Below are 127,429 nucleotides of genomic sequence, written 5' to 3' on the forward strand. Positions count from 1 at the left end.
TATATATTCCATTATATATATATATATATATATATTCAGTATATACTGTATATATATTGAGTATATATATATTCAGTGTATATATATATTCAATATGTATATATATATATATATAATTCAGTATATATATATATACACCATCATTTCTTTATGTTTTCATCCACTGATGACACTTAGATTATTTCCACATCCTGGGTGTTATAAATAATCCTGCAATGTACATGGTGGTGCAGGTGCCTTATGACACATAGTGTTTTCATTTTCTTTGGATGTATACCCTACAGCGGGATTTCTGGATCATGGGGTATTTCTATTGTTAATTCTTTGAAGAACCTCCATAGCAGCAGTTTGCATTCCCATTACATGTTGCAAATACGTGCTTAGTTACCAGATGGCTTACATTTTTGTCCACAATGCGTATTTATTTACAGAACTTTAAAATCTATTTCTGTTTTCCCTTTGTGTGTTTTCTTTTTCATTATTGGGTGTTTAGCAAGTCTTTCCTTTGTCCTTAAATCAGATAAACATTGCCCTGTATCACCTTCTTCTTCTCTTTTTGTGGAATACTAAAAGCTTAAGAATTAGAAAGGCGAGCTTTCTTTCACCACTCTCATTCTTGAAAAATGTCCCTGGTAACTCTCATCAGTTTATCCTTTACGTGAACTTGAAAACGAGTTAAGTCCACCCTCCCTCCCATCACACACACATCAATATTGTTTGGGTTTGGGGAGAATTGCCTTGAGCCTGTAAGTTATGACCCTCGGTCTTTCCATCCAATATTTCAGGATGCCTTTGTGACAACCCTCCTTTCATGTCCTTTGATGTTTGTTGGATCAAACTGGAAGGGATGCAGGAGGTCGTGAAGCCAACCGTAGGTGACGCCCACAGCACCCAGGAGCTCTGCCCTGGCCTCCCCATTTTCAGCCTGCGCAAAGATGACTAATTTAGCAAATATTTTTAAAAGACGGCTCGCAAGTTGGAATGTAAATTGATAGGCGGCTTTTTAAAGCAATTGGGAAATACTTGCCGAGAGTAGAAATGCCTGTGGTTCTGCACAGGAGACCCACGTGTAGGAGCCGCTAAGAACACCGTGTGGATGAATGTATATGCACAAGCATGTCCTTTAGCATCTGTATCGCAAGGAAAAACTAGAACCAGGTGCCCACCATCTAGGAGAACCATTCAGTCAACTCTGGTATGCAGATCAGATAGAATTTGAGGCCGCTTTCAGAAGTGATTCTTTTTATAAATTCCAGCAAACGATGGACAGCACACAAGGATTACCCATGATACTCTGGGTGGTAGGGCTGGCTGGGATTCTTGTTTCTTTCTATTTAAAAAAAAAAAAGTTTTGGGGGCGCCTGGGTGGCTCAGTTGGTTAAGCATCGAACTTCGGCTCTGGTTATGATCTCACAGTTCGTGAGTTCGAGCCCCGCATCGGGCTCTGTGTTGACAGCTCAGAGCCTGGAGCCTGCTTCGGATTCTGTGTCTCCCTCTCTCTCGGCTCCTCCCTGGCTCGCGCTCTCTCTCGCTCTCTCTCTCAAAAATAAAATAAAAACATTTAAAAAAGCCAAAAAACAGTTTTCCAGGGCACCTGGGTGGTTCAGTCAGTTAAGCATCCAACTTGATTTCGGCTCAGGTCATGAGTTCACAGATCGTGGGTTCAAGCCCCATGTCTGGCTTTGCGCTGACAGTGCAGAGCCTGCTTGGATCCCTCTGTCTCCCTCTCTCTCTCCCTAGCCTGGCTTATACTCTCTTCCTCACTCTCTTAAATAAATAAACTTAAAAAAAAATAGTTTTCCACGATGTATTTCTTTGATGATATTTAAAACCTTTTATTTTTTTTGAAGTTTATTCATTTTTGAGAGAGAGAGAGAGAGAGAGTGAGCAGGGGAGGGGCAGAGAGAGGGAGACACAGAATCTGAAGCAGGCTCCAGGCTCCGAGCTGTCAGCACAGAGCCCGACGCGGGGCTTGAACTCATGAACCGTGAGATCGTGACCTGAGCCAAAGTTGGACACTTAACCAACTGAGCCACCCAGGCGTCCCTCAAACCTATTTTAAATGAGCCATTAACGGTTTTCAAAATTAATACACTTTTATCGTAACAAATCTATACATGGGGTACCTGGGTGGCTCAGTTGGTTGAGCACCCGACTTCGGCTCAGGTCATGATCTCACAGTTTGTGAGTTGGAGCCCCATGTCGGGCTCTAGCTGACGGCTCAGAGCCTGGAGCCTGCTTTGGATCCTGTGTCTCCCTCTCTCTCTGCTCCTCTCCTCGCGCTCTGTCTCTCTCTCAAAAAATAAATAAACATTTAAAAAAATCTATACTCATTGAAAGGAAAAAGGCTAAATGCTGCACAAAACTTATAGAAGAAAATGAAAATAATCTAGAATCTTACCACGGGGAGAGACTCACTTCTAACATTTTGTTGTACAATAACAGAGACATACAGACAGATGGATAGATAGACAGATAGACAAATAGATAGACAGGGGTGTCTGGGTGGCTCACCAGGGGAGCCTGCTTCGGATTCTGTGTCTCCCTCTCTGTCTGCCCCTCCCCCGCTCACATTCTGTCTCTCTCAAGAATAAGAAACATTAAAAAAAATTTTTAAATAGATAGATATTACACACACACACACACACACACACACACAAATACTGTTTTGCAAACTGCTTCTTCCATTCATCAATACATCATGGACATCCTTCCACATCCATATATGTCAATCTACTTCATTCTTTTTTTTAATGGTCTGCATTAAAATATTCCCACCCAGGCATCTTGTTGGTGAACGTGCCATTATTTATTTCACTAATGCCCCTACTGATGCACATGCAGGTTGTTGGCGATGTTTCCCTTAGCAATTAGCGTATCAGTAAGTGAGCTGGACTGGGAGTCAGCCTCCGGGCTAGTTTGTCACATCTACTGCGAATTCACTATCCCCCGTCATGTCCTCAGTCTCCTCCTTGGCAACACGAGGATGTGGAGGACATCAGATGAATTCTGAGACGCCTCAGCTGCAGCAGTCTGATTTCTTGGGATGGCAGCTGATTTTTCAAGAACACAAAGTGCTCAGTGTAATTTCGAATAAATGGCACAGCTCAAAATAGGGTTCCTCTCTCAGATGATACTGTGAAGGGCCCCAGATCCCTGCCAGGCTCACTTCCTGATCCAGAGGGTGACTGGAAAGTGACTTCCAAAGCCCATCTTGGGCCACAAACCCTCGGGAATGCAGCCCTGTCTTCAACCAGGCAGAAGCCGTGCGACGGTGATACAGCCCCGTGCTGCCCGCCCCGTCACCCGCAGACCCCTCTCAGTCCCCCTCTTCTTCCCTGCCATCTTTCCCTGAACCTCAAAAATGCACGCATTAGGGTGCCTTGAGTTCGGTGTTTGCTCTGCAGCTAATCTCTCAATAATCCCCCTGCCAGCATCACCAGACCCTCTCCAGACGCTCGCGAAATGAGCCTCTCCTTTGCAAAGAGCTTCTGATGTTGCGTAGCAAGCACGAGAGTGCGCTTCGACTGGGCACGACCGCGCTGGCCCAACGGCAACAGCGGAACAGCCTAACTGAGCACCTACTACGCGCCAGACATTGTTCTAAGCACAGCTCATGCGTCACTTTATTTCTGAGGCCTGGGAAGTTCCTGAGACCCTTAGGGAAAACCCTCACCAAGAATCCCAGCTTTACAGAGTGTCTCTGACCCTCAAAACCAGGCCTTAACAATAATTAAGGCCTCTTCCGAGAGCATGTGTTTGCTTTGGCCCCTGATGAATTGCTTTCACCGAATTGTGCTTTGGGGCAGACCTTTCGGCGTTGAGGGAGTTCATGAGAAAGAGCCCCATGAAACTTCCTGTCCACTGCTCATGTTGGCTATGAGAACTTCTTTAAAGGCAGTAGAGATGGCCCTCAGGCCACTGGGTTTACCTCTTTGCTTTGGCCACCAGGAAACTCAGAAGCAAACAAATGGTTCCCTACCTGTCAGATGGACAGACCTTTCAGCACTGGTGGATCATGGGGACAAATTCATCTTATGTTCTAGCCTTCTTTTCCTATCATGCAGGTTTTTCTTTTTTTTTAATTTTTTTTAATGTTTTTATTTATTTTTGAGACAGAGAGAGACAGAGCATGAGCAGGGGAGGGGCAGAGAGAGAGGGAGACACAGAATCGGAAGCAGGCTCCAGGCTCTGAGCTGTCAGCACAGAGCCCGACGCGGGGCTCAAACTCACAGACCATGAGATCATGACCTGAGCCGAAGTCGGACGCTCAACCGACTGAGCCACCCAGGTGCCCCATGCAGGTTTTTCTAATTTTTCATCCCATTCCCTTTTATCCACTGCTGCCTCATATTCTCGGGGGAACGAGAAGGGAAGTAACTGAATGTCAGAAGTCAGGGGCAGGACAGAGGACCGGTCACCCGATCATTGACTCAGTGATTGGGTCACCCAAGGAGGAGGTGTCGTCTTATCAGTCATACAATGATCTGAGTCACAACTAGTCGATAACTTCAGAACAAAGGGCGTCACCGGCCCTTTCTACGGTTTCTTCAGCCATCCAAACAGACCTGTTCTCCTCGCCCACCGGGTAAAGCCACAAAGTCAGGCAATCAAAATTGCTCTTGAAAGGCCACCTGTGGATCCAGAACTCTAAACCAGTGACCTACCCGGTTCTAAGGTGGCTAAGAAAAAAGTCTCAGTTAAAAACACAAAACAGGGGCACCTGGGTGGCTCAGTCGGTTGAGCGTCCGACTTCGGCTCAGGTCATGATCTCACCGTTCATGGGTTCGAGCCCCACGTCGGGCTCTGTGCTCACAACTCAGAGCCTGGAGCCTGCTTCGGATTCTGTGTCTCCCTCTCTCTCTGCCCCTCCCCGACTCACTCTCTCTCTCTCTCAAAATGAATACACATTAAAAATTCTTTTAAATAAATAAAGAATAAAAATAAAAACACAAAACGAAAGGAACAACAACACCCTTTCCCCTCTAAAGCTCCCGCACTTCTGCAGAAGAGCAAGTAAGACACTCAACTCAGGTGCACGTCTGCCCGGCCCCGAACAAACAGCCCCCTCCTGGAGCCCGTGAAGCTGTCCTGCTGGCTGTCTCCCGAACCTGGCATGCCCTCCCTCGGGCCCAGCCACCAGGTGAGGCCCCAGAGTGCGCCCCTCCTCCCCCATGAAGCCTCCCCGACCCCTCCAGGCCCCGTGGGCCCTCTCTTTTTTCTTCCATCATCTTTCCACCTATTGTAGGCTCAGCACAGTTGGGCAGGTCATTGCTTCCAACTCCCAACCTCCAACTCCAGGCAGCCGGGGACTGGTGGGGGCGGGGGGGGGGCGCTTTTTTCTGGAACCCAGTAGCTGCCTGATCTTAAAATGCTAGCATGGTTTGAAAAAAAAAAAAAAAAAAGAAAAGAAAATGCTAGCATGGTTTGAAAAAAAAAAAAAAAAAGAAAATGCTAGCATGGTTTGAAGTGACTTCATAGAAAGCTACCTGCCTGGCTCATTGCCACCTGTTCTTTGTATCTAAATCTCAAAGCTGTCCTTAAGACCTGGCCTCGGCAAAGAGGGAGTCAATGCTCCGCACTGCAGGGTCTGTCGGGGTCAAGGTTGGGACGAACCCCAACACGCAGCCAAGCATCACAGAACAGTGCTTCTAAAGAAACGCTCCGAACTACCACGTGTCCCCGGCCACACACTCATTCACTCATGCCACCGACGGGACAGCTGGCGCACCTCTGACCTTGAGCTATGGCTTTGCCCGCTTGGGCTTCTAACTTCTCACCCGGTGAAACATGGGTAATCATGGCGCCCACCTCACATGACTAACTGGCAGTTTACTTCCCTTCTCGGTCTGTTTCCTCAGCTCCCTGGGAGGTTGTGCTTCTAAGTGAGCTGGGGCGTGAGAGGCCCTCAAGGACAGCGCTTGCATCCAGCAATGACGGTGACAGCGGCCATCCGGGACAATGTGGCAGCTCAGTGCCCGGCAGATAGTAAGTGCTCAATAAATCCTAGCTGTTGGTGCTCGGCGGTTATTACTACTTCTAAGCTTTCAAAGCCCTTGAAATGTGTTTTTCACACACTCTCACAGCCCGTTCAGCTGAATTCTGTTTTCTTTGAATAACCAACCACCGCAGTTTCACCCCCGGGGGAAGAGGATGCTTTTCGTCACTAGTCTTTTATATTTGGTAATGAAACAGGGCTTTGTGATGGAAAATCATTCCTTTAATTTGATTTTCTTTGTTGTCCTTTTTAAAAATGAATTGATTGAGGCTCCTCCGAGTTTTACACCCACAGTGAGGCCTGCACCGCAGGAGTCCAAAGCAGAGAGAAGCCACCAAAGCCCGCTCTGTGTCCCCCAGAGGCCACTTTGCCCTGAGCCTGGTCCCTCTGGTGCTGCTCCGTGGAACTCTGTTTTCCCACACGGCCCCACTGGGTTCTGCCTCATGTCGCATCCTGTCACATCCCAGGACCTTCCCCGGCTGCCTTACCACCACCCAGCCTATCTTGTTCTTGTTTTTGTTAATTTTTTAAATGTTTATTTACTTTTTGAGAGAGAGAGACAGAGCACCCGCAGGGAAGGGGCAGAGAGAGACACACACACACACACAGAATCCGAAGCAGGGTCCAGGCTCTGAACTGTCAGCACAGAGCCCGACGTGGGGCTTGAATTCACGAACCGTGAGACCATGACCTGAGCTGAAGTCAGACGCTTAACCGACTGAGCCACCCAGGCGCCCCGAGAGAGAGAATCTTAAGCAGGCTCCACACACAGCACAGAGCCCGACTCTGGGCTTGATCTCACAACCCTGGGCTCATGACCTGAGCTGAAATCAAGAATCAGGCGCTTAACCGACCGGGGCACCCAGCACCCCAGCCTGTCGTTTTTAATGGCTGCTTAATCTGAGCGGCTTTTCGGGCCTTCCATTAGTCACATGTTAGGGGGCACGTTGGTTTTCCTACCCGGTAGGCAAGTCCATTGTGGACATTTGAACACATGGATCTTTCTCTTTTGGATTGCGTCCTTAAAGTTAGCACATTTAAAACAAGAATGTAACCACATGTATCCTGATTTAAAGGTAATATAGGGGCACCTGGGTGGCTCAGTCGGTTAAGCATCCCACTTTGGCTCAGGTCATGATCTTATGGTCTGTGAGTTCGAGTCCCACATCGGGCTCTGTGCAGACAGCTCAGAGCCTGGAGCCTGCTTGGGATTCTGTGTCTCCCTCTCTCTGCCCCTCCCCTGCTTGTACTCTATCTCTCTCTCAAAAGTAAACATTTTTAAAATTTTTTAAAAATAAAGGTAATGTACGGTAAAGGGAGATCGGAGCATACCTCCCCAAAGTAAGCCACTTTGGCGTAAGGATCGTTTTGAGCTGAAAGCAATTGTCTCCCCGCCCTCCACTTTTCTGTCTGAAAGCAGGGCATACATTTCCTGTTGTAGAGGTAACATAAATTCCCACCTGTAAAGGTGTCTCCCTCTCCCATACAGGGAAGAGGACGGTAACTCTTAATCACCAGAGACGGGTCTTATCAACGACAAAGCCACCAACTTGACCCCGGATTACAAACCTTACTAAGTAATCCTTATCTTCCATTAGTTTCCCTCATATACTTACCTTCCCACAGCTAACCTCCCTAGAAGCCCTTCCTTTTGTCTAGTTACTTCTCCGCAGTTTATCACCTTTTGTCTAAATGGTGTATAAGCTCCTGAGTCTAACTTCTGTGGGTTTTCACCTCTTTCCTGTGAAGCCCTCAGATCCATGCAAAATAAACCTTCTCTCCTATTAATCTTTCTTTTCTCCTGATTCACATGCCTCCGGGACAGAACCTAAGAGGGTAAAGGAAAGTTTTTGTTGTGTTTTTGTTTTTTTTTTTACCTCCCCTGCATAGTCTTATGTTGACATTTAGAAGGTGCACAAACATCTAAAAACCAAAACCAAAATTGCCCATAAGGAACCTCTCCACCGCTGAGACAATGAGTGCTCCCACATAGGCATCGCTTTTTCTAGCCTTCCCACCCCCTTTCTGCATCAACACACATGAAGTGTGTGTCTATAGAACAGCGTCAAGATCAGGGGAGTTGGAGTCGCAGAGACCCGGGCACTACTGCTCCCGTGACATCACCTCCTAGACATGCGACCTTGGGCGTCTCATCTCACCTTCTTAAAGCTCATGTTCTCATCCACGAGATGGGGCAGAGAAGTTTGCCTCACAAGGTTGCGAGGATTGTACAAGACAGGACGCAGCTTCAAGGGCTGATTAATAGTGCCTGGCACACGGCGAGGGCCCCCTACGAAGGCTGTTTCCCACCCAGGCTCCCTTCAGCCTCATTAAAGTCTTGACGAAAGTGGTTTTGCGCGCATTTGGGCCCTTGATTTATAATCACCAGCTAAAATGAACAAACCATCCCCTAGAGGAAATAACACAAATTTCAGCACCAACTGCTTACACAGAACTGTCCTCCTCCTCTTCTTCCTCCGGGCCCTGCAGGCACCCACAGTTACCATTTCCTGGGGCCTGGGATAGAACCCCCCCAAAACGAGAGGCCCAGGCAGGCCACACTGCAATCATGAAATGTCTCAGGCTCGAGCGGCCGGGTGCTCGAAACTCCCTGGGGCGTCGGTTCCCATTCTACAGGTGTGGACATTGAGGTTCAGAAGGGTGAACTACTTGGACCCGGGTCACGAGGGCAGCGACAGAGCCAGGATTCCACGAGATCTGGCCAGGCACCCTGTCCTATGCCCTCCCCTACCCCACGAAGAGATGAATATCCTCCCAAGAGAGCTTTGAGACAGGAGCTCGGTACAGCCAGTGCACGGAGGTCAGGGCTTGAGAACCCTCATCAACACCCACACTGCCGATCCTGACCGGGGCCCTCCCTGCCAAGACCGCAAAAGCCAACACTCAAACACCAGGTCGAACCGCACGTTGGACCGTATCTCATCTTGGGGTGGCTCCAGGCAGGCCCTTGTTCCCACCCAATCCTGCCTCCCTGGAACAGATCTTCCAACCCTGGGGGGATGAGGCGAGTCTAGACTTTGCCCCCCAGGGATCTGGGCCCCCCACAGATGGGGACCCCTACTCTGTCCCATCTCCCCAGCCGTGGCCTGATCCCTGGACCCTGGAAGGGTCCTGCCCTGGGGGGCCAGAGACCTGGGTAGGTAGATGTCCTGGGCGCAGTGCTGGCACGAGCAGTCACCAACATGGCCAGCACGACGTCCCCAACACCGTGGAAGGGGAAGCAGAGACCCGAAAATGCCGTCCGTATGCCCTAAAGCGGCTCGCTTCTGGGTTTAGTTTCTCAGCACCTGAGAGCTTTACAGATGAACACCAAAGAGCCGCAGTGTCTTGTGCGCTTCTCGCTCTCCTACCTGGGGGAGCTGGGTCAAGCCCCAGCCACACATCACCGTCCCCCTTCCCACTGCAGGAAATGAGCTCTGTCTCTCTGCAGGGAGGGAACCACTATTCAATTGAAATTGATTTCCAGGCCTCAGCAACCTCGGGAAATGGCTGGCCTGGCCGTGGTCGCCCCTGGTGGCAAAGTTAGGGGGGAGGAGGGGAAGGGGGGGAGGAGGGGGAGGGGAAGGAGGGGGAGGGGAGGAGGGAGGAGGAGGGGGAGAGGGAAGAGGGGGAGAGGGAGGAGGGGGAGAGGAGGAGAGGGAGGGGAGGAGGGGGAGAGAGAGAAGGGGGAGGAGGAAGGAGAGGAGAGGGAGAGGAGGAGGGGGAGAGAGAGGAGGGGGAGGAGAAGAGGAGGAAGAGGGGGAGGAGAGGGAGGGGAGGAGGGGAGGAGGAGGGAGGAAGGGGAGAGGAGGAGAGGGAGGGGAGGAGGGAGAGGAGGAGGGAGGAGGGAGAGAGGGAAGAGGGGGAGAGGGAGGAGTGGGAGAGGAAGGGAGGGAGGGGAGGAGGGGGAGAGGGAGGAGGGGGAGGAGGAAGGAGAGGAGAGGGGAGGGGGGAGAGGGAGGAGGGGGAGGAGGAAGGAGAGGAGAGGGAGGGGAGGAGGAAGGAGAGGAGAGGGAGGGGAGGAGGGGGAGAGGGAGGAGGGGGAGGAGGAAGGAGAGGAGAGGGAGGGGAGGAGGGGGAGAGGGAGGAGGGAGAGGAGGAAGGAGAGGAGAGGGAGGGGAGGAGGGGGAGAGGGAGGAGGGGGAGGAGGAAGGAGAGGAGAGTGGAGGGGGGAGAGGGAGGAGAGGGAGGAGGAAGGAGAGGAGAGGGAGGGGAAGAGGGGGAGGAGAGGACGGGGAGGAGAGGAGGGGGAGGAGGAGGGAGAGGAGAGGGAGGGGAGGAGGGGGAGGAGGGGGAGAGGGGAAAGGACTTTAAAAATCAAATGGGAAAACAGCTGCGAGGCTTGCTGCTGGAGCGAGGCGTTTTCGGAACAGGTTCAGCACTGGGCTGACAGATTTCGAGTCCGGCTCTGACACTTCCGCCAGGTTAGCCAGCCAGACTTCAGCTGTACAATTGGGACAGTCACAACTCTTGGCCCTCAGCTTCCTCTGCGGCGAAATGTCACGGTGACAGCGAGGGAAGCTGGTGGCAAGATTGGATCGGTGGCGGCCTGGAGCCGGTGGGCACAAGGGATCTTCTGGGGGTGACGGAGACGCCGTGAACCTGGATCGTGGCGATGGCGGCACAGCCTTGCAAGTTTGCTGAAGTTTATTAAATTGTGCAGTGAACGCAGGTGGGTTTTGTACCACACTCGTCAGACCTCAATAGAGCGGTTTTCAAAAAGCACCCGGGGATAGAGCGTCAGAAGGTAAGGATTCAGTTCGGAGACCGCGTTCAGAAGTGCGTTGAGACTGTACCGCGCCGTGGAGATGCCGGTCCTGTTGTAGCAATAAGACCGCAGCAGAGTGAGTGTAACCACAGCAGACCGGGACCCCGCGCGGGGGCTTACGAGCTGGGCCTGCGCTCCTTCGTGTCTAGAACGAGGACAGGAGCAGTTTCGGGGGCTGATGGGCCGATGAAATGAGCGCAAGGTGAAAGTACACGGCCACGTGCTCAGGAACTGGCAGCTCATGTCCACCTCATCCTCGCTCTTAGGATCCCAGCCGCTCAGAGGAGGCCCCCCAGGACCAGGGCTCAAGACAAGTTCCCTTCCCCGCAGTGTCCCTCCTGCAGCTCATGGCCACTTGCCCCGTCCCTTGGGCTTGGGATTAGACTCGGTCCTTCATCCCGAACTTCCTCACGGCCACACATCAGCCCAGAGCCAGGCTCTGCCCACCACAGTACTGTTCCCCAAGGGCTGGCCATGTGGGGTCTCTGGGGGGGAGGGGAGGGGGGGTCCCTGGGAGGGGCGGAGGCTGGCTCTGACACCAGGGAGAAGCCTCAGGCCGAGTGGCCTGGAGCCCAGGTAGGCACACAGAAATGTCCCCGTACCTGAGCAGTCGCCCTACAGTCAAGAAAACCGGGGTTCAGAGGGATAGGACACCTGCGAGACAGCGGTAAGCACGGGTCACACCTGCTCTGTTTACACCAAAGCCCAAGTACCAACGCCCAAAAGAGATGGAAAATACGAAGGGAAGGAAAGGAGGGAGTGGGGGCTCTGCTCGCCTCCCCCCCATACACTGAGCTGTAGAAATCATTCAGAGAACACTCGTGCGAATGCAGGTTCCCGGGCCTCACCCCCACCGCCACCCAGCTAACTGAAACACAGAACCGGCGTTTTAAAAAGCGTCCCCAGGCAATTCGGATGAAGGTGGAGAACCACCAGCCGCAAATAATACAGGGAAACAGAAATGCAAATAGAGAAAGATCCAGAAGTCAGCAGAGCGCGAGTTCTCTGTGGCAACGGTAATAAAGGCTTTAGAGGCATGCAGCTGAGATGCTGCAAAGTGCATGGCCGAGCAGAAGCCTTGCACCGGCCCCTCACGCTGGCAGGCGCGCAGATCCCCAAGCGCAAAGGAGGAAACTGAGGCCTGGACTGGGGAAGCCACATGGCTGGCGGCCGACAGCCCTGAGCCGTGGGCCACGTGAAGCCAGTCACCACACCCTTGGGCTGCAAGTTCGAGCCAGTGCAAACCCCAAACCCCAGACCAGCATCACGAAGACCCCAAAAGTGCTTTTCCTCATCTCATCGAGGTTCCATTACCCCCACGTGTGACCAGACGCAGGGGAGCAAATACACGATGAGTAAACACGGAGGCAGGGCGCCCGGTTAGGCTCATTTGTCAAACGAGCGTGGCCCTGAGGTCCTGGAGGCTGCACGGACGGACTGACCTCATGCCTGCACGGCCCCTGGTGGCTCACACCGTGCTTTTCCAGCGTTATCCGCATGTGCTCGCAGTAAGAATTCGCAGTCCCGGTGACGAATGGGGTTGGACCCTAATTTGCAGAACGAGGGCTGAGCTCCTAGCCCCCCGGATCCTGATGTCTGTGGTCACGCAGAAATGCTGACTTGGCTGGTCTAGGGTGCAGCCTGGACAGAGGGGTTTTTAAACTCTTGGCAGGGTTCTGGGTACTTGGCCCTGGGCTGCTTGGAGAGCACCCTCAAACCCGCATGTCCCATGGGCCCTGAGGCCCTGGCAAGCCCCCCTGCTCCCTCCCTTCCTTGCCCCCCGACCCTCCTGTCCTGTCTGTGCCCTGACAGCGACAGCGGTCCTCGGGGAAACACATCATCGCTGGATCCCAAAGTGTGCCCCAGTCAATTCTCCGTCTCCTGCTGCAACAATGAAAGTCGAAACCTGCCTCCTTAGGGAGACAAGCAGCGTCACAAAGATCTGCGTGGGCCTCTCTCCTCCCCCACTGCACCCAGCGCCCAAGGATGTGGGGCAGCGCAGGGCTTCAGGCCCCGAAGCAGGTCAGGCCGTCACTCCTCACCACCGGGCGGTGACGGATTTGGCCATGAACTGCCCCGAACACTGGTCGACAGCCCCGTAGTAATTAATGATGTCACCGCAAGCCACGTGCTGAGCGGTTTCCATGCATTCTGTCAGTTAATCTCCAGCTCGAGGCTGTGAAGTAGCCGTTATTGTCAGCCCCCTTTTACAGATGTGGAAACTGAGGCTCGTGCAGGTAAGTGGCAGAATCTGGATTCGAACCCGGGTCAGACAGGCGCCAGGGTCGGCGCTGTTCTTAACAGCTGCACTGCCCCGCCTCTCCCCAGGGTTCATATCAGCACCCACATCACTGTCCCCCTGCTGTGGAGATGGCAGAGGAGAGAGCTCCAGACAGGAATCAGGACTGCTTGGCCAGGTGCTGGCCGTGTTGTCTCAGAAGGTCAAGGAAAATGGCCAAGTCCATAGCCCACGGGGCCCTTACGGCTAGTGCGTGATTAATCCCGAGTCACGGCACTTTGTGGAGTAAAAGGGGCTATTCATGACGACAGTGGGACAATAACGATGGTCAGGACCGTCCAGTGCAAGCAGGACTTAACGGTCACCCAACATGGAACCGAAGTTGGCTACTCTGCACTTCAGTCCCCTCACATTTAAAGTGAGGATGTTATGGGGCGTCTGGGTGGCTCAGACAGTTAGGCGTCCGACCTTGGCTCAGGTCACGATCTCACAGCTCTTGAGTTCCAGCCCCACGTCGGGCTCTGTGCTGACAGCTCCGAGCCTGGAGCCTGCTTCGGATTCTGTCTCCCCCTCTCTCTCTGCCCCTCCCCTGCTCATGCTCTGTCTCTCTCCCTCTCTCAAAAATAAACAAACACTAGGGGCGCCTGGGTGGCTCAGTTGGTTAAGCGTCCGATTTCGACTCAGGTCACGATCTCATGGTCCATGGGTTTGAGCCCCACGTTGGGCTCTGTGCTGACAGCCCAGAGCCTGGAGCCTGCTTCAGATTCTGTGTCTCCCTCTCTCTCTCTGCTCCTCCCCTGTTCATGCTCTGTCTCTCTCTGTCTCAAAAATAAACAAACATTTAAAAAATAAATAAATAAATACTAAAAATGTTGTAAAAAAATAAAGTGAGGATATTATAAGGACCCATTAAAATAATTTGTGTGACCACACTCAATACATTCTAAAACCTTATGTGCAGTGAAGGTGTTTTGTTTTAGTTTGCAAGACAACGCTTGTGTTCGTGAATTTATTCGTGGTCTGCCCGGACGGTGGGAAATCACTGCCCCTAAAGACCTCCCTCCCCCCGGTGGTGTAGTGAAGAGGTCTGGCCACATTCGAGCTGTGGACCGATGACACATGAGCCAAATGTGCTCCGTGTGACAAGTTTTGTTCGGTCAGCGCAAGGTACTGATGTTTTTGAGTTTGAACCTCACAGCCCTGCAGTCCCTGTTGGCTTATTCCTGGCCTGATTCCCGTGGCGTGGCCACCTGCCCAGCCCCTGTGGGCATCTGAGTTTGCCAGCCTGGGACTGGACACATCCAGAAGCCCCTTCCGGTCCTGACATTCTAGGTCCTTCCTCACCTGGGTCTCTAGCACGGATATGAACTCTAATGGACGCTCTGTAGGTAGGCTGATTGCCGCTGACATCCGACATTACCCTATCGGACAGGCAATGTGCAGCATTAATCAGAATATAAGAAGACCACCCCTCACACCATGCCAAATGCTTAAGCCAACCGTCAACTGGGAAAAAGAGAATCGCAAAATCAAAGGGTCAGTCACCACGTCTCACGTGGGCAGTTTGGTTTTCCACCACTTAAACCACTGCCAACCTCTTCGGGTTAACCGTGAGCCAGACAATGGCGGAGAGAGGGGGAGGGGAGGGGAGCGCCCCTGATTTCGTCTCCTGTTTCCCCCCCTGGAGAGTAATGGGCTCCCGGGTGGGCTGAGAGGACGTGGTGACCCCACCGGGCACGGAGCGCAGCACACGAGCCCCCACAGTAGGTAGTTAAAGCGGGGTCACTCTCCAGAAAGAGCAGATCCTGGTCAGCAAATACTCCCTGGTCTTTCGTAGGTGCAGCTTCCTGGAGAAGCAACAAGGCAGCAGGTGAAAACCCTGTATTTGGAGTTTCGATAACGCATTTGAATGTTGCTATGCTTCTGAGCGGCAGCGTGACCTTGAAAGAGCTCCTTGACCCCTTTTGGTGTGTTTACGCACCTGCTAAAAGGGAATAATGGCCCCTGTCCTGCCCACCTCACGGCCCCCTGAAACCCTAGCTGTGAGGTCTGTCACTGGGCCACGTGTGTGTTAATAGTCACTGTCAGCAGACAAACTCCTCGGGGAGAACCAGACCCTGCACACCTCCTACCCTCTCTACCACTGAGCTAAAGGAGTATCGGGTCCAACCTCTCACTTTCCAGCCAGGACTGTCCGCCATTATTATCGACACAGGTTGGCTGGTCCCCGGGGCTCTGATTCTCCTTTGGGGTATTAAGTAAGTACTTTTCATAACAACCACAGACAAGATGCACAAAGAGGTCAGTAGCTGGATCCCTATCTACAGATGGGGCCAAGATTCTAACCCAGAGCCAAAAGACACCATCCTTCGTTATTCGTGTCCCGGGATCAGGGATGGACCCAGGTTTTCTTGGGCCTGAAGTTCACACAGTTGGGGAGGGCCCTCTTTGAAAAGGATCCAACAGCACACAAATAAAATTAGGTAAAAGGCCGTGGAAGAATCGGGAGCCAGCCCCGAGGCTGACCTTCCCCAGCCTCTATGGGCTGAGCTGCCTGGAGCGTGGGGAGGGACTCAAGGGCATCAGTGATGGCAATCACACTTCACCCTCTCCGTCCCAGAACCCGTCTGCACATCGGCCCTCTAATTTCTTCCCACTGGTCCTGTATCACACGCGCATTATGATTTTTTTTTATGAAATGTTTTTAACGTTTATTTATTTTTGAGAGACAGAGCACGAGCCGGGGAGGGACAGAGAAAGAGGGAGACACACACAGGATCCGAAGCAGACTCCAGGCTCTGAGCTGGAGCACAGAGCCCGATGTGGGGCTTGAACCCACGAACTGGGAGATCATGACCCGAGCCGAGGTCGGACGCTTAACCCACTGAGCCACCCAGGCGCCCCTACACGTGCATTATTAAAGATACAGACTCAAGCTCCGGGAGGTCGTCCAGGAAGAACCAGACCCCACATCCCATGTTCTTTCAGCCACACCACACAGCTCCGGAACACATATCTCCCACATGGTGTGGGTAACAGGCCACGATGAATGGAACACAAAATTTGGGGCAAGTTTCAAGTTCAGCCCATCCATCCCTCACCCGACTCCTACCAGAACTCCTGAATATCACAGACATTCAGCCAGCCCCCCCCCCAACCCCCCCCCAAAAAAAGTCCCGGGTCATAACCGTATCAGAGTCATGGAAAATGAGACAATGGAAAACCTCCATCATTCCCAGCAAAGACCTGACCGTGCCCTCACAGGGCTCCACCTCGTCCCCACTGAGGCAGCTTCCGGCAAGTGCCTGTTTGTACAAGCAGCGAGAAACAGAACTTGTGCTGATCTGAGTGTCTTACCCCCACTCGCTTGGCTCTCCTGTGACAGACAGCCCGGCTGAGTTTCACAGCATCCCCGAAACGTGCCAGAGTGGGCTGGGCGAGACTCTCGGGGCTCAGAGTCTGTCATCACATCTTGGTTGCGACCACAGAGGGGTTTTTGTTGTTTTTTTTTTTTTTTTCTTTTAGACGCCAGCTCAAGGGCAGAAGAATTAGTCACGGCTCAGAGGTTGAGGAACGCTACTGTATGGGACCATAACATCACCGTCAGGCCCCACAGCTGGGAGCCCAGAAAACTCCCAGGTACTTTACCAGACCCAGATAGCAACGTCCTGTTTGGGACACAGTCATCTGGTGCTAAAAGTTCTCAACCCATGGTAACGGTGCTTTTGAAACTGAAAGATGCATCCAAAAAATCTCGATGGCACACCATGACTCCCCATGCACCCCACCCCCACCCGGAGGGGGGGGCTCAGTCCCTTTCATTCACAAAGTGAAACCAAGTTGGTCAGCGTCTGTCAATTTCACTTCCTGTTTCCTGGCTTCCACCAGCGAGTGAGGGGAGGGGGGTACTGGGGGGATGGGTGTCACATCACCCAGGGGCCACACAAGCCCACCTGCCGTGCCCCCAGAAGAAGCCCATCCTTGGCCCAGCACTCAAGGACGACCTTCCCCCAGGGGAAGACGGAGAAGGCAGAGAGGCCGACAGACCGTCAGTGCAGCGAGATGGGATGGGGTGGGGGCCACGGGCGCTACAGGATCCAGGCGGGTGGGGAAGTCTGTCCCCGGGGAGTCCGCGAAGAGGTCTCCGACAAGACCGCCAAGAGAAGGATGACCGATTAATGACGATGACAATGTTAGCGGACACTGGCTTAGCACCTTTAACACGCCAAGCACTTTCTAACACGTGGCGTTCATCAGCTCACGCAGTCTTCCTTCCCAGGGAGCCTTTGAGACAGCTCCCATGATACGTTTACCTTATGGAGGAGGGAACAGAGGCACCAAGATGTTAAGTCACTGGCCCAAAGTCCCACCTCTGGCATGAGGACCAGTTGACCTGCCAGACAGAGCAGGGATGGGGACGTGGGAAGTCGCAGAGATGAAAGAACATGACATTTAGGGAGCGCCACCGACATCTTGTGAACGTGTAGCGATAGGGCAAAGGTCACAACATGTGGGTATCCGGCCCACAGAAAATGCTTTGTGAGTGGCCCACGTGGCACTTTTTAAAAAGTATAGGGGCGCCTGGGTGACTCAGTCGGTTAAGCGTCCGTTCCAGTCATGATCTCACGGTTCGTGGGTTCAAGTCCCACGTCGGGCTCGGTGCTGACAGTTCAGAGCCCGGAGCCTGCTTCGGATTTCTCTCTGCCCCTCCCCAGCTCAAACTCTGTCTCTCTCTCTCTCCTTCAAAAATAAATAAAAACATTAAAAAGTGTAAAGCAACCTTTGAAAATTGGGCGATTTCACATAAACACCCAGATTTCCCAGGCTGTGTCGAGAAATCGGGACCTGGGAACACGGAGCCCGTATTCTTCTATGACAACGGAGTTGGGATGGTCCCCCTTAGATGGGGTGCGGCCACCCTCCTCCATCCAGTTCACTGCAGCCCCCCCCCCACACACCCCCTTGTGTCTCCCCTGCCCGGCATTACCTGCGTGCTGACCAAGGGGCTCAAGATCTGGGGAATAAAGATCTGGGAATAAGTCGGGGGGAAGGCAGGGTGCCTGGGTGGCTCAGTCGGTTGAGCATCCGATTTCAGCTCAGGGCACGATCTCACGGTTTGTGGGTTTGAGGAGCCAGCTTTGGATTCTGTGTCTCTCTCTCTCTTTCTCTCTCTGCCCCTCCCCCACTTGTGCACGTGCGCGCGCTCTCTCTCTCTCTCTCTCTCTCTCTGTCTCTCTCTCCTTCCCTCTCTCTCTCAAAAATAAACATTAAATATTTAATGTAAATAAACATTAAATATTCCATGTAAAGAAATAAACATTAAAAAAAGTTTAAGTTGGGGGAGACGTAAACCAGATTTCTGTCGTCCAGAGAGCACTCCAGCGGCTCTGGGGAAAAGGGATTGGTCGAGCACCTGACGGGAGGTAGGCAGAGGATTCGTGAGCCTAGTGCTGCCCACGCAGGATCCAGATCGGGAGAGGTGTTAGTAGAGGTCCTGCCCCTCCGCTGAACTCGTCTGGGGAGAATCTCTGCTGAGAACCTTTTCTCTGTCTTCTCCCTGGGGGCTCAGGATGTAAGTTTCATTTTGAAAGCAATGTATTCCCATATGGAAGCCTGAGGTCCACAGAGTACCTACCAAAATAACTCAAAGTCAAATGGGGAAATAAGGAAGGTGCTCTGGGGAGCTAAGCCCAAGGGAACTGCAGCATTTAATAAGGTGACTGTCCCCAGGGCTAAAGCAAACCAGCGGCAGAGGCCAGGTCAACCGCATGCTTCACTCCAAGCCCCAACACCTCTCCTGCCTATGTTTTCAACTCGGAGCAGCATGTAACCAGGGAGCAGGGTCTGGAAAGCCAGGGGTAAACGGAGGAGAGGACCCCAAGTCACTTCCCACAAGGAGGGGGGATGCGGCCGAGCCCCACAGTGAGAAAGACAGGTTCCGTCCCCATTTTACAGACACCATTAATGAGCTCGGTTCCAGGCAGACACGCCGATGGCAGGGTCAGGTAAGAGGTAGAAAAGGAATTCGAGAACTGGGGGATCGATGAGGACATCTTGCTTGGCAGAGGGAAGGTGGTGGCCACTGGGGTCCCACGGGACAATGTGGGCCATTCTTAGCTGGGTGGCACTGTGTGCAGTATTGAACTTCTCTGTGTCTGTTTCCTCACCTTTAAAAGAAGGACGATGAGGGGTGCCAGGGGAGGGGGAGGGGCGCTTAGTCGGTCAAGTGTCCGACTTCGGCTCAGGTCATGATCTCATGGTTTATGAGTTTGAGCCCCATGTCGGGCTCTCTGCTGTCAGCGCAAAGCCCGCTTTGGATCCTCTGTCCCCCTCTCTCTCTCTGCCCCTCCCCTGCTCATGCTGTCTCTCTCTCTCTCTCTCTCTCTCTCTCTCCCTCAAAAATAAACAAAATAAAACAAAATGAGGACAGTGATACTTTTCGGGGTGGACGGAATCAGTGTCCGGGAGAGCCCTTCATGACTATAAAGTGACCTATAGACTCGAAAGGCACATGGCCCTTGTGACGTACGTCATCGTTGGTACCTGTGGTTCGTGAATCCCCAGCTCGCTCCGACTCAAGGGAAGGATGCCAAGACAGTCAAGCCCTCCGCCTTTCTTCCTCTCCGTTCCCAAAGTCCCCACCTCTGATGTCCCAAGACCCTAGATCCCCCCGCTTTCTGGACTGGTCCTGTGTGTGCTGTGCATTTGTTACCAGTGTAGACGGAATAGGTAGCCTCTTCATTGGGACTCACCCAGATATTCAGACCGCGTCAAGCCAGCCTCGGTGCATAAAGGCAGAAGGTCTGGGGCCTGTGGGAAGAACCCTCCCCTGCACAGAGGGCCTGGTTGTAACAACCCGCCGAACATTTACTCCATCATCCACCGCACTTTGTTTTCTATTGAAAGCACCCTGTCATCTTTTATGTTTCCACCCAGGAAACAGCGACCACGGAGCAGAAAATCGAGATCCCATTCACCTTGATGGATTCATTTCGATACAACTTCACTCAACAGCTAGCCGCTTCCTGATTTCACATTTCACCATCAAAGACGACGGCCAGGGCCGGGCGGGGAGGGGGGTGGGGGGCTCGGTCTTATCGGCAGCACACCCTGGCCGAACGACAGCTTCCCGCCTGGAGGATTCTGGGACGGCGGCTTTGGACCCCAGAGGCCAACAGAGCTGAAACGTCCCCACTTGTCCCACCCTGCAGGCTGCCACAGCCAAGCGGGGCAGCAGTGGACGGAGGTCCCGAGAGAACCCAGAATGAGGCACAGTCAGACTGCCCGTACAAATGAAGGAAGCAAGGCCCAGAGAGGGTACTGGTGTGGCCGCGGTCACACAGCAAGGCCTCAGCAGCCAGTCTCCTCACACTGGCTTAGGTATGTCACCGGGGCAGCACGCATTGCCTCGGGGATGTAGGGATGGGTCTCCACCCCCCAGCTTGGGGACCAAGGGATCACATCAGGGGCTCACGCGACCCCAGAACCAGGATCGTAATGAGGTGGTGGTCTGCTATGGGCTTGATGGAGGAGAGGACATGCCCTCCATAGCGTAGTGTGGGGAGGGACGACGACTGTGGACTCTGGGTCCTCCCCAGAGGTTTTCCTGAGCAACTACTTGGCCCCTGATAGGTAACCCAGCACGGCTGAGAGACCGTCCACGGCTGTGGCGACCACGCACTGTGTGGCTCGCATCCAGACCTGTCTAACGTCCCCCGAAGAGAATGGTGATCCGTTCGCTTATCGGACTAACTCGGTGCGGGGCTGTGTGGCTACGAGGCTGAAACGGACACAGCATCTAGGGCCTCACGCTGCTTAGAGCAAAACCATCGACCCGAAACAAAATCGGTATTCGTACGGCGAAATGCAACGCGGCAACACAAAGGCACAACCGGCTGCTGTGCTCAGGCCCGTGGATGGATTTCACGGGCAGAACGATGAGTGAAAGAGACCAGACACACTCGGATGCCGTTTACGTGACGCCCCAGGGGAGGCAGAGCTAATTGCTAGTGATGCAAGTCAGGACCGGGCTTGGTTCTTGCTGGGAGGCAGCTGCTGTGGGCAAGAGGCACCGAGCAGCCTTCCAGGGCGGATGAAAACGCTCCACATCCTGAGCTGGGCAGCGGCCACATGGGCGCGTGCGCGCGCGTGGGTGGGTGTCGTGCCTCACTGTACGTTTTTTTTCAAATGTCTGTTTAGCCATCTGTTTCAGAGCTAACCCGCTATATGCTATATGCTTGATCAAAAGGGAAAAGGCTCAGCCAAAGACAGTCTTGCCTGAGCCTGGATCCTTCCTGTGAAATAGGACACCAGGGACTCTGCGATGTATGTCCCGGCGATCAGGGGCGCAGCCCCCCTCCTGCTCCTTCCGGGGAGCAAGTCTGGCCGCAGAACTGCAATGAACACAAGGCCCCTTCCCACGGCAGACGTTTGGAACCCGCCTTCTGAGCTCCAGTGAGGCGACCCGAGCCCAGACGGCACTTGCTGGGAGCGGGGCCACACGAGTCTCGGATCGCTGACAGACATGGCCGGGGCCCAGGGCATGGAGGCCCCGGGCTCCACGGTGACCTCGTTTTGGAGTGAGCTGGGTCTGGCATTGATGTCCTGGGAAGCTCTTTGCTCTGTGCGGTGGGGGTGGAGGGAGCCCAAAATAGCAACCCCCTCCACAACCCACACAGAGACAGCAGGTGCTTGAAAAAAGAAGTGTGGGGTGAGGAGTGGCTGACGGCACGGCCAGGGGGGCACCAGGTGGGACTTCGGGCTCCCTTCTCTGAGGCACAAATGAGGGGTAGAGGAAGGCCGGGCAACAGCATCACATGACCACTGCCCTCCCCCTCACAACCACGGCGATGACACGGGTACGTCCCCAGCCTGGACCTCTCTTAGGCCCCACATTCAAACCTCCCACATCCCACTGCCCACTCAGCAACCCCATGTGGGGGCTCGACGCCATCTCCAAAGCAAACCCCTAAGAGTCCCCAGCTCAGAACAGGACTCCTCCAGCCTTCCGGAAGCCCTGGCCAAAACCCCACGGTGTCACTCCTGGCTCCTCTTTCTCTCACGTCCTACGTGCAAGCCACCCAGAAATCCTGCCGTTTCCACCTGCAACGAGTGGGCAAACCCTGACCACTTCTATTACCCCCGCGGCGACCAGCCTGGGCCACGCCCCCATCATGTCTCACCTCCTACCCTGCTCCCTGCCTTTACGACCTTCAGGGCATTCTCCCGGCGCCCCAATACCCTGGCCTTTTAACTGTACATCCCTGTGGCCCCATAATCCCACACCTAGAGATCTACCTCGAGGACATCACACTGGGACCGCACAGGGGTACAGTCCCGGAAAATGGGAACCGTCTGAGTGTCCCCGGCAGGGGATGGGAGCAATAAATCATGACTTCCTGAAAACAGTCAGTGGGATCTACGTCTCCTGACTGGGAGAGACGGCCGTGCCGTGAATTGCGAAACCATGTGTTACAAGAGCCCGTTCTTGTTTTCTAAAACGGACACACGTTTGCACAGAAAAGTATCTAGAATGTATCTAGAAGAGTACCTGTGAATGTATGCACAGAAAAGTATCTAGAAAGACGTGTCTCAAGAGGAACAACAGCTGTGGTCTCTAGGTAGCGAGCCCAGGGGTAGCCTACTCTTTTTTTAATTCTCTTCTGTATTCTATGAATAATTTACAATTAGCACATATCAATATCCTTACTAGGTAAGACAGGAAAAAGTGCATCCATTTTAGGGAACAAGAGCACTAAAACCTCCAAAGGCTTCCCCCAAGTGCCCAGCACACCGGCGTCACCTCTGCGGCTGGACCTGGGCACCCACCGGTGCAGGGCGATCCGAGCAGAGACCCTGTCCCGCTGGCCCCCGCTTCTCCTCCCCATGGCGCTAAGCCCCTGCGTGTGACTGAAGAGGGGGAAGCAGAGAGAAAAGAACCACTTCCTGCAGAGCTGGTGGTGGGAGCAGCTCTGGGGGGGGGGGGGGAGGAGAGTTGTCCACCTTAGGTGAGAACCAGAAGCTCGCTTAGGAAATGCTGAACGTGACCCTGGGGGCCGCCCTCATTCACGAGGGCAGTGCAGCTCTCCGGGGACGACCACAGGCCGAGCAGATCATAGGTAAGATGTGGCCGGCAGCACTGTGGGTCCCGTGGAGACACTGCGCCCAGCCGTGCCATAGGGAATATGGTCTGAAGCCAGTGCGAGCCCAAGGCCACAGGCAACGGAAGCCCCCACTGGTCTCCAGAGCCTCGGGTGGGATGCTATCTGACTCCAAAGAGCACTTGGGCTTGTCCCCGGCAGCCTGGGGGGAAGCTGACCAAACCCCCTCCTGCCACCAGCAAGGGGAAAGCATTCATCCAGGTCGGATCCAAATTGGTGAATTTGACTGTGTTCCATCCACCTTCATAGACAGGGTGCCCAGCCCAGGCCAGGTGCTTGGTGCATTATTCAATGAAGGTATGAATGAATGAATGAATGAATAGAATGAGCCATCCACAAAGACATCACTGCTTGGAAAATAAACATCTCAGTTCACGAGCTTCTCAGGGTTGGAAGTGCATCTATGTCGTGAAGAAAAAAGCTGCCTTTAAAGAGAGAGAAGATTAAGGACCCAGACCTGGAGTCACGGGGCCCGGTTACAGGAATGGGGCCAGAGGACTTCACCTACCTCACCGTGGAGGGGGAGTGGGAGTCGGCTTCTGGGAAAAAATGGGGCCTCACCTGGGGCAGTCCCAGAGGAGGGAGGTGATGATGACAGAGCAAGGCCCCAGCTTCCTGCCTTTAGCGGGTGAGGGACAGTCCACGGGGCTTCAGGATAATTAAGCCCAAGCCCCATTCTCCGTAGGCCATCCACCCAGCACCCAGCCCACCAGACTCTGGGCTCCTCTGCCTAGACTTGGAAGTGGGGGCTTTCAGGCTTTCTGTGAGCCCTTGCCCGGGACGGAAGGGGCAGCACTTGAACTCAGGTGGTCCTTCCCTGCGTTGGGAATCAGAGAGGCAGATTCCAGAGAGCTTGGTGCTGTCGGGGAGATGGGCCACCTGGTGCATCGAGATGGCCTCTCAGTGACTGTGAGTGTGTGGCTGTCACAACCCTCCTGCCCCCAACTGTCATCAACACACCAGTACCTACTTCGGTCACTACCCCCCACCGTCCCCCAGCACACACGGCCTGACCGCGGTCACACTCAGGCCAGCAGGATGGGTACACAGAGTCGCGGACCCCAGCTATGGTAGAGACGCTGAAGAATACAGAAAAGCCAGCCCCAGGCCCCCGAGGGAAACCCACAGAGCCTTCCCCGAATTCTCCTGGCGCCAGTTAACTGTGGGACTCCGGGCGAGTCCCTTCCCCTCTCTGGGACTTTTCCTGGTCGACGCGATCAAGATGTTGGTCTCTGAGGTCCCATCTGATTCTGAGAAGCTGTGAGTGTCTGAGCCTGGACACATGCTTCCTGTGTCTGAGCAAAACAGCCCCTCACAAACTAGCTGGTTACTAAAAGCAGAAAGGTACCCAAACAGGTAGGCAGGTGCCTGGAAACTTAGATACAGGCACTACTGTTAATTTTTTTTTTTTTTTTGCCTGAAATATCGCTAAAAATAGTGGATATTTGTGCCGTAGGCAAAACATTCCCAAGGGGGTTATCGACCAGTGGAGTCCACAGCTCCCTCCATCCGTTTATTTTTTTTTCTTTTATTGACTTTTGTCCGTGAATCTAGAATGCATTAATTTCACCTCCTGCCCATAATTTCTTGCACCTGCTGAACCTCCCCTTCGGTGAAAAGCCCCCGGAGGAACAGGATTTTGTCCCCTCCATCTGTGTGAGCCCTGGTGCCCAGCGTGACACTTTAGGCTCTAAAAATGCTATTATTACTGTTGCTGTTTCCAGTTACAGAACATGAAGAAAACTTCACCTCCAACCCAATCTTCTCTCTACAAACGGACAGCCTGAGGACCAGCGCATAAATTTTACTTAGTCTAACACCAGAGCCTCGACAGGGCGAGGGCCACGTTATTCATGCTAATTCTACTTCAATCAATGCGTACGTTCACTGAAATTTAAGCCTAGTGGGGTTTTTCAGGGGTGGGAGACTTGACACGTGTATTTGAAAATGAGGGAGGATAAGAAATGTTTGAGAAGGACAACGTCCTTCCACATACCGAGAGAATGTGTATCTACAGATTTGCAGGAATTAAAACTGTGTGTATCATTTTGGGAAATAGATCAATTGACGGGAAATAAGAAAGAACTCCCCCCTCCCTCAAAAGACCCAAATTTATAAGGAAATTCAAGAACACAGTAGTGTTTCTCATCAGTTGGGGGGAACACGCAGTTTTCTTTTTTAATTTTTTTTTTATGTTTTTATTTTATTATTGACAGAGAGAGAGAGAGCAAGCAGGGGAGGGGCAGAGAGAGAGGGAGACACAGACTCCGAAGCAGGCTCCAGGCTCCGAGCTGTCAGCACAGAGCCCGACGCGGGGTTTGAACACACGAACCCGAGAGATCATGACCTGAGCCGAAATCGGACGCTTCACTGACTGAGCCACCCCCGGGGCCCCTGTAGTTTTCAAATAGTAGTGGCAACAACTGCTTTTCTTCGGGGGGGGGGGGGGAATAAAATGTAAAACCTTTCAAGATGATTTTGAATAATTAAAACCAAACTCAAAACCAATGCAGGTGGGCTAAAGGTGTCTGCATAATAAAACAAAACAATACCGGAAGGAAATATAGAGGAAAATTTTTATAACTTCAGTGTGGAAAAAGTTCTTTCTCGGCACGACCTAAAAACCAGACGCCATAAAGAGAAAGAAAAAGAGTTTTGACCACATAAAAACTTAAAGTTATGAATAGTCTAAGATACCATAGAACTAAATTGTTGCAAACAAAAGAGCAGGCTGGGACACGATACTTGCAACATGTGTAACAAACAAAGAATTAATAGCCATTATATTAAAGAGCTCCTATGAATCAACCGGGAAAAGGCAGACAACCCAAAAGAAAACCAGGCCAAGCATATGAATAGATAAATAAGCAATGAAGAAATATAAATGTTCACAAAACATATGAAAAAGGGTTCACGTTCCCTGATAATTAAAGACATCAAACTGTAAAACCCAATAAGACATTTTATACCTGTCATCGCCGTAAAAGTTAAAACAGTCAATAGCATCCAGAGCTGAGGATGTCAGGGGTGATGAGGGTTCCTACCTTGACAGTAATCGTGTGTCCACCTGTTCTGCTGTCTTAAAGGAACCACTTGGGCATTGGCTTTCAAAATTGTAAACGTTCATGTGCACGAAGGAATGCCGCCTCCGGAAATCCATCCTAAAAAATAACTAACACCTGCCTAAAGATGTGTTTGCTATCCTCTCCTTGTAGCAGGGGACCAGACAGATGTTGATGGAGAGAAGGATAAGAGAAATCATGGCACGTTCCGATGGCAGAGGACCGAGCAGATGTTACTGAGAATGACACAATCCGCGTGTCCTGTCATGGAAAGTCACTCACAATTTATTGGGGAGGAAAAGGAAGCAATTTTATAGTCGTGAGTAGATTGTGACCCCATTTGGTAAAGTAAACAAATGAATAAAGATTCAGACCAAACTTCTAGCCCTGGTGACACGTGGGCAGAGGGCTTGGTGGAAAATGATAGAGATGATCATGAATGTTGCTTTTTAAAAATTTAGGGGCTCCTGGGTGGCTCAGCTGAGTGTCCGACTTCAGCTCAGGTCATGATCTCACAGCTCATGAGTTCGAGCCCCGCATCAGGCTCTGTGCTGACAGCTCAGAGCCTGGAGCCTGCTTCGGATTCTGGGTCTCCCTCTCTCTCTCTGCCCCTCCCCTGCTTGCACTCTGTCTCTCTCTGTCTCTCAAATATAAATAAACTCTAAAACAAATTTTTTAAAGAAAAATTTATGTTGGTGCTCTTTGTGTTTCAGTGGTACGTGTGACTTTGCACGTATGTGTACTGTGTGTGTGTGTATGTGTGCATGTGTGTGTGTGAGAGAGAGAGAGACAGAGAGAAAGAGAGGGCTTATTTATTTATTTTGAGAGAGAAAGCAAGCACAAACGGGGGAGGGGCCGAGAGAAGGAGAGACAGAATCCCAAGCAGGCTCCTCGCCACCAGTGCCGAGCCCGATGGGTGGCTCAGACTCACCAACTGTGAAATCATGACCTGAGCCCAGACCAAGAGTTGGATGCTTAGCCGACTGAGCCACCTAGGCGCCCCCAGTTTTTATTTTAGAGATGAGAAAACAGCTCTGGGCTATGTCACAAGCTACGAATGCTATAAAGGAGTTCGCTCCCAGCTTGCGTGAACCGACAGCCAGGGAGGACCCTTTCCCCACCAGTGCCCACCCATCCTCAACCAGACCATGTGAATTTTGTCTTGGCAGACGGAGGCTGCGGTAGCTAGAGGCGGCAAATGGTGGCACATTGTTTCTTCAAGTGTTGTATTTAACGTTTCTTTAAAAAAAATTTTTTTTTAATATTTATTTCTGAGACGGGGCGCCTGGGTGGCGCAGTCGGTTAAGCGTCCGACTTCAGCCAGGTCACGATCTCACGGTCCGTGAGTTCGAGCCCCGCGTCGGGCTCTGGGCTGATGGCTCAGAGCCTGGAGCCTGTTTCCGATTCTGTGTCTCCCTCTCTCTCTGCCCCTCCCCCGTTCATGCTCTGTCTCTCTCTGTCCCAAAAATAAATAAACGTGGAAAAAAAAATTAAAAAAAAAATATTTATTTCTGAGACAGAGAGAGACAGAGCATAGTGGGGGAGGGGCAGAGCGAGAGGGAGACACAGAATCCAAAGGGAGCTCCAGGCTCTGAGCTGTCAGCACAGAGCCCGACGCGGGGCTCGAACTCACGGACCGTGAGATTATGACCTGAGCCGAAGTTGGTCGCTCAACCGACTGAGCCACCCAGGCGCCCCTGTATGTAACATTTCTGATCATTCAAGTATTGGAGTCAGTACTTGGTATAGAAATGTTAAGAAGCAGAAAACAAAACAAAACAAAACAAAACAAACAAAACAAAACAAAAAACAACCACCAGTAATTACTATCAATATTTTGTAATATTTCTTCCAAAACGTTCACCCTACCTTTTAAAAACATAGTTGATATTACATTGTAGGTTACGATTTTGTATCTTTCCTAGAAAATAACATTGTATCAGAGGCATTTTCTTATGTCATTAAGATCTTCATAAACATCACAATCTAAAAACAGATCAATGTTTTAAATAGCGGTGTTTTACCCACTATTTAATTTCACCCTGCTAAAACCTAACCCCCACCCACCCAACCTAACCTACAGGCACCAGAGTGCCTCATCTGAGATAAAATGTATTGAGTATATATTCTATGCCAGGCACAGAGATGACTAAAACACACCATACCACATGACACACAGGCAAAATTATTCTGGGTGGATTAAAGAGCTAAAGGAAAAAAAAATCACAGAAAGACTTGAATAAATTTGATGAGAGAATTTATCAAACCTTCGTGAGGGGGAGGACCTTCAAAGCCTAAAGCTATGGAGAAACCACAAAAGAAAAAGATCACGAGATCTGGCTACCTAACATTTTGATACTCTGTAAACAATATGAACAAAAAAGTAAATGTCAGGTAGCAACCTGGGGAAATTATCTGCAACAAAAACAACAAAAGATTAATAGCCGTAATATATAAAGAGCTCATACAAATCAATACAAAATATCCACTGAGACTGCAGGATATAACTAGGGAAAGGCTTAGATCTGTGCTATCCAATATGGTAGCCACTAACCACATGTGGTTATTTAAATTTAGATTTAAAGTAATTTAGATTGAAATGAAGTCCTGAAACTAAATTAAATCTAGATTTCGATTACATTAAATTAAAAAGTCAGTTTCTCAGTCAAGGTAGCCTCACGTCAAGGGCTCAGTACCCACTTTTGGCTAGTGGCTATCCCATTGGACACTGCAGATATAGTCCATTTCTATCCTCATTAAAAAAAAGTTTGATGGCAAAGCACTTAGACAATTCACAAAAGAAGACATACAAGTGGCCAACCAACACATGAAAAAAATTCAACTTCATCGAGAAGAAAAGGAAATCAAAGTAAACAAAAGTAGTATTTTATGTCATTTGTCTAGAAGTGGATGCTGTTAATTGAAGAGAAACCATCTGTAAAATAATTTGGTATAGAAATTAGGAGTGATAAAAACCCTCGCGCCCAGTAATTCAGTTTCCGGGACTGTATCCTAAAAACATAGAAATGCAGGAACCGTTTTATGCAGAAAGTTAGTTATTTCTGGGCTCTAAGTAAATTCAGAAAGAGAACCCAACCTGTAAGTCCAGCTTCCAGGAAGTGATTACATCCACTAAAGCTCTCACTCAAGGGGCACCTGGGTGGCTCAGTCGGTTAAACGTTTGACTCTTGATTTCAGCTCAGGTCATGATCTAACGATCACGATCACGATCATGGGGCTCTGCGCTGACAGCAGGGCGCCTGCTTGGGATTGTTTCGCTTCCTCTCTCTCTCTCCCCCTCCCCTGCTCACACATACACTCTCTCTCTCTCAAAATAAATAAATTAATAAACATTAAAAGACCCCCACTCGATGGACTGATAGGCATCAATAAAATTTTGCTTTTTTCAAGAGGGTCTGATGACTTGGGAAACACAAGATTTTTTTTTTTTTTAATCCTTCAAAACTGGGCAGCTAGGATAATATCTGTTATAAAAATACGGGGACTATTATATAGGCACCAAATGCTGACAGATGTCAGAAGTAAACATTACAGTGCGATGGGATTCTGAATATTTTTTATGCTGTTCAGAAATTTCTGACTCGTTAACGAGGATCATTTGCTGCTTTTCTATAGAACTAGAAACATTATTAAAAATTTAGAGGAAGAGACAGAATGTAGTGATTAAGAACACAGACCTCGGGGCAGGGGGGCTAGCTCTCCAGCCTCAGACAAGGTCACCTCAGTCTCCTCCTCTGAAATTAACAACAGCCCCTGCCTCAAAAGGTCATGAGAAAATTAAGCGAGCTGTTGCCTGCACGTGCTGGGCAAAGTCTGAGCACACAACAGAGCGCATAAGCCACTGCTTTTATTAACATGAGAAACGGTTATTCACACTGCTGCAGGACAGACCTGGACCTAAAATCTTCTACATAACACGCTCTCAGCTGCAGAAACATACACCTTCAACACATGCTTTTAAAAATATCCAAAAAGATGAGAAGGAGCTATTCCAGACGAATAGCGGTCACGTCGGGGTGGTGGGATTATGAGTTTTCTTTCTTTGTTAAAGAAGCAAAAAAAAAATATATATATATATATATATATATGTATATATATAATCTTTCTGTGCTTCTCAGATTTTCCTCAATGAGCATGCAAATTTTACAATAATAAAAATGCTCTAAGAACAAAGAGCAACACTGAAATAAATACGTTTAACTAGCTATGCTAAGGGGGTCAGATTTAAGATTTAAGCTGGGGGTGGTCAAGTGCACAGAAATGACAGCCTGGGCCAGGGGGCATGGGGGGGGGGTCTGCTGCCACTGGAGGGGACCATGGAGGTCTCTGAGTGATGGGATTCTGGGAGGTGATTTAAAGTTGCTTTCTATGTATTTCATGTGTCTTCCAATCTTTGTAGAAGGGGTCTTGAATGTAGGAAGTTTTCTGATCACATAAAAAGCTAGTTAAAAAAAGAAAACCAAGTTCTCTGACCTCAACTGGGGAAGGAAACTGAGTCAGAAAGAGACTGGTGCTGAGGGGTGAGGCTTGAGTGTTAGGAGGGAGGGTGGCACAGGGACCGGGGACACTCGAGAGGGTCCCACGCTGCTGGGTCTGCGGCTGGGGGCTGGACCCTGGACCCTGGAACACCGCACAGCTGCAAACACGCCCAGGTGGTGTCCCCGGGTTACAAGGACTGGGAGATGATCCCTTTTTATTTCCGAAGCTCCCCATAAAACGTCTGTGAGTTTTTCTACTGCGTGAGTTTTTCACTGCATAGGAAAGGAACGTGCATTTCGCAGTCCCGGTAGCTGATCACAGATCTATCACATTTCTGTCACTTAGCCTTCCTGCCCCACCCCCAGCACCTGGGAGTGGCCGTCCCCACCTTGCCCCCATGACCCCTCCAGAGCTGGACCTAGTCATCCCAAAGGCTGCCAAACGCACCCACACGTCCCAGGCCACACACACAGGTGAAGAGGAAAAAAAAAAAACAAAAAAACACTTAACTTCCAAAAGGGCCACTACGGGAACAGGGTCAAACTCCTTCTCCCGAAGTGGGGTCCGGCCGCTCCCTGTTATGTGAGTCCCTCTCCTGATCCCCGAGCTCCCCAAATTCCACAGGGCCTCCTGCAAAGTGTGGGAGGGCTCTTTGTCAACCAAGAGTGGGGACCACCCGGCTTGGTGTCGAATCTGCTGGGCCTGCATGCTTCCGAGACACTGAAGGTAGAATTTGGCTTGAGATGAGTGGGCGGAGAAGCCCGTGCTGGTGCAGAACAAGGTCACAAAAATGCAAGGCAGCCACACGGTTTTGTGGGACACGCAGGGGCTCCGGGCTCAGAGAATGGCACCGAAGCCTGGTTACCCATCCACGCTGAGCAGTGACCATAAAGTGGAGACGAGATCCGGGCTTGCAGGACTGTGGTGAGCAGAGGATGCCTGGAAAGTGCTCGTAAATATTAACTCCCTCGGCCTCTGGTCTCCTGTTGTCATGGCAACATGGAAGGCAGCGAGGTTGGGAAATAATGGGATGAAAGGGCCCGGGACGCACAACATCAAGTCCCAGATGCCATGTTGCACCGGCTGTGCGGGCCTGTGCTGGCCGCTTGACCTTGGGGGCCTTCTCTGTACAAGGGGGTTCATTTCTCCTCCGAGCCCCGGCGGCCTTCTAGAACCATGCCGGGGCTCCTCAGCGCAGGACTCAGGGAGGCGACGGAAATGCAGGCGAGCTGAGCTATCGTCTCTGGCGGAAAGATCGATGCACACAGAGCCCAGCAATAGAGACAGAGCACACAAAGCCTGGGTCCCCAGGCGGTGGTTTGCCAGGTGGGGGAGAAGGTACGTTCTCTGCAGCAAAACCCAGCAAATCAACAAAACACGAAACCACACTTCCATGTTGCAAGGCTTGTCCTGCGCTAGAGGTTCTAGGACCTTATGAGGTGCAAGGGAGGCATCAAGGCTCAGACTAAACGTATGGCCTTTTGCCCCGAAAAAGGCGCAAATGCACGCACGTGACATCCAGCAGCTGGTGGGACCCAGAAACGCAAGCCCGGGCCCCGTGGTCAGGACCCTTGCCCCACCCTGGGCTCAGGGTGCCCTAGACAGTCTCCCCAGCCTGGGGCAGCCCCCGGAGGAGGCAGAAACTAGGCGGGAGGCCCAGCAGCTCTCAGTGATACGCCTGGGCAGGGAGCTTCATCCCCTGGCCACCCTGACCGGGGCCCTGACCGCCCATCCTGGGGCGTCCCTGTCCCAGGACCACCCAAACCCCAGGCAGAGCAAAGACAGATCCTCAGCTGGGCCCCAAAGGCCCCCTCTTTAGATTCACTTACCACTAGAAATCAGTGGGTAGCAGGATCCCGAAAAGCTCGGGCTGAAAGACCCTGCCTCTAGCTGTGTGTCCTACCCCATTCTGGACCTCAGCGTGCTGGGCAAGCCCCTCTGCTCCCTGATGACCCCAGCAGGCAGCCTCCCTCTTTAGAGACCCAGGCACCAGGAGGAAACCCAGCTGACACTGGAGCTCTTGTGAAAAATGCTCCTCTGTGTTTTAAATACACCACTGTCTCCGCAAATCCTGCTATCCGGCTTGACCCCAGAACTCCGTACATCCTATGCCTTTCCCAGAGCCTGCAAAGAAATGAGCTCTCAGGATCACAGAATGTGACTTTTAGCTTTCTTTTATCAAAGAGGGGAAGTCGGAAGGGAGCTGAGAGGAGAAAAGAAGACGGAGGGAGATGAGGCAGGCCAAGTGGGAACCAAGGAGGGCTTCCTGGAGGAGGCAGCCTTGGGCCCAGGCCTGGCTGAGAGGGAGCGTAGGAGGCAGGACCAGCTCCAGCTTCCTTCCGCCCCCGCACACTCCTTCCCGCGCCCCGCCCAGACCTCGCCCCTGGGTGCGTGGCCCCGGCAGCGAGCCCCTTTGTGCCTGTCTGGTCAAGGGCGTAGGCCAGCCCTGTGCACGGATCAGACCAACCTCCCGGGGGCACAGAGCAGCCCCCTCAAGGGCAGGACCCAGTCCCCAGAGACGCACACAGCCCAGACAAGGGTCTTCCCTGAAGCCACCACCCCCCCAGTGCAAGCCCACAGCCGGGGGCCGGTTTATATGTCACGAGAGCCCATTTTACGTTCCAGCCTAGTGGAGTGGCCCCGTCACAGAATAAGGAGAAGCACTTCCTGGTCACAGTTCGTGCGCCGGCTCGTCTGTCCCTGACACTCACAGACACCTTCCCTGTTGGAATATTGGGGAGGGGGTGTGTGCCATCCTGAGCCGCCCTCATCAGCGGAGTCGGGGCGGGTGGGGGAGGGCGGCACCGTGCCCGGAGCTTTGCCTCATTTAATCCTCCAGACAGTCCAGAAAATACTTTTATTATTCTCACCTGACGGAGGCTACTCAGCTGGCCACTCTGTCTTGGGGAAAGCCCAGGCTTTCCACCCCGGCCCCATCCTGCGGGCGGTGGGGTGCAGGTGGGCTCTCATCGGGCCTGATCCTTCTCATAGTGTATCCCGAGGCAGCCCCCTACCCTCACTGGGCCCCCACGTCCCTGTGTTTCAGGCCCCAAGGCCCCCAGTGTGGGCTATGAACTAAAAGCAGGGCTCCCCTAGAGACAAGGCCCAGTACAGCAGGGATGGGAGTATCCCCTTGGGCCCGGGGTCCCTGTAAATTCTTCACTCGGCCCTGTGACTGTGGGTGAGTCACCGCACCTCTCTGAAAAATGGGGCAAATGTTATATGTGCTGCCTTCCTCCCAGGGTGGTTATGAGATCCACCACGACAATGAATGTGAAAGTTCACCGCTCTGCTCTGTGAGGGCGGCAGTCGGGCGTTGTGGGTCACGGCGCCCACGGCCCTCCCCGGGGAGGGGGCAGGGACCCTCCCCCTGTTTTGCAAACAAAATAAAATCAGGCTCAAAGGAAGGCAGCTTCTCACTCCACGAAGCCAGGGACCTGTTTTGGCTTTGAATGCTTCTCGGGTCTCTATGGGCTCACCAGCTCCCCCCGGCACCCCTCCCTTCCTCATTTCCTCACTGATAGCATGGGGGCGAGCCCCCCCCACCTCCGCCGCTCCCCGCCCTGCCTGACAGGACTGTGAGATGCTGCTGGGAACAGCATGTTATAAAGTGCAATGCCACAAGACAAGCATTAAGATCGTCCAAACCGCTCACCACGCCGGCCACCTCAAGGCCACTCTGCACTGAAGAAAGCCCCAGCTCTGTAATAGTGGGCTGGTGTGTTTCACCCCTTCCTTGGTCTCTAGCTCCTCAGAGAAAGGCCTGCTTGCTGGGTGTTGTGCAGGTATCTGTGGGGGGCAGCAGAGCATCAAGCTTTGCACAACCCAAATGGCCATCCTGGTAGGATGGGTCAATAAATTGTGATATCAGCACGCAGTGGAATACTATACTGCAATGAAGAACACACAGTTGCTATACATGCGCCATAACGTGGATGAATCTCCCAAGCACGATGTTGACTGAAAAAAAAAAAGTCGGACACGAACAAGTACACGCCGTGTGATACCGTTGAGATAAAGTCCAAGCACGGGCAAATGCGGTCTGTGATGATAGAAGTCAGGATGGTGGGTGCCTGGGGAGCAGGTGGTGGCGAGCTGAAAGGAGGCACAAGAGGAGGCCTTCTGGATCCTGGTGGGGGTCCGTTTGTTGGCCTGGGTGCTGGTTACCACCCAATGAACAATGCCTGGGTTCAATTTGTAAAGTCACTGAAGCTATGCATTTATGATACATGCACCTTTCTGTGTGTATCCTGTATTTAAATAAAACCTTTTCGAAATTTGACATATGGGTCCAAGACCTAGCTCTATCATTTGCATATTGTGTGAGCTCTCTTCAGTTAAACTCTCTCTACTCTGACCTCTGCAAAATAGGGATAATGATGGCATCTGCCTCTAATGGTCCCAAATGTCAACTATGTAAACTCCACCTTCATGGTGACCTTATCCAAGCACCAAGTATTAATATTTGTTCTTTAAATCAACTCAACAGTGTCACCTAACTAATTTAAAAGTAAGATTTTATATCACTCTCATAAATCATGGATTTGGTATGCTAATTATCTACTTTCTAGTATATTCTAGTTTATGTTAAACACCTAACTATTAAGATAGTGATGGTCATCTGTGGGCCACCTCAAATCGCCTTCCGTATCTAGTGATGGTTGCTTACCCACATTGGAAAAAACCGAGATAATGAGTTACGCAGAGCTCCTAGCACGGGGCAGGCCCTTGGTAAGTGGTAACCATCATCACCAACATCACCATCACCAGCACCATTAGGATCACACGCAGAAGCAGCGAACACCCGCTTCCAGACCCTCTCCTAAGGCCAACTCAACACGGCCGTGACCTCAGCAGAGCTTAAAGAGCTCAGGACATGGAATCCACTCTGAAGTTTGGGGACCTGCTGGGTTCCACGTGGGTACAGAGTGGATGGAGGGCACCCTCCCACCCTCCCCACCCAGACCAGAACCACTCTCTCTCCAGAGGCCTGTGTTGACCTGTCTCTTCCTGAAGGCCAAGGCTGAGCACCCCCACACCCCATCCCTCGTCTCTACAACACAGCCAGCTCCTCAGAGCCTCCCACCAATGGGACCCAGATCACTAGACAAGCAGAAGTCGTCATAGGAGAGCTCTGGACGCTCAGCAAGTCATCAAAAATGTGTCAGTGTTATTTCACATTTGCCCTCCCGGGTGCGCCTGGGACGCGCTCCTTCACGGACTGTCAGGGGCACCCAGAGTGCCCACCCTCACCCCAAAAGTGGTTGACTACCTATTTGGGTATGCCTCTTGGTAAGTAAAGTCAGCCGATCAGCATTCAGATTTACTATGCTGGCGTGGAGGTCACCAATTCAATTTTTTTAAAGTTTTTTTCTATGTTTATTTATTTTTGAGAGAGAGAGCGCGAGTGGGGGAGGGGCAGAGAGAGAGAGAGACACAGAATCCGAAGCGGGCTCCAGGCTGTCAGCACAGAGCCCCACTCGGGGCTTGAACTCACGGACTGTGAGATCATGACCTGAGCGGAAGTCGGATGCTTAACCGACTGAGCCACCCAGATGCCCCACTAATTCAATTTTTTCAAAGGCTTTTGGTATTTAAAATGGCCAGGGGCACCTGGGTGGCTCAGTCGGTTAAGCCCCTGACTTCCACTCAGGTCATGATCTCAGGGTGAGTCTGAGCCGCTCATTGGGCTCTCTGCTGTCAGCACAGAGCTAGCTTTGGATCCTCTGTCTACCTCTCTCTCTGCCCCTCCCCTGTGTGTGCACATTCCTGCTCTCTCTCTCTCTCTCCCTGTCTCTCTCTCTCTCAAAAATAAATAAACATTAAAAAAAATTAAAATAAAAAATAAGATAACATAAAATGGCCATGGGGCGCCTGCTTGATAGGCCAACTCTTGCTTTCAGCTCAGTTCATGATCCCAGGGTCGTGGAATTGAACCCCAAGTCAGACTCCACACGGAGCCCGCTTGGGATTCTCTCTCTCCCTCAGCCCCTCTCCCCCACTCACACATTCTCTCTCTAAAATAAAAATTTTTTTTTAATTTAAATTAATAAATTGGCCATAATCTTTGATTCAAATAATTCTACTTAAAGGGAGTAAGGACATTTTTTAAAGATACTTGCACAGAAATGTTCATCACATAGTTACTTTTAATAGTAACAAGAAAAAAATGGTAAACAACGCAAATGTCCAGTTAATAGAGATTAAACACGTATCAAGACTTTTACATCTTGGTTATTATAGGCCATTTCAAAAAATCATGTTATATAAGTCTATGACAAGGGAAGATACTCAAGAAGAGAAACTATATACTAGAAGAGAAAAAACAGATTACAAATATAAACCTATGTGTGCATGTGTGTGTGTGTGTATATCTATTTATCTATCTATATATCTTTGTGTGCTTGTGTGCATATATATCTTAATATATACACATATACATATTTTTATAATACAAAAATATTTATCATATATATGATATTAATTTTGAAACAGTATAATTATTATAATAATAAAAATAATGTAAATATATGTTCTAATACATTAACAGTGGCACATTAGATGGCAAAATTATGGGCGGTTTTCGTTTTTCTTTATACTCTGTGGTACTTGCTGACTTTTCTCAATAAGCACCCATTGTTTTTATTATTAAGGAAAATGGAATATGATATTAAAATGTTATATGTGATATACAGCCCTACATGGGACTTTTCTCTTTAAAAGTTTTTCTGCAAATCCCTCTTACGTTATTTTTTTAATTTGTCACAAAATCATAATACACGTCCTTCAATAATAGCTAAACTACACAGAAGTGCATAAAATGAAAACGAAAGCCCAATCCAACCCCCCGCCCCCGTCTCCATTGAATCCCGTCCCCAACAATTAACCTCGGTTCGCATTACTTCGATGAATATTCTGCAAAACCTTTTTCTGGTAGCGTAGAAACATTCTGTCCGGCTATTGAACTCACTCATATTTTTTATCTTATGAAAGTAAGATGGCAAGACGCAGATTGTCCTGAAATGAGCGTTTTCACTGAGCAGAATGGCCGTCTCTGCGAGTCATATGCTGCGGTCTAGGTCCCCTTTCTTGCTGGCCGTATCACATTCCAGACTGGAGTTGGGTGGAACTTAGTTGCCCTCGGCCCTGTCTTCCCACGTTTTCATTATCCCTAGGGGACCTAAACACCCTTGTGTATATTGCCTTCCATCCTGGGGAGTGTAGGAGAGCTCTCTAAAAATAACACTGCGTATGAGGTGTTTTTTCTAATGTTGTGGCTTTTGCAACTCTGTCTTTCAAAAAAAAAGGGGGGGCCTGTATCGGTTTTTTTAGGTTCTCGTGAATGACAACCTTTACACAAGATCTCAAGCCTTAACTCACAGCTTAAGAAATCTTGGGGGCCATCTGGTGCAGCCCCTTTATGTCATAAATAAACTGAGGCCTGGGGGGAGACAATCCACCCCGGGCACAGAGCCAGTGAGGGGCTGAGTCGGGACTGACCCCCAGGACCCCCAACTTCGAGACCCTTCTTGTAGTTATTGTAGTTAGTATGCTAACAGGACCCAGAAGCTTCCGTCCTCAGCCTGAAAAACTGATCCCACTGCCAAACTGGCAAACTCCTACTCGCCCTTCAGGTCTCAGCCTGGATGTCACCCCCTCCGGGGAGCCTTCTTTGACTTCCCCAGAGATTGGACTAGGGATATCACCTCCTGCATGCCCCCTCAGGCCAGGCCTTCTGGTGTTCTGTCCCAGCTGCCTGTCGGGTCGTGGCGCCACTAGACTAGAAGCTCAGGGCTGAGGTTGTCAGTCTGTTTCATGAGCCCATGCTGAAAGCCCCCCTGTCGTTCATTCATTCACTTGTTCAAGAAATAGCTTGGTGTCGGGTGCTTGATGCTGAGGAGAGAAGGCTTGGGTTGGAGAATTAAAAAAAAAGAGAGAGACGGGAGAGTTTCCTGCAGGTGCCAGAAACTTGAGAAGGCTGAGTGTTGCTTCTCGGGGCCGGAGAGTCGGGTGCTCTAAGCCGACGACACTGACAACCCCCTGTGTGCCTTTTCCACGAATGCCCTCAGCCAGTCCTCAACAACCCTCCGGGCAGCTTCTGACATTTCACGTCCAACATTTCACGGAAGGGAGGCTCTGAGAGCAGAGGCTGCGGGCCAAGGACACACAGCTGGTCTGCCGGCCTCCTGTGCCCCCCACAATCTCCACTGTAACACAGCAAAACCCTCACGGGGCAGGGGAAGTCCAAGATTCAAGAGAGGCTGTGCCAGGAAAGAGTGGCTCATAGGCCAGGAGACCCGGGGGTCCGGTCCAAACCTCACTGCCAGTTGGCTGTGTGCCTCGGGGAATTCACCGTGCCTCTCTGATCCTCAGTTACTTCATCTGAAAAATGGGCTTGGTTAACACCTGCCCTACGCTCTGTACTCGGTGGTCTTATTTTCTTCAGCAAAACGACGCCCCGTGGTTGAACAAATCCAGTCTTACAGGAGCAACAGAAGAGAAACCATGAACGCTGAGTCCCCGAGATATGTGATTCACACCCGCCAGGGGACCAGGGACTGGGGATGTGTCTCTTGCACACACACCACTGGAACGCCTGCAGCAGACTCGCGTGGGGGTAGGGGGTCAGAGAGAAAGGGGAGGTCGGTTCATTCAAGGTCGTCTTCTGGGCCCCATGCACAGAGCCCCAGCAAGGAAGTATGAAGAGTCCCTGGGGTCCGCTGGGCTAGACAAGGCCTCAGCTGACCAGCCCTCACACCCAAGAGATTGCACTAGAGTTTGCAAACCCTTCGTGTCTTTGTGATGGAAACTTCTAGAAGCCCTGCAACGTAGGGATCATCCCCTACTCCATCTTATAAAGGAAGTCTCGAAAGAGGGAAATAAGTTGCCCAAAGATCATTCACCTGGTCAGAAGGGAAAGTCAGCTTCCAGACCCCCAAACCTTCTAGTCCCCACCCTGATATGTTCGTCACGATATAATCAAGGTTCCCGGAGCCACGATTGTGTTTTGCCCTTTACACAGATGATTCTGTTTCATCTTCAAGCCATCATGATGTATAGATGAGGAGTCTAGGTACCTTGCTTGAGTCATACACCCAAGATTTCACTACCAGGAAATGAGCCCAGGATTGTCAGGGAGCAAAACTCAGCTCCCAGGAGGGGCTGGGAAAGATTTGGGGGGAAGGTGCCCTGACCTGTCCCTGCAGGCTAGACAGGCCCTCGAGGGCAGCCCCACCTCCCTGGGACTCGGGGAAGTGCACACACCGAGCCACCTCACAGAGCCAGCACACCCCTCTCCAGCATAACCTCCAATCTTCTGCCCTCTGCCCTTTTGCCAAAAACCCAGCCCTTGACACCTTGTCACACAAAAGAAAGAGTCAAACCCTTCAGGTCCCAGGACAGAAAACCAACTGACGCAGCCCTGGGGAGTTCCTAGAACAAGAGAACCGGCCTCAGGATCATCGAACCCCATATTTTACAGATAAGTCATCCGAGGCCCTCAGCACCCACCTGGCAATCTGGGGCAATCTGAACGCTGGCACCTGCCCGGGCCAGGGCCCCTCCACCATACCTGCGTGCCCCTCAGCTGCCCATCCAGAACCGGAATCTGATCTTATCATGCCCCACTTTCTCCCTCCTCCAGCCCCAACCCCCCACCAATGATCTGACTGAGCAGGAGCAAAGCCGGCGGGAAAGGATGTACTTCCTGGTGTGGGGGGCGGGGTGTCCTTCTGCAAAGCCTGATCCTCTCAGTGGGACCCCCTTCTCCAAGCTGCCAACTACAGGTTTTCAAGGATTCAGGTCACCGAGTCATTTCACAAATAAATGCTTGGAGAGCTCGTCCCACCATCACCGGGCAGAGGCATCTCCCCTGGCCACCAGGCCATCCCAAGGTCTTTGGCAACCATTGCACAGATTCATTCATTCATTCATTCATTCAACAAACACTGAGGTCCTACTAGGTACCAGGCACATTCCTGGGCCTCCTTCCTCTCCTCCAGGCACCCCTCTCTGCCTCCCAGGGCTCAGCTCCTCCCCCTTCCCCAGGCGACCCCAGTGGCCCCTCTGCACTGGCAAGAGGGCAAATCCTGGGGGCGCTGGGGAGTCGCAGAGCCCGGCTGACAGACGCATGCGCACCCCCGGGGGTTACCTGGTGTGGGCCAGGACAGCACAGGCAGGCGCCTCTCTGGCAGAGGCCGAGGAGGTACTGATACCGGGCCCTGAGGGCTGCTAACCCCCTCCCTGCCCCTTCGGCCTCCACGCCCGCCCACCTGGCTGGGCTGCTTGGAAAACCCAGCCCCAGCTCAGCTGACTTCCTCTTGTGTCATGGAAAGTTCGATGCTGAGAACAGGAAACTCCCACCTGGGATCTGGGGTCTGATGGGGGACTGTGAGCCTGGGAGGCAGGAGGGGCACCCAGAGGGAGGGCGAGAGGGGGGCAGGGGAGGTGGCCCACTGGGCTGGGTGGAGGTGCCCTTTCACTGGGATGGGTCAGGAACCGAGCCTCAGGGGCCCCGGAGTTGCCTCCAACTTTCCAGAAACAAACAGAAGGGATTAGAACCCACGGACTTGTCTGTAATGAAGACTCAGGGATCACATAAAAAGTCAAATTTTCTGTTTGTTTTCTTTGCTTTTGGTACGTGGGGGTGGTGGGGAGTAGCAAAAGTTTTGAAGACGGAGAAACGTGGGTTCAGATCTTAAGTTTGACCTCCTGAGGCCAAGTGCATTGCTTTCTGAGCCTCAGTTTCCTCCTCTGTGAAATAGAAAACTCCACCCACTTCCCTGTGAAGGCCGGGAAGACTAAAAGAGACCACACCCGGGCTCACTTAGATGCTCAGTAAAATCCCTTGTCCCTTTCAAAGTACAGTTATGTAAGCCGAGTGTGGTAACCCAGGGTGTGAAGGGCCACTTAAGACGTGAAGCGAGTGTGACCAATAAAAACTTTCTTTCTTCTTTCTTTTTCTTTCTTTCTTTCTTTCTTTCTTTCTTTCTTTCTTTCTTTCAGTTTTATTTTTGAGAGAGAGAGCAAGCACAAGCAGGAGAGGGGCAGAGAAAGAGGGAGAGAATCCCAAGCAGACTCCGAGCCATCAGCACGGAGCCCGATGCGGGGCCCAAACTCACGAACCGTGAGATCATGACCTGAGCCGACACCAAGAGTCGGACGCTCGACCGACTGAGCCCCCCCAGGCGCCCCACCAATAAAAGCTTTCTAAACATGGAGTCTTTAAGAGAAAAATTCTCCAGAGGGGCCCTCGGACTCCTCGGTGGGCAGAGTGGGGCCCATCTCTGTCTCCTTCACCTCTGTGTCCCTGGTGGGTAGCACGTGGCAAAATTTTGCCGAATGAATGAATAAAAGTTCTGGGATTTCCAGAGTCACAGGACAGGAAGGAAGGATGTGAGGGCAGGGGGCAGGCCCTGATGCTAATGCAGAGTCACCTCTGAGGAGGGAAAGGGGTCTCTCTGAATCCTGTATGAGGTGGTCAGTGTGTCCCCCACATCACGACTATCTTGGGGGTCCTCAGCCTTTGACCCGGACCTCAATTCTTGCCTCCGATGAGCGGATACAAAGCACCTGAAATGCTCCGAGAGGAGACAAGGACGGTGTTGAATGAGGGACTGTGGGGGCGGGGTGGGGGGGGAGCAGGCAGGTGTCGAGCAGCTGCTGGAGCAATCTTAGGGCGCAGAAGGAGGGGGCCCAGCAGGAGCAGGGTGGGACGGGTGTGGAGGGGAGGTCACACTTCTTCACGGTCAACCGTGTTGTGTCTCTGAACCTTGTCAGAGGGCTCAGGTACAAGAAGCCCCAAGGAGCCTGGGTCTGGGTCTACCCCGCCCTGGAGTGCAGAGGGACTGAACCCGGCCCAGGCCCCTGGGGTTGGGGTGGGGGGGGTGCTGCGGCCCTTCCACTGCGCCCGGTCCCGCCGCCCCCTCTCCCCTACCCCCCCCCCAAACCGGATAATTTGCAGAAACCCAGCCACCCTGCCTCTTCCCCAACAGGCCAAAGGTTGACTCCAGCACTTGTGGGAGCCACATCGCAACGTGGAAATGACGCGTACTGACCTAGCGATCGCACACGCACGCACACGCACGCACGCACGCACGCTGACGTGGAGATCACACGCACCGACACGGCGGTCACTCACAGGCACACGCACGCAGCCCGACGCGAGCCCAGCATCCGTGGAGGGACCCGCTTCTTGCGGGGGAGTCACCTCAAATTCCCACCTCATCCCCAGGAAGGCGAGGCCGAGGGCCTCCTCTGGTTTTTCACCGCTGTGCCTGCGGTTGGAACCGATGTGGGCCCCCCCCCCAACCTCCCCTGCTCACCACCTAGCGCAGCTCAGTGCCATTTCAGTGCGACCCCTGCCTCGGGGACTGGTCCCCCGCCCCCTCAGTCCCCCCTCGGGCCTCCCCTCTGTGGGGGCCAGGCCTCCTCCCTCTCCGCAGCCCGGCCGAGAGCTCCCCAACGCCGCCGTGGCACCCCCGCCAGGCGGTGCGACCCGCAGCCTGGCCCGGCGTCCTGCGGTCGGGTGGGGGGACGCGGCCCCAGCCCGGCGCGCCTCAGGCAGGAAGCTGGCAGGGGCCGGGGCCGCCATTCGAACTGGGGCAGATGGTTTTGCCAGGAGGAAGTTGACAGTTCAACTTCAAACACGGATGACGCAGGCCCCACGCTGCCTGCTCCCCTGTCCCACCCCTGCCCGCGCCGGCCCGCCCCACCCCTCCTCCCTGAGAGGGAGACCCGGGAACCAGACACCCTTCGCCCACAGGTGCCGAGCTTGGCGAGGCTGAGGCAGGAGGAGGCCGCGCCCATGGGGTCTCAGCAACCACCACTGGCCGCCCTGTACCTGCTGGGGGTGCTGGGTGAGTACCCCGCCTGGGGCATGTACCGGGTACTGGGACTCAGGGGTGCAAGGGAGAAGATGCCAGTTGTTGCTCTGGTGTGACTCAGGCCCGCATGGCACCTCTCTGGAGCATCAGGGAGGGCTGAGGCCGCGCTACCGGTCCCCCCCCCACCCTATCCCTTCACCCCACGTCCCCCATTCTGCTTCGCTCCCGCACCCTTTGAGGTGGGACCCGTGCCCCATCAGACTCTCAGCCCAGAAATCAAGTCGTCCAGCGCCCATCTGGCCCGAGCGTCCTCTGCAGCTGGACCGCCACCCCCCCGCAACCTTGAGTGCCCACCTTTTACCTGGATGCACCAGGGACGGGGACTCACGGTCTCCTGGGCAGTTCTGATGATGCTCCGAGCACAGTGGGCCCAGGCAGGGTGGGGGCCGCCTCTGAGAACACCGCTGGGCGTGTGTCAGACATGCACCCTTAGGTGCCAGTCTCCCTCGCTCTGTCCCAGGGGAGCCCCAGCCAGGCCCACCAGCCAGGGCGTGAGCACGCACTTGGGTCCGCTCTTGGGCCACTGTGAAAGTCCCCCGGGGCCTCTGAGGAGCTGAGGGGTGGGTGAGTCTGGGGCCTCCTGTTTGCTGGGAGGGAGTGGGTGGAAGCTGGAGGTCTCCCCATTTATGAAAAGCAGGGGGTAAACTGGACGAGGTCTGCCCCCCTTCTCAAGGGTTTGGGGGTTACCGTGGGGCGAGAGAGATGCTTGCCTACGGGACAGGTGGGAACTGGAGGGGGCTGCGGTTTCCCAGTTTGGAGGGAAAGGACACGGGGACCATGGCCTGCCTGAGCAGGGAGCCTCAGGCCCTCCCAGACAGGCTGGGGCGTTGCGTTTGAGTATATGTGTGTGAGTAGGTACGAATGTGTGTATGTGTAAGTAGGGGTGTGTGTGTGTGTGTGTGTGTGTGTGTGTGTGTGTCTTCACGGGCCAGACATGGTGTCCAAATGTAGGTTTACCTCCCCCCGCACACGGACGATGGCCCATGTGCACACACACAGGCTCACATGGCACTTTTTAACATGAAACTGCAAGAGATCCACCCCTTCTGTCCCCAGGGCAGATGTCCCCAGGGAGGTGGGACCCTCCTGAGGAGCTGCTGGGGCTTCCTTGGCCCTGAGGATTCCTAGGATGGACCCCGAGGTCCCTCAGCTGTCCCTGACCTGTGGCCTCTGACCCGACTGGAGCAGGGAGGCTGGCCAGGCTCCCAGCTGGGGCTGGGGGAGGGACCCTGCTCCATGGGTCTCCCATCCGAATGCCATCAAGGGGCCAGGTCCTGGCAGGATCGGGCAGCTCCCTGAGCCCAGTGGAGCCCAGTGGAGCCCAGAGCCAGGGAGACTTAGAGGCAGCCCCATCACAGGGAGTATGGGAACCATCTGGAACCCCAGGAGCTCATGGTTCCCGGTGTGTGTTTGTGTGAACTGGTGGGTAATAAACATTCCCATCGTTTGGTGGGTCACAGCGTACAAAAGACGCGTAAAGCCGTTTTCTTCTGTAAGCTTCACAACAGTCTGTGAGGTAGGCGGGCCCATTGCCCCCATTTTATAGTCAGGAAAACTGAGTTCCGGAAAAGCCGAGAGGCAGGCCTAGGGCACGGCGCTAGTGAGCAGCAGAGCCGACCCTGGCCCGGCGCTCCTGCTGTCACGGAGGCTCCCTGTCCCCGAAGAGCACAGACACCCCAAAGCCACTCACACAAGTAGGAAAATGGCGGCAAAACACAACTGCCACCTGCGGATATGAGCACCAAGGGCAGGGGACCCCGAGGGCCAGAGCTGGGGCTGGGGGCAAACAGCACACATACCCTTTGAGCCATTCCAGGAGGAGACGCCCCACCACCAGACCCCTGGGGGTGCTGCGTCTCCTGGCTGGCCTTCAAGGTTGTGCCAGCAACTTGGGGACCTTTGGGGCATGAAGATGCCCGCGGTACACCTGGGGTGACAGTGACAGCCGCTCCCTCCTGTCGTTGTCCTTAACCCCAAACTGCCTGGGACTCACCTAGAAGGGAGAGAAGGGCGGAGGCAGCCCTGAGGGTCCGGCCCAGCCACCAGCACTGAAGCATGGCAAGGTCATGGGCTCTGCCGTTTGAATTCTGGTCCACCACTTGCCAGCTGGGCGGCCTCGGACCACTCTGTCAGCTTCAGTTTCCTCCTCTGCAAAATGGGAATAATAAAAGAGCAGGGGTCCCATAGAGACTTATCAGGATTAAACAAATCAATGAACGTAGGGCTTTTGGTAGGAAGGCCGGTGAGAGGGTAGTAGGTGCTCAGCAAGCACTGATGGTCGTAGTAGTCATGACCATCATCATCATCAGGGTTGAGTCAGCAGGAAACAAGGTGACAGAGGATCTGGGGAAGCAGAGTCTTGCCAGACGCTAGCCTGGCCACCGATCTTTCTCTTCCCCAGTCCCTTTGCACAGACTATTCACGCCTTCGTTTCTCCATCTACGAATATTCATGGAGCATCTAGCATGTGTCCAGTTCTGTGTAAACGCACTAGGGACAGCCAGCCCTGGACAAGAGCACCCAAACACTCCCGAGTGTCTAGAGCTCATGCTAAGTACAACGAAGGAAACAACAACAGCTGAGACTCAGTGGCCAAGCAGATGCAGGAAAGAGCCAGCCGGGCAGAGAAAAGAGGGAAGTGTGCCCAGGGGTTGGCGAGGGCACAGGCAATGGTCAGGACAGGCCCAAGAGGGGCTGGGCATCCATGGGAGAGGAGGGGAGAGGGGCTGTAGCTGCGAGCAGGCTGCCCGGTCCGCGGTTCCACGATGTGGAGGCTGAGGGTCTTGCTGGTTCTGGGAGCAAAGCAAACAGCCAGCTTCTTTTCCCAGGGAATAGAGGGACCTGGGGGCTCAGGGGCTGTCCCTGGCCCTCCCGGTCGCTCTGTCCAGCGCCAAGACCTCAGCAGGGTTTTCCCCACAGAGACCGAGGAGGGACCTCAACTCTGCCTGATAAAATCGATGGGTCACCTACTCCGTGTGTGCACACGCATTGTGGGTGCGTGTATGAACCCGTGCGAGCGTGCTGTGTGCGTCCTTGTGTGCATATGGGTTGTGTGCACGTGCGTGTGTGTGAAGGCCTGTGGGACTTTGGAGTAACGCGGACTGCAGTTTGATTTCTATCGGGCCACTCACAGATGACAAGAACACGAGAATCTTAGCCTCTTCATCTCAAAATTGGGGATGACGACCGTGCCCACCTTAAGGGACGATGCAATTGTTGAAGGTGGCTCATCCATTCATTTAGACAGCAAGGATTTATTGAGCACCTACTATATGCCGGCCACTATTCTAAGTGCTGTGGACACAACTGAACAATCGAGATCCCTCCCCTGGTGGATCCAAGATAGTAGTCGGGGTGTGATGGGAAGACCAGTGATGGCCCGGGTGCTGGGAAGTCATGCGTGGGGTGGGGCTGGGGGATTGGGAGTGCTGCAGGGCAGTGGGGGGGGGGGGTTGTGCTTACCCAGGGAGGGGGCAGTGCATCTCACAAGGAGATAATATTTGGGCACATGCTTGTAGGAAGTGAGTGTTCACACTGGGTGGGACTGGTGAGGACGATCCAGGCAGACGGGCCTGTGGGCACCCAGCCTGGTGGGGAGGGGCCGTGCAGGCAGAGTAGAAGAGGAAGTGGGATAAGTGCCCTCGAAAGGAATGGTCCCCCTCACCTTCCCAGGTCCGCACACCCTTATCCCGAGCCTCGGGCCAGATCATTTGGGAACTCAGAATCTTCCAGATTGCAGGTCATACCGTGTATGTGCTGGGCGCTCGTTGCACGCCAACGAGGTCTTGGGCAACACCCATGTTCCCGTTCAGTGAAACACGAATTCGCACTAAGAGAGACCCATAAAGGCTGCAAATGCCTTCCCGCCAAATGCACCAGAAAAAGACTTCTTGTTTGGGGTTTTGAGGGATGATGAGGGATGATGGCCCTGAATCACTTCCTCCCTAGCTACCACCACCACCATCAACATCACATCCGGTTCCCACAGGGACGCTGAGACTCCCTTTTCCCTTGGGGTACAGCTGGGACAGGTGCGGTGGGACAGGGTAGGGAATTGGTGGTGGTTGGCAGAGGCTAAAAGGGTCCTGCACCACCACAGACTCCCACGGAGGTATCTAGAGTGAGCCCTTCCCTCACTGGCCTCAGTTTCCCCTATCTGTACGCCAGGGGTAAGCAGGCTCCCGGTTCTCCCGGTGGCAGATTCCCATAGGGCCTTATCAAGCGAAGATGATGGTATTTCTTGTCCTGACCCCACCATCAGGAAGCTGTGTGCCCTTGGGCAAGTCGCTCGACCTCTCTGAACCTCAGTTTCCCGATCTGAAAAAAAATGAGAATGAGCATGGGCCCGTCCTCACGGGGCTGTGGGTACAAAAAAACTTTGGGATGTGCAAAGCTCTGAACAAAACGGAGGGCTTGTCGCTGTCACCTTGGAGACGCACGTGTGGCATGAAATTCAGGCAAATTCAGTCGGACAGAGCAGGCCACCAGCGAGAGAGCGATCACAGTGCAGACCGTGCCCGTCGTCCTGCCGGCGATCGGCCGGCATCTGCCGGGTGGGACGGCGCAGGCCCCTTGCGCGGGATTAGAGGCCCGAATCTGCTGTCTCTTCTGCGGGAAGCGTCCCTCAGGCTTCTTCTGGCACAAACTGTGTGACTCTCCTCGTTCTGCACATAAAAAGACTCCTGATCAAAAACCAACCACTTCGTCTGGTGCTCGATGGAGAAACGGAATTGGGGGCCTTTGTGATCTCTGTTTCCCTGAAGCCTTGATACAGACTCGGGTTAGACACGGCTCCGCTGATTAGCGTCATTTCAGAAAAGGGGGGCTTCTGACCTTCCAAGTCAGCCTCTCATCAGAGGACAAAAGGAAGAAAAATCCAGAACGCCCCCAGAAGGCAGCCCAACGTGTGGTGTTTGCTGTAAATCGGTGAGACGTGTGTGGACTATTCGAGGGAATCGTTGTTTATGGCAAAATGGAGCATCGGACCTCCAAGCCCCACGAAGCCCGTCCACTGGCTGATCCGGGAAACCGGGTGGTGACGGCCCCCTTCGGTGAGGCTGTCGAGAGGAGGTGGGGTCTGCCATGAAGAAAGCTCGCCCTGGGGTCTGCTCGAGGTCAGAGCTCCATCGACGTTCGCTGTCACTGTGACTGTCCGTGGTGTCCCAGCCCCTCCCTGGGACCCTGCCGCCATGCCTCCACTGCTTTGCCAGCGTATGGTGGCTGCAAAGACAAATGTGCGTGGGTCCCGGCAGGGCCTGTGAGCGAGCCCGGGGCTGGCCAGCCTGGGCCCAGTCCCAGCTCTGCTGAGTACCGCCGAGTGGAACCGCTAACACGGGCCCACGAACGTGCATCTGCAATTCCAACCCCCCAAAAAAAACGTTTGTAGATTTCTGGAAAACGCCCTTGGGGCAAATCCTGACCTGAACAAACGGGGGGGCTATTTATAATCTCGCGCGTCCCACCTAGTGTGAAAATTCATGTGCTTTGCTGCAGAGCCCATCATGTGTTTGAAGCGGGGGCCCTCCAGACACGGGGTGACAGTAGGGTGCCTCGCTCTGCAAATGCGGAGATGAAGAGAGGGGCCGGGAGAGCGAAAACGCAGCCTCTCTCTCTCTCTCTCTCTCTCTCTCTCTCTCGGGCTTTCTCAGCCTTGCGCTCTGCCTGGGCTCGGCCACTCCAAGCCCGAAATAGTGGGGCTCCGAGGGAAGGCTGACGGGAGGGAAGGGGCCTCTAGAGGATTCTCATTCCTGGCCCCAGCTGCTCGGCCGTAGTTGTGGATGGCGGATTAGGAAATGACACCACGCATCCATGCCTCGCGTCCCTCATGGTCTCCCAGGGCTCCAGGCTTCTGTTTGCAGATTCTGCAGCCATAGAGCCTTGGGCCTCAGGCTGCTGGCCGGGGGGCCGGCTAAGCCGCAGCCCCAGAGGGTCTCAGGAGAACCTGAGCGCAGTCTGCAGGGTCTCAGGGAAGGAAGTTGTTGGTCGGACCCCTGTGGGAAGCAGCTAAAAGAATGAAAAAAAATGTCATGGACAATGATAAACCTGAACCTGTCTCTGGACACACAGAATCTCAGCGTCCGCTTCTGCCTGGCCCCCTGCCAGCCACTGAGATACACCAGGAACTAAAGATTATAGATCAGAGAGGTGTGAACCGAGAGGAAGGTGAGGGATCATGGAGTCTAACTTCCTCATTTTACAGTGAGGAAGCCAAGTCCAGAGAGGCTGGCCAAGGTCACAGAGCAAGTTCGTGGACAAGCCTCCCCATGGCACGTTTCACTAACTGAACGGAATTTCAAGTCCATTCCCTCTCATCAGGTTTGCACATCCCGAAGCATGCAGGATGTTGGTGAAACACGGGGCAGGCTGTCACAGCCTTCCCTCTGAAGGGAGGGGAGGCAGCGTGACCCAGCAGTCAAGAGCGCAGAGTCTGTGACAGATGGCCTGGCTTGGAGAACCGGCCCCAACAGTCATCAGCGGCTTGGCAAGTTGGCCAATCTTTCTCCATTTCTTCACGCATAAGATGGGGATCAAAATGATAACGCCTACTGCATAGAGCTATGGTGAAGTTTGAGAGAATTAATGCCCGGATGAGGGACGAGCCAGGAAATGCTGCCCTACTGAGAACATCAGGCACCCAGAGAGAGATAAAGCCCTGGGCTACCTAGAAACCCTTCCTCAACAGAGCATTTAGGGACTTTACTTGGTTCTCTAGCTTGTTCAGTCTTTCCCAAGAATGTTCTCTAAGCAGGGCCTGGGCCATTCTGTGTGAGATCTGCAAGAATGGTCTGGTCCACCCCCTGACCGCAGAGGATTCAATGTCTGAGGGTTCCAGCACCTCGGGGTCAGGGGCTCGGGCACGTTCATCTCCGCATCCCCAAACGTGGCACTTTGGAGACACAACTAGGTGACAGAGAGCATGGGTTCGGAAGGCAAACTCCCAGTTTGAATCCAGTTGTTGGCAGTGTCTGCCTGGACAGAGCATTTTCCCCTCTCCCAGTATCCACACCATGATTGGATTCAACTCATATCATAGAGCCGTATGGGAGATTAATAATGATGTCCGTAAGGAACCACCCTGAGTGCTGAGTACACAGTAGGTGCTCAATAATTGTTCGCTTCTGTTAATAATGAATGTTGACTGTGGTGACCTTGGGAATATGACGGTGTCCAGTGGGAGAGAGAAGTGGTGAGACCCCTTTTCTCTGGCTCTCCAAGCATCCCAGACAGGCAGCCATTCCTCCCCGGCAGGCCCGCCGTCCTCCCCAGGCCTGACCAGCTCCACCAGCGGTGACACCAGCCCTGAGCATCACGGTGCCGTGACGGCTTTATCACAAGGGGTCTTGCTCGCGGGGAGAGGGCTGGCTGGCTGGGGCATGTCTTCCCTTAAAATGCTACCACCGCCTCCAGAACACTCAGGTAAAAACGGGCTTTTTTAAACACACCTATGTTTCTTTTTCATCTTGACTTATTTTTGAGAAAGAGAGAAAGGGTCTGCGGGGAGGGGCAGAGAGAGGAGGACAGAGGATCTCAAGCAGGCTCTGCACCGCCAAAGCAGTGAGCCCGACACGGGGCTCAAACTCACAACCGTGAGATCGCGACCTGAGCCTAAGAGTCAGACGGTTAACCGACTGAGCCACCCAGGCGCCCAAAACACATTTTTAACACCCGACAGTAATTTCCCCAAAGCAACTTAAACGGAACTATTTGCTCTGTAAAGTGGTGACCCTGGTTCCCAGTCGAGAAAGCAAGTCCGGGAGTCAGGCAGATGGAAATCAAAACACCTACTTCATGCCTGACAAACCTGAGTGGCAAACCCGGGGGGTGGGCTCTGAGGCCACACGAGCGTGCCCCCCTCCCCGTCCCTTGCCGGCCCAAATCAAACCTCCACGGCAGCCGCAGATGAACTGGCCACAGTCTGCTCCGTGAGCTCCCCACTCTGCAGTCAGAAGGGGCTGGGAGAAGGCCCGACGTCCCAACTGGCCCACGTTACCGTCGAACGTGCCTGGGCAGGAGCCACGCCAGAGGGGAGGCCAGACCCCTAAGACCCGTGTTCGCTGGGCCAGTGGCCCTGACCCCTTTGTGCCTTACGTCGAGCCAGCCCCAACCTCTCTGAGCTTCGACTTCCTCCTCTAGAAGCTGGGAGCTGGTAAAAATAAATCACTGTCATTCCTATCCCGCCAGGGGGAGGCTAAGAAGTAACAAATGGTGCCCGGGTTGCCCATTCTGGGTCATTTCTCTGGTTCTCTACAACCAGGAAGTTCAAGCTTTTTTTTTTAAAATTATTTTTTAACGGCTTTATTTACTTTTGAGAGAGAGAGAGAGAGAGAGAGCAAGTACGCGAGCGAGCACCAACAGGGGAGGGGCAGAGAGAGAGGGAGAGAGTCCCAAGCAGGCTCCACACTGTCAGCGCAGAGCCCGATGCGGGGCCTGAACCCACGAACTGTGAGACCACGACCTGAGCCGAAACTGAGTTGGACGCTTAACCGACTGAGCCACCCAGGCGCCCCTGAATTTCGAACTTTTTTTTTTTTTAGATTGAAAGCAACGCCCGCGACAGTTTTACGTTGCAGCCGAATGCACTAAGAAGTGATCCCTATCTTCACAGCCATTCTCTGTTCTAGTTCATTTCAGTTTGCCAAGATTTGATGGTTGCTATTACTAAATAATTTTTAAGAGATTAATGGTTGTAAGCCTGCACGTCACTACAAGGGGATAGCCCGCGGAAACGTTGGGAGGCAATGGAAATATTACCTTGACCAGGAGGGTGATCAGACGGATCTATGTATGTGTTAACATTTATAGATCTGTGCGCTAAAGGCAAATCAATGTTACTGACGTCCGTTTTAAAAGAAAAGTTTAAAAACAGGAAAAAAAAATTGACCGTTGCAGCCCACGAAATTGGTTTCACGACCCTCCTAGGGGTTCTGACGTGTAGTATGAAACTCCCTGCCTCTGAACCCCATATTGGGGGGCGCAGAAGAGGCCACTGCTCAGGCTGTGTGCTCAGGGTGTAAGGGGGGAGGGGGGTTTGGCAGGAAGGAGGTTCCACTTCCTGATCTTCCTCTCTCCTTTCTGCAGTCACTTCCTGCCTGGGAGGGCCCAACTTGGAGAACTCAGGTAAGGAAGGGCCATACAGAGGCCTGGAGCAGGGGGTGACGGGGGGTGGGGCGGGGCTGTGATTCCATCAGGCTGTAGGGGGAGCTGCCAGGGTGAACCCCACCCTGCAGAGGGAGCGAGCCCCAGCACGCACACACACACACACACACACACACACACACACAAACACTTAGATGCCCATGTGCGGATGGATGCCCTCGATGGCCGTAAGGCACCATACAAAATGCCAGTCCTCATGATAATTATCATTATAACCCACTCACCATGCAGAGAAAACACACTGGCCCATAAATGCACCCTGCAGAGTCCTGTTTCCTTCTCAGTCCTGCCGGATCTCCCTGGTCAAATGTATTTGCAGCCGAGGCCGCACAGAAAGGCGGCACAAGATTGTAAAGCAGGTCGAACGCCCTGCCTTCGAGGTTGGACTTTAAGAGGGTAGTGTATCCCAAACAAGGTTCCATGGAACATGTTGGATACAAGGTAGGCAACATCATGTCACTCACTGGAGACTGAACCAGTGTGCCGGCTAGGAAAGCCCCTGAGAAGTCCTGCAGGGAAGAAACCTGTTAAATGTTTTTGTTTTTGTTTTTTAACTCAGCAGTTCTCAGATTCACTTCACCCCAGACCTCACGCTTTCACATCTCCTAAGATAACATCATGCTGAATGTATTTTGGGAGAAACGTGGCTAGAGTCTCACGAAGCCATGTGCAACCAGAAGGGGCCGCAGGGGCCTTGGCGGGACTACAGAGGCATCCTAGCTGTGAGCTCTGGCAAGTGGCTTGTCCTCTATAAGCCCCAATTTCCCCACCTATAAAATGGGGAGAAAAATCTGTTCCCTGGTGGGGATTCGGTTAGTCTGCTCGCTGGAGGGAAAGCTTCAGAATATCTTGCCAATGTCAGGTGTTGGAACAAGTCCCCTTCGTCTCTAACTAGTCTAGTGACCTTGGCAAGCCCTAGCGAGCCCCGTGCTTCTGTTCCCCAAGCCTAGAAGAAAAAGGCAGCCTGACCAGAAGTTTCCAACCAGGGAAAATCTCTACCTCCCAATCACTTGGAAAAATCTTTTTACATTAAAAAAAAAAAAAAGTCTTGAATAGGGTAATACAGTTGCCTGGCTTAAAACTTTAAAAATATAAAAAGACTTACAGTGAAGAATCTCATTTCCATTTCTGTTTCCCATCTGCCCAGTCCTTCCCTCACCCTAACACCCCAGGTGACGGCCACATGGATTCCTTTCTTGTCTCCCTTTTCAGAATCTACGCAGAAGCAAATATATACCCTTATTCTCCCTCTCACGGAGCTTTATAAAATCACACCCTCCGTGTTCCTACCTATCATCCAACGATTCCACTCCTAGGTATTCACCCATGAGAAACGGAACACGTGCCCCTACAGACAGACATCAGTTCAGGAATGTTCCGTGCGGCTTTGTTCACAGCAACCAACTGGCAGCTCGATGCACAGACAGTGGCCTGGCCACACAGTGAGACACTATTCCACAATAGAAAGGAAGGTGAGACATGTCAGGATGCAGAGAAACCGCAAACACGGAGAGAAAGAAGCCAGACAAAAAACACAGAACGGCAAAAGCAAACACACACGGTAACGAGTCCACTTACATAACGTCTGAGAAGAGGCAAAACTCCTCTTTCGCGACAGAAAGCAGATCGGTGGTCGCCTGAGGCGGGATTCAGGGAAACTGACTGCACGAGGGACACCAGGGAACTTTCCGGGTGACGGAAACGGGCTGCAACTCGAGCGTGGTGGTGCTTACACGCGACTGTACATCTGTCAAATTCCATTGAGCAAGTGCCCTTAAAATGAGTGCATTTCACTGTGTATAAGTCGTGTTCACAAAATTGATTTAAAATCAAAACGGGTGCCAGGCCCTATTTCTATGGAAACAGAATTTGCAGGAGTGGGGAGATCCTGCTGGAGAACGGGGGCTGAGAACCTGCCATTCCGAGCTCCCGTCGGCTCCGAGGTCTCGAGCCCCATCCTCTGGGGTCCGGTTTCGGGGGACCGCCCCAGTGTGTGGGAAGTCCCCGCAGCGCCCCAGAGGACGGAGCTCCCAGGATCGAGGCAGGCAGCCGGGGGCAGGGGGTGGTCAGAAGACAGGCCTGGCTGGGCATGGGAACCCGGTGGAGTGAAGGCCGTGAGGGGTCCCCCACGGAGGGCCCTTCCCATCCTGACCCACCCGCATACACCTCTTTGACCCCCCCAGGGCTCCGGGTGAGACTGACAAGCTCCAACTCGCACTGCCAGGGCCAGCTGGAGGTCTCCTTCAAGACCAACAAACTGTGGCACACGGTGTCTAGCCGGAGCTGGGGGAAGAACCCGAACCACTGGGAGGACCCCAAGCAGGCCTCGAATCTCTGCCGCCTGCTGTCCTGCGGGGAGGCCGTGGCCTTTGCCCACTTCCCTGACTTCAACAGTCCCAAGAACCAGATCACCTGCCACGGATTCATGGGGTCCTTCTCCAACTGCAGCTTCAGCAACACAAACCAGAGGGACCCTCTGGGCCTGATCTGCCTGGGTGGGTAACTAGTCGGCCACACAGTGTGCTCGGCCTGCGTACCAGCCCCGAGGAGGCTGCCCCGGGGCCTGGGATCTGGGGCCTGAGCAGGCAGGTGGAAGGGAGCTCCTGATTGACAATAACCTCCCCCCCCCCCCCAAAGAAACACACACCGTTGGGGAACTGGAGGGGGAGGGCTTGGGGGAGGGAGCACCTGTCTGGTGGGAGGGAAGAGGCCCAAAAGCGGATTCTGCCGATTGCTCACATGAAGGTCTCCTCTTAACCTTCATTGTACCCACCGTGAAATGGGCTGGTGCTGCCCGCCCCACAGGAGGCCTAGAGACAACGTGTGGGGCAAGTGGGCTTAACGGGGTCAGTGGCACTTAAATCCTGACTCCCAGGTCTTTCTCAAAACTGCCAGGGTCTCCCAGTGCTCCCACCCCCCGATCCCACATTCTCTCCCTGAAACCTCCAGTCCTCCCTCCCCAGGGCTCTTGTCCCTCCTTCACCAGAGTGTGTTTTATTGCAGAGCCGCCCAGGACAGCACCTCCTCCCACGACCCCCCCCCCCCACAACCACTCCGCAGCCCACAGGTAAGAGGATTCTGAGGTCCCTGGGGGCAGGGTGCTGTATTTAGCCAATGAAAACACAGGATGCCCAGTTGCCTTTGAGTTTCAGACAAACGTGGAAAGGCTTCGTGTTTGTCCCGTGCAATATGGGGGCCTCACCACCTCCCACGGCTGTCGGCCGGTCTTCCATTTGTCCCTGTGTTAGAGCCAAAGGGCCGGGAGCAAGGAAGCCCCCACTGCCAGCCCCGCCGAGCTCAGGCCTGCTGCCCTCTGTCTCCCCCCGCAGCCCCTCCCAGGCTGCAGCTGGTGGCAGGGCCCGGGGGCCTGCGGTGTGCCGGCGTCGTGGAGTTCTACTGGGGCAGCCGGGGTGGTGCCATCAGCTACGAGGCGCAGGACAAGACCCAGGACCTGGAGAACCGTATCTGTGAGGCCCTCCAATGTGGCTCCTTCCTGAAGCATCTGCCAGAGGAGGACACCGCCAGGGCCCAAGACCCAGAGGAGAGCAGGCCCTTGCCAATTCGATGGAAGATCCAGAACACGAGCTGTGCCTCCCTGGAGCAGTGCTTCAGTAAAGTCCAGCCCCGTGAGGGCGGCCGAGCTCTGGCCATCGTCTGTTCTGGTGAGTGAGTCCCGGTGAGGACCGGACGGGGCGCCCCCAGACGGTCAGTCAACGCCTGTGTCTGGGAACCCCTGCATGTAGCACAGGGCACTGGGCACCACGAACGGGAGGGAAACAGAGGCCCGGGTGGGGAGGCTGCAACCTGCAACTCAACACCCAGCGCCTGGGCAGTCCCTGCAAAGTGACACCGAACAAGCCCAATGCATTGCTGGCATGGCGGCCGCTCAGGAAGGTGGGGTCAGCAGGACTTCCAGGACGAAGCCAGGTCTCCCTTAGGTTTGGAAGGAGGAGAGGAGCATGGGTTTGGGGGGAGCAGAGCACAGAGGGCGTTTTAGGTGGGAGCTGTGACTTGTGCCAAGGACCAGAGCAGACGGGGCGCTTGGAGGGGAAGCAGCCTTGCCGGAGGGGAGTTTGTAAATCCCAGAGACCGAAGAGGGTGGAGCGGTGGTGACAAGCGGGAGGTCCCCGAGGCACGGCAGGCAGAGAGAGACCAGAGCAGGTCCTCCGAGAGCTTCCTGCGGAGGCTCCTGCACGGAGGGCAACCAGAAGCCTGGGTATCTGACGTGGCTGAGGGGAGGAGGCCAAAGAGGGAGGCCTAGGGGACCCCAAAACCAGGACCGCAGGTCAGACTGAGAATAATCCTAGCACGCCTTGGGAGGCGGTGGGTTCCCATCCCCGGAGGGTTCTAGTAGAGTCCAGACCGTAAGAAGTCATACCTCCCCGGCACTCACATGGGGCCAGGGACGCTCCCAGGACATTCGTTCATTTTCACAACAACCCAAGGAAGTGGCTGCTATTATGCCCACGTTACAGATGAGGAAGCTGAGGCTCAGAGAAGTTAAATGTCTTGCCCAGCATCCCAGAGCACCAGCTGGGATTTCTACTCCAGCGGTGTCACTCCAGGCCCCCACCTGTCTCAGCCTTGGCTGCCTAAAGTGCGGTCCTGGACTGACCCCGATCTGCATTTCAGCAGGGTCCTTGGGCGGGGCGGGAGGTGCATGCATGAATCTAAGAAGCTTTGCCCTGGACCACTGGGCTATCCCATTAGCAGACCTGCTCCCACCCCCACCCCTCCCCTCCCCATCCGCCAACCTCCCCACCCCCAGCCCAGGTGGATACTTACGGTGAATGAGTGAAAACACTGCCCCTCCAGGTAGAAGCAGCCCCCTCCACGCCCCCCACCCCCACCCCAGGCCCAGGGTTTCCTGGCCTGATGAGGGAAAAAAAACGGTCTGGCTCTCAGCCCCACCCACCCCTGCCCTCCAGCAGGCTACAGCCTGCAAAACAGACCCAGAGGCCTTGCCTTTGAATGGCTTTTCTAAATAGAACACTTACTGGGGCCTTGAAGACAGATGTTGCTATGGAAACTGGCCAAGCCGGTGAGATCACAAGTCACTCTACCCTGAGCCTCGGCTCAGGGGGGCCTCGGCTGAGGACCCCGGCAGTGGACCCCAGGCCCCACCCTGACAAGCAGAAATGGATTCGGTGTCTCTCTCTGAAAGGACCAGGCCCTTTCATGAAAGCCCACCCCTCCAGGCTGAGCAGAGGATTCCTGGGTTCTGTCCCATCCCGGGCCTCAGTTTCTCCTTTCGGGAAAAGCACTCCCACCCGGCCCCCTCCCCCAAGGAGCAGCAGGAAAATGAGAATGGTTCCCAGAGGGAAGTGGACCCAGGAGGAGCCTGTTTCTCGCTGCTCCTGTCTTACCTCCACCTGCTCGGGCGCCGACTCCCTCCCGCGGTTGCCGCGGGCGTCACCCCTCCGCCAGATTCTCCCCTGAAAGCGCCGATGCCCGCACGCCTCCAGATAGCTACCGGCCGCTGCCCAGAGGTGCCAGGGAAAGAGCTCGTTGGGGGAAATGCCAGAAGATGCAAGAAGGGGGGAAGGACAGGAAGAAAGGTGCTCCCAGCCGCCCATGAGCTGGGCTCTGCCGGGGGCCCCCTCTTGGCCGGCGACCTGGGGCCCCCGTGGCCGGGCGTGTAGGCCAGGGGCCGAGGGAGCTCCCTCCAAACCTCCCACCTGACCTCCATTGCATCCCCTCTCCAGATTTCCAGCCCAAGGTGCAGAGCCGCCTGGTGGGACGCCGCAGCCTGTGTGAGGGGTCCGTGGAGGTGCGCCAGGGCAAGCAGTGGGAAGTCCTGTGCGACAGCCCCCGGCCCAAGGGCACGGCGCGGTGGGAGGAGGTGTGCCAGGAGCTGCAGTGCGGCAGCGTCGACTCCTACCGGGTGCTGGATGCCATCGAGACCTCCCATGGGCTCTTCTGTCCCCAGGAGAAGCTGTCCCAGTGCTATCAGCTTCAAGAGAAAAAAGCCTACTGTAGGAGGGTGTTTGTCACATGTGAGTTGGCCACGGCCCACGGTGGGTTTTCTCTCTAGAACCTAGTCAGTGAGCATGTTTCTGAAGGACAGGATCCAGGAGCCCCGGAGCCCTAGAAAAGGATGGAGAGGTGGCAAATGGGGGAGAAGGGGCGACTGTGCTCAGACAGCAGTGAACGTGAACGGCACATAGGAGACTGACCACAATGAACTAGGGAATTTTCATCCTATCTTCTACTCTTCCGGGATGGAAGATAGAAAAGCAAGAGAGAAATGGTAATAGAATAACGCGTGAAAGAGAGGGAGGGAGGGATGGATGGATGGATGGATGGATGGCAATTAGAATATGATGGCAAGGTGATCGCTTATAAGCAATGGGCAAGGGTAGGAAGTTAAATAGTTGATAACAAGAGTGGCAAATGATAGCTGGATGATGAATTGCTGGATGACAGATGGGGGACAGATGAATGGGTAACAGAGAATTCGAGAAAGGGGGGAGAGGAGGAGGAGGAGGTAACTGCCTTCCGGACAAGCTGGTGAATTACTGCAAGGAGCAAGAGGGAAGGGCAGGGGTACAGATGGGGCGGGGGAGCCAACTGGCCAGTAGCTTCTCTCTGAGCCTACGGTTCCGATACCCCGGGCAGGACCGCCCTGACGTCTCTGTCTCCCCCAGGCCATGACCCAAACCCAGCAGGCCCGGGCGCAGGCACCGTGATGAGCATCATCCTGGGCCTCGTGCTCTTGGCCGTGCTGCTGGTCGCGTGCGGCCCTCATGCCTACCGGAAACTGGTGAAGAAATGTAGGTGCGGGCGCCCCAAACGCCCTCCCTTTCAAGCCCCTTTAAGAGGAGCCGGGTGGGCGGGAGGGCGCCTCTGCTTCGCCACCCAGCCCCGCCCAGCCCCACCCCTCTCCCGCCCATAGGAACAGAAAGAGAAAGTCAGGAACAGGGTAAGAAGTGCTGATTGGCGCACACCGGGGGAGGGCGTGGCCATTCTTCAGACTGGGGCACGCCCCCAGCCTCCGGTGCTACGTCCCAGGCCTGGCTCCACCCACTAGCGGCCACAGGATGCTGATCATGCCGGCTTCCTCTCTGAGCCTCAGTTTGTTCATCCATCTAATGGGCGATTGTCGTGAATATAGGGGGCTGTTATCCTAGCCTTGCAGAACTCTGGAGAAAATTCTTCAGGGACAGGAAGCGAGATTAGAGAGGCTGAAAAGAGAAGGCCTGGAGGGGTACAGTGTCGGCCAGGTCCCCAGCGCCCTCCTAGGTTCTGGTTCTAAAGCCCTGTGGTTGTTTCTCTTGGAGAAGCAGCCCCTAGACCAACTCCTTCAGCATGAGATTGGTCCAGGTACCCTCCTGAGCAAGTCAGAAAACTGAGACCCTGAAAGACTCCAGGGGGCAAAGTTCAGCAGTCCTGCCTTCAGCTGCACCTGCCTCCCTTCTCCACTCCCTCGCCCCCTACTCCCCCCATCCTTCCCTCCCACGATCCCTGCCCAGCCCTTGTCCTCACGTGCCTTTCCTGTCTGTCGCCCAGTCCGCCAGAAGAAGCAACGCCAGTGGATTGGCCCGACAGGAATGAACCAGAACAGTAAGTGTCCCCAGAGGCAAGGTCCTCCCTCAGCCCCAGCCGGTGTCCACAGGGGTCACGGCTCACTGCTGACCACAGATGGAGGAGCCAGCAGCTACTTGAGGCTTCTGACCTCCACCGTGCTCACCTAAGGTGGGGCTGTGGTCACCAGGTGTCCTAAGGTGGGGCTGTGGTCACCAGGTGTGAACAGGTGGTGCTCCGAAAGGAGGACTCCACGATCACATAGGTTGAGAAGTGGAGGAGTTAAGCAAAATTAGAGTTGGTTCTTTATTTCAGGACTTATCAGAACCTTAAAGGGCATTTCTGCAAGAAAGGTTGGCCAAGCTAGCTTTATCACGGAACAACTTTAAAAGGCCAGTGTTAAAACATTTTGAAGCAGCTAGCCCATCCTCTACCCTCGTTCTTCATCCTCTCTCCTAGACCGCCCTAACGGATGGAATTATGGCCCCCCTCCCATTTTCCACGCCACGTTCTTCCTTCCCTTTTGCAAGTCGAGGGTCAGATCCTTCAAGAAGGCTCCGTGTTGTGGAGGGTTTTTGTTCTGTTCTGTTTTGTTTTACAAGACAAAGCCCTCAGTTCCAGGAGAGGAGGGACTGCGTCTGCCCCTGTCACTTGTGTTCCAATTCCCTGCTTAATACATGTTTGATGAATGACTAACTGACCAGCTGAAGGCCCATCCCGCCAATCAGATTGCTGGTCAACCCCCAGCTGCTCTAAAAGTCTGACCCCTGCAAGCGTGAGCCCGCCCTGGAAGAAAGGAGTAGAGGGAGGCATCCCAGGAGCTGTGGGTGCCATGGAAATTCTGGGCCCCTGTGGGGAAGGAGGAAGAGGACAGAGCAGCCAGGCTAATGACACCATCTCCTGCACCTGTTCAGTGTCTTTCCATCGCAACCACACGGCCACCGTCCGGTCCCAGGTTGAGAACCCCGCAGTGTCACACGTGGAGAATGAATATAGTCACCCTCCTAGGAACTCCCACATCTCTGCTTGCCCAGGTGAGCAGCGGCCGATGCTTCCGGGGATGAAGGCAGGTGGGAGCACAAGGTCATGCGACGGCCCAGAGAAGCGATGCCCCCGGGGACGGGAGGTGGGGGGCGCTCCGATTGCCCTTTGACAGCGGTCACAGCAGGGTACAGAAGGGATACGGCCTTAACAGGCCTGAGCTGTCCCCCCGGAGACCATGAGCCACTCAACTAGAGAGAAGAAGAAGCCGGGGATGCCATTAACCGCGGCACCGCTGTGACCTAACAGGCCTGTTTCTCTGCGGGGCCTTGAGGGCCGGATGGTAAACGAGGCCCCTCGGATTCTTTCGAGGCAGAACAGAGCTATCTGCGGCCTGCAGGAGCCCTGTATCGAATGCTCCCTGACTGGCACTAACAATGAAGCCCCAGGGAGCCTGGAGTTCAGTATCATTAGTGAATGCTGGCTGATTTGATCAAAACAGATCCGGGACTGTCCAGCCACCAGCTCATAAAGCCCCTGTGATCTTCAAACCCCCACGGGCTTCTGGGCTTTCTCTCTTTCCCTCTGTGGCCTGGGGGGATAGAGCCTGCTGCAAATGGCTTCTGTTCTTTCTGCAGCTCTGGAAGGGGCCTTGCATCGTGTTTCCACCCAGCCCGATAACTCCTCCGACAGTGACTACGATTTGCACGGGGCTCAGAGGCTGTGAAAGGTGAGCCCGGCTCCCCGGCCCTCCGTTCCTCCCCTCCTGCCCACCCTGCCCGTCCAGAGCGGGGGACTCGGCACATCTTGACTCCTGTGGAGAGAGAGGATAACGTTAACAATTTAGGGGATGGGCGCTGATTTGGCAATTATTGGCAGAAGGATCGTCGACCTTAACACCTCCTCCTAAAGTCCATCTGAGAAGGCCACCCAAAGGAGCCCCTGTGAACTTCCTGATGGACCTACACCCCTCTGTCCCTGCCATCAGATCGGGGGCTTGGCGCCCGTCCCCCCACCTCCCTGAACCATCTCCAGGGTGTGAGGTTTCCTTCCCTTCTCACCCCATAGAACCAGCACCAGGCACAGAACGGCAAGAGCCCGACCTTTTTCCGGAACACTCTGCATTCGCCCCTTGGAAATTATTTCTGTCCCCAAACCAGGAAATGTACCGAGGCAAGGGTGCCTTCCGACATGTCCTACGTCCCTGCCGCCGAATGCCGCGGGAGCCTGGCCCAGTGAGGACCCCCAAAACAGCTCGGCTGCGCCTCTGAGTGCGGGGGCCGTGAAAGGCAGAGCCCAGAGACAGACACGCGGGGAGCAGCGCCGAGAGGAATCAGTTCTGTCCTCAGACTCTGCCCCCAGTGAGGACAAACAAGGAAGCGCCTCTCTGCCGTGGGGTGGGGGCTCAGTTCTCCAGTGGATGTTTAATATGTTCTTTGTAAATAACAGCTTTTCTACTTCCTGAGAACTAGGGGGCCTCACATCCTCTGTCCAGGGTCCGGCCCCCGGACCCCTCCGGGGACATCGGTGTGGCTGTTGTGGTCAGAGGACTTCACACCCTAAACGAAGCCACTGTGTGGCCCGCAACTGCCACCTGCCTCGGAGCCCATCGCCACCCTCCCTCTGTGGCCACCCTTTGCACCCCCGCTTCTCCCCCCACCCCTGCTCCAAGACGTCTTCCCTAGCAGAGAACACTAGATCTCTGGGGCCGCTGGCTGCCAAGCCCAAAGTGCCACCTCACTGCCCGGCACAAAGGGGGCACCTAGGAAATCCCTAGCCGATTTGGGGTTTTATTTCCAACAGCAGTTTGAAGTTCAAAGCTGTAGTGGTTTCAGCCAATCACAGTTAACTTTTTTTTTTAATCTTTTATGTATTTATTTTTTAATGTTTATTTTTGAGAGAGAGAGAGAGAGAGAGAGAGAGGGAGACACAGAATCCAAAGCAGGCTCCAGGCTCTGAGCTGTCAGCGCAGAGCCTGACGCGGGGCTTGAACCCACAAACTGCTAGGTTATAAACTGAGCCGAGGTCAGACGCTTAACCAACTGAGCCATCCAGACACCCTAACTTCTTTTTTTAAGTGTATTTATTTGAGAGAGAGAGAGAGATCATGCTTGCACACACACACACGCGCGCACGCATTACCCTGCAGTGAGTGCCTGGGTTTCCTTAGCAAAAGGAAGGAAGGATGAGCGAGAGTAGGGGCATCTCACTGGGAACTTGAAGATCCAGTAAAGGCAGAGGCCGCGCGGGGCCCCGCTAAGCCCTTGGGCACCGGTCCCCTAAGAAGGCATCTTGGGTCTGGGACCTTCCTCCACGCGATCTGTCACTGTATCCACTGGGTGCAAAAGCTCTTTACGGTCCAAGCTGCAGACGCCAACTCTGAAAAGGCGACAGGAAGTTACTAGAAGGATATGGGGGAGGGGCGCCCACAGAATCAGGGGAGCCAGGGGTACTGGCCTTCCAGAAGAATCTAGTCAGCGCCCTGCCAACACCTTCCACCCAGGCCTCCCGTCCTCCCCTGCCCGGGGCCCAGAGTCCTGTGAGAGCCCAGTGGCCAAGCCCAGCTCTCTGACCTGCTCCCAAACACGCTGGGGATCTAGAACCAGGGGCCCGCAATCACCTTCCTACACTGGGGGGGGGGGGGGGGGTTCCTCAAAAGGGACCGGAGAGCCTTCTTCGGGAGGGCTGTCGGGGAGCAAGAATTCCTGTCTCTTCAGAGGTCCTTCGAGCTGGACTCGGAACCAAATTGACATGAGCCCGATCAACGGGAGAAAACCAAACGTAATCGGCATCCGTACGGGGCATCCACGCAGACATGGAAATCCCAAACGTGGACCACATGAGGTCTCTGTGTCATTCTGAACTCAGGAGAAGGGGTAGGGCTCTGGGACTTCAAGGGAAGGATCGCACTGCACTTCGCGGGGCGATAAAAAGAGCAGATGTTTGGGAATCGGGTGTTTGCCCCGCCATACAGATGGGTCGCTCAGATAACATTTATCTCTGGCAAGAACACTTATTCTGGAAAGACCTCCAATTTAGATTCTTCCATGTAGTAGAGGGCGGGGCAAAAGCTTCTCTGGAGCCCTCAGAGTCTGATGGCCTTCAGCTCAAAATAGCCCGCAAGCCAAAGTGCCCGTCTTGGGGCAGCCCGCCCCCAGTCCCTCCAGGGCGACCAGCACCTTTCGCGATAAAAGCTCTCGACTCTCTAGCTTGGCCACCGTGCACGGCCTCAACACAACCATGGCCTGCTTAAAACCCACCCAACCCCCCCCTCCCCCCCCCCCCCCCACCAAAGGAGCTGCGTTGAAGTATAAAAATCTTTTTAGAAACCTCGTTTTCCAAGTGGTGGCGGGCTTGGGTGGTGCACTCCAAAAAAGATCTACCTGTTCGGTTGGACCGTCGAATAGGAACGCTCTCGGCCCCTCGGAGACGCCCCCCGGGGGGGGGAGTGTGAGTGTGCAACCCGGCTCAAGCACACCCTCCTCGAGCAGAGTCCGGGAGACTGAGGCCCCGGAGGAAAGCTCACCGTAACCAGGAACAAGTCTAGCTCTGAGGTTGTCGTGCCTCTACGATCTGGGAGTACAGAACGGGACTAACGTGACGGCCGAGCGGACGTTTCGAGTGGCCTGGCCCCAGCTAACTCAGCGAAGGGCCCTGCTCACTGAAGCCAGGAATCGCTTTGAGGCTCTAAATTTGACACTCAGGGTGTGTCCCTGGGCAGCTGGCTCTGCGGCCAGGGGAGGCCCACTGCGGTGGGTGGGGTGGGCCGGGAAGGCGCCTGGTGATTTCACAGATGCAGGGCGGGGAGAGGCGTGGCGAGCGTCTGCGAGATCTAAGGTGTGGAGGGCCTGCGGGGAAGGCAGGGCCAGGAGCAGCAGGGGCACCCGTACCCCGGACGACCAGCTGAAGCATCTCTCCATCAAGCCCTTCCTCAGAAAATGGTGCCGCCTCCCTGCCGCGACTCTGGGACCAAGGCCAAGCCAGGGACCAGATTGTGCTGCCAGAGTGAGATTTTTGGCCTCTTCCTACAAAGCCAAGTTGTCTTCTAGCCCTCCCTGGTGTCCTGTGTCCCTAGTCCTGGACATCTGCAAGGCAGGGCCAGAGTTCAGGAGGTGGGGGGGGGGGGGGAAGGCCCTAAAACTTTGAGGCCCAGGGTTTCTCAACGTGGGCTTAGATCCCCCGAGCTTTTTTCAGGAGTGTGACTCTGGAAGGCAGACGGCTTCGGACACCACAAAGGCATCGCACAGTGGAGGAGCCCCTGCGGCGGTCAGGCAGCCGGGAGCGGGTCCTGCCCCCGCGCCCCCGGGCTAGGCGACCTGGTCCCCGGCCCACCCATCGTGCAGTCTCCGCCCCCCCCCCCCCCCCCCGCTTCAGATCTGGGGCTCCACGCGCTGTTGAAAGGACCCAACAAGCTCATGCAGGTCACTTGGCCCTGCTGAATATCCAATGCTGGCGATGCACAGCATCCCTGCGTGGTGTCCACAGGCAGCCCGTCCTTGTCACTTTGCAGGGAAGGAAAAGCGGAAGGGCTGACTTGAGGGCCCATTGGAAGCCTGGTCTCCTGACTCCCCCGGAGCCGCCCTTACTGCTGAAAGCGGGAGGTGCCCTCCCAACCCTCGTGATAAAAAGCCCGCTGAGCTCACGGCCGAGAGGGAGCAGGCTGGGCGGTGGCCGAAGACCACTCGGTACGCAGCCAGTTTTGTGCCCCACCGTCCCTCTCTCCGTTTAGAACCTGGAAGGGAAGACGTGGCCCCCCCCGGGGGTCTTGGCCAGGCCGACAGCAGGCAGGCCCTGTCCCCCGAGCGGGTGGCAGGAATGCGACGCCAGGCTCCCTAGGCTGAGCCCCGCACGCCCCCTGGTGGGGGCCTGTGGCCTCGCGTGGCCCAAGCTCTGGCCCAGGAAGAGGCAAAAACGTAGGCCCCCAGCGTGAAAGAAAACAACGAAGGATGGGATGAGCACTGGGTGTGGTATGGAAACCAATTTGACAATAAATTTCATATTGAAAAAAAAAGAAAGGAAGAAAACCAGAGAGTAGGAGAGAAAAGGGGAGGGTCGGCAGAGCCTAGCCCCAGGGCAAAGGCGCAGGGGAGGGCAGCAGCTCAAGAGAGGACAGCCAGATAGATGAGGCTTTGTGGACAGGAATCAAAGAGGCCTCTCAGCAGAGCGTGATCCCGAAGGGATTCCACACCCGCCCCAGGCAGCCACATCTTCACCTCGCAAACCCACTGGACGAGCCACAGCACAACTTGTAACTCATCAGAGTTTATTATGGCCATTAATTACACAAACACACCGGCGATCGGTCATCCAGTTCAGAAGCACTCGAACCAGTAGAGTCCATTAGTGATTTCTCTTGATAAATAACTTACGAGAAGCAAGAACAATTGGCAAGGACCCAACAGCGAATGGAGCATCTCGTCGCGAACACCCACCGATGGTGCGTGGGCCGGGGAGGGGGGCAGGCACCGGAAAGTCGAGTTTCCTCGTTGGCCCCCAGCACCCCAGGCCCACCGGACGCTGGGTACTCAAGTAGTGGACATTTCAAGGCACATATGACTGACTTCCTGGCCGATAGCAGCTCCAGAGTCTGCCCTCGAGACCTGGATCCCATCTGGAACAACCAAGGTAAAGCTCCGCTCACCACACCCCTTTGGTCTATTGTCTCTGTTATCCCCGAACACGCTCAACATCCCCGGCGTGCCCGGGGTGGGGGCCGCAGGCGGCGCGAGTCCCAACCCCTGCCCTTTACATTCCGACGACAAGAGGGAAGCAGAGGAGCGGACTCTGACCCGGTGACGGTCACGGTGTCTGAGGAAGCACCACTTGGGAAGTCGCTGTTAGGGCATCCTTTAATGTGTGTCTCAGGAGGGGTGCCGGGGTGGGGAGTTACACGAGGGAGCCAGAGGCAGCAGACGGAGGGAGGGGCTGCTGCGGATGAGATTCAAGGCACTAAAGGAGCGGATGGATGGGGCGGGCCTCAGCAGTCAACCGGAAGTGGAGGGCCCCAGAGAAGAGAGGGCGGCCGCTCCATTCCTAAAGGAGTCCGGTGCGACACCATCTCCTGGGCCGGAGCCGGCCCCTCCCCTCCAGATTCTGCCTCAGATTCTGGGGTCCACCTTCACAGCCCCCCGTTTTCTCGCCGCTCTGGCTCTGCTGCCGTCGTTCAAACCAGCACGCGGGACAAGCTTATCTGACATCAACCTATCGGAGTTCAATTATGGCTTTATGTGATTTAAAAATCAGTGTTTCTCCTTACTGTTCCCTCCCCTGAAGTCCCACTCTAGCTCCAGGCCATCCTTGAATGGACCAGATGGACGCAGAGTCGCGTCCCTTGCTGTGGGCACCAGGTTGAATGTGCCAGATCCCAGGAGAGAGAGGCAGGGGGTGAGCGGGGGCCGGAGACCCCCCTCGTCACGAAGATAATTGCATTGGGTTCCGGTGTCCGTGAGTGCAAGCACAAGTGCGTGCCCGCGAGCACACGCACCTGCCCACTCACACGGACACCCACGGGGGAGGCACCGAGCTCCCCGCCTGGCTAGCACCAGAAAAGCTGAAGCCAGTCACTGAAAGGAGGCGCTCCCCTCCCCCAGGAGGCCACTAAGTGCCGTGACCGTCTGGTGCGGCCAAGCCAGTCACGCTGCCGGCGCCTTTCCAGGCCTGCGCGCTCCCGACCAGGTCCCCCCGAGGCTCCCACGTGCTGACACAAGTCCACAAGGAGGACCCAGGTCCACTTGCAATTTAACCTCGAATCTCAGTGGTGGGCGGGCCAAAGGTTGCGGTACACGTAGAAGTAGGGAAGGGCCGAGGGCCGGGACTGTGTCTAATACCCGGGCCAGGAGGGCCCCTGAGGTGCTGGAAACCCATAGGGAGGGGCAGGCCCGGGAGGGTAGGGCGGCTGGGGGACGCCTGAGGGCCGGGGCTGGCCTGGGAAGATGGGGAGCTGGGGCTGTGTTGGGTAAGGAGGTTTTCCTCCAGTCGAGAGGTAAGGGGCCTGTTGAGGATAGCCAGGACTGGGGGCCCGGCTCCCCGCCAAGGGGTATCCGGGGCCAGAGGCACCAGTGGGGGCCGCGGGATAGCCTGGCCGGGGGGGCGTGCTCCTCTGTGGGGACCAGGGGTAGCCCGCGGCAGCCCGGGGTCCCAGCTGGGCTGACGGGTAAGGGGGGCCCAGAGGCCCACTGTAGGAAAAGGAGGGCTGGGACACCACGGGGAAGGGGGCCGGCTGGAGCGCGCCTTGGGCGGTGGGGCCCACGGGCATGCCAGGAGACGGGCTGTAGGGCAAAGGGTAGGGAGGCACGGCCGCCGGCGGCGGGGGCGGCTCTTCGGCCACAGGGGGTGTCGCCGGGGGGGCCGGGCGAGGCGGGGGCGGGGGGCGCGGAGGAGGGGCGTCACCAGCCGGCTCCTGGGAAACTCTGGGCTTCCTCATCACATCCTGAAGCTTCTCCACGCGCACCCTGCGCAGGTGAGACAGCATCCTCATGGAGGAGAAGTTCTCCAGAAACGTTTCCAAGGGCACCTCGCCCTCCAGGAACTTCTCGGCCATGGCCTAGAAGAGATAAGGTCTGGTGACGAAGGGCCTGCCTGGGATCAAGGCCACCCGTGTTCCCCGGCTGCGGCCCCCCCACCTCAGCGCACTGCAGCCACCCCCTATCTTCTCTGGCCTCCGTTTGGGAATTTCTCCTCGCGGCCCTCATCACTGCCGACACAGGTAGCTACCTGCGCTCGCTGGTGTATTTATTCCGTCTCCCTCGCCAGCGTGTCAGCCCCTGGAGGGCAGGGACTACTGTGGCCATTGCTGTCCCCCACCCCTGGCGCTGTGCCGGGCTCGCAGTGGCTGCTGCCCGTATGTGATAAATAAATGCATGGACACCAGCTACTCGGTTCCTACTGCAGGCGGGCCCCGGGCTGGGAGGACCCGGTAGCTTCCGGCACCCAGAGCACGGACAACTGGAGGGAGCCAGTCTGCCCGCAGACGGAAGAGACGGCCAGAGGGAAGCCGAACAGAGAGGCCAGGCCGCCAGGGAGGGGCCGGGGGCCTGGCTTCAGTCCTCGGGGCCTCCTGCTGCGCCACCTTGTACCCAGGTCTGCCAGCTGCCCTGTGGCCCGGCCGGCAGCTGCCCTTCCGGCTCCCGCCAGCGGGACCAGGCTCCCGTTCACCCCATCCACCGGGACCGATGGCGTCACTCATCCGTGCCACCGTCTCAAGCCCCCTGTCCCGACTCTACAGGCACCCGGTGCTCGTTCCGAGGGCCCCTGCCCCAGGGGCCGACGCTACCGCCGGAAGAGGGGGTGACGACGGCCATCTTACCTCAGACTCTTCTTCAATCTTCATGCCTTCGATCTGCAGAAGGTCTAACAAGGTCTCTGGCTTCAGTGCTGAAGCAAACTTCTCTGGAAGGGAGGGCAGAAAGATCAGCATTCTGAAAGCGCCTCTTGATCCGGTGCCGGAGGCTAAGGTTTGGGCGAAGACCTTCGGAGTGACCCCTGTGTGTTCCGAGGTCCGGCCACTGCCCTGGGGTCTGCTGTGGAGCCCCCGGTGGCCCAGTTCCCTGAGGTCGCCTTCCTAGGCAGAGAGGAGCTCTACCCACCGAGCCCAGCCCAGACCTCGGCTAGCCGGCCTCCCCAGTGCCACCCGATGCCAGCAGGAAGCCAAGATGCACCGGCGAGCCCCAGGCCTGCTCGACCTCACTCTCTGAGCATCCGGCTTCTTCACTGTCCAGACCAGGACAGCCCCTCCCACCTCGCAGATGGCAGATCCCGGGACGCGGAGAGCCCGGGGCAGCCCTGGAAGCCGGAAGCCGGGCTGGTGGCGTTGCGAGCAACAGCACGGAATGCACGCTGTCTGGATCCAGCCCAAATCCGGCCACGTAACCCTGGCCGTGTCCCTGACTCTCTCGGAGCCTCATTCTTCTCACGTTTGAAACAAGAACAGTGGTACCTCCACTTACAGGCTGCTGTGAGAAAACGTACGGAAAGCACTGAGCACGGGGGCTGGGGACACGGTCGTCCTCACTGCTGACCCTTTCCTGTCCGGGGGCAAGGACGGGGACCTATTCCAGCAGCTCCCAGGCCGCCCCTACCCAGCTTCGCCTTCTGCTCCTGGCACCGCTCCACGAGCTTCCGCAGCTCCTGGTACTTGTCCGAGAGGTTTGAGCGGCTGATCTCCAGGGGACCTTGAAACTCCAGGTTCCGCTCGGCCAGGCTGCGGTTGGTGGCCAGAGCCATCTCTCGTTCCAGCTGCAGGTCCTGGACCTAAGGGAACAGGATGTGGACCGGGAGAACCCTCCCCACCACCGCCACTCACCACCGCGGCAGGCTGGACCGGGGGCTTCTGGGACGCATCGCCCACCGCGGCAGAAGTGGGCGATGCCCCCCGCTGGAGTCCGACAGACCCGGGTTCGGACCCCGAGCAAAGCACTGTGACCCAGGCACCTCATCCCACACCCTCTGTGGCGGATCCGTGCGGAAAACGCACTGACGGTCGGCAGCTTTGCCCACGGCCACAGGGGGAGGCAGGAACCAGGCCCACCAAGGGCCGCGGACGCCTCCAGGAAGCAGGGGGACCAATTAATAGGAACAAGTCAGAGGCTTTCTAGGAGGGAAGGGACCAAACTCCCAAGCCACTTCTCCCCAAGCTTCGGAGGCAAGAGGCCCACCGTGAGGTGCGCTAAGGTGGCCAAAGCCAGACCACAGGCCGGACGTGCATGAGGCCCCGAAACAGTCACCCCGAGGGATGAGAAAGGCAGGGCCAGACCGTGACGCTGACTCAGGAGAAACTTGTCCTCGCCTCCGAGGCCACAGGCATGCCCTGCAGAGAAGCTGTGCAGATGAGCGGGCAGAGGGGGCCCCCAAGAACTGGAGTGGAGTCTCACAGCCAGCAGAAGGCTCCCACCGACACGGGCGACCTGTGGCCACCTGAAGCCAGCCTTTGCCCCCGGACGTCGCCCCCTGAGAGCACCTCCCCAAGCCAAGCAGCGCTCTGGCCCTCAGCCAGGTCCCTTGCTGCCACTAGCGGCTGAGGCGACAGCCACAGGAACCCTTCCCGGACCTGCTCTGACCCGAAGCTCCCTCCACGTGCCAGGGAGTCCCCTTTACCGAGAGGAGGGCGGAGGCTCAGACCCACCACCCCTGAGACAGTGACACGTGGCCCCAAAGAGAGCGCTCGGCACCCAGCAGAGGGCTCAGGGCACAGCTCGGCAAAGGGCGGCTTCCATGCAGGGGCCACCCTGGTCAGCACGTGATGGGCCGGCTCGTCCTCCGCCAGGCCATGGGGACCTGGGAAGAGGGGGCTTCCGGGAAGCCTGCCCTCCTGCTGATCCCCAGCCACAGGGCCTTGAGATCCGAGCTCAGGGGCAGGACCGGAGCCTGCTTTTCATGCTCCAGACGGGGAAGAGGGACGTCACATCCGCCTCCCCTCCACAGTGCAGCCACTGGGGCCCAGGGATCATGGGCCTGGCTGTGGTCTCTCTGGTCTCCCTATGACAGCAAGCTGCCTCCACATCTGGGCCGTCTGTATTTGCTGCCACTAATACTCTTTTGAGTCACTGGGTAAGCTCTAGAGCAGGAGGCCTGAAGCCCTCTGCTCAGCTGCCCCTTACATAGAACGTCTGGCCCTCATGTGTCCACTGCCTTTTCCCTGGGTCTTGACCAACAAATATATCTAAGCTGTGTCATTCTGCCCTACGCCTTGCCCTATGCATTTCTGCCCCCTCTCCCACAGCCTCCCCCAAATCTTTCTCCACTGGGGGGGTCACTATGAAGCCCGCCAGCTGTCACTTAGAAGAGGTCGATACCACAGTTCCGGAACCCCCGTCAAAAGAGCTCACCAGCCTGCCGCGACCCCACCATTCACTGCCCCGTGTGGACACAGGCCCCCTGCTACCTAGCTCTCTTTTCTCCAAGCAGTGTCCACATCCCCAAGTGAACCAGCTCCTCTCTCTCTGCACAGCCACACGGCGACGAGGACGTGTAAAATTGTGTTTTATACGGACCGTGGTGGAAACCTCGTCCAAGGGCTTTTGCAAGCCTGAGGAGCCTGCCCTGCTTCACTTCCCCTTGATCCCAGAAAGCTTTCCCCGCGGAGGATTCGAATCGATCGGTCAGGCTGGCTGCACGCCACAAAATTCGCGTTGCCTGCAGCCCAAGACGTTGTGCGGCCGTTTTCTGCACTTCGGCGTAGATTCTATCAGCCTGCTCAGCTTGGAAGTCAAGTAGTGATACTTCTGTGAAGGCTCGCTTCTGCCAAGTTCCACGTGCCATTCAGAGCTGGCCTTGGGATTCCTATAACCTGTGCTCACGGCAGAGTCAAGAAGCACTTTGCGCCCGGGGCGCCTGGGTGGCTCAGTCGGTTGAGCATCTGACTCCTGACTGTGGCTCAGGTCATGATCCCAGGGTCGTGGGATGGGAGCCCCACATCGGGATCCTCACTGAGCACAGAGCCTGCTTAGGACTCACTCACTTGCTCTCTCTCTCTTTCTCTCTCTCTCTGCCCCTCCCCTGCTGGAACACACTCTCTCTGTGTCTCTAAAATTAAAAAAACAAACAGACAAAAAACCCTGCTCTATGCCCAGCACTATGCCAGCTGAGGCAGACCCCGGCAGAGTCACGGCCTAACTGACCACAGAGGCAGGCCTGCAGCTTAACCGACACAGGCTTTGCTTTCTGTCCTCGCGGAGCGAGCTCAAGGCACCAGGATGTGCCACGGAGCGCCCCCACCTCTCTTCAGACCCTGCCCCCTACTGCGTCCCTGCCCCCTCTTCGATCCCTACCCCCCCGGCAAAGATTGCTCGTCTGGGTAGAGGGGCAGGTCGCGGGGCGGGCAGCGAGAGCACAGGCGAGGAAGGGCAAGGGAATACAGCCTCGCTACGCACCCCTACAGAAAGCAGGAAGAAGCTAGGCGGGGTGGCTTCCCTTCTGTCGAGAACAGGTCGTGAACCCCCAGGAAAGACACACCATGCCGGTTCATCAGTGAAAATAAAAATATATTCCAAGAGCCCATCAGACGAGCTCGACATCGCTTGTGCTTGGGTCTCCGCCCGGCGTTAGGGGCAGCGGAAGGGGCTTCCAGAGCAGTGGGCCGGCTGGCGCCGCTCAGGGCAGGACCACGATATACCCAGCTCTCGGCCACGTCCAGCCTCCTGACCTCACAGGGGGAGTCACGGTTGAGGACACAGGAGGGCAGGAAAGCCTTTACAAAGTGTAAAGCTCTACACGTCTGCAAGGGTGATTTTATTCCCAGGGGGACTGCGGAGAGCGGAGCTGGTTAGGCGCCCTTTGGTAGAGGAAACAGGACTGCACAGGAGATGAGCCCAAGAAGGGCTCCTCCGGAGACGCAGGGCCACACAAGGCCCTGGGGAAAGGCGGCTACAGAACAGTAGCAGTACCTTTAGAAACCTCCAGATTCAGGCTGGAACAACAACGTGGGGACTCCCGGGGCAGGTGGGTCCCCCCGAGTTCACATGGGGGCCCTGGACGCCCTAGCACCGCCCCCTTGAACTCCCAGAGGGCCCGGGAACTGGATCCCGATCTCGGGGGCTCCTCCGGCTTGATCCAAACCAGGGTGAAGGCCACAGAAAAGGGAGGAGAACGTGGCCCAAACTCCCACCAGGCCGGCGTCCTGAAGCAGGGCCTCAGTCCCACCTGCTGGCCTTCCTTCTTCCTTGGGCCCCAGGACAGCTTTGCTCTACCTCAGGGGACTCCAGGGCCAGCCGGTCAATGGCCTCCGGGTCGTTCTGCATTTCCTCCAGCTCCTCCAAGGTCTTGTCTTTTAGTGTCTCCATCCTCCCTGTGAACACAGAGCGAAGCGAGAGACAAACCACGGTTTTCCGACGATGCTTCCAGCACATTCCGGCCACCCTGCCATCCCCTGTCCCCGGGGACACCAGGAAGCCACTCCTTCTCCCAAACCATGAGCAACAGGTATGTGAAAGCACTGGGCAGCCAGAGGCAAAACTGGGATCCCTTACGGTGCGGGATGAAACTACCCAAGGTGCACACGGGACAGGGCAGGACAGGACGGGCGGCCAGGGACAGAGACTACGTTGGCCCCAGGCCGCCTGTGAGCCCCGATGCCAGCATGACCTCCGCTAAGTGTCTATTTCTGTCTGAACCAGAAACACACCCAAACCTTCACACACGGGGGCTCTGCGGCCTCAGCATCACAGGCTCAAGGGCATCGCAGCTAGTTTTATCTAGCGCACCGACAACCTTGGGCTTCCCTCAAGTATTCTCTGCAACTGCAGTCCCCTCCACGTGCCACAGAAACGGACCGTCACATGCAGGTCTCCCTGGAGAAGAACGACCACAAAAAATAATCAAATTGGCCCCTAGGGCAATCGGAAGGCAAAGGACGCTGACCGACCCACAAAGAACATCTGCTGGGACGGGAGAGCTGGTTTTAGCAACCCTCCCCCTCTGTCACTCTGCCCAGAGGGACATCGATTGTCTGTGTGACAGAGGGGTCACAGCCAAGCCCCGAGAGGGAGCCCCGGGGACCTGGAGAAGGCAGCACAGACACCCCCAGCACACTCTTCCTTTCTGCTGACAGGATTCCCCTGCTGTCTGTTCCAGAAGCACATTTTTTAGCTTCGATGTAGATTTTTCTCATTACGAAAGTGATGTTAGTTTTCAAAAGATTCCAGGTTCGAAAGATAGCGAGACCTGGAAGCCCCCAATCCTCCCGGGTACCTGTGCTCAGCTAGCGCGAGCCAACAGTGAAGGTTAATCCAAGGAGGTGCTTTGCAATCAAGAACCAAGCTTTCAAGCCCGTGTGGTCGGAGGCGGCCCTGTCCAGGTCTTAGTCTCCCCGTCTGCAATGGAAGGGGCTGGCATCTCCCAGGTCATCAGAAAGATGAAAGGAGAAACGGATCAACAGGGACACCCACCCCATTCACCAGCAAAGCACCGGCTGACTCCTCCTCCTCATGTGCCGGCACGGCTGTTAACGGTACTCCCTTCTGATGCTCAAAAGTGCCCTAGTTTCGACAACAAAATACAGGGTCACCCTCCCGAGAAAGAGCTAGCCAAACAGAGGCACCACCACCGTCTCTTCTCTCCTGAGGGTTCAGGGTGGTCCCGAACCTCCGAGGCAAGGAATGTCAAGTGCAGGTACGCGCCTGAACCCCAGGGGGAAGCCCTCTGAAAACACAGGCGCCCCAGTGCCAAAGGTAGAGTTCTGTGTCACTAGGCCGGGGCGGGCCCAGAAATCCAGAATCTTCCTTGGGGATGCTGATCCAGCTGATCCAGGGCCAGGTTCCAAGAAAGGCGACGGCTCCCGGCTACTCGGGTGACGGCAGAGGCCACAGGTTACTGGGCACCGGAGCGCGTGCCTTTTGCACGTGTGGTCCCTCCTGATCCTGCCCCGGGGGCAGGCAGTTGGCTCTTTCCGGGTGGGGACCAGAAAGATCAGGAAACGGCAGCCTCAAAATTCAACACCCTTCTGGTCCACGTCTCACCCTGCTGCTCCGAAAAGCCTTGGTCTAAAAGCTGGAGCAGGGGAACGGCAGCCAGAAGAGGCCCCGGGAAGAACTCCGGAGGCACACTGCTACCACGCGGCCAGCCGAGGGGGTCGGCCATCGACGGGACGTGCAGGACAAACGGGAACCTCCCCGGGCTTCTGGGCCTTCATCAGCAGAATGGGCCGGTGTGAGGCTCAGAGAGGGAGGGCACACAAAGCGCTAGCTTAGCGCAAGGTCTGGCTTAGCGCAAATGCTGGCCCGAGGCTCCAACACCACAGAAATTACTTATTAGGCCTCCAGCGTGGCCCAGATCCGGCTGAGAACTTGCCGGGCCTTCGCACCCACAACAGCAGCAGCGCCCAGCCGGAGTCCAAGCACAGAACAGGGTGTCTGCCCGCTCCTGCGGTCGGGGCTGAGCGCAGATAGCCGGGGGCCAAGGGAAGCTCCGGGGGGCAGCCGGCGGACCACACACCCCCGGCAAGGTCGGCAGGGCATGTGCGGAGGCCCCAGCGGGTGCAGGCTTCATTCCTCCACACGGGGGGGGGGGGGGGGGGGGTCGGGTCCCGTGCACCCACCGGGGGAGCCCCGAGCAGAGTAACCCTCCCCCAACCACTTCGCACGGCGGGTGTCGCGCTCCGTGTCCCACACAAGGCAACGTGGCCTCGAGCAACAGGTCGCATACAGCTCTTGGTCTCAGGACACCTCCCACCCCGAACATTATGGAGGAACCCGAAGAAGGTTCCCTTGTGTGGAGTTTAGGTGTCGGTACTGACCATATTAGGTATTAAAAGCGAGCCATTTTTTTCATTTATTTATTTATTTTTTTAATGTTCCTAGAAGCTTTAAGTGGAACAGCCTGGGCTTGGAAACAACCCAATGGGAAACCACCCAATTAGTAAACGATCATACGATCTGTGGTACGGCTGCACTAGTTATGTGCTACTCTCCGGTAAAAAGGAGCGAATTGATGTATACAACGTGAACGGATCTCAAGGGGATTCTTCTGGACGAAGAGTCATTTCTATAAACATGCTGCTTATATAACATAGGGGTTTTATTTATATATATATATATATATATATATATACACATATATATATATATATACACACATATATATATATATATATGACCTTCTTAAGATGAGAAGGTTGTCTAGATGGATACACCTGTTCGTGGTGGCCAGGGAGAGACATTTTTCAAATACAAGAAGACGCAGGGCCCCCTGGGTGGCTCAGTCGGTTGAGCGCCCGACTTCGGCTCAGGTCACGATCTCGCAGTTTGTGAGTTGGAGCCCCGCATCAGGCTCGCTGCTGTCAGCCCGTCAGCACAGAGCCTGCTTCGGATCCTTTGTCCCCCTTTCTCTACCCCTCCCCTGCTTGCGCCCTCCCAAAAATAAATATTAAAAAACAAAAAAAAGAATACGCAAGCCCCCGTATTCCATTAGCCACTAGAACAATCATGTGATTGTGTGTATCATGTGCCACGTACCCTCCGAAAACCCCACTGTATACTCGTGCGAGAAACGCAGTAAAAAGGGAAATGTCTTAGCTCGTGAGAATCATCGTGATCTCACAGGCAGCCTGAAAGGGTCTCAAAGACCCCCAGAGGCCCCGGAAACACACTTGGAGAGCCACTGGCCTAGCGGTTAGGAGAACGGATTCTGCAGTCAGGCTGTCCGGGTGTGATTCCTTCCCTGCTACTTAGGAGCCGGCTCATTTAACCTCTCGGTGCCTTAGTTTCTCCGTCCATGCCTGGCACTCAGCGCACACTCCACAAATGCCTGCCATTACAAGGACCCTGACCACCGTCACCCGACCTCACGGAGGAGGCTCGGAGAGAAGTAACTCACCCGAGGTCACACAGCGGGGTGAGTGACTGGGGCAGTGCCCTCCCCAGTCCGGGACTTCGCACCACGTGCCTCACAATCGCCTGAGTTCCAAGTCTCCTCCCAGACCCAGAACTCTCCAGGGCTCTCAAATGAATTTGAACGGAGTTTTCATTTTAACTGAGCTACCCAGGGTCAAACCAGTTTGGCACCCGTTGCCCTGCTTTCCCCTCCCTCTGAGGGAACTCAGGCGGGCCGAGCCTCACCTGACAGAGGAAAAGCAAAGACCCTGGAGAGGAAGGGATTTGTCAACCGGTCCACGTGGAGGCACGATGAGAACGCAGGGCTCAATCTCCTGTGTTGTTTCTACGGAGGGACCTCTGCCAGGACCCGAAACGCACCTCCCTCGGGCGCCTAGGGCTTGGCTCTTATAGGCACGGTGGGGCCAGGCAGGAGACAGGGGTCTCCAGCCCGGGGACTGAGGCTCCAGGTTTGCAGCCCCGTGGCCGTGGGCCCAGTGAGGCAGCGTCAGAAGCAGCCACCACGGTCTCAAGACCAACCAGCAGAACAAGGAGGCTACCTCTCTCGAGTCCAGGCGAGGCCACGTCCACGGGGAGATTCATACAGCGCATGCCTGCTGCACTGTCAGGCTTCCAGAGGCCAGGAGACCCACAAGACGCAGAGGCCAAGTGGGGGGTACGTCGAGGGGGAGGGTCTGCGCTGGGCTGGAGGCCCAGAAAGCACTGGGAGCCGGCCTGACTGGGAGGCACTGACACAGAAGCCACCCTACAGCCACCCCAGGAGACTGGCTTCCTCGATGGGCTTGCCTTCACCGGCCACTTTTCCTGTTTCCCCTCCAAAAGGGAAATGTTTTGACTAGAGAAAAGCCACCAAAACAAAACCTTTGTCAAACATTCCAGTATTTTATAACCTTCTGAACAGTTTTCCCGCTGGGGCTGACACACAGCTCTCGATACCTCCGTGTATCTAGTGTCCATCCTTGAACCGGCAGTGAGCGTGGGCGTTCGATGGACGTCCGTGAAAGCAGAGTGGCCCAGTCCCCTCCCCGGGTCGCACAAAGAGGGGCCTGATGTTGCTACAACCTGCACGAGGCCACTGCTGCTTTCACCAGGGACGGGGACGGCCACAGCACCGAGGATGTCACCGGTCATCAAAGTCTGGCGGGAAGCTACTGTAGACACTTAGCAAGAAAGGGGACTCTGCTGTGTTAAGAATGGTGGCCAATCAAGAAATAAAATTAGCTGCGGTGCACGGAGGTGTGTGGCCGCTCCACGTGACAATCTTTCTCTGCCATCTAAAGCCCCACACCTGGCTCTTTGATGGCCTTGAAATCCCTGCGACACAAATCCCTGTAACATCTAGCTGGTGACCCGAAAAATCACCGTCTTGCAGACAGCGGGAATTCTCCCCAAAGTGGGCCATGAATGAAGCACAGATCTCTTCAGAGACCACGCTCTCCCGGCACTGTCCCTGCCTGGGACGCCCCATCCCCAGGGGGGGTGCTCCTAGGTGCCAAGGTTGCCCCCACTTCCCTCCCAGGTAGGCACCTTCGCGTGCACCTTCCTGAACTCGGAAGATCAAAGGGACGGGAGAGCGTTCTGGCTCCTGTCTGTGATGACTATCCCGGCCGCTCCCCGACTTGGGAAAGATGACCGCCCCCGTATCCAGAAAAAGAAACACCTCAGCCCCGTGGTTGCAAAAGACCACTCTCCTGTGTCGATGCCATTTCACTGCGGGCTTCAGAACAGGCCCCTTAGCCAACTCTGCCATTAGTTTATATAATCACTCCAGTAACTAAAGCAAACACGAGGCTTAATTATCCCTATTTCAGAGATGAAAGGAAGCCCAGAAACAAACAGGGTATTACCCAAGGTCCTATAAGCTGTTGGGGTCACACCACGGGAGGCCCAAGTCTCCTTCCACCCCTGCTGCTGTAACATCACAAGCACCTCTGCCCCACCTGCCCTGCCCTTCGCAGGAGAGCCACGAAGATGCTTTAGTTATAAGGTTGCCCGAGATGCAGAGATTACAATCCCACGCGAGCACGCCAATTATCCAGGCCCATCCTGGGTCCCCACCTCCGGGACAGAGGTGGCTCACGACCCCGCCCTCCGACAACAGCTCAGGCCTGGGCTGGCAAGTGTAATCTTGTAGGGATTTATCGTGGCTTCCCCTGCCCTTGGAAGCTCCCGAGGCCTTTCAGAAGTCACAGAGCCACCCCCTGATTCTCAGGGCCACCCGGTGAGGCTGAACACAGCAAGCACTTCTCTGAGTTCAGAATTTGGAAAAGGAGGGGCGAACAGGACATTCTGCCCAAGGCCCGCAAAGCAGGTGCCCCTGAAGCCTGGGCACCCACCGCCAGGAAAATCCAAACCGGCACTCCTCAAAGCAGCTGTGACCAGGGATGTTACAACGCAGAGAACTGGGACATTATGGAGAAGTCATCTGGGGACCCCCGGTCCACGGGCTTTGCTTCTGGAACCTGACAAGTGCAATCACCATGCCCCTCAGCACCCCGGGCCCTGACTCAGACCCCCTTCTGCTGGCCAAGTTGCCCAAGAGGATGCTGGGTACTTCTCAGATGGGGTCTGCAGGAGGGGACAGAGGAAAAGACATGGGCCCCCTTGAAGGCAGGGGGATGGTCTTGTTCACCTGTGTCTCCCCAGTGCCTGGAACAGACCCTGGCCCACTGATAGCTCACAGCAGGGCTTCCAGAAAAAACAGACCACGGCAGGGAGGGAGAGGACAGGTCAGTCAGCTGGCAGACAGTCATATGCAAGATGTGGAGATTCGAGAACAGGCCTACTTCCCTTTACCACGCCTTCCTTCATCTCTCTATGCCTTCACTGAGCAAATGTTTATGGGGCAATTACTACCCGCCAAGAACTGCACAAGACCCCAACTAAAAGGAGGAAGGATGATTGGGGGCAGAGGGGTGCAAATAAACTCTGAGTTTTTGCTATGCACCAGGCACAACCCCAACATATAAAACTGAGGCCAGGGGCACCTGGGTGGCTCAGTCGGTGAAGCATCTGACTTCGGCTCAGGTCATGATCTCACAGTTCGTGGGTTCGAACCCCGTGTCGGGCTCTGTGCTGACAGTTCAGAGCCTGGAGCCTGTTTCGGATTCTGTGTCTCCCTCTCTCTCTGCCCCTCCCCTGTTCATGCTCTGTTTCTGTCTCAAAAATAAATAAACATTAAAAAAAAAAATCTGAGGCCAACTCCCCTCGACGCAATTCAGTTTTTATTTATTTATTTTTGAGAGAGACAGAGACAGCGTGGGCAGGGGAAGGGCAGAGAGAATCCTAAGCAGGCTCAGCGCTGCCAGCACAGAGCCCGATGCGGGGCTGGAACTCACAAAACCGTGAGATCATGACCTGAGCCGAAACCAAGAGTCGACGCTTAACCGACTGAGCCACCCAGGCGCCCCTCGATTCAGTTTTAAAAAGCAAAAACCTTGAGAACCCATCACGGTGAATGCAGGGACGAGGGGACGTAGCACAGGTGGGGACCAGTGGAGTGAGGAGGGGAAAGGTGGACGGCTCTGAGGGGTGGGGGTGTCAGAGGCCTGCAAGTCCTCACTGAAGGGGGGCAGCTGGTGTTGGGACAGGAGCCAGAGGGCCAAGGGCGGGTGACAGCAGGGCCCTTGTAAGGAGCCGCTACAGACCCACACAGCTGAGAGAGGGGAGGAGAAGGCTGGAGGCGCAGGCAGGTGGCTCTACAGCATTCACAAGTACAGCGAGATAACACCTCTGTTTGGGGGTGACACCATCGACCCAAAGGGAATCAGACTGGGAACAAAGTGGGAAAGGCAACGCATGTGCTAATCTGCGCTCCCTCCGCAAGGAGAGAAAAAGTCACTGTTTCCTTGCTAATAAAAAGGAAGAAAAACTTTTTGTTTTGTCCTGTTTTGTCTCCTCCGCAGCTCTCACCTACACCCGAGCTCATGAACTCGGGCAGCCACCAGGGCCAGGCAGGCACTGGCGTCAGGGGCCAGCCCAGCGCAGGCACCTCCTGCAGGAAGGAGGGCGGCCCAGAGCCGCCAGGTCTCCCGGGGAAGCCAGGAATGCAGATGCAGGGGACACCTCTCCCTTTTTAAAATTCCAGTAGCCAACACAAAAGTTGTAAAACGACGAAACGCCGGGTGGGTCCCTCCATGAGAGACACGTGCCCGGAGGACAGATGCCACAGAAAAGCAGGGAGGACAGGGGGATGAGGTGACAAGGGCATTGCATGGGCACCCTGGGCCCACCTTTTGCCACCAAGCGCTGAGAATGGGGGCCGACGAGGCTGAAGCAGCCACCAGAAGCAAGGGGACAGGCTCGCAGGTGCGGCCCCGGGGCCGGGGTAGTACGCACACAACCAGGAGGGGAAACGAAGTCTCCGGCCACTGGCCCTGCATTTCTCAGTGTCGCCTTCTTTCCATCACTTGATATCTTGGCTACATCGATCTCACACGTCCGGAACAAGAGGAACACGATCTAGCGAGGATAGCGAGGCCCAAAGGTGACTATATGATACCCTGGGGGGTGGAGGCCAGAGGAAGTGCCCTTTCCCGCTGCTCCCTGGGGTGGCGTGGAGGGGGCTGAGGATGTCTCGAGGGAGAAGGGTGCTGGGAAGGGTTCAAACTCAGGGCTGCCTTCCAGATCTGTCCTTGATGGGGGAGAGAGGGGGACAACGCGCTGGGGCTCTTGCTCAATCTCCATCTTTGCCAGGACTGTTCAGCTCAAAAACAAATAGTTTCAACTGATATCAGATCCTTTACAAGGGTAAACGCTAAAAAAAAAAAAAAAAAAAAGTAAGGGTGCCTTTAAAAAGTCGGTAGGGCATCCTGATTCTTGATTTCGGCTGTGGTCATGGCCTCACAGTTCGGGAGTTCGAGCCCCATGTCAGGCTCCATGCTGTCAGCCTGGAGCCTGCTTGGGATTCTCTCTCTCTGCCCCTCCGCCGCTCACCTGTGCACGTATGCACTCACACGGGCGCTCTCGCTCGCTCTTTCTCTCAAAATAAACTTAAAAAAAAAAAAAAAGAAAGCAGAGGGGCACCTGGATGGCTCAGTCGGTTAAGCATCCGACTCTTGGTTTCAGCTCTGGTCACCATCTCACGATCTTTGTGAGTTCGAGCCCTGCGCTGTCAGTGCCCAGCCTGCTTGGGATTCTCTCTCTCCCTGTCACTCTCTGCCCTACCCCCTCTCTCAAAAATAAATGAACTAAAAAAAAAAAAAAAAAGTAAAGCAAAATGCAGTATTTTCTGAGCTCAGATCAGAACAAGGTATGCCAGCCTCGGAGCTGCCTGGTGCCTCTTACGCCCCTTGTCTCTGTCTGAACAGTTAATGCCAACTTTCCCCCAACAGGATGCAGAGAAAAGCACGGAATGTGGACTGATGCCCAGGGTCTGCGCTTTGGCTCCACAACCCTGGAGCTGTGTGACCCTGATCAAGTCTCTTCACCTCAGTTTCCTTACCTGGAAAATGGGCTCTGTGACGATAATCCTACCATAGGGGTTTTGTGCCTCAGATGAGCACACGGCCCCGAGATGGCTTTGCAAGCTCCAGAGCATTGAACAAATGTTAATTATTCTGCCTCTTGGGGGTAATCCGATGATTCGGGGCGCCTCCTGACGCCCCTGGAGCTCAATATCGAGTCAAGCAAAATGACTGCCATAACTGAATCGGGACCCAGACTGTGACTGGGCAGGGTGCCTCTGGATTTCCCGGCTCCCGGCTGGAGATAAAGCACAGGTTCCAGTCGCTCCCCTCCTCACCGCTACCACACCACACTGACTTGCAAGCTACTTCAAGCCCAAAATCACCCTGCAGGGAGCGTTGTAAAGGCCGTGGGCTTCTTGTACATTTCCCACAAGTAGCAAGTAGTTACCATAGCAACCTGTGCAGTTCCCTATGCCTGAGTTAGAGAGGCCTGGCCCCATCCCACCCCTCGTGTCAAAAACACCTGCGGTTGCCTTAGAAACCTTCCTATTCCTGCAGCTTAATGAGGATATATTTGTTGACCTGATCTAGTTTTCTTTTCCTAAAATGATTCTAGCTGCTCACCCAAGTACCAGACCATTCAGTCACTTGACTTCCGACAGGACTTAATAAAAACAGATCAAACCATCAGGCACTGCTCACCTGGCCCAAAGCACCATCAAACTGACCTTTCCTTCAATTTGAAAAGTTGGTACGTAAGCACCAGAAGGGAGCCTTCTTAAGTTTTCTCTCTTTCTAAGGAATTTCTGAGGTTGGGAACTCCTCCCCACCCCCCAGTGCTAAATAGTTACGACAGCATGAAGGGAAGTGGAAAGAGTTCAGGGCTTAAGAACCAAATATTCCTGGACTGAAATCCCAGCTTGACCTTTTACTAGCTGTATGACCTTGGGCAAATTATTCCGCCTTTCTTACTGTTTCTCACTGGTGAATGGGGCTAACACTACCAACATCATGAGTTGTTGTAAGGACTTAAAGAGAATTCAGCGAGATCACTGCTAGAGGTGCTAGAAAAACCACCAGGCAGGCGTTCGGTAGCATTAATTCACACGCTCACACCTTACTTTTGGAAAATGCTGCCTGACAACCTGGCCAGATACCCAGCTAGGCTCAGGAGGGAGGGCAGGTCCCCAGGAAGGCTAAGGATGTGGCTTTCGGAAACAGGCTCCAAACCAATCTGAACAGAGATCCTCAAATATAAGTGCACCTGTACATCGACGGAGGGATATACAACCTCTCAGGACGAGGCTTTCGGAAGGCAATTGTCATCTTTACATAGTATTTATGTAACAACCACGTGCTCCTCAGGTCTACTGAATAACTCTATCTGACCCCCTTTTCCCAGAGGCAGGCCCCTAAGTGAGAAGATCCAGGAATGATGAGCCCATTTACTGTGCCAGACGCAGGGGGCACTCCAGAGTGGCCCAAGACTTCTGCAAACTGCCTCTACGGGCTAAGTGGCCAGGCTGGGGGCGGGGGGGGGGGGCAGGGGGGGTGTCCATCAGCAGGGGACAACCTATGGAGCCTGAGCCAGACAGCAGGGTGTGGAGCCCCTGGTTACATAAAGTCCCTGGATGACCCAGCCCGTCCCCTAAAGGGACCCTTCCCATGCCCGCGGGGCATATTCCCCTCAACAGCATTCCTCAACGGCATTCCAGGAGTGACTACCTCAACCGTCACCTTTTTCCCTCCCCAAACCACACTCTCTGCCTGACCCCCATTTCCATCATACCCTCAGCTTCGCGCCCTCGCTCCCGATCTTCCAGGCCACCCGAGACACCTGTGATGTCCAATCACCAGGTTGTATCTGGTCATTGCTCCAGAGTGTTTTGATCCGGGCACCTTTGGATTAATTTTTGGAAGCACTGCTTCCGGCGCCCTCCACCCTCCAGCTTCCCTGAAAGCCAGCCATCCCCTCCCTCCCTGGTCCCCATCCCTCCAGCTGTCAGGACCTCCACTTCCATCCTCTTTTCCCACTTGCCCGGCGCACCCTGTTGCTTTGCTAGTTTTCCAAATTTCCAAAGTTGTTCTCCTTTAAAACATTCCCCCAAGCCCCCAGGGCACAGAACAGATTCCCGGAAGCCATGCTCCTCCCAGAAGGGGGAGGGGGGAGAGCCCTAGTCTCCCAGCTGGTCTCCCCCAAAGCCTCAAGGGGGCCCTCAGGGCACCCTCCCAGAGCACATTTTGAAACGCCCTGCCCTCATCCCTCACCTATGCCCAAGCCCCCCTCCTCCACTCTGTTGCAGCTGTGATATCTCAGCAGCAGGGCAGAGGGAGGGAGGAAGAGAGCAGGATGAACATTTTGGGAGAAAGAGCAAGAAATGCTTCCCAGAGGAGAGCTGACATCTGAAGGACAGGCAGGCATTCGCAGGATGGGGAAGGCACGGGAAAGGACTTTCCAGCCCGGGGAAGGCAAGGGCAAAGCCAGGGTCATTCAGCTGGGAACTCCTTGGGGGCAGGGGCGAACCAGGCTTCGCTCAGTGCCCCTCCCCAAGCCTCACTGTCCCACCAGCACAGAAGGAAGGAGGACAGTCCCCACGGATGGCGTGCAGAGCACTTGCGAGGTACAGGGCGGTGTTCTAGGCGCTCTGCGTGCAGCAGCTCGTATGGTCCTCACAACGCGCCTTCACGGCTGTGTCCCCCTCGGCTTTTCTCGCTTTACAGACAAGACACCTGCGTCGAAGGAGTCTCGTGCCTGACCAGTCTCACAACGAGGAAATGCTAGAGCCTGAGTGTCACTGAGGGGGTCTGGCTTTACGGCCCGTCCCCCCCACCGCCACACTCCCATCGCCTCTCGGTCAAGCGCATGTCCCTGGAACGCAGTGCCCGGCCCCGGGGAAAAACTTACTAAGTGCTCGTTATTACTGATGCCTTTCGATTCGACTTCTAAAAAACAGGGCCTGGTCTCTCTCGATAGCACTGGGAACACTACCTCCTTCGGGCCTCGGCCCTGCAGGGAAAGCCCAGTGGCTAACGGCTCTGGAAGACACACAGCCCTGAGCCTTCGGTCACTACTGGCTAGAGACCTTGGGCAGGCTACTTCACCTCTCTATACCTCAGTTTCTTCTAGAAGACAGGGTTTTGACGGGGATGAAATGAATCACTGCCCGGGAAGTCTAATGCCCGGCTCTCAGGCCAGACTCAACGAGCGGTCAGGATCTTCATCACCAGGGCTGAGCTCCCACATGGCCCGTTCCCTCCCTGGACACTGAGGAGGCGGAACTTAAGATTCCTCCAGAGACGCCATCAATCAACGGCACAACATAAATCCAATGGCTGGATGTGACTCAGATCAATAACGTTCCGCTTCAGTCAGGATGGTGGCCAAGAAACAGGTTACTTGACAAGTAGCCCATTCTTGAAATTTCCTGACAGGGAAACACAACCCAGACACTCTGCAAAGCCTCTTCCTTCTCTGGCCCACGGCTCAGTGAAAAGAAAACCGTCCACACCCACCTGCCATTTCCTTCTTCCTCTGCCCCAACTGTTCAGGTGATTCAGGAAGGTGCTCAGCCTGCAGCTGTCGGCCTCCCCACACCCGACACTGGCTAATCTGCACGGAGCAAGCTGAGCTGGCAGCTTCAATCATCCGTTTAGGAAGGGTCAGGATTGAGGTCAAGGCAAAGGCACACTCAGGACACATATCCAGGAGTCTGTATGAGGACCCTCGAGGTTTGTCTATTCAAAGTCCAAGGCAATGAAACTCGCTGTTCTTACCGGTTTGGGGCCATCCTAGGCTGGTAGAAGGTGAGACACCTGTAGACCCTACCCTCCGCCGATGACGTCTGACACTATGAACTTCTCGGTGCCCCCCCCCCCCGCACCCCAAGGTGGGCAGGTGTGCCGAGGGCAACAGGGTAGCCACAGGAAAAGAGAAACTAGGCCAGAGCCTCCTCATATCTGCTCTCGACTCAGGCAGGGCTCCTCGAAGGTCATTATCAAACAAGCAAAGGCCATTACCAAATAGGCAACGCCTTATCAGCGGCTGCCCTGGGCTCTGCACTCATTTTCATCCTCTGGCAGAATGCCCACTCCGAGCCAGCCTCTCCAGCAGCTGCCCATCTGGTTCTAACAGACTCCAACCTCACCAGCCCTCTCCCACAGACCCCAGTAATCTCTAAAGGACACAGCCAGTCAGGGCACTCACATCCCTGCTTAAACCTTCCATAGCTCCCCAGTGCTTTGGTATTATATTCAAAATCTTTGCTCCTTGGCTTGACAGGCAAGGTCCTAGATCAACTGATCCCAAACCTCCCTTTTCATCTAGATCGCCCTCCACTCCCTCATGGGCTGCTCACCCTGCCCCAACTCTCTGTTCTACCCACTGGTCCCAGGACAGGCAACAGGCTTCCAATCACTGTGCACCTGTATAAAGATGAGTGGGACGGGGACTCTGCCCCCAAGGCGTTCCCAGCCCTGCCATCCAGCCTTTGCTCCTCCTGCTCTTCTGCCTGGAATACTCTGTCCTCTGCCTCCTCCAGCTTGAAAATACCTGTCCAGCCTTCAAATGCCAGCTCCTTCTCCCACCCTCCCATAGTGTTCTGGAAGTACCACCCAGCATTTAGGATACAGGAATCAGCCAGACTGTGAGCTCCCCAAGGGCACAGCCCACACAGCCCGTGTGTCACTCAGGTCTGCAACCCAGCACTGGGTCAGTGCCTAGCACACACAAGGCGCTCGATGAGAGCTGACCGCAAAGGGCACCTGCTCTTGGCCAACACATGGGAACAGGGACTAGATTTCTCTCCTGCCTCAACCAACCAAAAAGCCAGACAAAATAAATAAAACAATAATTTTTCAGACAATGGGCATCAGGCATTTCGGGAAAGTGATTTCTGAGAGGCAGGAACAACTGCCCTAGCTCACTGCCCAGAAAGGGGTTCCAGGCCACGATGCAGGGAGAAAGTACCCAGGCAACGCCTGCCAGTCTTGGAGCCCGACAGTCTCCCCGGGTTGGGGAAAGCAAGCTGGGAGTCCAGGGAGGTCAAGGCAGCCAGACTTTATAGGGCCTAAAACCAGAAAGGAGATAGCTACACAAAGGGAGAGCTCTGGAAATCTATGAAGGGTTCCCCTCCACTTTTTGGCTGCAGAGTACAGATCAGGATCAGAGGGAACGATCCTTGGACCCAAAGTTGAGCCAAGAATAATTTCTGTCTCAGCCAAAGTGGAAAACCTAGCATGAAGAAGGTACTGCCTTGTTCTGATCCCACATGACAAAATTAAGAGCGAGTCTTTAAAGGATGAAACTGTTTCCAAGTAACTTAACAGTGTCCCAAAACAATGCCAAGAATATTTATAGAAATACAGAAATATCCAGCACCCATAAAATTCTCAACATCTGACATCAATCAAAAATTACCAGACATACAAAGAAGCAAGAAAGCTTTTCCCTTAACAGAAACAGACTCAGAAATACAGATAACAGGGACGCCTGGGTGGCTCAGTCAGTTGAGCGTCCGACCCTTTATTTTGGCTCAGGTCATGATCTCACGGTTTGTGGGATTGAGCCTCGCATCATGTTTCAAGCTGACAGCACAGAGCTCGCGTGGGATTCTCTCTCTCCCTCTCTCTCTGCCCCTCCCCTACTCGTTTGCATTCTCTCTCACTCTCTCTCAAAATAAAGAAACTTAAAAATATGTATACAGATAACAGAATTAGCAGAAAATGACATTAAAATGGCCACTATAACCATGTTCCACATATTCAAGAAGCTAAAAGAAACAACTGAGTTGCAGAGATGGAAACTATGATGTCTGAGATAAAAAGTATACCGGGCAAATGTAGCAACTGATGAGGCAAACGACAAAAGCTTGATAAACCTGAAGAAGCGACAATACGGACTATCCAAAACCACCACAAAGAGAAAAATAAAAAGACCGGGGAAGAAAATGAAGGGAGCATCAGAGAGCTGTGCAACAACTTCAGGCATCCTAAATACATATTAACTGGAGTCCCCAAAGGAGAGAGAGAAAGGAGAACACAGAAAGTATCTGAAGAATTAACTCGACTCTCCAAATTTGACAAAATCTATACAAACCCACAGATCCCAAAAACTCAGCTGACCCAAGAACAAGAAACCTGAAGAAAAGTACACCAAGGCATATCATAATTAAATTGTTCAAAACCAGCAATAGAAGAAAAGCTGCCAGAAGGAAAAAGGGCACATCAGGAATGGAAGCCCGAAAATCAGAGACACGACAGATTATTCATTTGAAATAATGCAAGCCGGAAGACACTGGAACCACATCTTTAAAAATGCTGAAAGTACGAGTCAATTAAGAATCCTATACCCAGGGAAAATGCCTTTCAATACCAAAGGCAAAATAAAGACTCTCTTAGGCATCCAAAAGCTGAAAGAATTCATCACCTGCAGACCAGCACTGCAAGAAATAGTAAAGTGAGAAAGACTCTGAAACAAAATGGATTTACACAGAGGGATGGAAAACACCAGAAATGATAAACATGTAAGTAAATATATTTTTTTTCTTTTTGATCTCTTTACAAAATAATCGGCTGTTTACAGCAAAAATCATCACAATGCGGGGCACCTGAGTGGCTCAGTTGGCTAAGCGCCCAACTTTGGCTCAGGTCATGATCTCACAGCTCCTGAGTTCAAGCCCCACACCAGGCTCCCTGCTGTCAGCACAGAGCCCACTTCGGATCCTCTGTCTCCCTCTCTCTCTGCTCCTCTTCTGCTCATGCACATGAGTTCTCTCTCTCTCAAAAATAAACAATTTTAAAAAATAATAATAACGATGTATTATGGGATTTATAACACATGTACAAGTGAAATGTGTGGTAACAATACAAAGTCCAGGAGGAAAGTAATAAATGTATACTATTGTGAGGTTCTTATACTATATGTAAAGTGGTATAATACCATTTGATGATAGACTGTGCCAAGTTAAAGACTCAAACTATGAAGCTTAAGGCAACTGCTAAAAAACAAACAAAAAAGAGTTATAGCAAATAAACTAGGCAAAGGGAACAAAATGAAACCATAAAAATTACTCAACCCCAAAGAGACCAGAGGAAAAAGGAAATGGGAACAAAGAATATTGGGCAAACTGAAAACAAATAGCAAGATAATAGTTAAGCCCAACTTAATAATCGTATTAAGAGTTAAGCCCACTTAATAATCGTATTAAGTGTAAATATTCTAAACATCCCAATTAAAAGGCAGAGATTACAAATTGAATTTTACAAAATGCAAAACCTACCTATACGTTGCTTACAAGAACCCACTTTAAATACGAAGGCACAAATAATTTAAAAGTAAAAGAATATAAAGAAATACACCAAGTAAACACTAATTTTTTGAACACTATCCATTTTTAAATTGTGGTAAAACATATACAACATGAAATTTACCATTTTAACCTTTTTTTAAGTTTTTTGTTAATGTTTATTTATTTTTGAGAGAGACAGACAGAATGTGAGCAGGGGAGGGGCAGAGAGAGAGAGGGAGACACAGAATCCGAAGCAGGCGCCAGGCTCTGAGCTGTCGGCACAGAGCCCGATGTGGGGCTCGAACTCACGAACTATGGGATCGTGACCTGAGCCGAAGTCAGATGCTCAACCGACTGAGCCACCCAGGAGCCCCCATTTTAACCTCTTTTAAGTGCACACTTTTGTGGCATTAAGGGCATTCACACGGTTATATTACCATCAACACCACCCATCTCCAGAAGTTTATCATCCCAAAACGAAACTCTATACCCATTAAACATTAATTCCCCATTCGTCCTCCTCAGCCCCTGGCAACCACTATTCTGTCTGTCTCTATGAATTTAACTACTCTCAGAACCTTACGTAAGAGAAATCATGCAGTATTTGTCCTTTTGTGACTGGCCTGTTTCATTTAGCATTATTTCTTCAAGTTTCGTCCAGGTGGTACTATGTGTCAAAGTTTCCTTCCTTTTTAAAGCGAGATAATTTCTATGTATGTATCACATTTTGTTTATCCATTCATCTGTCGATGGACACTTGGGCTGCTTCCACGTTTTGGCTATTGTGAACAATGCTACCGTGAACATTGGTGTACAAACATATTGTTTGAGTCTCTGCTTCTACTTTTTTCGGGCATATACATAATTGGAATGGCTGGGTCCTACGGTGATTGTGTATTTAATTTTTGGAGGAGCTGCCATACTGTTTTCTGCAGCAGCCGTGCCCTCGACTTTCCGACCAGCAATAAGGGTTCCAATTTCTCCACATCCTGTTGCCACCACTTCTGGGTTTTTTGTCATTTTGATTCGCATCTCCCTAATGACTAGTGACGTTGAGTATCTTCATGTGCTTAATTGGTCATTTGTGTATCCTCGGAGAAATGTCTATTCAAGTCCTTTGCCTATTTTAGTCATATCATTTGTTTCTGTTTTCTATTTTGAGTTGTAGTTCTGTATACATTCTGGATATCAATCCAACAATGTTTTGAAAGCTGGATTGCCTACATTAATATGAGACCATGTAGATTTCAGAGCAAAGAATATTACCAGGGACTGAAAGGGTCAATTCATCCAACAAAAACACTCCAAATGTTTATGCACTTAATAACAGAGCTTCAAATTGCATGAAGCAAAAACTGATAAAACTACGAGGAGAAATGAACAGACCAACAATTACAGTTGTAAGTTTCAATGACCCCCCCCCCTTTTTCAATAACGGATAGAACAAGTAAACCGAAAAGCACTAAGCAGTTAAGACCTGAACAGCACTACCAACCAACTCAGCGGACATTTATACCACACGCCAGACAGCAAAGCAGGAAACACCTTTTTCCCAAGTAGTCACAGAACACTTACCAGGGAAGATCATATCCTGCGCCACAAAACACGCCTCAGTACCTTAAAACATTTCAAGTCACACAAGCTACATCCACTGTTTACAAAGACATTAAGTTAGAAAGCAGCGTTTATTGGACAGAAAGAGAGTAAAGTAAGAGTATAAGGCTGACTTTGTGTCTTCTACTATTTGTAATCCTGCTGAGGAGGAATCACATGAATTAGCAGTGGGACTAAAAGTACTGCTGTGTCTTCAATGCTAGGCATACCTGACCTGGGCTATCTGTTTGATAACGTATTCATGGTTGAGTCTCTCCTTCTCTCCACTCTCCAGCCCATCCTAAGCCCCAGGGGCACCACCTAAATCACGACAAACCTGTTTGGTATTTGCTCAAGTCTTTCACAGAAACCAGCGAAGGGAAAGAGAAAACGCAGTGGAGGGAGCACCTGTGAAGTAACATGCCTTTTAAAGCTCCTGAATCCTCAGAGACATCGCCACGACAGAGATCTCTGTTACAGGGCAACTATCCAGGAACAAACCGGAACCTTGTGAAAACTCCAAACTCTGAGCAGAAACTAATAGAATTTTGGAACAACAGAGATCCAGTGGGATTAAAACAAGGTCTTCGATGACCTAATGATGTCAGCCTGGAAAAACCCTACTGGTCCTGGCCAAAAGTATCCGGAAATGATCCGCATGGCTAGTTAGCCTGATGTCCTCTCAACAGCAGATCTATGTCGGAGTAGCAAATTGCACAGCAGTAAGTAAAAAGAAAACGAGAATCCTTAGAAATAATCTCAATTCCAAGAACAAAAATCTACAAGCCCCTGAAAGTGGTGCTTCCCACTCAGTCGGTTAAGCAACCAACTTAGGCTCACGTCATGATCTCACAGTTCATGAGTTCAAGCCTCGTGTCGGCCTCTGTGCTGACAGCTCAGAGCATGGAGCCTGTTTCAGATTCTGTGTCTCCCTCTTTCTTTGCCCCTCCCTCTCTCTCTCAAAAATAAATAAACATTTAAAAGTTTTTAATGAAAAAAAAGGTGGTGCTTCACAAATCTGACTTACAGTAAGAATTACTCAATGCATGTGTTAAAAATACAGATTCCTGGGACCCCTCCAGACAAATCTCCAGAGGTTTGACTCTGTATTTTTAACAAGCATCACAGATGATTTTTTTTTTAATGTTGTTGTTGAAGTAGGCTTCACGCCCAGCGTGGAGCCCAACACGGGGCTTGAACTCACGACCCTGAAATCGAGACCTGGGCTGAGATCAAGAGTCCGATACTTAACCGACTGAGGCACCCAGGTGCCCTGCATCACAGGTTACTCTTAAGGTCCAGCAAACACATGAGCTTTGAAATGAGACTACCGGGTTAAAAATCCCAATTCGGCCACTTACTGGCTGTGTGACCAAATTATGTAACACCTCTACAACTCACTTTTCATCGTAAAATGGGATCACCACCTACCTTGAAGTATTCTCAGAATTCAGTATGTTCACAAAGCCCCTAGAACAGTGCCAAGAGCACATGGCAGTCAAGAAATCAGACCAACTGCTTATCTAAATGAACAAGTCTAAAATGAAATGTTCCACCTAATGGAAACTACAAAGGCACCAAGCCAGTTTCCAAGATAATCGAGGAAAAAAGCCTTTCTGGCCACTCGGACCACCAAGAACAAAGACTCTCACTTCAGCGGCCGATATTTCACCCAAGTCCTTCCTCCCACCCAGGACCACAAAGTCCAGGCCTGGGCAGGGCCGCAGCTCTGCACAAGAGCCCAGGAAAGTCATTCCTTCCCAAGCCCCTCTGTCACCGCCACCTCCAGCTCCAAGACTGACAGTCCTGAGAGTCAGGTGGCAGCATCTTGGGTGCAATGACTCCTGGAAAAGAGGCAAGGAGCCAACGAAGGGAGTGGAAAAGGGCTGAGTCAGCAAGAGGATCACTGTATCACTGCTGAAGCGAAGGGAAGTGAGTCTGTCAAGTTTCCAGAGCTAAAAGTGGACGTTCCTAGGGTGGATGAGCCCAGACCCTGTACTGAGAAAGTCCTGACGGTCTCAGGGGCTGAAACGCCAAGGTGTAGGGTCAGCTCTGCCAGGAACTCACAACATAGCCCTGGGTTACTCCTTCTCCCATCCATAAAGTGGGAAAATAAGCACCTAATTGGCTGTAGGGACGAAAGGAGGAATCAGGCACATACTGGAGATACACAGACACACGCATACCACTGCCATCTGTACCCAAGACCCAGACACGTACTGGAGAAAGTTAGACAGATAGATATATAGAGATATATAAATAATGTACGTACACGTATAAAATACACACACACACACACACACACACACACACACACCAATGCCTTTCTACCCAGCAGGTCCAGGAGTAGGGTTTGGTCAGGGACGCTGGAAAAAAAGGTCAGAACAGACTAAAGGCTGAAAGCTCTGGTTCTTTCCCTGCGCTGGGGAAAGGGCACAGGCGGGGAGTCACAGACCAGCATCACTGCGACCCTACTGGGCCACCGGCCTCCCGTTCGACCTCTGGCAAGTCAGATCCCACTCTGAGGCCTGCTTTCCCATCTGTATAATGGGCAAACGGACTCCAACGTCACTAGAACTATGACCAACAAGATGCTCAAATATGGAATGGGGGTGGGGGGTGGGGGGTGGAGGGTGGCGGTGAGGGGGTGGGGTGGGGCGGGGCCAGACGCTCCACCTGCAGGGGGAAGGGAGGGGAGGGCGCAAGGGGCAGGGGCGCCGGCCTCCCTCCCTTCCGCTGCGAGGGGCAGGGGCGCCGGCGGTAGTCACGCGCCCTTCGCGCCCAATCACCGGCGTCTGCCAGGACGAGGCGGACAGGCGGGGGCGCGCCGGGAGCCACTGCCAGCGCCACCCCTTTCCCCGTCCTCGCCCCTCCCCGGGTCCCGCTCACCTGCCCCGGCCACCGCCGCCGCCGCCGCCGCCGCCACAGCCGCCGCGGGTTAAACCACGGCCCGCGCCCACACTTCCGGGGCCCGCAGGCCCGCCCCCTCCCGCCGGATGTGACACCCTTCCAACGTCCGGGGCTGGGAGCGGGGTCCACGCCGCTGTCCCGCACCACGCTGGGAGACCCGCGGGCCCGAGTCACCACGGTGGCGCCCCAACCCGCCCCCCTCCCCAGCACACACACACACACACACACACACACACACACACACACACACACACACACACACACACACACACACACACACACACACACACACACACACACACACACACACACACGCTCAGCCACCCCGGGCCACACCCACGGGCGTCCTCGCGAGACCCCTCCCGCGAGCGGCGGACGCCCGGCCCCGCCCCCCGCAGGCCTCCGCCCCGCCCCTGGAAGGGGACCGCCCATTGGGCGGAGACCCGGCCGCCCAGGGCGAGTGCGCCTGCGCGGGTTTCCCGCGGTTCCTCTGGTGGCCAAGACCAGGGCTCTTCTGTTTTACCGGGCTTGGCCTTGGGCAGGCTGCTCTAAGCGGCCGAAAGGGGCCCGAGAAGAAAGGAGTGGAATCCCAGCACCTAGGGAACGACTTAGGTGGTCTGAGCTCGGACTAAGGGGCCCCCAAGCCAACCACACGCCCACGGCCGTGACATCAGTCAGCTCCAGGCCGGGAGTGTCCACAGACCTGTGTCCCTGGCAGAGAGAAGTGCCTGTCAGTCTGGAACTGACTGGCGGGTTTTTCAAAACAACTCTTGAGTAGTTTCCCAAGTAACCTGTTTCCCAAGGCCCGAGATTGCACTTGTAGCCCATTCTGTGTGCGTAGCGCTTGACAGACGTCCTTATACATCCTCACTTGCCTAGAATCCCAAGACCGATGACCTGGGAAGAAAAGCCCCCGATGCTAGCTGGTGCTCTCTTCCCTGGGCACCGTGTACTAAACGACCAGACCTGGGGGTGAACCCCATTTCCTGTTTGGCTTCTCAGCGGGGTCCATGATTGCAGCTTTGTAAAAAAAAGGATCCCAGGAGGAGAGCTTCTTAGACCAAGGAAACCGTACCACCCAAAATTGGCCACCATATTAGGTGTGGAATTAAGACCATCGTTGCTAGTGGTAGAAATCCAACTCTAGGCCACCATCTGCAAAATGGGAATTATTGGGTCACATAACTATAAAGTCCAGGAGCTCGATAGCACCAGGCACAGCAGTATTCAAGGTCCCATCCTTACTTGACTCTGTTCTTTCTTTTGGGATATCAAAATTCCTTTCAGCAGAGAGTCTCAAAACTTCCATTTCAAATTATAGAGAGAATGGATCTGATTGGCTATGGTAATCGCCACTGTCCCTATTGGGCAGAGCCTCCTTCCTCTTTCTTGCCACCTCGTGGGCTGCCAGGTAGCAGATGGATTAAGGACCCTTGGGCCAGGTGACCACGCAGTGATCACCTCTAGAGGGCAGAAGGGACGGTGAGGAAGACAGTCTCAGCTACTGACTTGCGTGAGGGATACCACGGTTGGTTTTTGCAAACATCTCACTTTGAGCACAATGTCAGAGTGGCTCCCCTTTACAGCGCCGTCAGACAGCTGGGGTGACGCTGTTTTCCGAGGGGTCGGGAGGACCGAGGCAGATGACCTTAGCTTTGTGTCATAAGACTTTTGTGCTATATAGTTTTTAATCTTGTGCATATGTTACTTTGGTGGTAAAAAATTAGAAAACACTAGGATGGGTTAGCTTGAGTTTATGTTTAGCAAGCCTTTCACCCACTGGTACTGTGTTGGCAGGTGAAATCCAGACGTGATGCCTGGAGCTAGAGTAGCCATCTTGAGCTGTGAGGTGACCGGGGAATGGAGGCCATACTTGGAGGCACAACAAAGCAGAAGGACCCTGAGCCCTGACGCCACGGAGCGTCGAGACCCTGCTGGATACTCACGTCTGGACTTCCACAGGAGAGGGAAATAGACCACCCCGGGTAAGCCACTCTCGTTTCGGGTTTGCTGTCACTCATGCCCTTCAGGTTTTAGACTCCACTTCTGGAAAGCCCCTCTTGTACCCCCAAGGCTGGGTAAGTGCCCGCTTGTACGTTCTTCAAACACCCCACACCCTTTCCTTTCTCAGCATTTGCTACATTTTTCTGTAATGGACCGTTCGCTCCCTCCGGAGAGTAATTTCTGTAAGGATGGGCAGGAACTATTTTATACATCATCTTCTGCGAATGCTAGAAACTCCTGAAGCAATGACAGTAATAACCTGTGAATGTGACAGACACAATGATTCTATCCAGGGGAAATGACAAACTGCTCTATACTTTCCCCATCAAGTAGGTCATTGCCAAGTCATCCAGGTTTGGGGTGGGGGGGACGACTGAATTAGCAAAGATAGAGAATTAGAGCAAAGGAGGGAGGGAGAAAGGGAGGGAGGGAGGAAAACGTGGCGAGTCGTCTGAGGCAGGTGGCCCTGGAAGAGGGTGCTCTTCCTACCTCGTTTCCTCCTATTTTCCACTTCTGGCTCTTTTCAGCTTCCCCAGACTCAAGCCCACCCCGTTCGGTCCTGGTGTCCTATCGCTGGCACATATGTCCCTTATACCGTGCCTCAGTTACATCCAATTTCATTCATATTTCACAGTGAGCCTGATACATGCAAAAGAGAGGGAGAGAGAGAGAGAGTGCGCGAGAGCAAGAGAAGACAGCTCCGTATTCTTCTCCCATTCTGTCATTCCACATACATTCACTGCTAAGAACTGCAGACACTGGGGGGTCTGGGTGGCTCAGTCGGTTAAGCGTCCAACTTCGGCTCAGGTCACGATCTCACGGTTCGCAAGTTCGAGCCCCACGTTGGACCCTGTGCTGACAGCTCGGAGCCCAGAGCCTGCTTTGAATTCTGTGTCTCCCTCTCTCTCTACCCCTCCCCTACTCTCTCTCTCTCTCTCTCTCTCTCTCTCTCAAAAATAAATATATTTTGGGATGAGCACTGGGTGTTGTATGGAAACCAATCTGACAATAAATTTCATATTAAAATAAATCAATAAATAAACTTTAAAAAGAATTAGCACTACAGAGACAATGGTGAACAGACACCATCTCCAGCCATGGGAAAGTTACGTTTTTGGTGGGAATTTGAGAGGACCAGGAGATCTCTCTTCCCCAAGATATCTCCGTCCTTCAGATGATCTTCATCCAGCACAAAAAAATATTCAAGTCCAGATATTCCCTGTGTTTCCTCTCTACCCCCTCTACCAAGGGTGGGTGGGTTGGTTGGGCTCCTCCACTTGGATCTTGTTATGCTGGTTGACTGGATGAAGAAGTGATGTAAGCAGAAGTGAGGAAAGCGGAACAGGTAGGTCCGAGTTTGAGGTCGGACGAAGAAGGTGTTTGAGAGGCTGAGGTATTGTGGGGGCGAGGATTCGGGACCCGGTTGGAAAAGCAATTTTTGAAGGAAGCTTTGCCGCCTCGCACGCATAATCCCCAATTCGGGCTTCAGGAGATCTTCGGTGAAGACTCCGTCTTTTTTTTTTTTTTTTTTTTTTTTTTTTCTGGACTCGCAAGTCAGAATGGTCTGGCTGGTTTCTCACTCGGACTCCTTCCTCCTGGCGTTCACTCGGTGCTCAGCAGATCCGGCTGTACCCCCCAGAAAGGAGTCGTGTCTCCAAGGCAGGGGCTGGTAGCTGCCTACAGCGTTACCCCGCCTCTCGTTTTCCTTTAAAAATAGAGTAGGGGCGCCTGGACGGCCCAGTCGGTAAAGGGTCCAACCGACTCTTGGTTTTGGCTCAGGTCATGATCTCGCGGTTTGTGAGTTCGAGCCCCGCGTCAGGCTCCGTGCTGACAGCATGGAGCCTGCTTGGGATTCTCTCTCTCTCTCCCCTTACTACTCTCTCTCTCTCTCTCTCAAAATAAGTAAGTACACTTAAAAAAAAAAGTGTCTAAAATAAAATAGAGTATATTTTATTGTACAGCAATGTGTCCAGTAGCTAAAAGGACAAACCAACCAACAAAAACCCCTGCATTTCCCAACCGCCCTTGCTGCCAGTTATGATGGTGACTTTGTGTAACAAGCAGAAGGATTGCGAGGAATTACTTGGAAGGCTGCTTTAAAGGAGCGGAGTCAGCTGGGAGGTGAGTCCTTTTGCCTTCCCACCTTCTTAACTGCTGCCTTGATTTCATATGTGATGGCTAGAATTCTTCTAGCTGTGTTGGACCATGAGGTGTCCTAGAAAATGGAAACCATTCAAACTCTGGATGGCCTACCTCCAGACTGGTTTGAGTGGGAGGGGGAAAAAAAATCAAGTTTTATCTTGTTACGGTTATTTTAGGTTTCTTGCCACGTGTACCCAAACTTAAACCTGATCTGGTTATCATTAATACAGTACACCTTCATTAGTATTCTGTGGGGTTTGGTAAACGAATTTATATTTTACAAGTTTCTTTATGGTCTTGTTACATTGATGCAGAAACCATATATATACGAATATATATACTGATGCACCCTTGTGCCAATGCAAAATTGTGATTAGAAACATGCCTTCTTGGGGCGCCTGGGTGGCGCAGTCGGTTGAGCGTCCGACTTCAGCCAGGTCACGATCTCGCGGTCTGTGAGTTCGAGCCCCGAGTCAGGCTCTGGGCTGATGGCTCGGAGCCTGGAGCCTGTTTCCGATTCTGTGTCTCCCTCTCTCTCTGCCCCTCCCCCGTTCATGCTCTGTCTCTCTCTGTCCCAAAAATAAATAAAAAATAAATTAAAAAAAAAACAAAACAAAAAAAAAACGTTGAAAAAAAAAAGAAACATGCCTTCTTAAAGGTATAGCTTTGGGATTTTTTTTTCTTTTCATTTTTTTCGCCCTTGGTTTCCTGACTTATTAACAGCCTAGCATATATCCTCTCGTACGATCTCATCCAAATCTGTATCTACTGGCCCAAAGAGGCTGAGGGGCAGGGTGGGGAGAGCTAAAAAAGAGTAAAGTATAGGCACGTGAATGAAGGGTGGTGACCATTATTGCTCGTCATAAATAGCCAGGTCACATTACCCCCCCCCTCCAGCCCCCACCCCAGGTTTGCCATGACTATGGAATTTTCTTTGGCCACCGCGGTGTGCACAATATGTCACTTCCAGGTAGAAGCCTTCGCGAAGCAGTGTCCTGTTTGCCACGCATCCCCTTCCCTTGCATCAAGAGGGCGTGACCGTGATGAGCAGGGTCCCCTGCTAACCCGTGTCACGTGTGAGTGTGCGATAAATCTTAGTTGTGTTGACCCACTGAGATCTGGGGGTTGTATGTCTTCACAGTGTAATAGCTTATCTGCACTGAAACAGGAGGGCTTAACAGGGATGTTGTCTCCTTCTTCCTTTAATGATCAAACCCCGAGTCTAGGGCCACCTAGACGAAAAGACTAAAGAGGACATACATTTCCTAACCTGTCTTTCACCTAAAAGGACTCCTGTGACTTCATTTCGCCAGTGAGATATGAGTGGAAATAATATTTACAACTTCTGGCTGTGTCCTTTAAGGAACAGGGCATGTCCTGCTTCCCCTTGTCTACTTCCTGCTAGCCAGGATGCAGATGTAATGACAGGCGCTGGAGCAGCCACATTAGACCAAGAGGTAAATATCACGTGTTGAAGGTGGCACGGCAGAAAGAAAGAATTTGAGTCCCCGTCACTGGGGAGCCACCTGGAGCACTGCACCGGAGAGAAATGAAATTGTATTTTATTTAAGCCTTGGTTATGTAGGCCTGGGTTATGGAAGTTGAGCCTGTAACCTAGTACCCAACCCCCATGTTAGCCTTACTTGGACAACAGAGTGTGAAGAATAGAAACCATATCTATGGACTTAGGAACATGTGAGTTCCCTGCCCTCCAGAACATGTGGTCTAGCAGGCATATCAGAAATTCAAGAAAGGGCAAAGCCACAATGGCAGAGGAAACTTCAGGGCGCTCCAGGAACACATAGGAGGGCAACTTAAATAAGTCAAGGTCCTGGTGGGTTGCGTGAAGAAGATCGTCTTAGGCCTTCTTAGGTCAGCCTTCCCAGAAGTAGCCCCAAAGATGAGGTGTCATGTATAAGGAATTTCTTTCAAAGTTGCTCTCAGAGAAACCAGTGAAGGACCAGGGGAAGGCAGGACAGGGAAGGGACAAGCCTGTTCCCACGGGGAACTCTGAAAGGTTAAGTCTCACCTCGAAAATGCCCAACCCAGGGGCGCCTGGGTGGCTCAGTGGGTTGAGCGTCCGACTTCGGGTCAGGTCATGATCTCGCAGTTTGTGAGTTCGAGCCCCGCGTCGGGCTCTGTGCTGACAGCTCAGAGCCTGGAGCCAGCTTCAGATTCTGTGCCTCCTCCTCTCTCTGCCCCTCCCATGCTCATGCTCTGTCTCTCTCTGTCTCTCAATAATAAATAAACGTTCAAAAAAAAAATTTTTTTTTAATTAAAAAAAAAAAAAAAAGAAAATGCCCAACCCAGGGGTGCCTGGGTGGCTCAGTTGAGCATCTGACTTCGGCTCAGGTCATGATCTCACGGTTTGTGAGTTTGAGCCCCACGTCCAGCTCTGTGCTAACAGCTCGGAGCCTGGAGCCTGCTTCGGATTCTGTGTCTCCTTCTCTCTCTGCCCCTCTCCCCCACTCGTGCTCTTTCTCTTTCTCTCTCTCAAAAATAAATAAACATTAAAAAAAAGTTTTTTTTTAAGAAAAAAGAAAATGCGCATCCCAGGGCAGGGGAGCTCCCCGCAGCCGTCTGAGGGCCACTCTGTGCCCGCGGAGCCGCTGTAATAGATCCTCCAAAGCCAAGTCGCAGATGTCACTAGAAACAAAAGCACACCAAAGCCAGGGAAGATGCAACCTCAGACAACGTCCACGTGCTCTACACCCCCTCCGCTCTCGCCAGCATCGGATCAAGAATCCCACCAAAGGGGGGTGGGGACGCCTGGGTGACTCAGTCGGCTGAGCGTCCAACTTGGGCTCAGGTCGTGATCTCACAGTTTGTGGGTCGGAGCCCCCCATCGGGCTCTGCGCTGACATCTCGGAGCCTGGAGCCTGCTTGGGATTCTGTGTCTCCCCTCCCCCTCTGCCCCTCCCCTGCTTGTGCACTCACTCGCACGCGCTCTCTCTCTCTCTCTCAAAAATAAATACATAAACAAAATAAATAGGAAAAAAATTAAAAAGAATAAAAAAAGAATCCCACCGAGGGGAAGAGCCCCTTCTAGACTCCAGAGCGAGCCATTCTGGGGAACCAGGGAGGAGCCGTCAGCTGGAGTGTGTATCACCTCAGCATTTAAATCCCCACCTTCCCCCATACGCACATTCATACACACTGACATACTCATTTATACACTCTGTTCCTCACACACCCACACACACACACGCCAGTATTTTAAGAGCAGGAAGCAGGGAATGGGAATGGCCACTGAGGAAGTGCTCAGTGAGACAGGCTGGGCTCTGTCTCCAGCTGGGGACCCCCAAGAACTGTGAGCCTCGGGTCCCGTCACAGCTGCTCATGCTTCCATCCTCACTGGCCACCCGATGGGCCACGATGAGGCCCCAGGAAGTCAAACACGGCTCCCCGGGCCCCGGGCCCGGGACCGGCTGGTGACAGAATAAAAGGGCAGCCTCTTGGGGCACCTGGGTGGCTCAGTCGGTTAAGCATCTGGCTCTTGATTTGGGCCCAGGTCGTGATCTCACGGTTCAAGAGCTCCGGCCTCACATCGGGCTCCGCACTGACAGTGTGGAGCCCGCTTGGGATTCTCTCTCTCCCTCTCTCCCTCTCTCTCTGCCCACCCCCTCTCACAATGAATACGTAAACTTAAAAAAAAAAAAAAAAAAAAAGGACAGCCTTTTCTCCAGGCGGCAGACCCCAGGCAGACCCCACCAGAGAGGGGGTCAGGCAGCCTTGGGCCCGGAGGCCCACAAAGCAGCCTAATCCTCCCAGGCAGGCCGTCCCAGAGCCAACATCACACGGCTAGTGAGAGTCTGATTCCGGCCTCAGGCGTGGGCCTCACAACGCCTCTGAGTTCCAATTCATTTTGTCACTCAGTGACTTCAGTCTGGGCTGACCTGGGCCAAGGCCTTTCTGTTCTCTGGGCCTTGATTCCTGCCCCTGCAAAGCCAGGGATGGAACCAGATGGCCCCTCAGTCATGACGTTCCACTAAGAGACAGCTCCTTCTTAACCCCCGAGTCCCAGACAGGCTCCCCACATATGGCAGTGTAACCGACGTTATGTAATACACGGCACCTGGCAACGGTCTAAGCACCTACGCATATTCATGCACGTGGCTCTGTTAGGACTGGTGATGAACCCATCACGCTGGTGATGAAGGATGGTGAACGTGACGCACAGGAAGAGGAAATAACTTGTCCGAGGTCACACAGCTCGTCGAGGCCACGCTCGCATGTGAGCCGAGTCCCTCTGGCTCCAGCGTTGCGTTCTCAGGCGCCGTGCTCTGCTCCCCCTCGTTTTGTAAAACAGCGTCTCACACATCCTCCGATTTCTCAAGTTCGGTCTTCTCTCCCTTCCAGGCCACGCTTCCTCCCCCTCCGTGGAATCCAGTGAGATCCGCACACCCGTGTGGTGTCAGAAAAAAGTGGGGGTGGGGTCCAGAAACACAGCTCGCCCTCTGTCTCTGGGCAGGTCACACAGGGCCCCCCCCTGCCCCGGACGAGGGCCAGTCCCACGGGGTCCCGCCAGCTCCTCTCAAGGCCACATGCGCAGCAATCAGACCTCGGCACCCCCCTACCTTCGATCAGAAATTCTGCCCCCTTCCCGCAGAGCTGAGCGGGAGGAGAACCAGCCCCCCCGGGGGACACCCCCGTGTCCCCCAGAGATGACTGCCTCCTCCTTTCCACCCTGGCACTTGCCCCTCTGTCCACCCTGCCCCCCACGCCGCTGGGTGCTCTCATTTAACTTCCAAACACTTGGCTATGGTGGGAGTTCTTTCGGGGCAGAGCTCCTGTCCTACCGCCACGAGAACAGGAAGGAAATTCACATTTCCAAATATTACACCAGCTCCTTTCCGTGCAAAGTGCTTGGCAAATAGCTTAAGTGACAACGAGAAGTTGATAACAGAAGTGGTTCTAAAACTCAAGCGAAATCTGCCTTCCCCACAGTTTAAACTTTGTCCCATTCTGCTGTGAAAATTCGCCACGGAGGAGGCCTAGTCGCTTGGTTCTGAGAAAACCTTTTAGATTTGAGGTTGGTCCTTCCGCCTCACGGGAGTCTGGAATCTCCAGGGCAAACAGCCCCCCAGGATGTCTGTGGCCTCTGCCTCTTTCCCATCACCCCCCACGACGCCCCTCCCCAGTGACCTGTCCACACGCCCGCCCCCACCCGTTTCCACAGCCCCCCTCTTTCCTCTCTTGCAGCCTCTTCGTGTTCCAGCCTCCCATTCCTTTTTACTCCTTTGCTTTCCACGGCCTAACAACATCGACTCACCTACTCAGCGCTGCCCATTGTACACAGGATAAAAATTCCACGCTCCTGAACACGGCATTCAAGGCCCACCCATGACCTGGTCTTTGCTCTTTCCCACGTCAGCCCGTGTGTTATTAGGGCTGTCCTCCAGATTTTTCGAATCTTCATTCTACACGCATGCTAGATTACACTTCCACCGTGGTCCCTTAAATTCAGGGCGGCCACGTGACTTGTTCAGACCAATGAAATTTGAGCGGTAGTGGCGCACGTCACTCCCGGCAGACGTTGTGACGGCCACCGTGCGAGCCGACACCTGTCCTCACCATGACCACCAGTGGCACTGCACATGGCGACGTCTGCAACCATCTGCGTCCCAGAGGGGTGACCTCTCCAGTCACAGGGCCTGTAATGGACAGACAGGAAGAGCGAGAAAGACACATGATTTTTCAGGTGGCCGTTGCTTGTTGCTGTCCATTCCTTTTTTTTTTTTAATATTTAAAACAAATGTTTTCAACGTTTATTTATTTTTGAGAGCGAGACAGAGGGTGAGCGGGGGAGGGGCAGAGAGAGAGGGAGACACAGAATCCAAAGCAGGTTCCAGGCTCCAAGCTGTCTGCACAGAGCCCGACACGGGGCTCGAACTCACGGACTCTGAGATCGTGACCTGACCCGAAGTTAGACTCGTCACCAACTGAGCCACCCAGGCGCCCCTGTTGCTGTCTATTCTGACTGATAGCATGTGTCACTCGGGCCTATGACCCTCGCAATTCCACCTCGCCAGGTGACTGACAATCCCTTGAGCTCACTGGGAGGCTGGTGATGCCTTCTTTGATGTTCTCTGCTCCCTATGCCCATCTTCTCGTCCATTCACCCTCCATGCAGTTGCCCCACCAGGAAGCCTTCCTCACTTTCCACCCAAGAACACTGAAGGGAAGAAAAAACTCTCCTCTACCCTCAAGGTCTTCGAACCCAACGAAGAACTCAATTGACATGAGGCAGATTAACAGGAGAAAAAAACCAAAAGTTTTATTACAAGCACGCAGAAACCCAATAATGAAATTGAGATCCAAAGAAATCTCAAGGCAAGTTTTCACACCTTTTAGACAAAGAGGCCATAAATCTGTGAGGAATGAACAGGACAAAGAAAACTTAACCTGGGGAGCTTCAGTTAGGAATCCTAAACGGAATTTGAGCCGGGGCAGTAAATTAGGAAGAAATGAACAAGGGTTGTTTATATATAGTCTTCTTGGAGCTGAATGTCCCATCTCTGGTGATAAGGATCTCTTTAGGTCCTAGATGGAACTTGCAGTCTGGTGGATCTGGGTTCAAATGTTGGCTCTCCTACTCACCAGCCATATCTCCTGAAGGGAGTACCTGACTCTTCTGAGCCTCAGTTTCCTCATTTGTAAACTGGGGACAATCTCGGCCTCACAGGGCATCCATGAAAAGCACGTGGCAAAACGTATCCGGTGTCTCTGGGGTCCCTTGAATGAGTCAGGCTCTGTGCCTGGGAAACCGGAGCGGCCAGGGAAGGTCTCACCGAGGAAGGAACAGTTGAGTTGGTGGCTGAACGTGGAGAAGGAGACAGCCATGCAAAGGCCTGGGAGAAGAACCTTCCAAACAACGGAACCGCGATCGCAAAGGCCCAAGGTAACCAAATTCAATAAATGGCTGCTTTTCCAGCTCCGGTCTTCCTTCCACACTGCAGGGGACACCTCGGCCACAGGTCGCCCAGCGTGACCTCATCACCTACCTCACTTGCAAGTTACCAGCAATGAGCGGTCACCCTCCTCCCCAGCACCTCTGAGGCTGCGTGCGTCCTGAGGCAGGACGATCAGGGAGATACTGCGAAGTTTGCTGCAGGCCTCGGGCCGTGTGGATAAGCTGGTTATCTCCAGGGGCACAGCGGATGTCACTGCTACCACCAGCGACTCTGACTCTCTCGGTGCTTGTCCTCCTGGGCGGAACCTCCAGCACACCGATAGGGCCAAGAGGAAAGAAAACGCTCTGGTCTGATCTTCCCCCGTGTGATCGCGGGGCCGCCCGAGGTGGCTGTGCCCTCGGCCGATCTGGTCCCTCCATTCCTTCTCCAAAGATGGCCGTGGGGCATCGGCATCAGCTCCTGACCCTGAGGCCCGGGCGCTGGAACTCAACCCGCAAGCAGTTGAGATCCAGGTAATGCCCAGCCTGTCCTTATGGGTCTGCCCTTGTCCTCCATCCGGATCCACACAGCAAAGTCCCCAGAGAGTGCGAGTGGTTTCATCCCCCATCAGGGCCTTCAAAGCTCCAAGGTCTTTCTTTCTTTTTTTTTTAAATGTTTATTTATTTTTTTTTTTCAACGTTTATTTATTTTTGGGACAGAGAGAGACAGAGCACGAACAGGGGAGGGGCAGAGAGAGAGGGAGACACAGAATCGGAAACAGGCTCCAGGCTCTGAGCCATCAGCCCAGAGCCTGACGCGGGGCTCGAACTCACGGACCGCGAGATCGTGACCTGGCTGAAGTCGGACGCTTAACCGACTGCGCCACCCAGGCGCCCCATTAAATGTTTATTTATTTTTGAGACAGAGAGAGAGAGAGAGAGAGAGACAGAGCACGAGCAGGGGAGGGGCAGAGAGAGAGGGAGACACAGAATCCGAAGCAGGCTCTGCGCTCCAAGCTATCAGCACAGATCCCGACGCAGGGCTCGAACCCACGAACCGTGAGATCGTGACCTGAGCCGAAGTCGGACGCTCAACCGACTGAGCCACCCAGGCGCCCCCAAAGTCTTTCTTGAGCATAGACAAGCCCCTTGAATGCAGGCTTGTCTGAGCCTCCTGACTTGGCGAGGCGTTCCCTAAAGGACGAATAAGACATCGGCTCTAAGTTGCCAAAGGCTGAGCAGAGGAGGCTCAGTGCTCTAAATTCAGGCCAGTGCCAGGCAGTCCGGGATTGCATGAACGAGGAAGGGGAGCCGTGGGGCTCGGCCTGAGTCAGACGCTGTCTGCGTGACTGCCGTCTGGTGCCACTCCAGCTGGGGCCGTGCCCGCTGTGCCCGGCACCTGGGAGAGCCAGCTCCCAACATCGTCCTCCTGCTGCCCCCAGAGGCAGGTCTGGTGACGGAAGCAGGCCAGACTTGAGAAGAAAGGGGAAGGACTTCGGCCCCGGCAGCCGAGGACCTCCGAGAGTCGCCCACGGAGGCGACGGCAGTGGATGCCATTGAGCGTTCTCTGAGCTGTCCCCGCTCCGCGCCCTCCCAGCCTGAGGACCAGACGTCTGGAGTCCCAGCGCTTCGCTAGCTTTTCTTTGGTGAGTCGCACTCCCCAGGCCCCAGTTGCTTCGTCTCGAGGATGAAGGGATTGGACTTTTTCAAGGACAGCAGACGGTCCAGACCGCACGCCAGTGCCGGTTAGCGTGACAAGTGGCTGAGGGGTGCGTGTTGCCCAGGACTGCCCGGCGGGGTCTGCCCTGGACTCCAGGTGGGCAGGGGCAGACCAGGTGCCATGATGTAACTGCCACCCCTGAGCCGGAGGACCTTTGGGCCTTGCCCGGCAGAACATTCTGCCGCTCGGAATCTGTGGGCTGAGATCAGGTGGTTAAAACACAGATGTTACCGACGGGGAAGGTTGCGGCTTCTTCAACAGAAACCCCAGCTTAGGCTGATGAATCATCTCTCCTAAAGGAATAAATACCGATAAAAGGACTCTGGGTACAAGACCTGCCAGGAAGGAGAGCTCCATCAGATAATATTTTAAATGCTTTGCATGGCCTGCCCTTTTGCAGTCCGGCTTGAGATGATGCCGCCAGCGAGGGAGCAATCGAGGGGCCGCTGGCTGGGGCTGTGCCTCCTTCCCGTGGCTCACCAGCAGCGAGGATGGCTCTATGTCACCTCCACATCTGGAGCCAGAATTCTGGCAGATAGGATGCCACCTCCCGCATGTTTACGGGGAGACCCGCTGGGGCTGGACCAGGGGCAGGTACCATTCCTTGCCCGGGGCTTCTTCCACACCCCGGTCCCTCCCGGGCCTTGCCCCAGCTGCCCTCCCTCCTCTTCCAAAGCTCCACACCCCCTCACCCTCGGCCTCACTCCTTGGCTCCCGCCCTACCCAGGCCTGTCCCTCACCTTGCAGACAGCACTGAAGATGAGTCCAGGAAGGGGGATGCCCGGTTGGTTTTTTCTAAAAATTCGCTCATCCACATCCGGGCCTTGTCGTGGCTCCTCAGAATCTCCAGCTGGCTGGTCAGGCAGCCCCAGGGTGGGGGTGGGGGGGGCAGTTCCCAGGGGAAGAGCTAAAGGAGAAGCAGCTCCTAGTGACCCAGTCAGAGGGGGCCGGCTCAAGTCTGCTCTTCTTGGGTCCATCGGGGTAACACTAAAGGCAGAAACCTCAAAATGTGAGGGTTGTGTGGGGGGGTTGGTTGTTTTTTAATTTTTTTTTAATTAATTAATTTATTTGGAGAGAGACAGCGTGAGCCAGGGAGCAGGAGAGAGAGGGACAGAGAGAGAGAGAGAGAGTCCCCAGCAGGCTCCAGACGGTCAGCACAGAGCCCGCCACAGGGCTCGAACTCACAAACCGTGAGATCACGACCTGAGTCAAAATCAAGAGTTGAACGCTTGACCGACTGAGCCACCCAGGCGCCCCTCTCACGATGCCTTTCAACGGTTTACTGATTTGAATTCGGGATCAGGATAGAAAGGACGTACACATGCATTGCATTTGGTTGTTGTCTCTTAAGACTTCGAATAAATAATAGTGTCTCCCCTTTGTGTGCTTCCCCCAGATCCATTGTTGTATCAGGGGCTGCAAAGCAGCGATTTCTTCACTCCACCATTCCTTCTGAATTTAATTTCTAGGATGCTTCAGTAAAAAACTTGCCTTTGCCAATTAGTTGTAGTTACCTGAAATATACTTCACTCGGACAAAAATAGCGTAAATATCGATGATTATTTCCCTTTCTCCATCAATGATCAGACGAACGAGTCGGTGCCCTAGCAATGCCCCGTGGTGACAAATTAGATGCCGTATAATATCCTACGGAACTCATGACTTTTTGTATATTTGATTTGTTTCGATCAAGTTGAGGCGATGCATAAAGCGTCCCACTTTTGGCCAGCGGAAGCCTCTTCCTATTGATTCCTGAACCTTTGGACAGGATTTCGGTGATCTTTGGAGGCTCCCAACCTTCTGGACCTTCGAGACAATCCTAGGCTCACCCTGTGCATTTCTTGGCCCAGCCCTGGAATCGGCCATCTCTTCAAGAACCCCTGATCCTCTAATAAGTAGTAAATGGTATCTGGAGGCCACAGGCTGGGCCCCAGGGCAGTCTCCGCTATCAGGTTATCACTGCTCCCAGGCTTTTCACCTGCCAGAGCCGGGAAATACGGCTGATCCTTGAACAACACGGGTTTGAACCACACGGGTCCACTTAAACTCCATTGGAGTCTTTCCAATACATACAGCGCAGGACTGCAAGTGTATTTTCTCTCCCTTATGATCTTCTTAGTAACACATTCTTTCCTGGAGCTTACTGTATCCTAAGAATACAGGATATAATACGTATAACGTACAAAACATGTGTGAATCGGCTGTTTATGTTCCCAGTGAGGCTTCTGGTCAACAGTAGGCTATTCGTAGTGAAGTTTTAGGGGAGTCAGAAGTTATATGTGGGTTTTCGGCAGCCTGGGGAGAGGGGGTCAGCGCCCCTAAACCCCACATTATTCACAGGTCCGCTGTACATACTTAGTTAGAGAAAGAAAAATAATTAATTGGTACCAACTGAGACTTCCAATTCAAGCTGTCACCAACTTGAGGACCGTTGTGTTCATTTGCCACAGTTTATCCTCCATGCGGGGGGACGTCTTTTCGGGTGAGGGATTCTGTGGAACATGTACATGGTTGCAAAACCACACAAGAGAACAAGAAAAAATGTCACTTCTGACCCTGCCTTTCCCTATTAGTAACTGTGCTCGTTAGTTTTGAGTTTCTTCTTCCACGGATGCTTAGTAAAAGTAGGCATATATAAAAGCAGCAAGCTACAAATACTGTTCTGTGTTCTGTTCTACCCTGTCTTTTTTTTTTTTTAAACAAACAATATACCCTTGAGATTTCACCCATCCCTTTCTTTTTTCCATCTGCATTATACCCCGTTGTGCGGCCACCTTGCAGCTCGTATCCACGCTCCCCTTGACCGTCACTTTGGGAGTGCTGCTAATTTTTTGCTTTTGCAAATAGTACATGTAGCTTATGAGTACATCCTCCTTAAAAAAACAAAATCACGGGCCCCAAGGGCATCACGTAGGCCAAGTCCCCAGTGGAGGCTTAATGCATAATCTCACTGCAGTTTCAACCTCCCCCAGAAATGTGGTCTTAACCGGTCAGTCAGGAATTCTCTGATGGGCCCTCTGGATCCCCTAAAGGAAGGTAAGGTGATCTTCACGATAAGACCCCTTAGTTCCCCCTGGAGGGAAAGCAGGCTTGCCTAGCACAATCTTTTTCTTTTGCTGGTAATTTTCTCGCCCCACCCGACTTGTAGGAAAAGTCTCCATTTCATACAGCTCCTCAGGGGCTCCCCTCTCTTTGCTTAGACAGGATGCTGCCCGATCCATGAATTGTATAGCCAATTAGATCTTTAAATTTTACTCGGTTGAATTAACAGGTTGAAAAAGCCTGTAAAAGGCTTTTTGCCAATGTATCTTTGGGTGAGAGTCCTAGAAGTAGAATCGCCACATTCAAAAGGGGCATGTGTCGGGGCGCCTGGGGGGGCTCAGTAGGTAAAGCGTCCCACTTCGGCTCAGGTCACGATCTCACGGTTCGTCGGTTCGAGCTCCGCTTCGGGCTCTGTGCTGACAGCTCGGAGCCTGGAGCCTGCTTCGGATTCTGTGTCTCCCTCTCTCTCTCAAAATTAAATAAACATTTAAAAAAATTTAAAAATTAAAAAGGGGCCCCCGCTCCATCTACTACCCAAGCCTGGGGACCAGGCCAGCATCCCACTGTTCTACTCAAGGGTCAGTCCTGGACAGATCTCACAGAGGAACCAACACCAGCGTCCTGGCAGTCCTAGAGGAGCTGGAAAATTCCATTCCCTTCTCTTTGGTTGGAATAACACCAGTTTAATTGGGCAGCCCTGTTCATCTCAGGCTAAGCAGAAGCTTTTTTTTGCTTTCTTTGATTGACAAACTTAAAACTTAATTATTCCTTTGTGTGTTGGCTTGGCAGACAAAATGTTTCAAGGCATGAATCCTCTTGGGAAATTAAGTCAGGTGCTCAGCAAATGGAGGTTACTGGTAAGTTTGTTGGTCATCTGACCCTGGTGGTCCTTCTTTACAAATGCTAGGTATTCCAAAAGATAAAAATGCTGTTTGGGAGGGACGCACGCACCCCAATGTTTATAGCCGCTCTATCAACAATATCCAAGATATAGAAAGAGCCCAAGTGTCCGTTGACTGATGAAGGGATTAAAAGATGTGATACAATGGAATACTACTCAGCGATCAAAAAGAATGAAATCTTGCCATTTGCAACAACATGGATGGAACCGGACTGTATTATACTAAGTGAATTAAGTCAGAGAAAGACAGATATCATATGATTTCACCCATATGTGGAATTTAAGAAACTCAACAGATAAACACAGGGGAAGGGAAGGAAAAATAAGATAAAAACAGAGGGGGGTCAACCATAAGAGACTCTTAAAGACAGAGAACCAACTGAGGGTTGCTGGAGGGGCGGTGGGTGGGGGGTGGGCTAAATGGGTGATGGGCACTAAGGAGGGCCCCTGTTGGGATGAGCACTGGGTGCATGGAAGTGATAAATCCCTGGGTTCTGCTCCTGAAACCAATACTACACGGTATGTTAACTAACTTGAATTTAAATACATCAATTTTTGAAAAGGCAAAGAAAACTAATATGGCGAGGATGCATTCAGTCTCTTATTCGTTCAACCAACGTGAACTGAACACCCCTTCAGTCTGTGCTCTACTCCCACCGCTTGGCTAGAAATAAAAACCTGTGCAGCCCACAGCCCACAGTTGCTGGAGGCTTGTCTCACACTATGTTTGTGGGTCGGTTTGTTTTTAAGAAAATAGTTGCTGACATTTGAAAGTAAGGATTTCACACAAATATCCAGGCTTCTGACCTCTCTTGAAAACTTGGCCAGGCTGGCATCATCAGCCAGACGTGGCAGCTGCTGGTTGGAACGGGGTAGAGGCTGCCCCCTTGTGGTGGGGCAGGGGATGCCCCGTCCAGCCCTTCCATTCGTTTCCCTCACCTCCTGGATCTTGAGCGTGTGAGCCCTGCCCTAGATGGCAAGCTTCCTGAACACAAGGACCACTTGTGTCTTATTGGACTCTGACTTTCTAGCATCCAGCCCAGACCCCAGCACACGGTGGGTCCTCAATAAATGTTTGTTTATGAATAAGATCTCTTTTGGATGCACACATCACATTTCTCCTAATATTAAAATGGTGCAGGGGCGCCTGGGTGGCTCAGTCGGTTGAGCGTCTGACTTCGGCTCAGGTCATGATCTCGCGGTTCCTGAGTTCAAGCCCCGAGTCAGGCTCTAGGCTCACAGCTCAGAGCCTGGAGCCTCCTTCGGATTCTGTGTCTCCCACTCTCTCTGCCTCTCCCCCGCTCATGCTCTGTCTGTCTCTCTCTCTCTCTCGAAAATAAATAAACATTTAAAAAAATTTTTTTTTAATGGTGCAATGATGCTATTGCTCTAGCCTAATCTCTGGAACAGAGAGACATCGTAAGTGCCCTTGGTCTGTGCCATCCCATCACCTCAAGTCACTTGTATGCAGTGTGCTGTCCCTCAGTGTCTTCACTGTGACATTTGACCCCCTAGCAATCTCCTCTCCAAATGAGGCTCCCAGTGCATGTACCTCCAGGACCCTTGGGGGAACTGCAGAAATCAGAAAAGTCAAGCATAACACCTGGCACTTGTTTTTATCACATTATTAGCAGCACCTTTATCTCCAAGACAGCAAAAGTCCCCGCTCTTCGTTAGATCTTGTGGTTTGGGCTTTTTGTTTTTTGTTTTTTGTTTTTCCAGCCAAGCCCCAAGGAAGAGATTACACCAGAAATCTCTGTATTCTGTGAGTTTTCTAAATCCCCTCTTCACAAACACTGATGGGCTAAAGATCTTATCGGGGAGGTTTGTATTTCTTATCAGGTCCACTTAGCAGCCCTCAAGGGGACAACTAGGACAGGTCAGAGCACATATAGCAAACAACTTTTGCCGGCCACTGCACGCTCAGAACCCGAGGAGAAAGCATGAAGTGGTTTTGGGTCCTTGGGCTGGTGGCCCTCTCAGAGTGCTTAGTCACGTAAGTACAGGGACTGCAGGTGGCATCAGCTCTCTTTCTGGGCTCTTTCTTGCCGTCTTAGTCTCCTGCCCATCCATGGGTAGAGAAGAGAATCTAATCATTCCCAGACTGTCTTAAAGTTCAAGTCTCCCTTTATTGATCAGTAGCTTACCATGTGCACTTTGGGGCCCCGGGTGTCTTGGGGCAGGCCTGCAGGGTTGTACCGCTCCAGGGGTGCCAGTCATACGAGCTATGTGAAAAGGTGCTCCTTGGAATTGCTCAGTGCACAACCTGTGCAACCGCAGGCATGGTTCTGTCTAGGAACAGCATTTCTCCTGCATTTGTTTCTGGGTCTCTTCTCTGCTCTCTCTCCATTTCCACATGTCTATGTCTCTGTTATTCGTCTCTGTCTCTTTGGACGTCTCTGTGAATGCAAAACACTGTATTTTTTTCCATTTTGAGTCTTACTTGTTTCTCTACCCTCTTCGTTTCCCTCATTTATTCCCCACCTCCTCACTTCCTCTGTAACCCCTGTCTTCTGGCTGAGCCCCGGAAAAAGATCAAGGGGGCTACTTGTAGGCCCAAGTTTGCCTCTAACAAGCAGTGTGACCACAGGCGAGTCGCACACTCCCTGTAAAAAGATGACGACTATTTCTGCTCCACCTCCCTCCCGGGGCTTCTTTGACAAAGACACAGTAAGGTGACAGTAGCAACAGTGATGGCTGCCCCTGTCGAGGCCTCCTACCAGTCAGGAGCATCCTAGCCATCCTTTTGCTTAACGCCCAAACATGCTACGTGGGGGGGGGGGGGGGGGCGGATTATTGTCATTCCACCTTTTTGCAGGTGGGAAAGTGAGGCACAGAACGGCCATATGGCTTACCCCAGATTACACAACAGAACCTGTATCCAAACCTAAGTTTATCGCTTCGGTCTTTCCATCGTGTTTGGGGGGGGGGGGGGCTGTCCTGATAGTAAGAGGACATCGTAGAAATGTTGGGAAAACCCCCGATAGCGTGACAGGCAGCAGAAGATCTGGCAGGGGCAGGGTCACACGGGGCAGGCCGTTGCCGTCTCTCATTTGTGTCTCTTTCCCAATGCTGGCTTCAAGAATCCCTCTGACGAGGGTCAAGTCCATGCGAGAAAACCTCAGGGAGAAAGACAGGCTGAAGGATTTCCTGGGGAACCATCCTTACAACCTGGCCTACAAGTTTGTTGACTCTGTAAATCTGGACCTGGGGATATATTTTGAACCGATGAGGAACTACCTGGATGTGAGTGTGGTGGGGGGGGGGGGAAGGGGGGAGGAGAACGACTCTACAGAGCACACTAGGGCTCCGGCCAAGCATTGGGGTTCATCTGGAGGTGTGCGCAGGGGGGCTGGGGCTCCTGCAGGCAGAAACGCTGGGGAGCGGGGACCCCATTCCCAGGGGAGAAGGCACTCCTAACCTCAGCACTTGGCCCGTGGTGACCGGGTCCAGCAGTGACAAGGGGGCAGATAAACATCCATTTCAGTGCCAACGATACATCGTTGGGCACCTGTGAACCACGGTGCTTGGCTGGCGGGATTTTGTTCTTTCTGAACTAAGCAAAGCACTCAGTTATACTCGAAGGGCGAGCCCTATCGGATCAAACGACAAAGCCCACTGTGAACCCAGCCCGACACCCCAGGCAGAGGAAGTTCGGCCTCGACAGCCCCAAGAATGACACCAGGGAAAAAGTTATTGAGCGCCAACCAGTGTGTGAGGTTACTGTTATTGTTGACAGAGAGTTACTGTCTCTTCTCCAGGGAGGCATAGCCCAGCCTGGAAGACAGACAAAAAGTAAATGAAGGTCCAGTAAAAGGGCCAGCCGCATGGTGTTGATATACATCTTGAGTTTAGAGGAAGTGGCCTGGGCTGGCCTAGGCGGGCTGCCTGGAGGAGGAAGCACTCAAGCTGGGCCTTGAAAGGCTGGAAAGGATTTAGTGAGCTGCAGGGGACACTGAGGAGCTTTTCAAACAGAGGCACTGGCCTGAGCAGAGGCTGTAAGGTAGATGATTTCAGGAGACCCGGGACACCCAGTGGAGGCAGGCACCCTGGGAGTCAGGGAGGCCCAGGGCCTGCCGTAACCACCCCTTCCCGGCCCCTGCAGCTGGCCTACGTTGGCACCATCAGCATTGGAACGCCCCCGCAGGAGTTCAAGGTCATCTTTGACACCGGCTCGTCTGACTTGTGGGTGCCCTCCATCTACTGCTCTAGCCCTGCCTGCGGTGAGTGCAGCCTTCCGTCGCGCGACCCCACCACCCCGTCCCCGGTCCTCGGCAGACTGACGGACGCTCACCTCCTGTGTCTGCAGCTAATCACAACGTCTTCAACCCTCTGCGGTCCTCCACTTTCCGGATCTCGGGCCGGCCCATCCACCTCCAGTACGGCTCCGGGACGATGTCAGGATTTCTGGCCTACGACACCGTTCGGGTAATGTGGAAACCGGAGGCTGCGGCAGGCCGACCGTGGGAGCGATGACTGCTTAGAGGACTAGATGTGGGGTCAGGTGGGAGCACCTGTCTTTCCCAAAGTCCCCCGGCAGCTGGCCGCCTGCCCTGTGGGGCTGCGTCCCTAGGGAGGTATTGAAAGGGAGTCCCTTTCCCACTGGGAGGCAGCGCAGGGCTCACACAGGTGGGGGGTGTTTGGGAGGTGGGGGTGGAACTGATACCGGGGGGCGGGGTCTGGGTGCAGCCGACCGCTCCGGGCTCCCAGGCAAAAAAGCAGGGGCCACAGGAGTGGGAGTGGCCTGATAAATGGGTCCTTACCCTCGGGGGCCTTTGAGAATCTAATAAAAACCCTGGACTGCCTCCTCCAAAGCACCTGAACACACACGCACCCCTTGGGCGGACACAGGATCCACAATGAATTGCGAGGGACGCACGCCATTTCTGTCACCGCGTCATAGCAATGCCAATAAGACGGCCACCCTCCTCTCGCTTCCTTTTGTCCTCAAGTGGGAACAGTTTGGTCCCACTTCCAGTCTCGGTTTCCCCGCCTGTGACAAAGGCATGGCGTCACGGGGGAGCAGGTGTGGGTTGAAATCCCCAGCGCCACGCAGACAGAACGTGTGTGTCTGTTCCGGCGTGTCGCGGCCACCTGAGGTCCGCCCAGGGCACGGCCACGCCTCGGTCTCTCTCTGCGGTGTTAGTCGTATCTCCGTGCCCCCGTCTGCCCAGCCCAGCCCCACGTTCCAAATCCGTCCCCAGTAACACCCTCTTCTCCCGCAGTTCGGGGGCCTCGTTGACGTGGCCCAGGCGTTTGGCCTGAGCCTGAGGGAGCCCGGCAAGTTCATGGAATACGCAGTTTTCGACGGCATCCTGGGCCTGGCCTACCCCAGCCTCAGCCTCAGAGGGACCGTCCCTGTCTTCGACAACCTATGGAAGCAGGGTCTCATTTCTCAGGAGCTCTTTGCCTTCTACTTGAGCAAGTAAGTCCGGGCTGGACCGGCCCTTTGTCGAAAAATGGTAGACTATTTGACCCTAACGTTTCTTGAGAGAGAGCCTAGTCCGGGGGTCAGCACACAATGGCCTGGGGGCCGTAGGTGGCCCACCATCTGCTTTTTGTAAATAAAGTTTTATTGGAACACAACCAGGCCCATTTGTTTCCGTCCTGCCCGTGGCTGCCATTGCTCTGCTACGGCAACACCAAGCAATCGCAATAGATACCGTGCGGCCTGCGAAGCCTCAAATAATGACGCTCTGGCCCTTGACGGGAGAACTTTGCTGACCCCCGCAGTCTAAGTCCCTCATCTGACAGATGGGGAAACCAAGGCTCAGAGAGGAGCTTTGCACAAGGTTGCCCAGGCAGGTACTTGCGGACGGCAGGACTCGATCTCAGCCTGTAGGATTCTCCCCCGTGGTGTGTGGTCAAGTCAGATCTCCAGTCTCCGGTCTCCGGGCTCAGTAGTGGGAAAAGCTGAAGTTCCCTGACCGGTTGAGGGTCTGGGAGGGGGTGGGGGCAGGGGAGAAGCCCAGACTCGTGAAGGACCCTGTTGACAGACTGTGTCTTCTCCACCCAAGGCTGAGTTTGACCCACAGATGTGTGTAGGGGACAGAGAGTATGGTGGAGGCTATGGGTTCTAGGGGGGCCTGAGTTCAAACCCCAGAGCTGCTGAACCCCTCTGAGCCTCAGGAGTACGAGAGCCAGTCGAAGGAGAAGATTCATTCAACATGTATTGATTGAGCACCTACTATGGGCTGGCGAAGGAGGCAGCCAAGAAATAAGTACATAAAGGAAGGGAAAAGGTACCTCCGGATGGTAACTGGTTCCGCGGCAGCAACAAAACAAGGTGATAGAACAGACAGCAATGAGCGCGGTTGCAGACGGGCTACGGCAAAGGCCTCTCTGAGCTGAGACCTCTGTGATGGGAGAAAGCCGGGCCGGGGAGACAAAGTTCCAGGCAGAGGAGCACCTGAGCACCACCCGAGCACCAGCAAGGGAGCGGGTGCGGCCGGAGCCCTGGGGGAGGAGGGAGGTGGGAAGGAAGTCTGGCAGAGAGGCAGGGACAAGGCTCCCCTGGGTTGGGTTTTTTTTTGCAGAGGGTGGGGGGAGAGAGAGAGACAGAGCACAAGTGGGGGGAGGGCAGAGAGAGAGGGAGACGCAGACTCCGAAGCAGGCTCCAGGCTCCGAGCTGTGAGCACAGAGCCCGACGTGGGGCTCGAACCCCCCAACCGAGAGATCATGCTCTGAGCCGAAGTCGGACGTTTAACCGACTGAGCCCCCCAGGCGCCCCATGGCTCCCCTGGGGTTTTGCTCGAACGGGGAGCGGAGGCCTCTGGCAGGGGTCAGGCAAGGAAGAGACATGATCCAATTTACATTTTTGGAAGCTCACCCTGGGGGTGCCCCGGAGAATGATGCCGTGGAGCGGAGGCAGGGAGGCCGGGGAAGAGGCTACATACAGCAGCCTCTTTAGGAGAGAGAAGGTGGCGGCTTGGTCTGGGCAGGTAGAGGCGGGGGGGGGGGGGTGGGGTGGGGAACAGAGCACGAGTCAGGATATACGTTGGCGGAAGAGGCAGCAAGATGTGCCCACAGACTTGTTATGGAAGGAAGGAGAGGGGTCGGCAGAGAAGTTTCCTCCCTCACTAATATTGTTTGCGTGCTCCCAGGCCCCGCTGCATAATTTGCAGGAACAGTGCAAAACGAAAACTTGAGGGCCCCTGTTTGACAAGCATTGGGAACTTCCAGACAGGGATGGCGGAGATGTGGGGCCTCGCCGAGCACGGGGCCCGTAGCCCACACCCCGGGGGAGCCTGAGCGCTCGAATTTTCTGAAAGATGGCAGGCCAGACCTCTCCGGCCGACGCGTCCTCTGACCGCCTATCTGAGCGCTCCGATCGCTCGAGGGGGTCGGCCCAGGGGATGGTCAGAGCCAGCCCTGAAGCCGGACTGTCCGGCTTCGAACCCGGCTTCACCATTTCATCAGCCAGGCTTCAACTTCTCCGTGCCTCAACCTCCCTGTCTGTAAGACGGAGAGCAGAGGATGTGTGGACAAGTGAGCCACGATAAACACAGCCCTCAGACAGTGCTGCTGAGCGTGAGAAAAGCATCCCCACCCCCCACCCCCCGGCCCGGTTATCTTCCACTCACGATGAGCCCTTCCTCCTCCCTCCCACCTCAGAAAGGACGAGGAGGGCAGTGTGGTGATGTTCGGCGGTGTGGACCACTCCTACTACAGCGGAGACCTCAACTGGGTGCCGGTGTCCAAACGGCTATACTGGCAGTTATCCATGGACAGGTAGGCCCGGGCCTCGGAGCGCCGCCCCGAGTGATGCCCACGCGGGCACACGCACCCAGACACCAGGACACCCGCTGCCCACGGGTCCTCACAGCCCCACGCCTCCTGGCGAGGTCCTGGCCAGGGAAGAGGGCCCAGGCCCGGATCTTGGAGTGTGAGGCGAGGGGCAAGGGAGGCCCGCCGACGTGGGGAGCTGAACTCTCTCGGGGAAGAAGCAGCGGCTGCAGGTCTGCGCCCGCCCGCTGGGGGGGAGGCGGAGACGGAAAGGGGATCAGAGAGACGTCCGCCAAGGGGAACCTCCATGTTCACTGTGGGGGCCCCATCATGAGCCACGCACCAAATACGGGTCTCTCATTGTCCCTCGCTCGCTTCCTCTTCGTTCGTCCGTTCGTTCGTTCAACAAACATGTTGAACAGCTGCTGAGTCCTGGTCTCTTGAGGGAGGCCCTGAGAATAGAACTTGCTCTTCCAGAGCTCACCATCTCACAGGGCAGGTGTACAGGAAACAAGTCACACAAATAAGGAATTACCCCCTTTGATGCATGCCAGAAATGAGGAAAAGTATGCCAAGGTGACCCAGAGAGGAGACCTGACCGAGTGTGGGCGTAAGACTTGCCTGAAGCTGGAAGCTGGAGGATGAGGAGAAATTAGCCCAAGGGAGTTGGGGTGGTTCGAGAAAGGGGCGGCAGCGTATGCAAAGGCCCTGAGGCCCAAGAGAGTTTGGTCCAGTTGCAGACCTGAAGTCACAGGTCAGCAGGGTCAGAACACAGGGAAAGAGCCGGCGGGCCTGAGCTGAGGGGGTGTGCGGGAGAAGCCGGGGAGAGGGGGGTAGCGAAGGGAGCCCGCAGAGTCATCCTCCGGCCTGCTTTGTCCCCCTGCCTCCCAGCATCTCCATGAACGGGGAGGTCATTGCTTGTGATGGTGGCTGCCAGGCCATCATTGATACAGGAACCTCGCTGCTGATTGGCCCATCTCACGTTGTCTTCAACATCCAGACGATCATCGGCGCCAACCGGTCCTACAGCGGCGAGGTGAAGGGTCACGCGGCAGGGTCGCCCTAGGGCTCCCCACACGTAGAAGGGTCGGCTGGGCCAACCTCCTCTCCCTCGCTTTCTCTGACAGTACGTAGTTGACTGTGATGCCGCCAACACTCTGCCCGACGTCGTCTTCACCATCAACGGCATCGACTACCCGGTGCCAGCCAGTGCCTACATCCAGGAGGTGAGGAGCCCACAACCCCCGGCCCGGTCCTCAGATCCGGGACTTGCAGGAAGGCTGGGGAGCAGCCGGGAGGAAGAGCCCCCCCCCCCCCCCACTGGAGGCCAAGCCGCGTCACTGCAGATGCCGCTGAGTGGCCAGGGAAGGCCAGCGTGGGTCCCCGGGAAGGCTGCCTGCAGGGGCTGAGCTCAGTCGGAAGGAGCCGGTAGGGGCGAGGGGAGAGAGGGCATACTTTGCAGAGGGAACGGCCGGCGCGAGTCAGAAGGAAAGACCCGGCGGACCGTGAGAGCTGCAGACAGTTCTGGTTCCTACGTGGGCACCCCACTTCCGCCGCTGCTGACTGGTGAGTGTTTCTGTCTCCTCCAGGGTACTCAGGGCACCTGCTACAGCGGCTTCGACGAGAGCGGAGACAGCTTGTTGGTCTCAGACTCCTGGATCCTGGGCGATGTCTTCCTGAGGTTGTATTTCACCGTCTTCGACCGAGAAAACAACAGGATTGGCCTGGCCCTGGCAGTGTAAACACTGGGGCCAGCTCCAGGAAGCAACCGTGCCCACCCCAAACCCACGCGCGTGTGCACACACACACACACACACACACCCGCAGTCAGGGCATTCCTGCCCAGGGGCCGGCTTGAACTGTGTCTTCGGCTCTGCAAAGCCCTTCTCCCAGTGGGGAATAAAAGACCTCATTTTCCATGGTGCTGATATGAATGAGTGCCTCTCTTTGAGTCGGGGCGGTGCATCCGAATCAGGCAGGACTCCAGAATCTAGCCTGGACCGCCAGTGAGAGGGGCCCAACTCCAGCTGGAAGGCTACTGGGGACCCCAGGACGCAGGAACCAGAGCAGGTCCAGGGGTCTCGGGGACCCAAGGAATCAAATGCCATCAGCTCATTCTCTCTCTCCCTCCCTGTTTCCTTTCTCTCATCTTTGATTCTCTTCGCCTGACAAATTTCTTTCCCTTGGTCTTCTGCCTGGGCTGAAGGACCGGGGGGGCTGCCGGCCTCGCGACCTCCCAGCCGTAAGGAATCCAAACGGAAAGGAGGAAACCTTCCGCGAGAGCCGGGTACCAGGGAAGGCTCTGATTGGACCACCTCGGGTCATGTGTCCAGCCCTGGCCCGACCGTTGTGGCCCCGCATGATTGGCTCTACTTGGTCACGTGGCCTCATCTGGGTTGTGGGTGCGATTGACGGTGTCTCACGGGACCACACGGCTCGGGGGGAGCGGCCCCCGGAAGAGGCGGCAAAGGTGTGTTCTAGACAGATGGGAAGTTGGTGACTCTGCCACCAAGATCCGCCCCCTCCTCGCTCAGAGGGATGATAAAGGATGATAAAAATAGATTCTGTCCTTCCATTGGAAAGGACCAGCAGTGACCTTCCATTGCAACCTTCCATTGCAGTGACCTTCTCCTGAACGAGGCCCTTTAAGCTCAGGTGGTTCCACCCTGGCCCCCCGTAGCCAAGCGGGCAAAGGACAGCCACCAACTCCCTGCCACCTACAGTGTCTTCTCCAGTCCTGCTTCCCAAGTGGCAGACCCATGTGGATGCCTGAGCCCTCCCCACCCCTCAGAAGCCCAACAGGGCCCCGCCCTTGGCCTCTAAGACTTTCTCGGGGAGATAGACGCTCACGTAAAAGGGGACCCAGGGTGCACAAGGCCCCCAGCCTTCTAGAGCTTGCTATTCTGAGCCTCCTCCAGGGGTGCAGCTAGGACACCATTTGGTTTGAGCTGCCTTGGTTTGGGAAGTGTGGGATGGGGGCATCACTTCTCCCCACCTGGAGACCCCAGGCAGAGACCCAGGATGGGTCAGCGAGAGTCAAAAGGCAGAGGGAGGGAGGCCCAGACGGAAGAAGGAGTAAAAAAGTGGAAAATGCCATCCTATCCCATGCATGGTGCGGCCATCACTCCCAGGAGACAAACAGCGGGGAACGTGACATTTCTTCCTTTGGCATCCTTTCCTTTGCTGCATATTTACTGAGCACCTACTATGTGCCAGGCACTATGATGGGCCCCTGGGATAGAAGACTGGATTAGCAGGGCACCTGGGTGGTCTGGTCGGTGGGTTAAATGTCCGACTCTTGATTTCCACTCAGGTCATGGTCTCAGGGTTCATGAGATCTAGTCCCGCCCCGGGCTCTTCGATATAAGCGCAAAGCCTGCTTGGGATTCTCTCTCTCCCTCGCTGCCCCCCGCCCCACTCTCGTGAGTGCACACGCGCATGCTCTCTCTCTCTCTCTCTCTAATAAATAAAGTTTTTTTTTAAAGGGCTGGATTAGGGGGGGCGCCTGGGTGGCTCAGTCGGTTAAGCCTCCGACTTCGGCTCAGGTCATGATCTGGCAGAGTGTAAGTTCAAGCCCTGTGCTGGGCTCTGTGCTGACAGCTCAGAGCCTGGAGCCTGCTTCAGATTCTGCATCTCCCTCTCTCTCTTCTCCTCCCCTGCTCGCGCTCTGTCTCTCTCTCCTTCAAAAATAAATAAAAACATTAAAAAAATTTTTTTTAAACACACAAAAATCCAGAACTGGGCTTAATGGAGACTCGAGGGAACAGTGTGTAAAACTCGTTTTGCACGTGAGTCTTCCTGGAACCGGAGGCAACTTCTCGGTGGGTCAGAAACCACCATTAAGAGCAAGAATATGCTGTCTCGCCATCTCCCCATGACCCCCTGCAAGGAAGGGAATGTACAGAAAAGGGGGGGGGGGTCTCTGAGCTTCTGGCTCCAGCTCCCGGTGACAGGCACATAGTAGGCCCTCAAGAAATACACGCTGATGAAATGAAGAGTTGAATTAGTAAGTGCTCCCCACGAGTGCCCACCGCTGCCTCCACAGTGGGGGACATGTGCGGCCTCAGTGGCCAGCGTGGGCTCACTGCCTTCACATCAACCGTAAAGGGCCTTTGCTCCCCTGAGTCTAAGCTCAAGGCTGGAGCTGGTGTCTTTTAATGAACCAAACTTTCCTGGAGCCTCTGTATGTGGAGCCTGTGCCACCAACGCGGGCATAAATCCTGATCTTCAAAACAAAAATCCTCCCCCCTACCCCCCCACCCCCGCAGCCCTCCACTTTTAGCCTCTGCAGGCTGCACGCGGTAAGGGACGCATAGGCTTTGGTGAGAGAGAATATAGAGGAAAAGGGAAAAGCTAGCATTCGAACACTTCTTGTAAGAGGGTCAACTGATACCATCTTTTTAGAGCTTTGTCCTTAAACTAAGATTGGGAGGAAAGCGAAGCATGATTCTATGGAAGAGAAAGGCTTCCAACAGAGGGATGAGACCTGTGCTGGGGTTGCACACTGGCACAAATCCATTCCCGCAGAAAAAAAGCCAACCCGGAACAGACTGTGACGCGCTGACACCTAGTGGCCGAGGGCGGTATTGCACACGCGCTCCGCGTCGTCTTCCCCGCCACCTGCAGCTCGGTTCCAGCTACTTGAATGGCCATTTGGCAACGTGAGACCACTGTCACGTGAACTGTCCCCCCTTTAGACCTGCTATGACTTTGATAAATAGATTCCAACTATATGCATTTAGCTAAAAATTATTAGCTGTAAATATTTTCCCAGGGAAGTTATATTAATAAAAGTTCGAAACTGGCGCATAAAGAGAGGTGCAGCGGGAATCGTGGGTCACGAGTACGCTCACTTCCTCCCTGATCACCTTCAAGTGTGTGCACCAAGGGCCCCTCCTCTGAGGCCTTCACTGTCACCTCCCTCTAAAATGTCAATCCTCAGGGTGCCTGAGGGGCCCAGTGGGTTGAGTGTCAGACTTTGGCTCAGGTCATGATCTCATGGTTCATGAGTTCGATCCCCACATCGGGCTCTGACAGCACAGAGCCTGCCTTGGATCCTCTCTCTCCCTCTCTCTCCGCCCCTCCCCTGCTCACTCTTGCAAAAAATAAGTAAACATTTAAAAAAATAATAATAAACTATCAACCCTCACCAACACTCTCTGTCCCCTTGTCCCTTCCTTGTTTTCACTTCCCTCTTGCCCCCACTGTGACCATTTCACACACTATACAATTTGTCTGTTTCTCCTGGGATTGTCCGTCCTCTTTCCTGCAGCGGAAATTTGTGAGGAAGCGATTTGTTCAAGGCACTGTCTTATTCTTTGATAGATTCCCCAGTGCCTACGTTAGGGCCTGGGACATGACAGATGCTCCATAAGTATTCTGGGGATGAATGTTATGTGAAACCAGTGTTAAGAAAACCCCGCATCAGGGGCTCACGCGGCATACAATTCTGCAAACGCCCGAAGTGTGGATGTTGCCAGCTGTGATCAGTTTCCTTGGGCTGCCGTAACAAGTTCCTGGACTGAACCAGCTTATACAATGGAAATTCATTTTCTCCCTGTTCTGAAGGCTGGGAGTCTGAGCTCAAGGTGTCCGCAGGGTGGTTTGTTCTGATGCCTCTGTCTGAGGCTTGTAGGCGGCCGCCTTCTTCTGGTGTCTTCACATGGTCTTTCCTCTGTGTGTGTCTGTGTCCTAATCTCTTCTTATAAGGACACCAGTCAGATTGGATTAGAGCCACCCATATGACCTCATTTTATCTTAATCATATGTCTAAGGACCCTGTCTCCAAAGAGTCCCATTCAGAATTTCTGGGGGTTAGGACTTCAACATATGAAAAGGGGAGGAGGGGGAGCTAATTCAGCCCGTTACATAGATACACACACCAAAAAATGCTGGGATGTGTCAAAAGAATACAGGTGTCAGCCGAAGGGGGTTCTTAGTGGCCAAACCCAGGACCAGCGAGGCATGAAACGTAAGAATAATAATAACAGATTATAACTCACCAAATAAAACAAGGATCTGAGTCCATAGCGATCAATAAATACAGGTAAATAAATACGTAGGGTGAAAGGAATGGCTTTTCCTCACCATAGACTGCCCATTGAAAAATGCAAAAGAAAATTACCACTCTGCAGCCCTCGCTTTAATAATCAATTTGGACACAAATCCTCATGGGATGCTTCAACCCGGGTGAAGGTCTCATGGAGAACAGCTTATGAACAGAGTCTCAAAGCACCTCCCCCGCAGAATATTTTAGTAATCCCGACTTGGGAATCGCAATGGAGAATCTGGACAGCGGATGCCCCCTTTTTTTTGTTGTTTTTTCCATTTATTTATTTATTTATTTTCGGGGAGGGGGGAATGGGCAGAGAGAGAAGAAGAGAGAAAGAGAGAGAATCCCAAGCACGGTCTGCCCTGCCAGTGCGGAGCCCGATGTGGGGCCCGAACCCACGAACTGTGAGGTCATGACCTGAGCCGAAACCAGGAGTCGGACACTTAACCGATTGAGCCCCACCGGTGCCCCACAGATTAACAGGTTAACCAAGTAACCAAGGTCAGCAATGCACATTATGGGACAGATCAACACCCAGTACCTCCTGTGACATTCCTGCTAAAAAGCAAAAACAAAACAAAAACAAAACAAATAACAACAACAACAACAAAACCCATAACCTGAATCTCAAAGTCAGGATACATCAGATAAACCCAAATCCAGGTACATTCTGCAAAAGCAGCCGGTACTCGTCAAAACCGTCAAAGTCACGAACAACAAAAGTCAGGCTAAGGGGCTGTTCCAGACTGAAGGAGAGGGAAGAGACCAGGCAGCCTAAACTAAGGCATTATCCTGGATTGATTCCTGGGTCAGGAAAAAAAAAAAAATCACTGAAAGGGACAATCTTAGAACAGCTGGTGAAGTTTGAATACGTGCTGTGTATCAGAGAATGGCAGTGTGTCAATGTCAAGTTGCCTGAATATGATCATTGTACTGTGGTTACCTAAGAAAATGTCTTTCTTCTTTGGAGATACACACTGAAGATTTAGGAGTAAAGGCTCGTGACGTCTGCAGCTGACTCAAATTGTTCAACACCGTAATACTGTGTGTGCGTGTGTGTGTGTGTGTGTGTGTGCACGCGTGTGTGTAGGGAGACAGAGGGGAGATAAATATGGCGAGATGTCCGTAAGGGGCGTACCTGGGTGAAGCGTATACGGAAGCTTGTGGCGCTAGTCTGGCAATTTTTCTGTACCTCTGAAATCTTTTCCAAAGACAAAGTTTCAAAATTTAAAAAGGGTTTCGTGCTTGGTGCTGGGGACAAGAGAGCCGCAGGACGGCAGGGGGAGGGATGGGGCCTTACTTGAGCCGGCACAGGACAGGCAGAAGAGACCGGGGCTCCAGTGCCTGTCACACAGGCACGCCTCCGCCTCCGGCTGAGAGGGGCTACTGGTTCTGGGGGTGCACTTCCCAGCCCCCAGCCGGCTCCGAGGACGCCTCCTCCTATGCTAGCGATCTAAAGCTCGTTCCAGAGGGTCTGTCAGGGCGCTGAACCACTCACCCCACATCGACTCTGTGCTGGATTCAAATCCCTGTAAAAAGCTGATTCCCCCTGGGTGCCTGCGGGGGCGGGGGGGGGCGGGGGCTCAGTCAGTTAAATGTCCAACTCCTGATTTCAGCTCAGGTCATGATCTCAAGGTTCGTGGGATCGAGCCCCGCATCGGGCTCTGTGCTGACAGCACGGAACCCGTTTGGAATTGTCTCTCCCCCTCCCTCCGCCTCTCTCTCTCCTTCTCTCTCTCAAAAATATATAAATAAACATTAAAAAAAAAAAAAAAGTTGATTCTTCCTGGGAAGGGGAAACAGACCTTAGGCTACTCTCATTAAGACAGCTCAAATGCCGGGGCACCAAGTGGCTCAGTCGGTTGAGTGTTCGACTCAGGTCATGAATTCATGGTTCGTGGGTTCGAGCCCTGCATCGGGCTCTATGCTGACAGCTCAGAGCCTGGAGTCTGCCTCGGATTCTGTGTCTCCTTCTCTCTCTGTACCTTCCCCACTCATGTTCTCTCTCTCTCTCTCTCTCAAAACTAAATAAACATTAAAAAAAAAAAAAGACAGCTTAAATGCCACCTCCTCTATGACGACCTCCCAGATGTTCCCTGTGACAGCCCCTTTTTCTAAATGACCTATAGCCCCTTGTCCCTTTTCAGCATCCTGCTCTAG

At 53.9% G+C, this 127,429-nt stretch overlaps 3 protein-coding genes across 8 annotated transcripts; 2 read left to right on the forward strand and 1 right to left on the reverse strand.

Annotated features, from left to right (window-relative positions):
* The first annotated feature begins 43,342 nt into the window (after positions 1 to 43,342).
* CD5 (CD5 molecule) lies at positions 43,343 to 62,740 on the forward strand. The gene is given in 12 exon segments (XM_030332124.1): positions 43,343 to 43,584; positions 52,690 to 52,728; positions 54,951 to 55,262; positions 55,771 to 55,802; positions 55,804 to 55,834; positions 56,097 to 56,429; positions 58,473 to 58,763; positions 59,415 to 59,540; positions 60,277 to 60,330; positions 61,206 to 61,325; positions 61,911 to 62,002; positions 62,341 to 62,740. Coding segments are annotated over 11 exon segments (1,479 nt in total). The 5' UTR covers positions 43,343 to 43,532; the 3' UTR covers positions 62,000 to 62,002; positions 62,341 to 62,740.
* A 3,778-nt stretch (positions 62,741 to 66,518) lies between these two features.
* VPS37C (VPS37C subunit of ESCRT-I) lies at positions 66,519 to 94,982 on the reverse strand. 6 transcript variants are annotated; one of them, XM_030331482.1, is made up of 5 exons: positions 94,771 to 94,982; positions 73,956 to 74,053; positions 70,350 to 70,521; positions 69,578 to 69,660; positions 66,519 to 68,815 (listed from the first exon to the last, which is right to left on the reverse strand). In XM_030331482.1, exons 2-5 carry the CDS (start codon positions 74,046 to 74,048, stop codon positions 68,093 to 68,095), a joined length of 1,071 nt encoding a protein of 356 aa, XP_030187342.1. In that variant the 5' UTR covers positions 74,049 to 74,053; positions 94,771 to 94,982; the 3' UTR covers positions 66,519 to 68,092. The 6 variants fall into 6 exon arrangements, with proteins under 6 accessions (XP_030187342.1, XP_030187335.1, XP_030187336.1 ...); XM_030331475.1 differs by having other exon boundaries at positions 69,578 to 69,655; positions 73,909 to 74,053; XM_030331476.2 differs by lacking the exon at positions 94,771 to 94,982 and adding an exon at positions 75,153 to 75,469 and having other exon boundaries at positions 69,578 to 69,655; positions 73,909 to 74,053.
* A 19,579-nt stretch (positions 94,983 to 114,561) lies between these two features.
* Positions 114,562 to 121,130, forward strand: LOC115524818 (pepsin F-like). The gene is made up of 8 exons (XM_032595090.1): positions 114,562 to 114,738; positions 115,598 to 115,715; positions 115,802 to 115,920; positions 116,718 to 116,917; positions 119,107 to 119,223; positions 120,109 to 120,253; positions 120,345 to 120,443; positions 120,807 to 121,130. Exons 1-8 carry the CDS (start codon positions 114,562 to 114,564, stop codon positions 120,957 to 120,959), a joined length of 1,128 nt encoding a protein of 375 aa, XP_032450981.1. The 3' UTR covers positions 120,960 to 121,130.
* The last annotated feature ends 6,299 nt before the right edge of the window (positions 121,131 to 127,429 follow it).

The sequence above is a fragment of the Lynx canadensis genome, chromosome D1, assembly GCF_007474595.2.
Source record: "Lynx canadensis isolate LIC74 chromosome D1, mLynCan4.pri.v2, whole genome shotgun sequence".
Lineage (NCBI taxonomy): Eukaryota > Metazoa > Chordata > Mammalia > Carnivora > Felidae > Lynx > Lynx canadensis.

What these genes read in the sequence shown, in the direction of transcription:
- VPS37C (XM_030331474.1), bottom strand. Translation starts at nt 70,706, where the DNA reads ATGAGGTGCCTGGGTCACAGTGCTTTGCTCGGGGTCCGAACCCGGGTC. An exon ending in GGAGCAGAAGGCGAAGCTGG is followed by an intron (nt 69,656 to 70,349) that starts GTAGGGGCGGCC and finishes CTTCCAGAGAAG; the next exon opens with TTTGCTTCAGCACTGAAGCC. An exon ending in AGATTGAAGAAGAGTCTGAG is followed by an intron (nt 68,816 to 69,577) that starts GTAAGATGGCCG and finishes TATCTCTTCTAG; the next exon opens with GCCATGGCCGAGAAGTTCCT.
- LOC115524818 (XM_032595090.1), top strand. Translation starts at nt 114,562, where the DNA reads ATGCTGGCTTCAAGAATCCCTCTGACGAGGGTCAAGTCCATGCGAGAA. An exon ending in CGATGAGGAACTACCTGGAT is followed by an intron (nt 114,739 to 115,597) that starts GTGAGTGTGGTG and finishes CGGCCCCTGCAG; the next exon opens with CTGGCCTACGTTGGCACCAT. An exon ending in ACCGGTCCTACAGCGGCGAG is followed by an intron (nt 120,254 to 120,344) that starts GTGAAGGGTCAC and finishes TTTCTCTGACAG; the next exon opens with TACGTAGTTGACTGTGATGC.